At 36.3% G+C, this 105402-nt stretch overlaps 12 protein-coding genes and 6 long non-coding RNA genes across 19 annotated transcripts; 10 read left to right on the top strand and 8 right to left on the bottom strand.

The window, feature by feature from the left end:
• Positions 1-14118: 14118 nt before the first annotated feature.
• On the bottom strand, positions 14119-19641 carry LOC135117579 (uncharacterized). The gene is made up of 2 exons (XR_010276973.1): positions 19388-19641; positions 14119-14418 (listed from the first exon to the last, which is right to left on the bottom strand). It is a non-coding gene; the product is annotated as an uncharacterized LOC135117579 (long non-coding RNA).
• Positions 19642-19916: 275 nt separating this feature from the next.
• LOC135117598 (uncharacterized) lies at positions 19917-21534 on the top strand. The gene is made up of 2 exons (XR_010276987.1): positions 19917-20058; positions 21238-21534. It is a non-coding gene; the product is annotated as an uncharacterized LOC135117598 (long non-coding RNA).
• A 483-nt stretch (positions 21535-22017) lies between these two features.
• On the top strand, positions 22018-23486 carry LOC135117593 (uncharacterized). The gene is made up of 2 exons (XR_010276983.1): positions 22018-22159; positions 23219-23486. It is a non-coding gene; the product is annotated as an uncharacterized LOC135117593 (long non-coding RNA).
• Positions 23487-24423: 937 nt separating this feature from the next.
• LOC135117610 (uncharacterized) lies at positions 24424-26015 on the bottom strand. Its single transcript, XR_010276995.1, has 2 exons — positions 25880-26015; positions 24424-24721 (listed from the first exon to the last, which is right to left on the bottom strand). It is a non-coding gene; the product is annotated as an uncharacterized LOC135117610 (long non-coding RNA).
• A 4610-nt stretch (positions 26016-30625) lies between these two features.
• LOC135116647 (uncharacterized) lies at positions 30626-31333 on the bottom strand. Its single transcript, XM_064036952.1, has 2 exons — positions 31316-31333; positions 30626-31009 (listed from the first exon to the last, which is right to left on the bottom strand). Exons 1-2 carry the CDS (start codon positions 31331-31333, stop codon positions 30626-30628), a joined length of 402 nt encoding a protein of 133 aa, XP_063893022.1.
• Positions 31334-37290: 5957 nt separating this feature from the next.
• Positions 37291-37908, bottom strand: LOC110370164 (vitelline membrane protein Vm26Ab). The gene is made up of 2 exons (XM_021325897.3): positions 37832-37908; positions 37291-37699 (listed from the first exon to the last, which is right to left on the bottom strand). Exons 1-2 carry the CDS (start codon positions 37841-37843, stop codon positions 37364-37366), a joined length of 348 nt encoding a protein of 115 aa, XP_021181572.3. The 5' UTR covers positions 37844-37908; the 3' UTR covers positions 37291-37363.
• A 5814-nt stretch (positions 37909-43722) lies between these two features.
• Positions 43723-44401, bottom strand: LOC110370162 (pupal cuticle protein C1B). The gene is made up of 2 exons (XM_021325895.3): positions 44292-44401; positions 43723-43989 (listed from the first exon to the last, which is right to left on the bottom strand). The coding sequence occupies exons 1-2, from the start codon at positions 44304-44306 to the stop codon at positions 43768-43770; spliced, it is 237 nt and encodes a 78-aa protein (XP_021181570.2). The 5' UTR covers positions 44307-44401; the 3' UTR covers positions 43723-43767.
• A 2444-nt stretch (positions 44402-46845) lies between these two features.
• Positions 46846-47372, bottom strand: LOC110370163 (pupal cuticle protein C1B). Its single transcript, XM_021325896.3, has 2 exons — positions 47249-47372; positions 46846-47125 (listed from the first exon to the last, which is right to left on the bottom strand). Exons 1-2 carry the CDS (start codon positions 47261-47263, stop codon positions 46907-46909), a joined length of 234 nt encoding a protein of 77 aa, XP_021181571.1. The 5' UTR covers positions 47264-47372; the 3' UTR covers positions 46846-46906.
• A 3061-nt stretch (positions 47373-50433) lies between these two features.
• Positions 50434-50902, bottom strand: LOC135117571 (pupal cuticle protein C1B-like). The gene is made up of 2 exons (XM_064036987.1): positions 50823-50902; positions 50434-50714 (listed from the first exon to the last, which is right to left on the bottom strand). The coding sequence occupies exons 1-2, from the start codon at positions 50835-50837 to the stop codon at positions 50496-50498; spliced, it is 234 nt and encodes a 77-aa protein (XP_063893057.1). The 5' UTR covers positions 50838-50902; the 3' UTR covers positions 50434-50495.
• A 1205-nt stretch (positions 50903-52107) lies between these two features.
• LOC110370151 (pupal cuticle protein C1B) lies at positions 52108-52692 on the top strand. Its single transcript, XM_021325883.3, has 2 exons — positions 52108-52248; positions 52412-52692. Exons 1-2 carry the CDS (start codon positions 52237-52239, stop codon positions 52631-52633), a joined length of 234 nt encoding a protein of 77 aa, XP_021181558.3. The 5' UTR covers positions 52108-52236; the 3' UTR covers positions 52634-52692.
• Positions 52693-53522: 830 nt separating this feature from the next.
• LOC135117572 (uncharacterized) lies at positions 53523-55035 on the bottom strand. Its single transcript, XR_010276966.1, has 2 exons — positions 54905-55035; positions 53523-53807 (listed from the first exon to the last, which is right to left on the bottom strand). It is a non-coding gene; the product is annotated as an uncharacterized LOC135117572 (long non-coding RNA).
• Positions 55036-57959: 2924 nt separating this feature from the next.
• Positions 57960-59120, top strand: LOC110370229 (uncharacterized). The gene is made up of 2 exons (XR_002429239.3): positions 57960-58001; positions 58894-59120. It is a non-coding gene; the product is annotated as an uncharacterized LOC110370229 (long non-coding RNA).
• An 8976-nt stretch (positions 59121-68096) lies between these two features.
• LOC110370211 (calcium-binding protein P-like) lies at positions 68097-74542 on the top strand. Of its 2 annotated transcripts, XM_064036988.1 has the most exons (3): positions 68097-68199; positions 68543-68792; positions 73173-74542. In XM_064036988.1, the coding sequence occupies exons 1-3, from the start codon at positions 68188-68190 to the stop codon at positions 74441-74443; spliced, it is 1533 nt and encodes a 510-aa protein (XP_063893058.1). In that variant the 5' UTR covers positions 68097-68187; the 3' UTR covers positions 74444-74542. The 2 variants fall into 2 exon arrangements, with proteins under 2 accessions (XP_063893058.1, XP_021181633.3); XM_021325958.3 differs by lacking the exons at positions 68097-68199; positions 68543-68792 and adding an exon at positions 72872-72994 and having other exon boundaries at positions 73082-74542.
• Positions 74543-77299: 2757 nt separating this feature from the next.
• Positions 77300-78090, top strand: LOC110370212 (translation initiation factor IF-2). Its single transcript, XM_021325959.3, has 2 exons — positions 77300-77411; positions 77624-78090. Exons 1-2 carry the CDS (start codon positions 77343-77345, stop codon positions 78029-78031), a joined length of 477 nt encoding a protein of 158 aa, XP_021181634.3. The 5' UTR covers positions 77300-77342; the 3' UTR covers positions 78032-78090.
• Positions 78091-83678: 5588 nt separating this feature from the next.
• On the top strand, positions 83679-84648 carry LOC110370148 (uncharacterized). Its single transcript, XM_021325880.3, has 2 exons — positions 83679-83783; positions 83868-84648. Exons 1-2 carry the CDS (start codon positions 83766-83768, stop codon positions 84546-84548), a joined length of 699 nt encoding a protein of 232 aa, XP_021181555.3. The 5' UTR covers positions 83679-83765; the 3' UTR covers positions 84549-84648.
• A 2343-nt stretch (positions 84649-86991) lies between these two features.
• LOC135117573 (cuticle protein 63-like) lies at positions 86992-87918 on the top strand. Its single transcript, XM_064036989.1, has 2 exons — positions 86992-87156; positions 87555-87918. The coding sequence occupies exons 1-2, from the start codon at positions 87007-87009 to the stop codon at positions 87819-87821; spliced, it is 417 nt and encodes a 138-aa protein (XP_063893059.1). The 5' UTR covers positions 86992-87006; the 3' UTR covers positions 87822-87918.
• Positions 87919-96626: 8708 nt separating this feature from the next.
• On the top strand, positions 96627-101235 carry LOC110370127 (cuticle protein 70, isoforms A and B). The gene is made up of 3 exons (XM_064037036.1): positions 96627-96754; positions 100073-100264; positions 100950-101235. Exons 1-3 carry the CDS (start codon positions 96743-96745, stop codon positions 101040-101042), a joined length of 297 nt encoding a protein of 98 aa, XP_063893106.1. The 5' UTR covers positions 96627-96742; the 3' UTR covers positions 101043-101235.
• A 2643-nt stretch (positions 101236-103878) lies between these two features.
• On the top strand, positions 103879-104781 carry LOC110370108 (cuticle protein 38). The gene has a single exon (XM_021325838.3). The coding sequence runs from the start codon at positions 103937-103939 to the stop codon at positions 104693-104695; it is 759 nt and encodes a 252-aa protein (XP_021181513.3). The 5' UTR covers positions 103879-103936; the 3' UTR covers positions 104696-104781.
• The last annotated feature ends 621 nt before the right edge of the window (positions 104782-105402 follow it).

The following is a 105402-nucleotide window of genomic DNA, read 5'->3' as shown; positions in this document are numbered from 1 at the left end:
ATCAGACAATAGATTGTTTGTTGTTGTTTAGACAAACTTTTTAAATGGTTTTGGTGGTTTTCCGTCATGGTTTTGGTATGGAGAGACAACATATGTTTAATATGAAGCAAAGGGTGGTCGAATGCCTATATTTACACGTCCGTAATTAGCCTATATCTACATAAAACATATTAGGCAAACACGTTAAAGGTTTCATCTCTTCCTGGTAATAATGATTTGGAGAAAACATCTGAGATTTCCTTCCTGGGACGTATACATCAAATATACAAAACAAATAAGCACCTATAAGTAATAAACATGCATAACCTTTTAAGCAATGGGCACGTGTTGATGATTGTGAAAATGAAAATTATGACAATTTTAATTTATGATGGTTTTTTTTTGTGGTAAAGTTAAACATTTAAAAATTTGTCTTAAATATAAGAAAGTTATCGATCAAAGGCAGAAATTGTGACTAGTACAGTTATTGTATTTCTCCATTATTTTTAAGGGCAATTTTACTCAACAGCTGCTTTGCTCTAACCTTTTTATACTCAGAGAACGTGTGATCTTTAAACGTCATATTTGATCTCGGCGAGTTGAGATTTTCAAGAATGTTCAATAAATACTCTTTATCCTGAATTTTTTGAGTTGAAGAATGTATTGTAAACATTTCCCATATCGTACGGAAACTGGTGGGTTTTTCTTTAATATGAGCTTAACACAGTTCACTATTGTTTAATTAACACCGAAATTAACATAACGCATCGAAATTATTTCAAAACGATTAGCGATGTTCCAATCTCCAATGTATTTTCGTTTGTTATTTGTTTTGATTATTCTGAATTTGTAGCCATTCCATCTTAAATACTTTCAAGGCACCTTAATCTAATCTAAATGATGATTTTATTCATTCTTTTTTTCAAAGATAATATGAAGAAAATAATCTCCTATCGGGTATTTCATTTTAGATTTGTATCGATTGAATACTGTTGTTTGCTGCATCCTCTGAATTTGTATTAAGTAGAACATTGAGATATATTCAGTACGGATATGGGTACTGGTAAGGTCACCATTTATATTATGTTTATTTCAAGTGTGTATTGAGTATGTGTGTAATCAGGGTTTATGTGAGTTTGCTGAAGGTTTAAGGATTGAAAATCAGGCATTATTTCTCATAGTTTTTATTTAAATACGAAAACTCATGTTAGTCGACAATAAAAATTACTTATATCTAATTGATTTAATATTTAAACTAGCTACTTAGTATACGGCAATATCAACTGAGTTTACTGATCAAATAGTAGACAAACAGTATATCTATATGTATAGGTACAAATTCGAAACATTTTCAAGTGATGATTAAGTAAATGTACATTTACGCTATGAAATGTGGGGTATTACGCAGTAACGTACTCAAATTCCATACGGCACACCACACGTTGATAGTATTAACCACAGCTCTTAAAGTAATAGTATACCGTATATCTATATCTACTTAATTTCCAAAGGTGGAAAGGCACTATGCTTGATTAACCAAAATCAAAAGTTCATACATTACAACTCGTTCATTAGACCACTGCAGTACAAACATTACTTACTGAGACTACACTATTATTTAAACGATGTCAAACGCATGCATATATGTGGCGATTCAAACAAGTACAGAATATATCGTGAGTCGATCGAGTTTAGTCTAAAGTAATTTAGATTGGTGTTCTAGAGTGCAGTACAGTTTACAAATAATGACAATATCCAGTGTGTACATATTAGAAAAAGTGTCAACTAGTAATGTTTAACAGACCGACAGCTAGCTGCAATTCAGTACACAGTCTTATGTATTGTCCCTTAACTACTACTAAACGAGTCACAGCTCACGTGCAGCGAGCGCTGCAGAGGCGACCGGCGCCGGAGGCAAGGCTTCTCCCCCGGCGCCGCCCTCGCTTGGTCCTCTATGAAGACATCGTTACGTCGGCTACTCGCCCAGGTTTCAGCATTTATCTACTGATATGATAAGAACTTGCCTCACTAGCGCTTTATTCTACTCATAAATCTTAACCAGTCTTAATCTCCGCCCGTGTCCGACCCGAGTGTTTTCTTCCTTTATCGGTTGAGGCCCATGGATGCGCAGCACACAGTGTGTCGCGGCACTCTCTGTGTCGGCAGGCCGGACAAGCCGCGCACGTATGTGTATGTCACTGGGGGCCGCAGGATCCTCTTCGGTTGTGTCTGCTTCTTGGGCGGGCGAGACCGTTCCGTAGGCGAGCAGGATTGAGAGCGCGATGTAAGGTTTAGGCTTTGGAACACTCGGCGAAGAGAAACGGTCGAACGGTGTCGGCGCTGGCGGTCAGAGCCATCACTTCCGGATTCACTGACGGAGCACGAAGATCGGTCATCAGTACGTCCATTTTCACCAGATACACTGTCGTTGCTGCTCGAGCTGCCGACGGAGTCCGAGTCGTTGGCTCTGCGAGAGAGGCGACTGCTGAGAGCCTTCAGCAGCCTGCCGCCGCGGGGTGCAGAGATAGGTTCCGTCATCTCCTCGATTGGTGGACAGACCACTATCTTCGGAGTCACGGACTCGCGGCGCGAATTGGTTTTCGGCGTCCGCTGTTGTCCAGCTACGTTCACCGGCAGATCGCCGACGAACTTCTCACTCGTCAAAAAGTTGATTCCCAGCTTATTTTTCATAAGGTCGACGTTATCACTTCCGTTCAGAAGAAAACACAGCAGTATATTTTATATTTTGTTGATACAACGAAATGTAACAGTTGTTGTGATTGAAAACTTTTTCGTATTTCGAGAGTTGTTGTTGAGTTAGGCGCGTTAGATCGCTTCGTAAGGTCGAGAGTAGCGAACTGTTGGAGGGCGGGCGGCTGGCAAGGTTTATATGGAGTTTTTGGCGCATGCGTAGTGGTAGGCCCAATTGTTCATGCACCGATACACGTAGATGCATGCCTACCATACATCGCCTTCACTGAAATGTTGCCATGGATACTTTTTAATGTCATTTGTGTGGTTATTTTATGCAATATATTGTTTTCTTATTTAGGAAGTTAGAAGAGTTTGTTTTAAAGCTTAAAGTCCGACGAGTACTTGTCAAAAGTTAAACTTATAAAAGTGTTATTTGTAACTTGATTTTACATTAAAAAAAAACATTTTTGCTGCGTTCAGAATACCTACCAGTCGATCAACAAAGATATCACAGTGACTTCTGACAAGTCACAAAGAATCTTAACGCCTTTGTATCTTTTAAGAGCGACAGTTAGCTGGTTCCAGTGAATTGAAATCTAAGTGTTGTAGGCGATTTACTTTAAGGCTTAACAAATAAATTTTTAATAGTGTTAATACTTAAAGCACATCGACTTGTCTCATTTATGACTTTGATTGTAGTTAATTGTGTAATTAAGGGTCAGTTCAATACTATTTATTTCGTCAATATTGATTATGTTCTAGTCAATAGAGTAGATGAAAGTAGAACATTTCAATGTATGCATATCCAGTGACCATATAAAATTGTATACAAATATAGGTCGATTTTACAGTTATTTCATTGTCTTGGTGTTTGTAACATAGAAATAAATATAGGTATATAAGGTCGTGAAAAAGGTTGAGGTCAAAATTCGCTTCAATATATAGATCTCTTTTGTGTTGATTTGATATCATAAGCTACAGAGAAATAGCATTTCAGGTTAATCAGATATTGCTCTACTTTTTGTATGAGTGAAAAAAGCGTGCAAAAAATCTGTGCAAGGATTTGCTCTCTGTCATTGGTACCTACTTTTTATCAATATTAAAATTTGGAAACTGAGTGTCTGTCTAATAATAGTGTATTTAATAATTTTGTAGTCTAGCTAGGATTTGAGAAAGTACGTAGTTTAATTTTAATCCGGGTGATCCCTCAGGACCCGGGGACCAGCCATTAAGTTGGTAAGTATGTGCTTATTAAACGTATGTTGAAGTACTTAAGCTCTTTTAAATGTTAATCTGATTTGTGGACAGTTGGTATTTTGTGGACTCTCAAATGAAGTAAAATTTTTGATAACCTAGCTAAGTTCGAGTATTTAATTACTATAATTAGTATTTATTGCTATATTTGTATAGAGAAGTACTGTCTTCAAGGTCCTTCGTATCATTTTGACTTATCAATTAAAGCTATAGTTAGACTGTCTCATGTTACTGTAATTTACGTCGAGCAGTAGTTTGGGATTCCGTTTTCTTTGAACATGTACTTACCTTTCCACTTATAAGTAAACCTACGCCGTTGCTTATTTTAGCAACACGTCTTATTAATTGGCTTACTCTACAATCAGTGTATCATTCTGTGTATTTATAGATGAATGTCTAAATGTCATGTGTTTTAGTTATCAATCTATAAACATCAATTATTGTGTAAAAATTTGACAGCAAATATGTATAAGTACAGTTGGGTTACCTACCTAGGTATTATTGAGTTGCATAATTTAAGACTATAAAAAATCATTAAAGATTGTTAACAGCTTTACTCAAAAGTGGTAAATAAATCAGTTTTGTGACACCAATTTTGAAATGAAATCATATAGTTCACAAATCGCGTCGTATTTAGGTCATGACGTAGGCTCTGTTGTGTAAGCCACGTGCTTTTTCTCAAGACAAGTATCACAGCACTCAAAGTTCAGCACGTGAGCCGTCGCTGCACGAGATCGATTTAATTAATTTCTAATTGAACCTATTTGTCTCGATTCCAACTTGCCAGTACTCTCGACTACAACAGGTGATTAGGGTCGTGAGGACTGGCTGTTTTCAACAAACCTTTTTCGAATGGGTTTTTTTTAATCGGAATTTTAAATTTAGAATTTGAAGACGTGATTGGAAAAAAAGTACGAATGAACAATATTAAGAAAAAAAAAACTCTAGAACACGCTTTTAAAAATGCGCGTAAAAATAATTACAAGATGCTTTTTTAAAGAGTCCAAACACAGCTATGATTGATATCCAACCATGAAACTTCAGTTTAAATCAGTTCTACATTAACAGAACTACTTCCAGCCAATTTTCATGACCTTACACTTCATTAAATACCTAGTAACATATCTACAGGTCGACTAAATAAAATTACTTGCTTTAGCAGCTACACAACCACACAATAATCATTGTATGTAATCCTAATACAACAACATGTAAGTATGCATCGTCACAGTTTTGTTATGATTCGTTCAAAATGTATTTTAGTGTTGTTTGTTGCTTTTGCGTCTGATAATAACCTTTTGTTATGATCGTAGTGGCTGTAACCTGAGCATCTGTCTGCTTGTTATTATCAATGTTACACTGGATTGTTCCGAAGCCACTTACTTATTACCTACTAAATACGCACTTACTACTACGTACATTGTTCATTCCAATTAAGTAACCGCTCAAGTGTTGTTTGAAGGTGTTTATCTTACATAATCATAAACCCGTGATGGTTTATTTCTTTCGTTTTTTCTGAACGTAAAAGCATGGCGAGCACGTTTCAAGTCTTGTGGGGTATGCTAGCCGCGTGTTCGCCACGATGCTCGTGACGTCACCATCAGGTTCCATAGTTTGTCTACAAGTCTTAAGCATTTTTATTGCGTAAAAAATACGCCACATAGACTCATGACACTGTGTCACGTTCTTGAGAAATATGAATTAAATTACCACTTACTGCGGATTTTAATCACCTATTTAAATGTTTCACAAGTGTAGGATTACATACATCTTGGGCTGTTAATGTTAAGGTGTAAACAGTTGTTGGTTAACCTCAAATAAATAAATAAATAAATCTCATTTTGAGATCGGAGATCGAATTTTGACATTAGCTTCATAGAAATTATGTTAAAATTCAATCTCTAATCTCAAAATAACGGAAGGATCAATTATTGAAATCCGCAGTTAATTGACTTACTTTCGAAAGACTCTTGAAGTTTTCATTTCAATTAGGCATTAACTCTCCTTCCTAGTATGTAAACGCCAATACAGACCGGCTAGTTTGATATATTTATATATAGAAAGGTTATGGACGTGTGTCACAGGCTCGGAAAGTTTTCCCCAACATATACGGATTAGTGAAAGCTTATTATTACGTAATAATTGAAATGTTTGCTTTCAAAATCATACGTGGCGGTGACAGACTAATTTTAACCGAAACTGTTGCCTATGCTAATAATAGCTGAGTTATTTCATATTACGTCAATTGTTCATTTTATAACAGTTTGGTAAGTTAATATAGACAATAGCGAAGTTTTTAAATGCAACCCGGACATGAAGAATCTTAAGATATAAAAAAAATACATTTTTTTAATATAGTTAGTAAAAAAAATAATTTCTTGCCAATATTTAACCTCTAAATACTATCGGGTAAATCTATCAAGTCACAGTACATCTTCTTAAGTAGTTCTGCGTTGTTCTGTTAAGATATACCTTATTGCGGCTTCTGAATCAGGTGTTAACCATATCTGTCCAATTCGATATTCTATCAATACACCAATCCACCGTCATATAACTTCTGCAACATAACAAACAAATAATTTCCCGACGCCTTATCCGACCTATCATATACATGACGTACCAAAAAGTCTAAATTCAAAGGCAATCTATGTATACGGTATTGCGTCATTATCGGAAATCCAGAGCTTCGTAAATGAGATTACTGCTCATTAAATAGTATCACGTAAGCCGATACGGACCGACGAATCTACTGGATGGACACACTCCATTGTGTAGGCTAATTACACGGTGCATTGTTGCATAATATTGTCACAGCTTTAATCGCGACAAGCCGATTATTTGTCTATTTGTGAGGCGAATATCACTTATTTAGTTATATGATACACATTCAATCCTTTTGCGGCACCTATTGTTGGTGTTTGTGATTATGATAAAATGATATAATGTTGAATATTATTTGATGTGCGTCGGTAATATTACGTCGTGCGTAGTTTGTCTATATTACATGCTGGGTCAATATGTAATGTTTTTTTTAAGAGAAAGATGTTGGCAAATTTTTTCGGATTTAATTAACTATCAGTAGCAGCTTTAGGGTAGGGCGCGGTTGGGCGACGGCCCAGGGCGCCGGATGTAAGGGGCGCCACAGTGGGCGACACAGGCGCCCTAACTAATCCTTGATCAGAATGTTACTCCTATTTTTATTTTAAATTTCATCAAAGATCGCAACCTACAAGAACTGTATCCAAATGCATGGATAGCATCAGGGCCGTCTAAACCTATGGTGCAGAGTGTGCGATTAAACCGGGCGCCGCGGGCTCAGGGGCGCCGCGGTACGCTCCTGGACCAAGAAATTTCAATTAAATTAATGTATTGTCGTATAATGCCGGACGCGTTAGATTTGTCCAAAGGCCATACAATACAGGCCTATTACAATAGATTCCATAAGACGATCACTCAACTTGAGAGGATTAGAAGTCAAATAGGTTTTTCAATAAAAATCTTTAAAACCACCAACCAAGTCAATTCCTAGCCAGTAAAAATAATAAACATGGGATTGCTTGCGTTATATGGAAGTTTAGCCTTGTAAAATGTCAAATAGACAAGCTTTGCTGCAGACTTCGAAGAAAAAAGAAGCGCTCACTTCGCTCGCGGTTTCTTCTTTATTTTTAATTTCTTCGGCGTTTACTTTTAGAGTTCTCAATTTAACAAAAAGTTGGAGCCCCGAGAAACAAACACATACAGCTGACTGTCGATCCAGTCACGGTTTCTTTTAATTTGTGTTTAATTTCGCGTTAAATTTGAGAATTTCTCGAACAAACACTACTTTTATGTCCCAAAACTCAAAAATTTTCGAGCTCGCTTCGCTCGCGATTTCTTTACTTCACAGTTGCCTTTTGTTATATCGGGTGTGTCGTTCATAATCACATTAAATTAAATGCGTTAATATACTGGTTAATATATGTCGATTAACACAAAGATAAAAGAAAAATACGTAAAAATAAAAAAATGATTTTTTCAAACAAAGTAAATGGAATAAAAATGTGCAAAAATTAGAACACCATATAAAAGTCAGTCATTACAAACAACTGAAATTCTCCCTTGAAAACTGACAGCTGTCAACTGATCAAAACATACGATACTCCTAACTTTATCTCTGTTTTACACATGATGTTGTAAATTATAAAAACGAAAAATGACTCCTGTGGTTAAACCACTGAATGGATTAGGTTATTTTTTTACAATTCGCCATAGAATATCATAAAGTATATGCGATATGATTTAATGTGATTGTGAACGACACACCCGATATATGTTTAGGACTTTTACTGATCCAAAACTCAAAAATTTTGGGGCTTGCTTCACTTTACAGTTGTTTTTATTTTAAAAATTTTTTTAGTCTATCCTAGCAAAAAGGTAGCGTCGTTTTAAAGTCCTTTTATTAATAAGAAAGTAAATTCTAGTTCCCATATGAACTTTCTTATTTACGGTACTACTTTAAGTCCCAAAATTTTAATACATAGGCGCCAATACCAGCAAACAGTTATGTACGTTTGGGCTACATTTTAAGTAATTTTTGTTTTGAGTTCCAAAATATAACAAAAAATTTCGCAATCAGAAGCTCTGTTCCCGTGGTTTGCATTCAACCAACCAGCAATAACTTATGTACGATTGGGCTATATTTTACGTAATTTTTGCTTTGACTTGTTAACTATAAAAAAAAATTCGCGCTCGCTTCGCTCGCGTAATCGGTAACTACAAATGTCTCTGTTTTTCATATGGGTCTGAATTGTAATTGGAGGGCGCCGTAGAAATCTCGCCCAGGGCGCTGGTAGAGTTAAAACCGGCACTGTTAACTATAAAGTATTTTTAGAAAATATGGTACATAACTCTCTTAATGATTAATGCTCAATCCTTCTCCGCGTGAGAATAGGCCTGTGCCCAGCAGTGGGACGATAAAAAGGCTGTAACAAAAAAAATGGTACATAACTTCACATTACTTTTGCAGCCTGTATACTCTACGGATGGCGGTGATGCAAAAATAATGTACTTAAATTTATTCATTTCACTTGTCTTCATATTGTGAATGTCCATGTCACGCTGATACAGATTGCTATATCACTTAAAAGTTATTCCTAACTTAAAAAACCGGCCAAGTGCGAGTCGGACTCGTGCACGAAGGGTTCCGTAAATTACAGTTAAATCAACCTATCTCAAAAACTATAAGAGATACTTTGATCAAACCAAAAATCGTTGAAAGAGTTAATTAGCATGCATCACCTCTATTTTTTTTAGAATTTTATACCCCGTAGTTATAAAAATAGAGGGGGGGGGACATACTTTTTACGACTTTGAGAGCTGATATCTCAAAAACCGTTCACTTTAAGAAAAATGTTTTTTAGAAAACTTTATATCATTTTAAAAGACCTTTCCATTGATACCCCACACGGGTATGTACATCGAAAAAAAAAATTTCATCCCTCAGTTACATGTATGGGGGGCCCCACCCCCAATTCTTTTTTTTACTATTTAGTGTCATATTTTTGTAGCGGTTCATACAACACATATTCCCATCAAATTTCATCACTGTAGTACTTATAGTTTCCGAGTAAATCGGCTGTGACAGACGGACAGACGGACAGACGGACAGACGGACATGACGAAACTATAAGGGTTCCGTTTTTGCCATTTTGGCTACGGAACCCTAAAAAGAGTGTTAATTATTTACGTACATACTTAAACTAGAAACTAACTAAAACTAAAAAACAGCATGTTTTTACCACATTTAAAGGAAAATGGTAAGCTAAACTTACTCTGTCTTTTGTAACATAAATTTAGTCTAAGGATCGGTATTTATTTTAGGGAGCGAAAAAACTTTTTCATTGAATTAGAAAAAAAAAATTTTTAGATGGTTACAAAAATAGCATTTACAGATATTACTATTTATAACATAGTATTTATAGAAATATACCAGGTTTACGTTTGTGTTACAACTTTTAGAAGTTAACAGGACTCATTACGGTGAAAAAGTTTTAGATTCTGAGCATCAGTTACAGACATTGTTTAAAATTATCTTTTGAAATAAATCGATTTTAAGAAATACATGGCAATTCTTGGAATAACACAGTAAACAAAATAAGATGCATCTTTACAGAATGTATTAATGGCTTTTATTTCGCACAGAGGTTGAGCATTGCCATCCAACGTGGCAATGCTGCCAGTCTTTTGGGTACATTACCCAGTGACAGCGATGAGGAGCAATTTTTTGATGCACTGTATTAGTTTTAAGTTGTATATAAGTTTATTTTATTTTATTTTCAATTAATGTAAATATTTTGTGAATAAATAATTTCACATTAATGAATGTAATGGAGTTACCAAACTCTGATTAAAAGAACTTTCATTTTAATTTTACATTCGTATAGGTTTTGTTTATTTGATTAGATGTCGCGCATATATTCCTTCAGCATTAAATGGCGGCATAAAAATTAAGAAACAGGAAAATAAAACCTTAAAAGTTAAATAACGAATTCGCAAATCTATTCCAAGAATACATAACAAGGACCCACTTATGTTCGAATTATACCATATGTTTTATTTTATCTTGAGATATGTTTTACGTGTGCGCATTCCATAAGTTATTTTGTAAGAATGATAATATGCGTGTGTGAGTGCATCATTATTCCGAACATGGCTACCGAGTCGAGGGATTGGGCTATTTTAGTAAACATGCATTGTTCAACTGTTGGCCCACAGCTCGACGACGTGAACAGACCAACAGAGCTACTGCTTACATATTGATAGATATTGCTAAATTAATCGGTTTTTACTTATTGGTTTCGCTTTTTTTTTAAAGCTGATCTAGGATTCTTTTGAGCAGAAAATATTACATTATCAACTTATTATTGGATGGTTTTTGTAACTCGTTAGTGACAGTTTTAGGTAGGCAAATCATGCCAGTAACCCAAGGGGTTGGTTAACTACATACCGTCTTACCACAAAAACTTTTTAACGTCAGTTTAAGCCTTGTCTAAAAAATGTCAAATTATGACGTTGACATATGGTGCATTTTGCAGCCAAAATTTTATTAGACAAGTGTAAAACAGGGTTTAAAGATTTTGTAGTAAGGCCCATAATGTTTATCCTAGAAATAGAAATAATGGAGAACAGTATGCAATAATTAATAACATTTAAGTTATGGATTGCAAGTAATAAAGGCTTTTTAGGTCCTTCACAAATCCGTGTAACAGTGACACACTACTTTGATGGTCTTGTAAAAAATCGTATCAAGTAGATCGTTCTCACGGATATTATACGTTTAGCATCTACGTGTGAAGTCACTTCGTTATTTTAGTTCAGTAGCGTTACATTTGGTATAAGTTCACTTGATTGATTATTGTGTTTAATGTTACCTGATATAGATCACTTGCCTATTTTTCTTGCTTCAAATAACAATGTTGTCATCTACTAGGTTTCAACAACATAATATACCTTTGTACAATTATATTGATTTATTTAAAAAATCTATTGTTTACGTTAAAAAATGTTAGTCATTAACTGGTTCAGTCTAATTGAATGGTTCTTATTATTTATACAAAAGTTCATAGCCTATACAGGTCTTTAGTCGTTAAGTACTTTATTGTATGTGCATGCTCTTACGTAGGTACATTATTGTTCCCTGTTCCATACTTCCAGCTGATCAGCAGTGATCGATAGCTTAACATACCAGTGCGTCCCACACTCCTATTGACATTCGAAGAGTCACCAGCTCGATCGGAAGATAAAGTGCAGCTCACAGGATTGCGCAATACCTAACGAATGTTCTAGCTAAAGTCCGGTTCATAAAAGTCACCATAAGACAAATGTGATAAATTTTTTGCTCCCTCTTAGCAATTTGATCCAATAACAATTCAAATACATTGTTTTTTTGCGAACAGTGTTCGGCATATGTAAATATAACTATGACAAAAACGCGATAATTTTGATGTTGAATATTTGATTACAATAAAGTATACCTATCTAGTTGTCTTGTAAATTATAGGATACATTTTTATTGCAGTTACGGTAGTTAATTGGCTCGATGATTTGATATAAAAATCAAATCAAGCTAGAACTTTTTATTCTAGTTTTTAGTTGATCTATTTCTTATCCCAATATGTACCTATACGATTAACTATATTTTAATTGGCAGACATGTATAATTCTGATGCACAAATTATAGTTCTGAGATTTTTGTATTTTACCTTACTTGAGCTTGAAAATCTTTTTCAGGCAATAAAGGTATCGTGGCAGTTTTTTGATCAACACATGTTAAATTAGATTAGCTTTATAACATCGGCCCAAACAATTCTAGTACATGGCCATTAGTCACATCCCAATTTAGGCTCGGACCAAACTGGTCATGTTTGTGAACAATGGCTAGTTATGACATCAGTTGGCACAATGGCTGTAAGCTCGCCGTTACGCTGTCACTAATATCATCGGGAAGTGCGTACATTATCATTGTATTTAAAGTTCAAGGTTGTATTGTATGTGCTTCCTAACTCCTTATACATTACATTATAGGTTACGTGTACTTTGCTTTATCCCCCCCTGTTACCAAGCGACAGTTTAACGACGAAACCTAATTGTATTGTTTGTGATATCCAAACAATGTTGTTAAACCGCGTTTAGTACTGAAAGATGAGCCATGTTTTTAGCAATCGAAGAGAAAATATGGTTTCATTTATTGAGCTTAAAGAGTATCCACTACTGGAAATCTTATTGAAATAGTGTGTTTTATATAACAAGAACTTAATACTTCAACTATATTTGAATAAATAGGAAATTATTCTTGTCAACAAAGCTATTAAATAGAGGGCAATAATAAATTGTATTGAGTGTAAGTACATATTTGCATAGCAGGTTACTTGAACAGTCTCTTTTGATATGACAAGCAAACATAATATGAACCTTAACAAATCGAATGAAAAAGTTTTCAAGCAGAACACATTGATCGGGATGATAATGATGATGTTGTCCTAGCCGATTATCGGCTACGGCGGCTATTATCTTGTAAGAAGATTAGCCAACTGCGCTGGACATAAAGTACACAAGCATTTGCGCAGAGACAGGTGCACTCACTACACTCCTTTACTCTCATAGCCCGATGGGACGGCAATTCGATCGGGATAGGAGTCTGAATAGGTGCCCCACACTGTTTTATACCCTTCACAAAAATTAAAAAGTAGCTCCTTAAATAAATGATCTAGAATGTACATTTATAATATCTAGTCATGATATGCACGTCTGAACAAGATATAGGTATGTTAACCAATTAATGGTTAAATCGTAAAGTATTTGAATAAATTCATAAACGGCTGCAATTACCATTATACTTTGTTGCATAACGCGTATAATATTGGATATTTGTTATGTAAAAATGGTATTGTTTATGCACAATATTAAAATCAGGTGGTAAGACTTAATACAAGTGCCTTCAACATGTCCAGTATAAGTTGATCCATAAAATAAAAAGCAAAGGATGAAGTAGAAGTATTGACGAACTAATCAATTCGGCCTTTGTGAACAAAACCTCTACGGAGTGTCAAGATATACTGGTCGTGTAGTACTAGTAATTAAAGGACACTTAAATTCCTGTCGTCTAGGCAACAACAGCGAAAGTGTTGGAATGTAAATAAAATCAGTATTAACGAGTTCAGACTCTGATGATATGGTAATTGTATTCTTTGTACAAGCGTTGTCCCAGATTTCAGTTATACTGACTATTAATATGACGAATAGGTTCTTTTCATGTAATATTTAGTGTCGGACATAAGCAAATACTTATGTATTTTAAAGAATATTTATTTCTGGGCCACAGTTATTTAGACTTTCGTGAGAGCAAGGTTTAGTGTCAGTTTGATAAATTTTAATAATCTTGTAGTATCGTATTTTCAAAATATATCCTATGGTATTTTCAAAATCATCTTGAGTAATACATATATCTAGCTTGATCATTTTAGTATATTTCATAACCACATTAATGAAGTTATGAAGTATACAGCTTCGCATATAAGACAAGTGACTATCTAACAAGACTATGCACATAAATTATGAACTTACGTTAACTTCCACTCGTGCGTAAAAGTCAATAGACTTTCCATGTGTCTTCCACATCATGGTCTTACGAAGGTTAGTAAGTCAAACGAGTACTTGTTTGATAGAATTTTATTTGCTTGAAATTATTGCATTACAATCGTTGGATCCATGTTTGAATTGCATAGTTGTCTGAAGCTTGAAGTAGGCAGGTCAAAGTCTTCACCGAACGTAGACGGTAGGGGCAGCCGGGTATGCGGAGTAGGCGACGGGGGGGTAAGCTGAGTAGACTGAGGGAACCACGCCAGCAGAAGGGATGTAGCCGTAGTCAAGTCCAGCGGAGTAGGCCAGCACTTGGGGCTTTGGGTTGGGGCTGGGAGCAGCGAAGGCCACAGCCAACAGAGCGAAGAGAGCGAACTGTAAACAAATTGTGAAGAAATTAGCGAAGATGTTGATGGAAAATTATTACTTCTAAAGAGGTTAAGTTAATAAGCTTTTACATGTTGAAAACTTTAAAACAAATGACATTACACGTATTACGCACAGATTAACATGAGTAAAATGACCACTAGAGTTCAAAAAGCTTTACCTACTTTTGATCGATCAAAAGTTGAATGAAAAGTAAAGGACAATGGGCACAAATATATGGGACCTGGTATACCCTACCAATAGCGATGTCATACATATCGTTGGATAAGACTCAGAACGGACAAACAATAGAACAAAGCCATAGTAAATGTCATAGTAAATGTTGTTCCAGTTAAAAAGACCTATCCATTGATATGTATGACTTTGTTATTGGTGGGGTTTATCATTATGCCCAATATCCAGTTGGTACAGTATAAGGTTGAAATGCTAAATATTAGTAACAATTATGGAACCTAACGGGCACAACAGGTAGAACTCAGGAGCATTACACTTAGTGGAACTTAGTTTTTCCTCTAAAAACTTGAGATATCAATAGATTATTAAGTTAACTTTAGTTTAACTTTTGCACAGTTTTTGATCTATATCTCAGAACGGACAAACATTTCAGCAAAGCTGTCATAGTAAACATTGTTCTACATAAAAAGGCCTATCCAATGATATATATACTTCCCTGCCGATTTCGGCTATGGTGACTGCTTTCAGTTATCATTGAGAGAAGAACTAGGATGATCAGCTCTTCTATGCGCCCTTTGATGGCTGCAGTACCCTATTTTATGTGTAAACGTGCGCGAGCATTGGCTGCACGTTAGGATACCGTCCACGTAGTTATAATGAATGGCTACTGGTGTTTTAGCCTTAAGAGCATCACGTTTCGCATCCAGTGCGGATTTCCTTTGCTCTTCGAAATCTTTGATCGCATTTTAAGTAGGCCTCTCCATTCAGGGCGGCAAATGGCTTTTGTCTCCCAGTTCTGAGGATCAATGTTGCACCTTTTCATGTGTCTTTTCTGAACATCCTTGAAGCGTAAGAACTGGCCACCTTGTTTCCGTCTGCCGTTCTGGAGTTCAGAAAGAAGATGCGTTTGGCCACCCTATCATCATCCATGCGTAAAACATGACCGCACCATCTGAGCTGTCGCCGCATCAGGTACGCTTCTATGCCGCAGATATTCGCGCGTCGTAGCACTTCGGTATTTCTAATCCGATCCGACCATTTGATTTTCAGAATGTCTCTTATGCACTTTAGATGAAATCGGTCCAGCGCCCGTATATGTTTCCGATAGAGGACCCATGTTTCAGCCGAGTATAAAAGATTTGGGAGGACTATGGCCTTGTAAACGGAGATTTTTGTCGAAAGCTTCAAATCATGTGTGTGTAAGACCTTGGCTCGTAATTTACCGAAAGCAGCTGATGCAGCGCCAATGCGATGGTTTATTTCGGTATCAAGGTCACACTTGGATGTAATTGTGCTGCCCAGATATTTGAAGGTATTCACTTGCTTCAGCTCAGTATCGCCAATGTTTACCTTGATAGGTTCTGTAGCTCCTTGAGAGTCGCTTGCCATTACCTCAGTTTTCTTAACACTGATTTTAGACCGAAACGACAACAGACTTCCTGAAGGTTAGTCATCAGGTTCTGGAGCTCTTGTGCAGAGTTGGTAACAAAACACAGATCATCAGCGTACATGATCTCCGTTATAAGAGCATGAGATACTTTAGTATATGCTTTTAATCTGGCCAGGTTGAAAAGTCCCCCATCAGTCCTGAAACGTATTTTGATTCCAGCAGAAGTTTGTTTGAGTGCTTCACTGACAACGACAGAAAGTAGAGAGCAAACAGTGTTGGCGCAAGCACACAACCTTGTTTGACCCCACACGTGACAGGAAAGAACTCTGACTGGTCACCATTATAGGTAACACAGCAGGTCATCTCGTCGTGCAGAAGGCGAATCATTCTCACAAACTTCTCAGGACAACCTAATTTTGCCAGTAAAGTCCAGAGGGCTTCCCTCGGCACGCAGTCAAAAGCTTTTTCTAAGTCCACGAAGCACATACACAAAGGTTGGCCTTGTTCTCGGCTTTTTTCCTGGAGTTGCCTGATGGAAAAGATGGCTTCGCCGGTGCCCCTGTTAGGTCGAAACCCAAACTGAGTTTCTGGCAATATGGCTTCGGAGACTGGTAAAAGCCGGTTGAGAAGAACTCTGGCAAATATCTTCCCAGGGACAGAGAGGAGCGATATACCCCGGTAGGAGTTGCAGTCGGAACGGTCTCCTTTGTTTTTATACAGTGTCTGTATACGGGATATTTTAAATTCAGGTGGTATTGTTTCCTCGTTCCAAATGCGTTCAAAAATTTGCCAGATGTAAGTATGAAGTCGCTCCCCTCCGTATTTCAGCAGTTCTCCGGCGATGTTGTCAACGCCAACTGCTTTTTTTATTTTTCTGATCTTTGATGGCTTGAACAACTTCAGCAAAAGTTAGTGGTTCAGCAAGCGACTCATTCGGCGGCAGAGGATGGATACGCCTTATATGCTCAAGATCTGCTGATCGATCTACATTGAGCAGGTGATTAAAGTGCTCTGCCCAACGATCAAGTATATCCTGCTTAGCAGTGAGCTTTTGGGAACCATCTAGGGATCTTAACGGAGTGCAGTTTTTTATGGAAACGCCAATCAACTTACGCATTTCTTCATAGAAAGCGCCTAGTTGGTGGGTATCTGCAAGCCACTGTATCTTTTTTGCCTTTTCAAGCCACCATCTATCTTTCATCTTCCTCGTTAATTTCCTTAAGGAATCACCACTACTTCGGACTTCTTGACTGGATTTATGATTTCCTTCATTACGCTTTATGAGTACACGATGCTGTTTGAATGCTTCAGTTAGGGCCCTATCATTCTGGTCAAACCAGTCCTCGTTGTTTCGTTTTTTGTATCCTATGGTTTCAGTAGCCACAGTCAGTACGGTGGATGAGATCTGTTTCCATTTTGATATTAAGTCACCTTGCTGGGCATCAAACACATCTAGCGCATCTGTTAGGCCTTTCTGGTATTTTTCTTGAAGATCTTTACAATCCAGTCGATCTAAGTTGAGAGATATTGGTTTAGCCCTGCAGGGTCTTCGTGGTTCACGAAGGCGGAGTCTCAACTTAGTTACCAAAAGCCTGTGGTCTGTCCAGCAGTGCGCGCCGCGCATAACGCGTGTGATATGCACCTGGGAGATGTCCCTTCGTCGCGTTATCGCGTAATCGAGGAGGTGCCAGTGTTTAGAACGCGGGTGCATCCAGGTGGTTTTGAATTTGTCGCGAAGCCTAAACAGAGTGTTTGTGATGGTGAGGTCGAATTGGGCACAGAGTGTGAGTAGTAATTGTCCATTACTATTCATATTGCCCACACCATTATTTCCAATCACGCCCGGCCACGACTCAGAATCTCTGCCAACCCTCGCGTTGAAATCGCCTAGCAGCAGTATTTGTTCGCTTGAACGTATGCTGGTAAGGCATTGGCAAAGTTCTTCATAAAACTGATCTTTGACACTGTCCTCGTTACTCATTGTTGGTGCGTATACGCTTATCACATTCAGGTAGTTGTCGTTTGGTAGGTGAAGGCGTAATGTGATAATGCGGTCCGAGATGTATTGTGGACATTCAGGCAGCTTTTTTACGATGGTGGATTTGATGGCAAACCCTACGCCAGCTAACCTTCGTTCACTTTGGGGTCTTCCTTTCCAGAAGAATGTATAACCACCGCCGATTTCCTCAAGTTCGCCTTGGTCAGCTAAGCGTGTTTCGCTTAAAGCTGCCACGTCTACATTGTATCGAGCAAGTTCACGTGCTACGACAGCAGTTTTACGCTCCGGGCAAAGGTTTCCGTCATTATCGATTAATGTACGCACGTTCCATGCGCCAAATGTCATAAATGATGTTTTTGTCTTATTTTTCTTGTTACGTCGACCGCGAGTAATGGAGTGCCTAAGCAGCCGCGGTTGCTACTCCCCCAATTTGACGGGACAAGCATTTTTTTAGGACACCTTTTCTAGCCCCCTCCCCGGCTGAGCGGGGGAAGCAGTGCCTCCCTAAATAGGGCTGCTTCATCACCTAAGGTGCTGCCCAAACCACACTGTTGTCCCAAGTGCAGTGCAGAAACGACCACTCTCCTTAGGCTGCCATACGTGCAGGCTTCAGACAAAGCCGGGTGTGCACCACCACCCAACCTCTCTACTTCAGCCCATCGCCGCAGGTCTTTTATCAGGATCCAGTAACCAGAAGCAGTCAGTTGCGCGTGAAATATTTAAGTGCATAAGTGTTTGCGCAGACACAGACGCACTCTCTCGTCCTCCACCCTCTATTCCCAGTGGAACGGAGAGCCGCCACGACTGGAGAAGGTTTCGGATGCAGTGAATGGCCGACGAGCACTTTTGACCTCTGTCGTCGCCCTAAGCCTATCACAAGACTTCACTTATCCAATGATATGTATGACATCGCTATTGGTGTGGTATACCAATCTGCCCAATGTCCTTTAACCATCGGATTAAGGTCTACATTTACAAAAGATCATCTTGAATATCGTGACATCATATCGAAGCGTCTCCCGACATTTATAAAGAGCTAAGTTGTTTCAGCCCGTTATAAGTTTAATTGTTTTAGACAAAAAAGTTTTGCCCCCATTTCAGGCAACAAAAAAATTAAAGTTCTATTTAGAATCGGTGGAGATGACACCTTAAATGACGTCATTATTTTTTTTGGGGACAGCTACGTGTATTGTAACCGGGTTGCCTGTACTTTTGGTCTTGTCTCCTAGGTCGATAGTTTGGGCTTAGGTTTTAAGCCTAGGTTTGTTCCCAGTCTTTGTTAATAGGCTCACTCTTGATAATAATGGGTCTAATGCATTAAAGGGTAAAATATGAATGGATATATTTGTTTGTGAAAATGATGTGATGATAGGGTACTAAAGCGGCATACTTACCATTTTAGCGAACATGTTGATAGACCGATGCAGCGTACTGAATCATACAAAGCTCTAATCATGCGAAGCTTATATAACAAAATATTAGCCTTGATCTTTAAACAATGATCGATTTTGTCAGGATGAACTGTCATCGCAGAGCAAGGGCGATCGCTGAGGTCGATGATCTTCCAGTTCTTTAGAAAATCTACATCCTGACTCGCCTTGTAAGGCGACCGTATTGTTAATCCGTATCTTTGAATGCTTGATGTATGGCAAACGCAATGTTTGTATACGAGTATGTATTAGGCATAGAGGAATAGGCAAATCTTTATGGGGTTTTAAATTGCGTCTGGCCAGAATGCTCTAAAAGTAATAAAAGTAATTTATTCTTTTAAAATTCGTGGTGTAGTTTTGTATAAACAAAGGCGGCCTACTTGGTGATGTAGAGCGCGTCCTCACTACGCTTTGTCTGTGCTCATAATTTACATTGATTCCCAACAGAATCGTTTGTAAGTATAGGTTTTCCGTTATTGTTTGAGTGTCCAAGGACAATTGACACTATAAAATGTCCAGGGAGGTTGAAATAAAAACAGTACGAGTGTTTAAGTAAGACAGTGTACCGGGAGCTCTCGGGACTATACCTTTTAAATAAATAAAAAAAAACTTACAATAAAATGTTTGCCAAACTGGTGAGTAGAGTTATTAGTAGACTTGATGTCTTAAGTTAGTATTGAATGTTAGGTTCCCAGTTTTGTTTGGACATGAACGATAAATCGTTCTGATTTAAGTCCTTAATTTAATCGAGATCATTCACTAGTGATTGTGTTTTATTAACGATCCTTGTAATATTTTTTGTTTATCTTTCACATAATTCATATTGAGTCTATAAATAGATACGCATCCGCCCCCGTAATAAGGCGTTAATCATTGTTATGTAACAGTGTTATGATTATGCTTATGACAAAAACAACTCAAGCTTTGATGTCCGGGGTATCACATTTTGTTCAATTTATTGGATGTTATATAAAATGTACTTATAATGTCACTTAATCAATCTATGATATAGTCTCTTCGATATTGTTTTGGCTAAATTTCATAACACGTGAATCTGTCTTATACCTTGCCTTTTGTGTACTACTTCTTTACAAGTGTAAGTTTTTTTTTAATATGTACCACGTTAAGTACATTTGATTCATTCTAAATTGTACTAATAAACGTGTGATATACTATGTCCAATCTGATAAATTCTCTCGTACCTATTTTTTATGTTCTAGACAGGACGCTATAGGCTTAGCGCTTACATTGGCCGAAAATATTACTCTAGCTCAAACGCATACTCATTACGTCTGCCTATAGAAGTGTGTTTATGAGAGTGGGGCTTTAGCTCATTGTAAGTAATACAGGGCGCTCGGTTTTGGCCAACTTTGTCGATTAAAAGCCACTTTATTTCGCTGGCTATCCCACTGCCATTATGACCACCTGGCTCTTGATATACTGGGTCGTTGACCCCAGTAAAGTTACCACGGCTAATTAATTTTGGAAGTTTATTGTATAGTAATGCTTTGTGGACTAACTAAACAAATACCGCACCTCTAGGTGTGAACGAAAATTTGAAAACTTAATTAGAATTTGGTCATTATAAGCACAGAGAAGTTAAAATTAATGATTTATTTAACGACCAAAAAAAACCTTAATTTTCAATGTCCACACTCAAAAATAAGTGTACACAGAGAAAATCTTAAATTGTCGTGTAGATAACGCCCTGCGCATAAATATAAAATACTGTTCATCTAGCTGTGTAAAGTATTTTCCTTGTGATGAGATGACAGATTTAGTTCAGTCCTAATGAGAATGATTTTTCTCCCCAGATGATCTTATTCGCCGTGCTAGCCCTGGCTCTGGCAAGGCCTCAGCTGTACTCACCCTACGGTAGCTACGGTAGCTACGGGGGCTACGCGTCCTCCTACCCCGGCTACTACGGGTACTCCGGCTACTCCAACCCCGTCGGCTACAGCTCCTACAACAACTACGGAGTCTCCCCCTTCAGCTACGGCTACGGTTACTACTGAACATAATATAATGCCCCCAATGTCTACGCCTAAATATGTGATGTACCTTTATGTTAATTTCATGCAATATATTACTTAATTATGTTATGATTAAAATAGTCTTTTATTTAAGATACATTTAAATTGTATCCCAGAAACAACATTGAAAGAATGTCCAAGACCCACTCCTTGAATCCGTGCACCTAGGTATTAAAGTTTCGTAAGGACCTTTAATAGGTAAATATGAAATAAAAGTACTGACAATCAATAAAAAATAATCGTGATTGTACATGTAAATAAACATTACAGCCAGATGAGATGTTGTATAAAAAATAAATATCTCATAGTAACATCTAACGAACCTCTTAATCCAATTAGATTAGAAATTAAAATACAAATGCGGATTGTTTTAAATGACTCTTGTAAATTGAATCGATTAGCAAGTTCAAGCTCATACCTACAGTGTTTACGATTATTAATAACAGACAAGGTGACAACAACAATGTAGGTATATGCCTTTGGAACAGGACTGACAGAGATGGTTGCCGCCTTACGCGGATGTTGATACCTGATGCAGGTACTAGCTTCATACATTACACTGAAGATCAAGGACACTTTTTATCTGACGACAAGTAATCAAGGCGTGGTCGGTCAGGTCCGTATATAAGCCGGGACGGATCGGCAAACAGTATCACTTGTGACAACAATCCCAAGTAACTCTACAACCATGTTCTTCAGACTGGTGAGTTGACTAATATAATTATTAATTGTATTTTTATTTAAGACTGATTTTCGCATGTAGACTTTGAGGAGCTAGGTTTTTGGTTTGATTCCTAAAAAAAATGATTTAAACTGCCTCAATAGTTTAGTGATGGCAAACTTAACCGCTGAATTTGAGTTTTAGCTTTTATTCTATAATCTAACATAATTGTGCATAAAATTCATTGTCAATAGGCAAGAAAATATTTTATTATGACGCAGTTATTAAATTACAATTTATTCACAATTAAAATAAATATAGTAACATTTTATAAAATAATAAGCAACATTTACTGTCTTACCACAAAAACTTTTAAACGTCAGTTTATGCCTTGTCTAAAAAAATGTCAAATTATGACGTTGACATATGGTTCATTTTGCAGCCAAAATTTTATTAGACAAGTGTAAAACAGGGTTTAAAGTTTTTGTAGTAAGGCCCTTAGCTTCTTCTGTCCCCATTAAGCTCATGGCTTTCAAGATGGCAATTTTCCCACGTTGGCATTTTTATCTTCAAATAAACTTATAAAAGGTCGGCCGAGTTATTAGGAAACACAATTCGGGTAAATATTTTAGTGTCGTTTATCTTGTTAGCGAGATACACCATAAGCGTAACAAGGGGTAAGGGTCATTTACTCGCCAATGTCGCCCACTTTCAGGGACCCTTGGCCATTTCATCAGATAGTTTTATATTATCGCACTCAAAAAACTAAATGCAGTTTCGTTTCTGGCAAATCCTGCTATATTGTGTGTAATTGAGTTAGGAAAGCATTGTCGAATAATATATTTTCAGAATATTCGTATCATATCAGCTATTTAAAACCGACTTCCCAAAAAGGTTAGAAGGTTCTCAATTCAGATGTTTGTATTTTATTCTATTTAAAAATCATGTTTTTGTTTTGAAAATGTGAATTAAGTCCCTGCATTCAGTAAAAAAAAAGCATTATCTCAAACTACTTATAGTTTGCGTGATATTTCGTAATTCCAATAGGACATCCTCATATTTTTATTTATTCAGTTTAATGATGTTAATTTTTTTTTGCAGTTCGCCCTCTTCGCCGTGTTGGCCGTGGCTTTCGCCAACCCCAAGCCTGAGCCCCAGGTGGTGACCTACGCCGCCGGAGCTGCTGCGTATCCCTACGCCTACTCTGCTTACGCCCCCGTCGCCTACTCTGCTCCCTACGCCGCCGCTGCCTACCCCTACGGAGCAGCATACTACGTCCGCTAAACCAGATTCACCAGATACACTTCTACCTGCTCAATGACACCGACCAAATGTTTGATCATGTTTTAATATAAGTTTTTATGGCAAACTGTTTTTGTTTCATTGAATGTCGCTTGCATGCAGCCCACGTATACACGCTCACATGCGCGGAAGCTCTGTGTTTTTGACAGCTGTCAAATTGATGCAATAACCAATTTATTTGTTTTTTTTATTGAGCCTATTTCGTATGTGAGACGGATTAAGCATTTGGATTTTTATTATAGGTTTTGTGTCGTGACATTTTCGATTCAAATAAGTGTCTTAGTTACTTCTCAAAGTTTTTTCTAGTAGAATTATTACCATTAGTGCTCAGGATACAGAGTGTTGATACAACCTCGCTTCAATATTCCTACTTCAAAATTCATCGAATGGCCCATATATAAATAAAATACCCGGTATTCACAACAATATCGATAATGCTATTATTAGATTGTTGTTTACATCAAAACCACGAAGTATCGGAAAAAGTTCCTTTCATTATATACAGTTACAAAAGTTGCTACTTCAGTCTATTATAGAGTTAATATTAAATATTATGTAGGAATATTTGGTTCAATATGATAACACAATTGAGACTGCAGGGGTTACGTGAGCTCAATGTCAGCGGCAGGTATTTGTGCCTGCCACTGTCATGACTTCGAACGCCAATCTCAATAAGAACACACTCCATTATGTGTTCTTGCGTAATACCTACTTCATCATATAACTAGCCAAAATTAAGGTTCCTTAATAATGTGGCATATAAAAAAATGGACCTAACTTTCTTTTTTTAATTTCATTACACTCTGTGTACGAGAGAATAGATGTTTGTAAGATAAAACAATTTGAATAATAATTTGAAAGGAAAAGTCATGAAGGATTCATTGGAACAGTAATAGCCAAAAAGTTCAATCCAATCTACCTATCTCATTAAAACTGGAAGTATTTTCCATTCAAAAAATAAGCAAAATAGTCTGGTAAAGATCACCAATAAAAAAACAAAATAGTAGGCGGAACGATTTTATTGCGCATTACTTAGGTACCAAACGGATCACTGCCAATACTTGAGAACCTGCTTACTCGTCCAGCCTAGTAGTACTTGCTGTAGGCGATGGGTGCTGCAGGGTAGGACGCGAGGTAAGGGGCGCTGTATTGGAGAGGCAAGCCCGCGGCGGGGAGGGCCGCATAGCCCAGTGCTGGAGCGTACGTCAACGGGGCTCGGTACACGGCGGGAGTCAAGATGGCCGCCCCGGGCTCCGGCGCGGGCGCGGCGAGCGCAACTGCCAGGATCACGAGGAAAGATAACTGGAAATATAGGTTCATAGTTTATTGATTTATTCATATTATAGTTATCAGTTTTAAGGCGCCTTTTTACCTAAAAAATATGGCAGGCAAAGCCATATGGTTGCACTGATGGATTTTAGTTACCAAGAATCTGACACTTTTTCCTTACTTAACAAACTTGGTATAGCGACATATTAAATTCTATGGTAGTATGTACCTACACAGAAACCGTAAGTCGTAATTTTTACCCATACGCTTGTAGCAGTTTCCAAATATTAAGAGTGGGATATTATTTTTTGACAGATGGCTGGTCCAATTTTTAAGGACAATATTGACAGTGTCTATAGGGGTAAAAGGGACATCATCATCTCCCGAGCCTTTTTCCCAACTATTTTGGGGTCGGTTTCGGTCTAACCAGATGCAGCTGAGTACCAGCGCTTTACAAGGAGCGACTGCCTATCTGACCTCCTCAACCCTGTTACCCAAAACCAGTGACAAGGGATATTTTCTGAATAACTAATGTGAAGTCGCCATCATGTACATAACAAATATAACACTAGTCTCCTATACCTAACTGAAGGAGCAGAAATCTTTAAATAACTTTTTATAATTATGCATGTAATGTGTATCCTCTGTTGGGGTTCCTTTTGAATAAAATAAATAAATAAATATTGATTTGATTGAAATGTTAGCCGTGTAAGAGATAGGGAGATTACTCGTATGTGTAAAATATCTGTATCTATTAATGACACATACATATTTTTATCAAAAGCTTGCTTTTCTATTTATTACATTAATTTCTAATTAAAGACAACTGATTTGATGGGATTCTCTGAAAGTGTCAAACCTTAACCTACAGTTAACTTAAACCTTAACCTAGTGGTTTTTACTCATTGTCTGATGCATTGCTCATAACATATCAGAATTTTACATAGGTAAATATACAAATTATAATAAAGTTTTACGTGGCTCTTCCGTTAAAATTTCGGACAAAAATATTTGGAAAAGTTGACATTCTAAAGTTCTAATCCCATTTTGAATAGCTTAGTTATAGTAATTTTCATTGTTACGATCTATACTTTTAATTACACTTGAATGGTGTTCCACATTTCTTTATTATCTGCTTTTAGAAACCTTGAACAATGTACGAGTATTTAAATAAAGTAAGTATTTGCTTACCAGTTTGTACATGTTGCTGGGTGTGTCTCGTTCACAGGGGTGAATGATGCCCTACGGAGGGCCGATTCCATTTTTATACTCTTGTACTATGCAACCTGCAATTGCAATAGCATTGACCTTCCCAGGACGACTTTATGTGAGGGTGTTAATTTTAGAACGAATTTATAGAGAGATATTTTATATTCGTGGCACGGAGTAGCTGCATTCAATTTTTTTCTTAAAGGTCAATGGAATTGTTTCTCGTCCGGTAATTAGGTAGGTTCTAGGAATGAGTACCTACTCATTTGTATGCGAATTTATTGCTACGGTTGTCTGAATGTCAGCTGTTAACTGGTTAATTGTAATTTATGGCATATGTCATTTTGAGAAAATATTGACGCTGTATATTTAATAAACCGGCCAAGTGCGAGTCGGACTCGCGCACCGAGGGTTCCGTACAAATCCTGTATAGCTAAAAAGTGAGTCTCGCGCCAACCATTCAATTTAGAACAATCATAGTTATGGTAATTTCGTAAGAGACAAAATAGTTAATATTTTTTATTTTATAATATAACTAAAATAGTAGGCCAGTACCTTGTAGAAGTTATTTTATTAAAGTTATACAACATTTTATAGTCATCATTCAGAAATCTGATTGAAAATAACTAATTATGTCTTAAAGGTTATTGGGCATATCTGACCCGCTTTGTAAAAAGTGGCGGACATGAATCAAAGTAGTTTTAAACCGTGGAGAATGGTATGACGTTTCTTTGAATATAAATATTTTATTAAAATTCCATAGAGACGAATGTCCAGGATCGTTTGAAAAATATAAAAGACAGGCAGTTTCTGAGGATTGTACAGGTTGCAATGCTAGTTTTTATTGTTAAAGACTTTTCATAAAGAAGGAAGATGCTAAATCGGATGACCAGGATCTGATGAGGATCTGGAAACCCTGAGAAATCGAGGGCAACTCTAGAATATTGTAGGCACGCATCGAGTCAAAACCAGACATGTGAGTGTATTTTTGAGGGTACTGGTAAACAGTGAAGGTTTGGAGCTGATTTGATTATGGAGACTACAGAGAGTCGAGGGAACTCCTGAACGGTATGTTACAACTACCACGCGTTTGAGCTTATTTTATTCGTAGGTATTGGCCAATACTTTCCACATAGATAGGTTTGACTGCCATTGTGGGATCGATAGCAAAGATCAGATATAGTTATGGGAACTCCTTTACAATTTATAACGTAACCTTGTGTTGGAGCTTATTTTATTTTAGGTGATGAGAATTAACTACTAATGGGATCTTTTATTTTTGAGGGATTAATCACCTAATGAGCCCCAGTTTCAGGTTTTGTTCGAAACTGCCTGACGACTTGTAACTGTCGAATTGTAACAACGACTACTAGAGAGTAGGATTCGGGGCTGCTGGCTTTACGTTTCTAGAGCCTTGAAAAAAGTGTAATTCTGTCCCTTTCTTTGTTTTATAAAGTCGGCGTTATTTTATTTTGTAGCATTTTACAAACAAATCCAACTTCAAACATATAAAAAAGCAAGAAAGAAATTAAAAAATGTTAGGTGCATCGGTCTAGAAGTCGGTGTCTAGAGGATGCATCTATATTTATTTAATTACCGAGATCTAGACCGATGCATATAAACAGTTCTCTTGTTGTTTTTAGAAGTTGTTTTTATTTTTAACTTTTGAAAAGTTCTCGTCAATCCGAATAATATAAGCCCAAACACGACGTAACTAAAACATACCGTTGAGGAGTTCTCTCGACTTTCTCACGTCTCCATCATCAGGTAAGCTCTAAACCTTCACTGTTTGATAGTATCACCAGACATACATCTGAGAATCAAGTTGTAATCCTATGCATGCCTACAATTTCTGATAGTTGCCCTCGATTTCTCAGGATTTCCATCATCGGATCCTGACCTGATGACAATGGAAATAAACGAAGAGTATACTCTTTCACTACAAAGAAATGATTTCTCAAATCCGTCAAACTTGATCGTTTAAATTCCCCATTATTAATGAGGAAAATATTTGATGTTTACACCTGATTTTCTCTAGATTCCCATGGTTCACATTGATGCGACTAATGCCATAGTAAATCAAAGCCTTTATCATTATACTGTGCTATATTTCGTTCGTATCCGCCGTGGGTATGGTTTCCATACTAAGGTGAATGATTTAAAATTTTTCACAGTTTAGAGGCAATTATATTTAGGAAGTGTTTGATATGAATTTCAATTTTAATATCTCTACGCGTTCATGTGAAAAAGGGTAGGTAGTAAGTTTATAATTATTAAAAAATATTTTATGTCATGTAAGCGCAAAATAATATTTTAATATTTTATGTAACTTCAAATTTATCATTTTCGCAATTTTTCCTTTATCTGTAACGTTGCTTCGTGCCGAATTTCAGGATTCTGAGTTCACGGGAAGTACCTTGTAGGTTTTGATTCCCTAGCGTGTGACGGAAATTCGTCTAAGGTGTCGGTATAACTGCTGTATCTTTTGATCGCGTTAACTTAGAAGTTTGATTTTTTCACTGCCTAAAGGGACAATAGACCTAAGTATTTGGTATAAATTTCAATTTGATACCTTTATTCGTTCGTGAGAAATAAGGTAGTAAGTTTCATTTTATTAAAATTTTTTTTTTTTTATATTATATAACTAAAAAAATGAGATTTTCGTAATTTTTCCTATATTTGCATTATATGACAATGCTTCATGCCAAATTTCAAGACTCTGAGTTTACGGGAAGTATCCTGTAGGTTTTGATTCCTTTGCGAGTGTCGAAAATTTGTTGAAAATATCGACATAATCGGCTGTATCTTTGGATTGGCTTGGCTAAGATGTTTGATATTTTCACAGCTTAAAGGAACAACAGACCTGAGCATTTAATGTGAATTTCATCTTGATACGTCCACGCGTTCTTGAGATAAAGGGTCTTGACAGACAGACAGACAGACAGACAGACAGACGGACAACAAAGTGATCCTATAAGGGTTCCGTTTTTTCCTTTTGAGGTACGGAACCCTAAAAATAGGTGCTTAGGTGATCTAGTTTATAGCAGGTATCAAATTAAGTAAATAAGCAGGGACTATCGTTATCATGGGATCTATGCAGGATAAGCCACATTTCCCGAGCTGGGCAGTGTGTTAATTGGGTGGAAGATACACTGTTCCATATCGAAAGTTTTCTATGCTTTGTTAGAAGTGCTTAATTCTTATGAGTCCAAAGTTGAAAAACATTTATATACAAAAGCTTTTCTTCTATCTATAAGAAGCCATAATTATTTTTGTGAAAATAGTGAAGCTTCTAGTGTGATAGATGTTGTATGGTACGACTATAAAATTTTATGAATATAAAACTATCAATCATAATATCAGCGTTAATTATATAGATCATCATTCAAACTGCACTCAGATTATAAACAAGAACTTTATAGCATTTCCATAAATTAATTCAAAAGCGGTACATAGTTGTTTTGTATGAATAATGAATAATTATGTGCGTTAAGTGCAGTGCATGGCACCGACCACGCCGGCTTGTCCTTGGCGGGAGTTATCTCTGAGCTACGCATCTACCACTCACTAGACCAGTTGTTGCCACTGCCCTACTAACTGTAGAGAGCTGTGAGTACCAACGTAGGTGTGTTTTTTGGGTCAAAACATGCGTTAGGTAAGTCCATGGAGAACAAAATAACCTGGGGAGATGTCATAACGAAAGATCTCCCTCGCACTTACACGCCATTTATGGAACCCTCCCATTATTTTCAAAATAAAATCAGCAATCAATCAAAATATGTATATATGTATAAGTGATAACCAAAGATCGTACATAAGGAAGAACATACCAAACAGTTTATTTGGCGGTTATGTTTCAGTAGGTACTATTTATTATGTTGAGAGCTTATAAACATTTACCTAATTAATTAAAATCCAGAGATAGGGGTTACTATGGGAGTGTTTTTTCAGATCACACCAAATAATATTTTGGCAGGCATTCAATAACAACAATAAATTCGATATCTAAGCCACCTAGATGATATAAAAATGTCTATTATTCGAGGGTACTATCAACTCTGTAAGTATCTAAGTTATTATTATAAGTTACTTACACGCGTCAGAGCACAATACATTAAAATTAAGTTACGAGGTATTTGCGGTATCAGATCACTTGTTGAATGCTTGACGACTCTATTGAAAGTCAATCACCAATTACTTCTATAATGTAATTGTACTGAAGAATTTATGATTGTTTTCAATTAAATGCTCTTAATTTTATATGTCATTCGTTTTTAAAATGGAAGTTATTGAACAGGAATGTGCTTTTAAACCTTATGGGGAACTTATGTAGGCCGGTTAGTGGTTATGTATGAGTGTGTGTGTATGTAAATATTCAATTGAATCTGCAATAGGAGTTATTAATAGTCCTTCATCACTTCATTTATTGTGTTTCTTCCTGTTCTTTATGCCTTCCCATTTTTAACTACTCTGACTTGTAATGTTGTAAGTTTTAGCATAAACTGACCTTATGGATACGATAAAGACAGAAGTGCGTCTGGTACAAAATGGACCAATTTGTTTTAGTAATCTAATCAACGTGCCGTGATAGGGTTCAAGTAATAAAAGACACATTAAAAGCTCAACTTATAATAATATAACAAAATCAAATCGATATCAACGGAACGCTATAAAACAATCATCTCAATAAAAAAATCACAAGTCGATAGTCGTTTGTTTAAGAACTTATCATTTGTACAAATAATTGTAAGGAGATGCGTAGACTGTAGCAGGATTGATTAAGGACGCTAACTCTTCAACGCTATAGGAGGAGCCATAAGCTGATATTGCTGGGAGAGTGAGGGGTGCAGAGTAGGCTCCATAAGCAGAGTATGATGCTGGGTATGTTGCCGGCAATGGAGCGACGGCAGCTGCAGATAATGGAGCGACGGCAGCTGCAGACAATGGAGCGACGGCGGCTGCAGTCAGTGGAGCTACTGCAGGGTTGTACAAATCTGCAGTAGTGTAGGCTGCTCGGGAGTAAGGCAGTGATGTGTATGGTAGGGTACCATAGTTGTAGCTGTATACGTATGGCTTAGCACACACTGATGCTACGAGTGCCAGAACTGTGATCTGTAAGAAAAATTTTAGGTTTCTTATTTTTACCCTGTGTTAATTTTTGTTACTGAATTTGGGAACAAAGGCTGTAAAAAATACATTCAACTACTGCATTGCAAATGAACACAAATCTAAATTGGAACCACAACCGGATTCATTTTTATATAATTGTGAACGAAGAGTTAAAGCATTGATCTGTAAATTTTTTGAAAGTTTCAGATATTGCGGAATGAGGTAACCCCCCATTAATCCTAAACAGGCTCACAAAACACACAAAACAATAAACGCATCCAAAAGAAGCTAAAACACTTATCTACTCACCAAAATTGACTTCGACATTTTGTAAGTTTTTGTTGTGAATACTTATTTCACTTGTTCAGTTTGACACTATTCAATTCGCACTGACTGGCATGAAAAATGTCCTACCTTATATATTTGGCCGAGTTTGAAGACAAACATAGAAACAAATGAATATTTGTGTGGAAGAAATTACTGTTTCAATGTGTTGCCAAGGCCTTGTTGAATGGTTTGTAGAAAAAACAAAAGAATATGTAATTGCAACGAAGGAGTGTAAACGCACAATACACGGTCTAATATTGTTAGCTATTGTCCTGTGTGGTAAGTTAGGCGAGAGACACAAAGCCGATGAATTCATTACAGCCTCTGTACACATGAGGAAATATTTTAATATGCCATGAAATTAACTTCATATCAATTGTTGTGATATTGGGACTTTTAATGCTGAATAGTGAAGTAAAAGGACGCTTTGGTGGCATTCTGTATATAAAGTTCCTAAGTGGTCGAGGGCAGGACAGTTTATTACTATGTCGAGTACGACATACACACACTGATGCGACATTGATATGTGGAGATTATGAAGGTGATATGATTTAAGCACAGGTAATGGTTTCATTTTTAGGTAGATGCAACATAGGTTGCAACGAAATCTATATTTTATGTTAATACTTTTATTTGTCAATATTTTGTTCAATATTGATAACGTTTTTTTTAACCTTAGAATTGAGCTGCGTTTTCTTAACATTTTAGAGGTATGTTACATATAAATAAAGGTATATAGTAATGTGACGTATTTATTCACGAAACAAGATTGTTCTAGAAAATGTAGGTAGGTTTTTATTGTCAGTTGCATATCATGTTTTTTTTTCTAAAAGTATGATTCTCTCTCTCTCTTCTTCGGTTGGAAATTGGATTGTTGTTTGGTCGAATGTGATTAGTGACGATTTATTCATAGCATCCATCAATTGCGATTTTACGTTTACAAAAATAAATCGGCCTTATTCCTGTTATCTTAAGAATATCTACACGGATAACTTTTGCGTCAATTGGATTCTGTTTCTGAGAACATGAGAGCAGTACGATGAGAAAATTGCTACGCATGTAACATGTAGGTTTTTTCATCTGAAAATTAATTTGAAATACCCGTCCGGGCCTAGAAGAATTTGATCAGACAATCATGAGTATGTAAATTATCGTCAGCGGTTCGGTCGTTTCAGCAGTTTTATTATTAATTCTTGCCATTAATTTATCAGTCATGTTTTTCATTTGGAACTAGGTACTTATTAGGTATACGTACAAATACTAACAAACATTACAAAGATATTAAAATATTGTTAACTACTTAATAGGACTTTCCACTTCATACGACGACACAGACTCAACAGAGAGAGCAGAGTACCTAACTCGCGTCCTGTATGTAACGTAATTTTTTGCCCTAACTTAGTTATTAATAAACAGAAAGTAACCTTTACATGATCTGACCTATTGAGTAGCAGGGGTCACTGGTTCCGCATGTGGAGAGGATGAATGAGAGGCCAATGCGAGAGGAAATTATGTCGTGCTTACGTAAGTAGAAACGTCGGAGGGGACGCTTTATTAGGGCAAACATAATGAACCTCATTTTGAAAACTGCATCGGTGATTAGAATTAGCATGTCGTTCTCGGCATCTGACATCTTTAGTTTTGATTTAAGTTTATCAAAGCGGATGAGGTAATTTATACATGGACACATACAAGAGCATACAGTTTTGTAATGCATATTCCATTTATCTGAGACTCTCAAAGATTTAAAGATGATTTTAAAACAGAAAGCGAACAAATAGCGGACTCTTTGCAAACTGTTTTCAAAAACGTAAAATAAAACAAGGAAGTGGTGTTGGAATGACTGTATTATAATCTAATTTAATTATATTTCATTTTTAATAATATATTAGAATAAATAAATCTGTTCATCACATAGCCGGTTATATGTAGTAAGTGTACGGGGATGCGTAGCTGTAGGCGGAGTACGCGGCTGGTGAGTAGACGCTGTACGCTGAGTAGGCGACGGGTGCGGTGTACGCGGCCGCTACGGGCGCGGTGTACGTGGCCGCTACGGGAGCAGTGTAGCTCAGTACCAGGGGCTTCGCTGAGGCGAACGCCAGGAGAGCGACGAAGATCAGCTGGAATAAAAAAATAGATTTATTATGTAAAATCGTTAAATAAAGTAATGAAGGCTGTGTTTAAATCGCACAGAAAAAAAAAACACATAAAATTATGTTATTCTCAAAATAAAATAATTAGAGCTTTAGTTTAATTTGCCTTTTCATTGAACAGGGAGATAGCAATCAAACAATCATCAGGGAATCGAACCCTTATGCAAGGCGGTAATGCTTGCTACCTCTGGAAGGTAGTATCAGATAGGTATCTTAAAATTATAATTAAGTTTATATTTTTGAAGAATTGAGGTACTGGTATTTAAACAACAAAACTAATGGGACTAAGACAATTAAGCAATAAAAATAAAAATCTAATTAAATACTTACGAATTTGAACATGTTGATTGTTTGTCTAAGTCAGACGAATACTGCCTACTGGTGAGACATCCCGGCTAATTTATAAGGAGTCAAAGATGGCCTCATTGTATTGGCAGAGGCACGGCGCCCGCGCACCTTGGCCAGACGTGCGCGATCGGGACCCGTGCGTGACATGAATATTTTTGACTGCACTTCGTATTAGGATATACAGGCTGTTGCTTTCGAATAGTCATTTTGACGATATAAATGTCGATTTGAGTTTATTTGTTATGGATTTAGAGTGATTCGCGAGATATCGTACGTACACTCAATTACTCGAACCTACCGCCAACACCAAACCGCCATGTAAAATAAAAATGAATAGCTTGGGTACTCTTGGCTACTGAATAATAATGTTGATTTAATTTTATGTGTATTTTTATATTCACTTCAATATCGAAACGAAATGAAGGTAAATATAGGAAAATCTAAACATTTTGCTGTACATCACACATTGGCATTGACTTACCAGAGTCTCTCAAGAAGTTGAGTTTTTATAATTTTACATGATGTTATTAAACTATACATATGTAGGTGTATATCTAATTGAACGTTTTGCTTGACACTTTTTTTTATTTTTCTTGTACTGAATTTCACCATGTTTGAAATAAAAAACCGGCTAAGTGTATATATATTTTGGAGGGCAACCAAACAACAAACGTTTGTTATTTATTGTATACTAGTTTTCAGTATTTGTTGTAGCGGCAACAGAAATACATCATCTGTGAAAATTTCAACTTTCTAACTATCACGGTTCATGAGATACAGCCTGGTGACAAACGGACGGACGGACCGACGGACGGACGGACGGACAGAGGAACGAAAACAGTAGGGTCCCGTTTTACCCTTCGGGTACGGAACCCTAAAAATTGAAAGCGTTTTTTATACTTTTTTTTATACATATTTAAAGAACAGTTTTGGCCACAACCTGTATATTGGCAGTAGCTTCTATACGGCGTAATCTACCCGCAAGGATCTCGCGTCATGCGTGTAGAACGTTCTATGTGCGCAAGCGTCGAGACACTCGCGCCAGCGGACGCACCACTAAATCAGGTGTCGACGTTCAAGGTCACCATTACAATCCTAACTTGGAGTGACCTTGAACTTGATTTTGGTGCTACTATATTTTTATAACCGATCCTTCAATGTTGGTGATCGCTGGCTGACATAAGGTCGGGCTGTCAAGGCTTGCTTCCGTTACAGGAAAACATTGAAAGTAAACGTTGGGTAATTAATATGCAAATGATGGGTCAATGATTATTTTGAAGGAGTTCTTTACAGGGTAATATTAGATGTCATTCTGGTAGAATTCTTTTTGCGTTGTTTGACTAAAATTAAATTGACAGACCTATAAATAGCTTTCAAAATATAAATAGCTTCGAAATTTAAAACTAGCTCCATCTGTAGAATCGAGAACAGTATTGTTGCATTTTCCTATATTATTTTCATACAAACTATCTATAGTATATGCACTTTCTCCGTTCCGTGTGAGAGGAGGCAAGAGGTGCCCAGCAGTGAGACAATAAAAAGGCTGTAACGGTAACGGTATAGCAAATGCATATTCAAAAGTTATGTAGTCTCTTCATTCAGAATGTATAACATCAGTGGCAGATTGATAAAGTTCTGGCAAGACTAATTCTTTAGGCTAGATTAGAACATTTATAGGAAACGGCTGGTTGCACAACTATGACTGGCGCATTACGATAATTGTTCAGGTTAGACAAGCTATTCGATTATTGTCTACCCACATGAGCATGAAACAAATGACAGTGGCAAATACTCTCTGAAAATCTTTTGTGTCTGAAAAGATGTCAATAAACTTATTAATTTTATGACTGAAAACACTATTACCTAAATGTACTGTTGGAGGTGACATTTCAAAAAACAATTGTCTATGATGTAGAAGGTGCTCTTAAAATATATTTTTGACTTGTGTAACTAGGAGTTTTTTTGCGATAAAATATAGCCTATGTTACTCCGGAATAGTGAGAGCACTAGGGTACAAACAGACTAACCAACAAAATATATTCCTCTTTACTATATTACTAAAGATTTCTACTAAAATGGCATTTTTAATAATTTTCTCTTCAGATGAAAGCTATATAATCTACCTACTTTGTGTTTGCGTTTCAATATCTGTATGTCTCATTTATTATGACTTAATACTGATTGGTAAATTTTCTTAAACTGGGTAATAGCTTGGCATTCACTGCTATTATTTTAGTCGATCTTAAAAATATTACATACATAGGTATAAGTTACATCATCCTAGAACCCATTAAACATTTTGGAGCATAGAAATATGTATGTTTGTCCGGCTCGTGACTCGATGAATCAGTAGGTTTTCCCGAACTTGCTTAGTATTCAATCGCTATTTGCATGTCAAATAGAATGTTTCATGAACATACTTTGTGGAACAATAAACAATAATGGCACATAGTTTTTGAATTAGTACAATCGACATTTAAAAGTAAATGCTGATTGTTCTGTCTTTTTATTTATATCTAGGTATCTAAAATTATTGCGGTCGAAGTTCTGTCGCAGTATACCTAAATAAGTAGTTAGCTAATGTATAGACTGAATTTTATTATAATTTCAATCACGCATGGCAATATAAAATAGAAAAAAGTTTACCTACACACCTAATATTTTATTACTTTTCATAAATATAGGTAAACGCTGTTGAAGCCTTACGAATTACTTCTGTGTCTTTGCCCTTTAGAAGCTTTCGTCACATCTTATGTCGTAATAAAGCATATTGATTAACATGCATAAATACCTATCTACTACGTCACAATGTATCGCTTCATCAGTCCATTATGACGTCATTTCACGGAGCAGGTCACAATTAACACCCTCGAAGCAACCCCGTCATGTGATGTAATATTCTGCCTATTGATGTCACACAATATACTGATTGTTCTAACCTATTGCTATGTCGCAACGCACCAAACACTAATTAGTTTATTCGATTATGATCTAGTTGCTATGTTGAACTAGGTATTTTGTATATTTTGGTGGATTATGTCATTATGGAATACCTAACAAATATATGTATGAATGTGTACTAAAAGTAATACTTCCTAAATGAGTAAACCGCTGCATTATACTATGGGTTGTATTTTTTTGGATTAATTATCGATCTAAAAGTATTTTATGTGAGTCCTGAATCTGAAGTGGTCGGAAACACTCAATATTATTGGAATACGTCTTAAGTAGAAGGGTGTAAGTTGAATATTTGAAACTATTCGATGCAAAATAGGCAGTGTAAAAATATAGAAGTATCTATACGCATGTTTTTTTTCAAAACATCTCAGCACCTGCTATCAGACCATATGCTTGATGTAATGCATCATTAAGTTTTTTGTTGGTAACCCTCGACGAGGTTCATACATAGTATGATTATCCAGTAGAATTTTAGGGTAACAAGAGAAAAGGCAAAACTGAGGTATTTTAAATTGTCATGTTGCTAATTAAATATATACATTTTTTTAAATTTCAGCCGGTATTGTTCGCTTTACTTGAGTAGGACTGGAGCTTTGTAGGCAGCAGCTACGAGAGGTGCTGAGTAGGCATTGTACGCGGCAACAGAGGATGTGTACGCGGCTGCGTAGGGTGAGGCGTAGGCAGTGTACGCGGCTGCTACGGGGGCGGCGTACGCAGCGGCGACAGGGGCAGTGTAGGCAGCGGCAACCGGGGCAGTGTACGCAGCGGCTATGGGAGCAGTGTACGCAGCGGCAACGGGAGCTGTGTACGCAGCAGCGACGGGGGCCGCCACCAAAGGTGCGGAGTAGGCCACGGAATGGATACCGGGCTTGGCAGCCGCGACGGCGAAGAGAGCAGCGAAGATCACCTGTAAAGAAAATAAGGTCACGATCAGGTTAATTATAAATTAGATTCATAACTAATAATTAATTATTTTCACAATTTTATAGTCAACTTTGTTCAAACAAAGAACGTTGATGAAAACTTTTTTAAAACATACCAGTTTGCACATTTTGTTTAGTTGGTTTGTGTGTCTTGTTGAGGACGAAATGAGTGAATGATACTTCTATTCAAAGCCCAGGACTTTAAATACTAAAGTCACTACGAAAGAAATTCCATGACAATACAATGTGCCAACACATCATGTGCAACGTTGCTCCGAATTCAAGATAAACATCGAGGATGGAGTTATGTAAAAAGAAATCAAGTTTTTTTTATATTTTTTCGTACACATTTTCCTTATAAAATATAATTAGAGCTTTGGAATGATCATGTACGTTAAATTAATCCTATTCAATACGTTTAAAAAGTTTAAAAGTATTTTCAAAATGAAATAAAAAAATGATGTGTTTTTTTTTCTTGGTTCACTAGCGCATATCATATGACAATCATTATTCAGGATGCGCCACTTTCGTTGCGTCAGAGGTCAGCTGGTGCGTGTCCACTGTTATAAATGTTAAGACTAGTTGCGCATGCGACTATGTGGAGGTCAATGCGCCTATTTAAACTGGATGATTAATCAGATCACTTATAAATGCTTATTTTAACTATTGTTAGAGTTTAGATGTCTTATCTTAAATGGTTGTTAGTTTTCAGGACATCGTAAGTTCTTTTATTTGGCTCTAAGAGTTTCCAGTAAGTTGCCATTTGTGCCATCTGGAATCTTTCTATAAAAATAATTCATGAAAAGCCTTAAAAGAGAAAGGATACATTAAATGATCCCACTGACCAAAATATGAAATAAAGTAGGGGACAAAACCAAAATTTGGAAGGCAAAAATAAGTTTTTCTATCGATACTTTCACTCTACATTTTATTAATGTTGACTTTATATTTAAAGTGTTTAGGATTTACTGAATTTAAAGATTACAATTTGTTTTCGACTTTCTTAAAGTTATTTTATATTTTCAGTAACGAATGAGTTGATAGATTAATTGTATAATTTCTGAAGGATATTTAAGATCACTAAGGCCAAAAATCTAGTTTTGCACGGACTGTCAGAATGAGTTGACTCGATTTCTGGAGCCAAGTTTCGGAGACAGTAAGTAAAGTCATCGTGCATCATATCCTTAGAGATAAAATCTATTGAGATATTTTAGTTTTTAGAGTTATTTACGCAAAAAAACTAATTCAACTTTATTTTTCTATTAGGTTATACGGGATTGTATGCATCAGAGTATAGCACACTTCATACTTTTAGTCAGCTGATAGTTTATTTGGACTCATAAATCAGTATGGAGATGAATGGTAGTACAAACATTATAGAGGTTTAGTACTTAGTCGGTATAACTTTAGCTGACTGAACTTTGATTCGATTTTCTTTAAAAAAATTGTTTTTGAAACTATCACGTTAACTGTCGGCCGACTGTAGTTGTTTCGGCATTGGTTCGGCTGTAGGTGATTTCATGTGATCTAGTAGTTGGACGGTCCGATCTATAGATAATTTAAGTAATAACGCTGTAAAAATGCACTGTTATATGTCATGGGAATGAAAGTTTTCCACTGCTCACATAGCAGTCAGGGCCAGTCAGGTCTCAACTTTAAATATCTTTCCTATATACATATAAACTGAAACAAGTTTCAAACGATTTTATATTTTATCAAGTTCATCGGGAAGTGTTCTATAGGATTTGGTTCCTTTTGAAAATGTATCATGTAAGCGTTACAGAAAATAAACTTCTTAACTGATAGACGGACAATAAATTGAGTGATTCTATAAGGGTTGTTTTTTTTCGTCAGAAGTTTGGCCCAATTTGCTGAAATTATGAAACAATGCGTTTTTCTAAGCACGTTCATTAATTATGTTTTGGGAAAGTTCTCATGTCATGTTATCAAAATTAGGTCGACTCCGAATGTACCTAATGGTATTAAAATATAATGTAGTTACTTGCTGCACCTCCATTACAATTCTGTACTATCGGGATGACTAAGTTTTAATAACAAAATTGGGGTGAAATGTGTTTTGATCTGCCTCAAATGCAAAACATGAAAAATCTAATCGGTATAGCTGCGCTATAAATAAAGCTTAGTGCTTGCGATGACAGCTTATTAAATGATACATCTAGTAGGTACTGGAAGGATTGATTAATTTTAGATCTATTGGTAAGTTGTCTTGGTTTTATAGCCCGATAAATAATTTAGGTTTATGTTCCAGATATTATGTAAATAGGGTATGATTAATGAAAATACATTTTGTGATCTACGTTATACTTTTATTATTCGTTATCGTCTCTCTCATTTGTCGAAGGTATATAGTTCATTGAGGTGTCCAGTTACTTCTTGAGGTAGTAAGCGGCGTAGGGTGAGGCGTAGGGGTATGCGGAGTAGGCGGCGAGCGGCGCGGAGTAGGCGGAGTAGGCGAGCGGCGCGGTGTAGGCAGCCACGGGCGCCGTGTGCCGCGCTGTATGCCGCGCTGTACAGCACGCCGGGCTTGGGCTCGGCCATCGCTACGGCCAACAGGCAGATGAATACGAACTGAAAGAAAATAAAAACAAATTTAATATATTTTTAAAAGATTTTAAACCGCAAATTCATCTTTTGTTCTAGCACTTTTTGCACTTTGACACCAAGTTTAGGTAAAAATTACAATGATTTAACAAATTCACTGCACATTAATTTTATGCACTGCACATAACGAACATTACAGTGATTAAAATCTAGTTAAACAAATGTGGTGCGTGACCAAGTAATCAAGAATGTTGACTCACGTATTTGAACATTTTGTTTGTTGTTGTCACTGAGCTGCTGATGCACTGAATGATACCAAAGCTACTGCAGTGACCAACTTTATAGTAAAGACGAAGGACAGTGGACGTAATGCTTGAGGTTAAGCGTGGTTTGGTGGACACTGCGAACGGAATAGCAAGTAGCTACCGTGTGAAGTTCAAACGAAAGTAAGTGTTAAGGAAACTCGTATGCCACAAAGGGTTCGAATGTAAACGGTGCGTTTTGTAAACAAAATTAATTACACTCTTATGGTATTTCTAGCTGTAACGAATATGATATTGAATGTTTCAAAATTAAAATGCAGAAATACAACACAATTTATGGTCAATTCGTTTCAAATTAAATCAAAAAGCTTTTATTTAAAGTAGGCCGAAAATCAGAACTTTTAGAACGTCAGAATCACATGTGGGGGTCAGAATCACTACCCCTAAAACATCTACACTTCATTTTTTAATAGGTAAACTAAATTATATAGTAAGAAGATTTTTGTATATTAAATTAGCTTATTCACTTTAAGATGTTTAATAGGGTATTTTAGTCTAGATGAGAAAAAAATTAAAAGTGTATTACAACGATTGTTTAGAGGAAAAGCAATCGGGAAATGTTAGTTTCACTTCGTAAGGTACATAAATATATTTTTTATTGCAGTTTAAAGTTTTTAAGTTTTTTTATCTGTCTTTGAACACTACGAAATGTCGCCGCCATGCTAATGACGTCATTACGGTAGTAAACAACTTTTAACCAAGTGTTTCTCATATTTATATCCACTGGTACTTGAATCCATAATTTGTCTGGTGTTTTACACTAGTATTCTCACATTCAGAAACAACACACCAACGATACGGACTCATTATTAAAATTTTCAATACATATCAAAATATGTATTAATGACAGCTGTAGTTTGTTTACAAACGTAATGACGCCATGACCAAAAAACAATCATGGCGTCCGTTGTGTGCCGCGTTTTCGCGAAATACGCGCGAAATTTGAAATAATGATAAAACAATTAATTTATATTCGTACATAACGTGAGAAAAAAAAATATTTTTAATTTTTTAGAGATATATTAAGACTAAAGAATTTATTTAAGATATATTTCAAAAATGCATGTAATACCCTATTGTGAGTTTGCGACCTAGAATAATTCTTAAAAAGGCATATTTCGTGTTGCAAAGCTCTGTGCTAGAATAAGGTCTCATTGTAATGTGAATCTAATAGCTACCTTATTGTGTCTGTTAGAGTTTCAGCAATTGATACTAGTTTCATGAGACATGATTTTGTTTACTAGAACCAAACTATGAACAGTCATCATCAGCCACAGGATGTAAGTTACTGAATACATAGGCCACTTAAGGTAGAATTCCGTGGATCGCGGCTGTCGCAGCCGCGCAGGCCGCGCGCGGCTGCGACAGCGGTGCCATAAATTTTCATAGGTTGACTATTGTCAACGTTGTGTTGTGAATTGTAGCCGCGATCCACGGAGTTCTACCTTTACGTTGATTTCAAAATTTCCGTTTGAAAAAGGCCTGCGATCCGTACCTTTGTCGTTGTTGGCCGTCCCACGCTGCACTTGCTAATTCGTCATCTCCACTCTACTCGAGTGAAGATCCTTTCGGCCATCGTTTCTTCGTGCTATGTGGCCAGTGCATTACCATTTCGTGATTTACGAGTATCCGTACAAACAATAAGTCATCTAAAACTTTAAAGATAACGGGGCTATATTCATGGGGTAGACTGTATCATTGGAGATGAAAAAATATTTTAGTTATTTTAATAATCGTAATCAAATACATAATATAAATACTGTGTACCTCATTTTAAATCAGTTCAGACCGTCAGTGCTACTTTTGCATTTATACTACTAGTAACTATAGATATAGGCTACAGTTTTTTTCTTTTGTGCCTGTAGTCGTGCCCTAAAAAGTTTAAAAAAGTTGAGTGTCCGTCGGTATTATCAAGTAGAGGTATACATTAATGGTGGTAATTATAACTTATGGAATTATATCTTTTTGTATCACCGCACAGTGGTTTCATAATGAAAGACAATATTTAACAGGTAAATTGCAGGGTCAGTGTGGAAAATATATGATATAGGGTTCAATGTGATAGTATTTTTTCCACTCCTGTAGTGTGTCCTTAGAGTGCGCGCACGCTAAAAAGATTTAGTCGGCCGATAGTTGATTTTTGATCATCAATCAGTACAGGTAAAGATAAATGGAAATAAACACGTAACAACGATTAGGCATTTGTTCGGTGTCAGACCGACTAAAAAGATCATAAAAGTCAAGATCTTCTTAAAAAATAAACTATCAAGGGCCGATTAAATAGTCTACAGTGTGCTTAGAAAGATAGTGCTGATTCTTTTTTAGTCTTTTTTGTTAAATTTTATTCAGTACATGGGAAAAAAACATCATCGTTAATATGTTAGAGTCGACTTACATAGTCTAACAGGATGCAGCAGAGGAAATTTTCCGCATAATATCTAAGTGTCTTTTTTATTTTATTCGTTTTTATTTTTTCAGAATTACCTGGCTCTGTTACAATTATGTGCCTCGTTAAGTCCCGGTCGGTAGGTCCCGGCTGTCATTGAACATCCTTGGCAGTCGTTACGGGTAGTCAGAAGCCAGTAAGGCTGACACCAGTCTAACCAAGGGGTATCGGGTTGCCTGGGTAACTGGGTTGAGGAGGTCAGATAGGCAGTCGCTTCTTGCAAAGCACTGGTACTCAGCTGAATCCGGTTACACTGGAAGCCGACCCCAACATAGTTGGGAAAAGGCTCGGAGGATGATGATGTGTTACAATTATGTGCCTGTTACAATTGTGTACAATTATGTGCCTACTTGATTTGATTTATACCTAATTCGAAGAATACTCTGTCGATTTTTTTAAATAGGTTCAGCAGTTTCGGAGCTTTTAGGGTACTAATAAACAAAATAATATTTCTTGTCAATATCATCTTTTTTAACCGACTTCCAATAAAGGTCAAAAGGATTTTTCTTATAAAGAAATGGTATCTGAGATGATTTCTCTGCTGCTATTCAGTATTCAAGTATGTAGTGATGAATGTGCAATCTGAGAATAATCCTATTTTTGGGTTTAGTTTATTTTCATGATGTGTGTTGTTGTAAGAAGGGTTGACTTGTGTAGTCCAGTAATAAAAAACATATTTGAGCGGTGGTAGCTACTGTTGTTTATTCATTTGTTTACGAAATTATTTCTTCAGGAGGTAAGCGGCGGCGTAGGGTGAGGCGTAGGGGTATGCGGAGTAGGCGGCGAGCGGCGCGGAGTAGGCGGAGTAGGCGAGCGGCGCGGTGTAGGCAGCAGCCACCGGCGCGGTGTACGCCGCCGCCACGGGCGCCGTGTATGCCGCGCTGTACAGCACGCCGGGCTTGGGCTCAGCCATGGCGGCCACCAGCATGCAGGCGAATACGAACTGAAAAGAGACACCACATTTTATTTCAATCCAAGTGATGTCTGGCCTATGATAAGTCCGCTTGTCTTGTACACTACTACTTGTCTTTTACAAGAGGCTGTAGCTGAAAGCCTGGGGTCACTTAGGCAACTGTACGAAATGTGAGTTTCTGTACAAACTGCTGGGCACTTGTCAACTAAAAAAATAGACAACCACTGTAATTTAAATATCATTTCACTATTAAACCACTTTTTTTTACATAGGTATTTCACTTTTATCTTTATGTAAGTTGTTTTTACACCTGAAACTTTTATAATACACACCATATATTTGAACATCTTGATTGTTTTCACTGAGTTGCTTGTGCACTGAATGATACGCAAGATGTGATAGCCACGAATTTTATAGTAAGTTGAGAAGGCCAAATGCACGCAACGTGAGGTTAATCGAGAACGCTGGTGCGCGCGGAATATACATGAGTTTCCTTCAATCTGGGGTGTCGGTGAATTGTCAATTGAGCTTCACGTAATATATTAGAAGTTTGTTAATGTTATCATCCTAATATAATATAGGTTGTATAGATTAATATTTTTTTTATCTGTCTGAATGTAGGCATCAAATCGTAAAGGAGACATTATGAGATAAAGCGGCAATACTTTCGAAAAAAATAAAAATTGATCACTATCAGAACAAATAAAATGATCTGTTTTTATGCCTGAATTTTGTTCGGATTTTGGTAGTTAGAGATCAAGTAGATAGTTACAATGTCATCTTGGATATAATGCTTTGATTACCCGAAGTCATATTCTGACACAATAATCGATTACCTATTTAATTTCACATACTTAATTACATTCCAGATTAAAATAGAGTGTATTTCTCAAGTTTTCAAGTAAAAATATATTTATTTTGTTTTTTTTGAAACCATCTTCCCAGGTTAGGTAGGGACTATTTATTTATTGTTATTGCAATCAATTTTTCTTTCAAAACTAAGTACATCTTATAGGCATTAAAGGATACCCTAGAAAAACTTGTCGCCTCGGCTGATAAACTTTTAGTAATTTAATAATTACATGTATAAGATTAGTTTTAGTTTCATGTAAATATGTGTGCATTTGTTAAGGTTCCGTACCCGAAGGGTAAAACGGGACCTTATTGTTTTCGCTCCTCTATCCGTCCGTCCGTCCGTCCTCATGAACCGTGATAGTTAAAGAGTTGAAATTTTCACTGATGATGTATTTCTGTTGCCCCTATACAACAAATATACAAACAAACTAGAATGAAATAATGCCCATTTTCACCAACAAATACCTAAATTTAGGGATCTCTTAAGAGCATTTAGGGAACACCTAATACGAATTTCGTTTTCACCAAACTTTAAGTGTCCCTTATAACCTTTATTATTGGGGGAGCCCTTATTCCAAGTGAAACTTAGTTAGGGAAACGTTAAGAGATTGTTGGTGAAAACGGGCATAAATATTTGGGGGGCTCCCATACAACAAATGTGATTTTTTTGGTCATTTTTGCTCGATATCGATAACGGCAACAGGTTTTATAAATAACTGTACGGAACCCTTCGTGCGCGAGTACGACTCACGACTCCGTGTAACGGTTTTTTATGTTCAAAATAAAAAGTTCTGTTAAGAAGTGTGGATCTGATTTCATGCTTTGGTGATAGGGTTTGTCTTCATACTTTAGGCAGTATAGTGCTCTTTACATAATTATGTTCTTTTCAAAGTTTCAGCTACAGTTTTATCGCCACGGTTTTTTTCCCAAACCAGCATTAAAAATGACTGTTAATTTTAGCTACTTCAACTTAAAAGTGTCACAAACAACAAAGAAACTCATAAAACTACGAAATTCAATAGAAAATCTACAGATTTCCTTGGCAAAGATCCTCCGTAACTAGCTTTAACCATAGATTGTTACCCACGCTGCATGAAGTTCTTTTAACGAGAAAATAATTTTACTAGCCTGTACAAATTTTACAATAAGAAGGCTAAACCGATTCAGATAAGATTGAACTACGTAGAAACTTAGCTTTGAAATTAACGTGACTTTCTCATCTCATAGCGGGTTTTACAGTCACTCTGACCATCGGCGCTGACAACGAGACGTGCATAGTATGACTGAACATTGACTGCGCTGATAGCTACACGTCATCGAGTCATTCAATAACAGTTCACATAATTTCATATATTTTCAGCGTGCGGTCAGCGTGACTGTAAAAACAAACTCAGTCTTAGTCCCGCCAAATCATGATTATAATTTGAGTGAAATCGTGAAAAATATAAGAATACTCATTAAAGAAGACTATATTCATTGTGAGAAATTAAAACTAGACATGATACTGTACTCTGACTCTTCGCTTCACATCAAAACGTACCGTCTTCATATATCAGACATCAGAATAAAGGCAGTAAAACCATTGGAAAACGGAATGAAAATGTACACTTCTTTCGAATGAATGCTTTTTGAAATTTCACAAATATGAATAAGAAAAACCTGGGAAATTTGAAAAGCCCAAGTGAGAAAATTAGCATTTGTTCTCTTTCTTTCATAGAAAGCCTATCCAAAATACATGTTGGAGCAGCTGTATAATCTTTGCTTGCTTTCTTTATTCTTCTTCTTTCGTGTCGATGACATGTCATATATTGAGACTAGGTACACTATGTCAGCCCAATATGCGAGAGCACGGCCGGATGCGCTCATTAAGTCTTCCTGCGAGCAAGTTTCAGGGCACAGTGGACATGTGATTAGGTGGGCTTTCTTTGTAATAATTATTGAATACTGCAACGCATTTCGGTAAAAGAGAGATACTATACTTCCTCTTTTCAAGCTAAGGGTTTAGGTTTAGGTTTAAGAAATTAAAAATAATTTAGAGGTCCATAACTGTTATTTTTTATTCGTTTTCATTTCCTATCTTGTGAACATTGATTTACTTCTTGAGGTAGTAAGCAGCATAGGGTGAGGCGTAGGGGTATGCGGAGTAGGCGGCGAGCGGCGCGGAGTAGGCGGAGTAGGCAAGCGGCGCGGTGTAGGCAGCAGCCACCGGCGCGGTGTACGCCGCCGCCACGGGCGCCGTGTATGCCGCGCTGTACAGCACGCCCGGCTTGGGCTCAGCCATAGCCGCCACCAGCATGCAGGCGAATACGAACTGAAAAAAAATAAAATAAGCTAAGACCTACTAAAACTTGACATTTAATGAGGAAAGAAGGGCGAAGGGCTTAAGGTGTTTTTTATACCTTAGAAGTTCTATTCCTCAAATAAAGTAACTCACCATAGATTTGAACATCTTGATTGTTTTCACTGAGCTACTGCTTCACTGAATGATGCTAAAGATGTAGCACCCTCCGATTTTATAGTAATATCAGAAGGCCGAATGCACAAAACGTGAGGTCCACTGAGCTTGCTAGCGCGCAAGGAATAGTAATGAATTTACTTCCATGGACAGTAAGTGCCCAATGAATGAAATAACTGTGAATCGTTTAAATCAATTAAGTAACGGATTGTCTAAGTTTTTTTGATATGGGTAAAACAGACCACCAATGCTAAATCCAATAGTATTTAGTGGTAAATTGGTGCATCATTTTATTTTATTTTAAACTGTGTGTTTTTAAAACTAATGGCTTCCTAAAGGAACTACTTACCGCCCTCAGATAAAAAGTGACCAATCTTTAATCAGAAATTTTCATACAAGTAGGATCAAATATACAAGATATTAATGCCAAATTGTATCAAAACTGTTTGCGCACGAAAACGAAACAGCGTCACCTACGTACTTTCGCCTTTATAATATTAGTGCGATTCCATCTGTTTTTATGATGTGTAAAGGCACGTAGATGAATGTTATAATCTTAATTATTGTCATGTAAGTAATTTTACCATCACAATCTTATTCTTGCATAAAATTATGACGTACGAGTATTTTCAGACTTGTTTAGTCCTACTGTGACTTGGTTTGTAAGAATCAAGTAATCTATAATAAAAATAAAATAAGCTTAATATTTATTTTAACATCTTGAGGAAACCGGGACTATATCGTCTGAAATCACCAACCCGCATACAGCAAGACAGTGATTAATGCTCAATCCTTCTCTGTGTGAGAGGAGACCTGTGCCCAGCAGTGGTGCGATAAAAAGGCTGTAACTAACTTATGTTACTTTTGTGATGATTGAAAACTTTATATATTTTTATATATGTATTTTGTAATTGTTATATGTAGCTTAATGAGCCACGATGATTGGTCGTATTTTAGGAGTTTCGGCCATCAGCGATCCATCTATCAGCCTCATACACACGGGTCACGTGAAATAGATCAATTGAAAGGTAGCAAGACTTTAGTGTTGCTCCTCTTTCATGAAAATGTAATAACTATGATGTGGAAAATCCAAAGGCATGTAATAGCTCAGCCAACTTTCAATATTTGCAATCTTAACGTTAATGACGTCATTTATAGATTATAAATTATATTGGCGTTACTAATTTAAATCTGGTAAAAGAATAGTAACAACTCTATCTGAGCTAGCAATATAGAGGTTAAATAAAAGTAGCTAGTGTCTTAAATGTTCTTATCCATGACGTGAAGTCTTTGCTTCAGCTACATTTTTCAACCTTAAAGATTCATACAGTTCTTTCAAAGTTATTTTTTTATTACCAGTTCTCCATGGGCGCGTATTTACAGTATATACATGGCTAGTACGCAAGCGTGTGAAACTAGTCGCGAATAGATTGGAATTCACTTTTTATACAAAGTCTTCCGATGTATACAGCAGCAGTACGCAAATACTCGCATATATTTTGTAGTGGCCAAAGTATCTTGCTTTGTTCCATAATATACAGTGCTAGTCCGCATGCAAACTGATCGTGTATACATTGGAATAGGCGCGAAACTCTTTACGATTCCAATCTATTCACGAGCAGTTGCATGCTCGCCATTTTGATTAAAACACGACCTAGCATTTAATGTTAATTTAATTTTAAATATTAATAATGCTCGTTCAATTAAAAAACATTGTATTGAAAATTGAAGTTAGTGACGATAACGAATCGCTGCAAAACCGACTCCACGTAGTCTTGTCTGCCCTACCCCTAGAGTGCAATTCAAAACCGCGTAGGCGCGGAGGGGTAAGGCGGCCTGCGAGCTGAAGCGCAGGTAGTTTTAACGCCCGCCAACGCGGCTGAGGCTGGCCGGCTGAGCCGGCCAGCAAGCCGAAGCTGCTGTGGTGAGCGTGAAAACCATCTGCGACGATAAGCTCGCATGGGACCGCCGGAGCCCCGCAGCACCGGAGCCGTGACAGAAGCTATGCTTGCTGCATGTTGCTTGCTTACATTTTAAACGTACTGAGTAAAAAAATTAGAAGCTAATTAAATATATTTTATGATGTCATTTAACAGTATTTTAGAAGTTTACTGTTAGAATGCCTGTTACAAAAGATGCTAAAAAATAACCATCATGCTGAGTTGTATTTAGAGTGGTTTACTTAGAAGATAACTAGTGGCTAAGATAGTATTATTTAGAAGGCAACATACATTTTTGGGGGCGAATAATGATATTAAAAATTAATAAGCATTTTTAATAAACAAACTCAGATTCAAAGCCATTTTTATTTAATGCTTTACCTAATATAAATTTTGTATAGTTAAATTTGACCGTGTATAAATTGGAAAGATGCATGTGCACGTCTAAGCTACGAATTATACGCGAGCAGTACGCAAAATTCGTGTATACTTTGAAATCACATATTAAAAAACAGCATTACAAAGTATCAGCGAGCAGTTTCCTATGGATGCGTTTTGGCTATGTACACTCTGTAAATACGCTCCATGGGCAGTAGGTACATTCAGTCTCGTATTAGCTGTGGTATAAACCTATTTACCACACCTATAAAGTATTTATTATTTAGTTAGAAGAAATGTTTCAACGAATATGACAGCTTGTAATATTTATAATGATATGGTAATGGGTAAATATCGAACATTCTCATGTTGTATATGAAGGACTCCAATTAATACATAGCCATTCTAGAGCAACTGGTGTGACTACGATGCTGTCATTTTTGAGTTACAATTCAATTGATCAAGCTGATCCTGTCACAACTTTTCGAAAAAACAAATAAGTAATACCAATAAAATTTATTTGTTTTGAGATTTGCAGCGATCAACAGATTTGATTCTCGAGGTTAAGATGGGACAACTAGTAGTAACCTAAATGCGTATTGCCCCTTGTGTATCCTAGTCGTTTTAGGCTTGGGTCATACAAGATTTGCTGGACATTTTTGTTGATGTTAATTCTTTGCCGTAGGTCAAGCAGGCCTAATATGGCTTAAAATTGGATAGATTTCAATTGGCACTGTTCGACTGTGCAGGTGCATAAGGAAAGAAATTAAAATTATAGATGGCTTATCTACGTTTTGACCTTGATGTTTTTCAAATCTAGGTATCGTAAAATAATACACACACAGCTGTTGTTGGGTTACTTATTTATTGTATTTTTAGAATTGTGACCGTTTTTTGAGATGTTCATTTTACTTCTTGAGGTAGTAAGCGGCGTAGGGTGAGGCGTAGGGGTAGGCGGAGTAGGCGGCGAGCGGCGCGGAGTAGGCGGAGTAGGCGAGCGGCGCGGTGTAGGCAGCAGCCACCGGCGCGGTGTACGCCGCCGCCACGGGCGCCGTGTATGCCGCGCTGTACAGCACGCCCGGCTTGGGCTCAGCCATGGCCGCCACCAGTATGCACACGAATACGAACTGAAAACACAAGCATTTGTTAATATACAATTGACTAACTTATGATTTGTTTGTTCAATGAAACTGTTCCAGAAGTCTCCATCACACCTGGAATAAAGAAATGCTTACCATGTATTTGAACATTTTGATTGTTTTCACTGAGCTAGTGCTGCACTGAATGATATCAAATACACAAAAGCTACGAATTTTATAGTACTCGAGAAGGCCGTATGTTTGTATGCCTTGTGGCGTTACCAGAGCTCGCATCTGTAGCATGCGTAGAATTGTAATTACTTTCCTTTAGCCAGAAATGTCAGGAAGCAAGTTTACTTTAGATGAAGAGTTTGAAAAAAAAGACTTAGGGCCTTACTACAAAAACTTTAAACCCTTGTTTCACACTTGTCTAATAAAATTTTGGCTGCAAAATGAATCATTTGTCAACGTCATAATTTGAAATTTTTTTAGATAAACTGACGTTTAAAAGTTTTTGTGGTAAGGCGGTTATTGTTTTTCTTTTTTTATGGTTGTTAAATAAAAAAAATTATACTAGATTGCCGTTTACATAAAAAAAAATTGAGATGCTTTTCATTTTTCGTGTCTTCCACCCACCATTAGAAAGGCAGATACGTTTTTCTTTCTTGTTACATAGTATACACCGTGACTTTTTAGTCGTCTTACAACGGCAGCTAACTTCATGTATCCAATGACTAGTAAACGTTCATATAAAAATATATATATATGAGATTTGAATAATTTAAAAATAAAATTAATTCATTATTATGATGCATTACGTAGATTATAAGAACACCCTGTTGTGAGCGCTGCCCGAATCTTGTATCAATGGAGCGCGGCGCTTTGGGAAGGTACCTACTTTCAACCGTTTGATACGTAAACATTTTTTTTTCAGTATTTTTCTTTGCACCTATTATCTTAATTAAGTAAGGCTATAAAATTAATAATCGTGTCTAATGGTATTTTATGTCGGATAGTGGACCACCTTTCTAAGACGACTAAAAAGTCACGGTGTATAGTAATTATACTGCAGCGTGGTGCCCACACTCCTCAGTTTATGTTTTTAATTTTGTTAAAAAGTTATTTTTAACAACTCAGTTGTGGTTCATATTAGCCATCTTCTAACTGTTGGTTTTTAGTAATCAATTGTAAGTCTTTTTCCTTACTTTAAGTTTATGAAACATATGTATTTAGTTATATAGAAGCCGACTGCAACATAGTTTGGAACATAATTATATCAAACAGTTTATTCTCCCAAAAAGGGATACTGGTTATTTCATCCTAAAAGGGTTTTACTTTTACTTTTAATTTTTATTCACAATGAAACGGAAAGCATTCGACGGTCACTTGCTCTTCATTAACGCATAATGTTGGGGTCATCTAATCGGTATTCGAAGCACGGCTCCGCTACGAGAACGAGGCTTTGTCCACATTGCGTGCACTGTCCTTCTTAATTTACTATAAAGTTGGTTGCAGCTGATTTTTTGATATCATTCAGTTCAACAAGAGCTCCTTGACAACAACAAACAAAATGTTCAAACTTGTAAGTACAGTTTTGTGATTTAATTGAACAGGATACAAAGCTATCAGAAAATTTCAATTTTCTTAAAAAAATTATAATACCAACCTGCTATTCTTTGGCAAGTCGGTGAAAAACATAAGTCGATAGATAAATTGTAGTTAATTGTGTATTTTTATTTTTTCAGTTCGTATTCGTGTGCATGCTGGTGGCGGCCATGGCTGAGCCCAAGCCCGGCGTGCTGTACAGCGCGGCATACACGGCGCCCGTGGCGGCGGCGTACACCGCGCCGGTGGCTGCTGCCTACACCGCGCCGCTCGCCTACTCCGCCTACTCCGCGCCGCTCGCCGCCTACTCCACCTACCCCTACGCCTCACCCTACGCCGCCGCTTACCTCCTGAAGAAGTAATTTAGAGTTCACAAAAAATAATTTTGGCAAAATGAAAATCAATTAAAGAAATAGTACTTTCGAAAAGCATTAACTTGGTTTTATTTAGTTTGTCATTGCGTTTAGCACAACGCTGTAATTAAATTGTTGGTTATTTCTATATTCGGATATCAGACAATAGTATTTTAGTTTGCTACCATTTCTCTTCAAGTTCTCGCGTATTTTGTAGTTATACGTAGTGTATTATAGTATGAAGTAGATATTTTGTTGTTCTAACTTCTAAGGAATCCATTCAAACTTTCACACAAATGCCGCTACGAAATCATCAGAGTGCACGGAGAACTGCTGCGTAATCTACTTATCACGGTGTTCTGTATCATCTAATAATTGGGTATATAATTTCTCCTGTAAGTGCTACTAGAAAATACTTACACTTATTTTAATTATCGAACCAGCAACCAGTACAAGAGCTTCAGGCGACAGTAGTATCTTTTAGACTGATCTTCTGATGGGAATAATGGGTAAAATCACTGTTTTGTTACGGTGCAAAACATCGAATCGCACGGATAACAATATGTCAAAATCTTTCTTTTTACTCATGATTTATTCACCAGTAGCTAGAAAGAAACATGACTAATAAAATCCTTTTTTCTAACATGCAGATGCGGAGTCAAAAATCTTTAGGCTATAATCAGTGAATAATCGTTTTTAAAACTTAAAGGTTTTTTGAAACTACTTAAGTACTAAACATTTCTAAGAATTATATTTAGGACATTTTGAGAAGCTACTACTTTTTCCAAGGATCTCAGCAAAAAATAAATTAGTATTAGGTGGAAACCTAATGGTTGATCGTAATATGAAAACAAATAAACTCCTGGAAAAGTAATATCTAATGAAATAAAACAATCACTGCAAGTAACACTAAATAATTTATTTGTTCGCTAAAATACTCGGTTTAAAGAAACACTGCTTATTTAAAGAAGTAGTAAGGCGAGGAATAGGAGTATGAGGAGGAGTACGCCACCGGTGCTGTATACGCGGAGTAGGCCAGGGGTGCTGTGTACGCGGAGTACGCTAGGGGCGCTGTGTACGCGGAGTACAGGGGCGCGGTGTACGCAGCTGTGTAGGGAGAGCTGTAGTACAAAGCTGGGTTAGGAGCCGCTGCTGCCATTACCAGCATGCAGGCGAACACGAACTGTGGAAAGAAACATAGCCATTAAATAATATAATAACACTTAATTTTCTTACGTAGAATACAGTGGATACGATTCTTACGGATACTATGTAATAAACAGTTTATCGAGCCTCTTTGAGGATTGGAATGGACTATTTCTTGCACTCATATAAAAGGTGTTTAACAGCCCACAGGTATTCCCAGTATACGATTAGAGGACGACGAGTGCTCTGATAGTGGACTCTTATACTTGAAGTTATTATTCTATTCACGACTACGCCAAAGTTTAATTCGATTGATGAGTACGAAAACTATTATGATATCGAGTCAATAATTTTAATGGGTTAAAAATAATAATTCCTTACAAACACCCAAATCAATTTGAATAAAGCAATAAATAAAATAATGTATGTAAACCCGATCTCATATGCACGTCACAAACGAAGCTTGACTAAACAATTCTATCTTCATGCAAACAAACATTTTGTTAATTTGTATTCATACAATTTATGAGTGAATTAGTTCTTGTCAGTCAATCATATTTGAAAATATACTTTTGAAAATACTTTTGTCATGACAAAATACATGTATTAAATAATTTTGTGCACAATATCGCAGAACTAGACTATGACTAGACTACTATAAATGAAATTGACAAAAAATAAATGTTTAATTGTGATTGGAATTCTTTTGTGATACTTTTTTTTTATAAATACAGATTTCATATAAAGACTAATAAGAATTATTTAGTCCCGTGAGACCTACTTCTCTTACCGGGATAAAATGTAACCCGAAAAATTATCTATCTAACACTGAAAAGATGTTTCAAAGGGATCTGAATTCCTGAGATTGAATCGTTAGTTTACAATATTAGTATAGACTGCTCCAGAAACAATTGGAACACTTTACAAGCTTATAAAACAGCACACATGATTATTAGCAACGAACAATTACGACTACTACCTGCCTAAGTCCTTAAATACATACAAGAACATAAACATATATACACCCAACATACTTATATGACGCAACGCAACCTTACTTCAATAGATCCCACTGTTTCTATAATAATTAATGAAAATACCGAATTATGTAATAACCAATGAACTGACACTCACCAATTTGTACATTTTGGAGGTTGTTGTCACTGAGCAAGTACTGAGCTAAATGATGACCACTGAGTGTCCGACCCATCTTTATAGGAGTGACTAAGAACGTACCATGTATTGTCAGGATTCGCGCTCAAATCGTCACGTACCATAACCGATGATTAGTCTCTTTCACACCTGAGGACGCAACAATATATTTTCTTCTTGTCTTCTCATTAGTATGTAGCTCCTTTTCAGATTAAATTGCTGTACAATAACATAATTTTCTTCAGGCACAAAATATTGTTACGTTATATTTATGAGTTTGGGTGATCTCAGTAGCTTTTCTCGATCTTTAGTATTGATGTAATAAAGGGGAAAGATTTGTATGTAAGAAAAAAGATAACTAAATCACTTTCTGATATTCAAATGGTGCATAACGTCTGACTAACAGGCACTTTAATCCGAAGACGGGAATCAGCTCCTTAAGGACGTGGGTGGAACCGCGAGAGTTAGCAAATAATAGTACAAAACATTATTTACTCAAAAGAAAACCTTTTATGTCTCGCATGGATCTGCGTTTTCCGCAGATCAAGTTACCATACAACTCGGTCAAACTAACAACCGGGATAGCTGTGAAATGTGTCTGCAAAAATCTGTCCGAACTAGTTATAAAAGAAAACTCTGCATGGAAAACCATACACGAAAAGTCTTGACTTTAGAAGGTTCGTGGATCACTAACAGCCGAGATGTTCCTACGATCAAAATTAAAATGAGCAGTTTCGATCGCACATTTACAGGTGATCATTCTACTATATACTGATACTACTTCTTACCTTAATATAAGTATCCGAAGTTCTACTTATCGGTACGTCACGCGATACATAAGCTGTATTGTGTATCGCGTCGGTATACGTACTGATTTATTGAAGAGTATACAATATACCAGAATCAATCATTTGTTTCCCATATGAAGGACATGAAAAAAAAGTTTTATACGACATTTAAATGGCTCTTCTTCTTAAATATCAGAACATAGTGCACGTTTTGGTAAAAGTAGGCTTCAGCATACAGGTGAGAAATGACGTAGATCAAACCAGCCCCGGAGGCTCGTTACTTCAACACGTGCCTATCAAATCCTTGATTGATTGTATCGTGCAGGGACATAGATCTTGTCACACTGTCAACAATGTAAAGGTCTATTTAATTTATCTGTATGACAAGTTGCACATGTGGACATTGACTGGTGAGCTAGATGAAGCTATGTTCATAAACTACAACCCTCGAGGTTTTTCTTTTAAAATTTTGAAAAATATTTTACAATCAATCATAGAAAAAAAACCCATGTTTTATAGTAATAGACGTAAAATAATATAAAGTTTGTATGTATGTATGGGTTTGGGTAAAACAGACGTATACGTCTACGCAATCTTTTGGTTTCTGATTTTGAGGTTCAACTATCCATTCTTAAAGGAAAATAAATGCTCTGCCCTAAAAGGTGCTCAGAAATAGTCAATTAGAGAGTAATTAAATATACAAAAAAATCTGTCAAAATGTCCCATTTGCGGCTTTAATTTTGTCTAAACAGGCAGTATTTGTACATTTATTGGCCAAGGCTATTTTATAAAAGGAACACCCAAACGGCCAATAAAAACTTGGGTTTTCCACATTTTGTGCCAGAATTAATATTTTTGAATTTAGAATAACTATGTAAATCTATTTGTTCCATCAAAAGAGATTCCGTCATTTGTTCCCCGGTCTGGTGATTCCTGAATAGTATCAAGCAACTGTAGAACAATTATTAACTTGACACCTGCTTTAAGATTTAAAACGCCATGAAGCGTCGAATTACGTATATGAACACAACACAATGTCGTGGAATATTTGACTAAGGCCCAAGTGCACTGACAAAATAAACGGTTTTCTTAAAACATCTGTTTAGGTATGTACTTGCACTACTTAAAAAATAAATAAAATGTGTTTATTGACAAAAAGTTTTACAATTTAGTTGCCGGGGTTATTTACTTACTATGATTATTTTTCCGACCCAAATATCGACCAATAGAATTGCACCATTCGACGTCACGTGGTACAACCTACATGGTATTATACTGATAATTTTTTGAATATTTTCTCTGGTCGTTGCTATGTCAAACTGACAGGTTGTGGCCGACATTTGGGACGGAAAAATAATCCCCCGAATACCACACGAGCTTCAAAATTCTCTGGCATTTCCCTCAAGGTCGTCAAGTTTTCCAGGAAAAATCACTCGCGCTTCGCGCTCGTGATTTTTTAACCTGAAAAACTTGACTCCTTCATTTGTTTGCAACGAACCTATCGGGAAATACCCGATAATTTTGAAGCTCTTGTGGTATTATAAGTGAATATTAACGTTCAATTTTCGAAGTAAACAGTTGTTTTAAATAAAACGGACAATCATGTTGGTTGTGGAAATAGGCTCAAGTAAATTTCGTTTACGTAATACATAATATCCAGTGTAATGAGCACAGTCTAAGGTATAATGACGCGCAATTGCCTAATAAAAAAAATGTACATCTACCTACATATTACGTATATATTTAATATACGTATGTATTTAATTTACTTTGTTAGGGATATTTTGAAGACTAACCTATATTATTTAATGAGGCTTAGAGAAAGTAAATCTTGACTAAACGTCCAAACTCCCAAAAATTATCGATGTGATTTATTCATTCATTCCTATGATAATATAAACATAACCTAAAATGATTTTTGGTTATGGTACAATTACGACGACGACGACCGACCATTTAAGTAGTTGTAAGAATATACCTAGGTACAAAAAATGGTCGGCTCCAAAGAAGGCAGAGGCGAAGAGAGTAACCTTCCTCTTACACCTCCGCTAGTCATTTTGTTCTCCATGCTGATAATCGTTTCAGAAGTTTTTTGCAAAAACTAATTAGATGATTCGTACTTTCCGAGATAAGCGTGTCGGGTCTAATGAGTGAGTATTGAAACCAATCTAATTAATTCGTTATACTATGCGTGGTGTGAGATGAAATTAGCAGTTTTACAGCAAGATATATAAGCTGCATTTCAGTTCGTCACCATTGAGTTTATGATTGTGACGATGTTACTTAAAGCAGTAAGTATCTAGTTATTTATTTATTAAACATGCATATTTAAGTTTTAAGAAAATCACTTTTAATTTCAATTTGTTTTTATGTTTTTTTTTTTAAATAATACTTAATTAATAATTCTAATTATTGATTGGTATTAACAAATTGTTAACCTATATGTCGAATTGTATTAGCAAATGTGTCTCGCGCAAACATTTGATTTGATTAAGTGCAACCACTTTTCCTCTTTTCACAAATAATAATCATGACCATAAAATTTATAAATAGAATCTTTTTAAATCCTAAAAAAGATACAAAAAAATAAAAAAATAATAATAAAAAAGATGTTAAAGTACGGACAGTAAAAAGAAAAATGGGTGAATATACTTCAGACGCGTCAATGATTGTAAGGCAAGTAATTTATAAGATGTAAAATATTTCAGTATGTCATAACTTTTCCTCAAGAAAAAAATACAGCCTTAAATTTCAGGAAAGTTATGCAGGGGTCGTCGCACGCTTAACTGTGCTATATTTTTTACAATCTTCACACATGTGCTGACAATTTATGAGTCTTTTTTTAGAACCTTACTCACTATAATTTTAAGCCGGAATTAAGCTAATAGAATTCTTATTATAAAAATGTTTTTCACATTTTTGTTTATTTTGCAAAAGGCGGCCAGAATCTTAATCAGCCAATCGTCTCTTTCCTTTTTAGTTACCAATAACTCACAACAGGCCTAGAGTTTTCCTGTCCCGTTTAAGACAATTGAATAATGAATTGTATTTCGGATGAATATGCATTACCTAGTAAAGTAGCTCACTATCCTCAAAATACAGAATTTTTATTCATTTAGCTTTTCAGCTTTTAATATGACTACTTATTGACAAACATTAACCGTGGTCTACTCCCGATTCCAGTGGCTCCTATTACTCCTGGCGTGTGCGTTCGCCGCAAGCCTTGGCGAGGCCAAGCGAGTGGTCCACCGCCACCGTCGTCCGTCGCCACGACATCCAGTAATCCTGGTCAACAAGGTGCCTCGTGTCAAGGTCGCCAATAGGGTCCTAATGTCACCACGTCGACATAAACACTAATGCGATGACGTCACAACCAGCCAATATGATATAAATATATTTCTCCATCTGTATGTTGGCTGTCTGTTATTTCTGATTCGTTACTCTATTACCCTACTTTGGTTTGAAATATTTAATGGACAGCTTCAGCTTTCGACACTTTTGATCTAATTTTAAGCTGTCTCTCGGTATAAAGTTGAATGAACCCGCTTTGGTTTACCTAGTTTGTATCAAAATACTTACAAGTTATATCGCAAAACACTCAAAAAGTTTAGTTTCGAGCAAAGTTTTTGATAAAACACGGACCCTTTAAACTACTTTAAGTAAAGTGGAACAATAAACAACAACAAAAAAACTTAACGACGATAATAATCTTGTGGAATGTGTAACTGCTGCAAAGAGATCCGTGTTTATTTAAATTTCTCAAGTTTTTGTTATCTATGGCGTTTAGAAATAGTGTCCAGTGCGTAAGTCCTTGATCTAATATGTTTTAGCGGTCGCCGGTGACACGACGCAAGGCTGCACGTGCTTATAATGCTTAATGCGTTCGAGGAGGATATTTCGACTTTATCCGGTTACACTACCATATAACACATCGCCGTATACTTGACCACTGATATAAAAGAAGTCCCGATTGTCTGATTATTATCATTGTGCACCGGATCTTGTGTCCTACAGTTTCTTAACCAACAAAACAAACCAACATCAAGATGTTCAAATTCGTGAGTACTATTTTCTGTGCATGCATAAGTGTCTCTACAGTACATGTGAAACTTGTGAAATTAATAATCTCCATAAGTTATTAATTTTTTTATTGTAATAAGTACAGTTTTAGCCACCATTTTTTTGACAAGTTAATCTTTTGGATGGATACATTTTGTTGGAACCAAACATTTTGCTCCTTACTCACCTAAGGGCACTTAAAGGTACACCCTACCTTTACGGGTTTGCTTATTTTCAGTCATAATTAACATTAATATTATTTTCAGGTGTTCTTCGCTGCTCTCCTGGCTTTGGCTTCAGCCAAACCCAAGCCCCTAGTAGTAGAGTACCCCGTAGCGGCCGCGTACACCGCGCCCGTAGCAGCCGCGTACACCGCGCCCGTCGCCTACTCCGCGTACAGTGCCTACGACTACGCCCTGCCCTATTCCGCGTACACCTACGCCGCCCCGTACACTTACTACGTGCGCTGATCATTTGAAGTAACCAGGCTGATGAAACACGACAACTGCTCAAATATGTAAATTATTAATATTAATAATCACAGCAACAATCGAAATAAAGCTACTTCGATATTACTCTTGACTTTTTCTCAAGTTTGCCATTCAGGATTCCGAAATGACCAGTTCATTGTATTTTCACATTGGTCATTGTTAACTAGGTCAGGTCTTAGTATTCCTCATTGTGTGGGTTCATATACCTATTATGTATTCTGAAAGGTTAAAGCCTTTATTATTGAATAATAGTATAATACACGTAACACAATTACTATTTGTAATGTAATAATGCCGTAAGTATTTTCTTCACTATTCATTGTGACGTGATTGTTCATTCACAAATAACTTAATATTCAAGGGTTTAAATGTTAAAGTTATTGTGGTGGCTTTAAGGGCACTAAAACACGTTTCAACGTTACAAAACTTACAGAATACCATGTATTTGTATGATATCTTTGCAAATGTTGTTGCTATTATGGCATTATTAAGTAAACGTGCATATAATAGAGTCCGAAATGTTTCAATATATACAGCCCACATAATAATCATTGTTACTGAATTAGACATATACGTCACATATAAAATTACCAAGGCTGCGTATTTGGGGGGGTATTATTAAAGTGTTGTTACTAAATTAGGTAGCACACGGTAAGAGCTCAGGACGAAAAGTCGCTTCAAAATGTACTAGCCGTTCAATATATGTGAGTTGTATCGACATGTTTGCATCCAGCCGAAGTAAATGTCGATTAATGTTGGAGATTAGTGATTTTATCGCTCGATACGGCAATAAAGCGAGCACTATAATGAACGTCGGTGACGCCCGAGACGTTTAGTGCAGAAAACGTGAGAACGTGCCAAACGTCACGTGACACACTTACATACATAACGTTTGTTATCAAATAGAGCTTTTATTAAATTTGTTTGGTCCAGTAACTTTGAAATTATGTTGAGGCGTAGATGAAGTTCTGTTTTTCCCGAACCTAGTCTGTAACGAGAACACTACAATACAATTTAGTTTTGTTGACATTCAAGACAATCAAAAGTTAAATAAAATACCTATATCAAAGAAATATCAGACCATGCTACATGCTCCTTGAGCTCAACTTCCTTGTTGCTTATTTTTTATGTAAACTTGGATGCAATTTTTACTACCTGAAACTAAACTTTAATTAAATGAAATAGATTTATTTGAATGCAGGGCAGCAATTTTTTTCAGAGGTGCCTTTATTGTTATTCTTTGGTCTCAGGAGCAAATCCAGGCCACACTAAGAAGCGCTGAATCAAACAGAAAAAAACAACACTATTAACTAAAGCCTCCTTGTCATGATTCCTTCGGTCAAACGATTAACATACAAACCGCCTTACAGCACATTCATATCTCTTCTAGGAATTGAAAGCAAACACACGGACTGAAGCCTGACTTCCAAGGAAATATCCCCTCGTTTTGTTTACCTTAGGGCAGGTAGGCACGGGTTACCTAACGCATTGCAATTAAGTGCAACTAGCATTCACTATGCACGTGACACGTTTGTACGTAATATAGGAGTACGATGTCACTTGAGACGGTAACACGTGTGAACGAAGCAAATTGATTAATTTAATTGTTACAAATAAATAGGATGGCTTGCAGATGTGGTCTTTGTTTTCTGAAAGTATTGAAAGAAGTAATACAATTCATAGATAGTCGGTATTTATTTAACTTTTTTATGATTTTTGTAGTATAACAAATTCATTCCGAATTGTGATCTGTATCTATGTAATGAGTAGGTATTCACAACATAATTAACAATTGAAAATATCAAAATGAAGATTTAACATTTTCTAATTTACTCTTTCGGAGAGAAGCAATCGCTGCACGATGTTTATCATGCTTATTTGATGAACCTTGTTAACTTTACCAATATTTAATGACAAAGTTAAGGTAATTAAAAAGTATCAGTATTTGTGACAGAGTTATTTTAACTTCATCAAATGTTATACTTCAGAACAATGATTTAACCTACCGTATATTTATAGCTTTCAGGAGGCAGGAGGTTAACATAAATATTTATATACTTAATAAGCACTCAATTAAATCTGTGAATTGGTTTGGTTAAAATTATTCAAACGCAAGTCGATACAATAGACTTTACATAAGTATTTCAATAGGTATCTGTTGACGAATTCATCCAATCAAACACCGAACAACAAGAAATACATTTAGGTCAGAGAGTGATGATGTAATGACGTAATGGGTGCATTACTTCCATCTGGCTTACCTTGAACATGAAGTTTCCGAACATATTATGGATCACCTAACATCTGATACGCGCAATCTTCTGGGAAATCACGATTACCGATCACATCACAGTATTATTGTGAAGGAAAACTACTCAAAACCTTTAACTTTTAGGTCCATATTCTAGAAGGATTTCGAAGCTTTTGAGAGCAGTTTTAGCCTTGAACCAGGTTCCGTTAGACCTAAATATAAGGTGGAGAAAGTTTCACAATTATTTTACCAACTTTGTTATCAAACACTCATGGTTAATTTTCCATCACTTACCTGACATTTACGGTCTAAAATAAGATTAAGTTTGTTTGATCCAGTTATTAGTTTACCTGTACCCTTAATCTGCTAATGGACGTTAGGAGCATTTTTGAAACCATATTAATAACTTTCCTGTTTATTAGTTTGGATGAGGCTTTATTGAAACTTTTAATTGTAATTTTGGTTTTATAATATTTTAAATAGCTTTTAGATTGTTGGGTTGTCAGTCCCACTACCACAATGACGACTGGTAAAAAGTTGAACTCTATTTTTACGTTCTCCCAAAACAACACAAGAGTTTGATATCCAGATCTACAAAGCCATCTATCTTCCAAGAAAACTGCAATATCCGATCTCTCAAACACAGATTTTTAATCATAAGTAGTAGCTCGTGGCCTAAATCAACATCGGTTTCTGTTCGAGCGTGCATTCACCCAAGTTTGTTAGCCACATCTTACCCTTGTTGACACTCTAGGGAAAAAGCAGATGTGACCGACTTTCACTCGGGAACATCTCGTCGAGGGGTTGTTGACCTCATTGCATGGGATCATCAAAAAACTGATAGATGCGAAGGGCACTGGTAGGTGTAACTATGAAATTGTCATTGTTTCCCACGGCGCATGTGACTGAATTAGGAACATATACCTACATATACAAAACATATAGTAGTCTGGAGTAAATACATTTTATTATTTACATTTTATTATCATACACTTAAGTAATTCACTTATCTCATTCCGACAATGCTGTACGATCAACACGATTTGCTTAATTTAGAGTGTTGAGGTTGAAAGAAACCCTGATAATGAAGCTTTATATGTTATGGTTTATCACACTGATTCTCTAGAAATGGACCTACTTATTGCCTATTTACCATATGTGATTTTCAATCAATCTATATTATTGACTGTAGTTACCTAACGATTGTTACTCCGAATAACGCGATTATGAACATAAACCCTTAGGGGTAGTGTTGTATAAATCCTCTATCCAATTTATTATTGTCATAACATAGATAATTTGGCTTTTGATTTCTATTATTATGTGATTTCGTTCAAGTATCAGAAAATTGTTGAATGATTGGTAAGATAATCTGTTTATAAAGCGTTCATGTAATCATAACAACGAACAAAAATGTGAATGCTGTAAACGCGCCATTAAATAAAACTGTGAAAATCGATTGAAAATAACGCAGGAACTGCAATGTTTTTTAAATTTAAGTCAAGTTTTATATTGTACCCAGGTAAAAAAATAAACTCTGGAAGTAATGTATCTATTTAATCGAACAATTACTTACTAAACGTCATTTCTTTATCGTATCTGTATGAGAACATTCAAACATACATATTTTTAGCTATCGATAGGCATTTGTTTTTCATTCAACGAGTAATACACGAATGTAGCCACGGCACCTTCAATTTATTTTTAAACAAACTCCACAGAACGCTTTACACCTACAACCAATTATGTTCAGGCCACTTGAACATTCGTCTTTGTGAAAGCGTCGCGCATGAAATTTCGTCAATCACCCGTGAAGCTGTGTGAAGTACGTTCCCGGTATGACGTCACTATCTCGAACACGTTTTTTTTTGTAAATTAATGCTCGAGGAAAGTTATGAATGGATAGCGTACGTCATGTTAGGATGCAATGCGTCTGGTCTGATGCATAGGTATTGTTCCTTGCAGAACAATGACGAATTAGTACTTGCACGTTTATGGTCGTCATGGGTTAGAATATTCGAGAAGGTATATCTAAATTAGATGCTCCTTTCAGAGTAATTATAGAAAACATACTTAAATCATAAAATGTATTAAGGTTAACCTAACTGATAAATAGTTTAAATATAATTGGGATAAACATTATAATTTTTTTAAGTTATTTATTTATCGCTTACATAGTTTTACTTTCTACTTTACATGCTTGAGTTAGAAAATAAACGGATTTTACGAAATGTAAGTCAAATCACAATTGCATTATATTAATCGGTAACAAAATTACTGTTAAATACATTGGGAGGTATTAATTTGTTAAATATAGGTACTAATGGAAAGTTTCGCGATCTACTAGGCTGAAAGTTTCCTTACACGCGTCCCCGGAGACTATTGCGTCAACGTGGGCTTTGTTCACACTTGAAATCAACACTGTTGTTTAGAACTTTCTATCGACAGAAAAGCATTTGAAGGTTGTGACATAGGCTATGCTAAAATTTCACATGAAAACACTTTTAAATAGCGTGATTTTGGTCATCTCATCCTTTATCTCTGATAATAAATTTAATGATCTTGAACAATGACGTTGTTAATATATTTACATAGAAACAAACAAAAATTTCGGACACAGGAAATCATCAGAACCCCACTGAGGATGCAGTGCAACTACTAGTTATCCTGCAGACTTTTACTAACTATAAAACTCATCTCCGTTGAACGCGCCAATGATTTCGAAGAATCCCGTAGCCTCGTCATTAAATATACCCAGGCTCTTTCTTCCCCATTTAGTGGTGCGTGCATATTTCATTCTTAAAAGCAACAATTAGATATTCCAAGTAGCTTATAGTACACATATAGCTATAAATGTAAATTAGCTTGTTAGAATCTAGCATGTACTGTAAAAGTCAGGCATGTGAGTCTTTGTCTACACCACGTGGAGCATTCTTATACAAAACTTACCTAACTACTGTAGAAACAGTGGCAAACATGTCCTATTTCCGATTAAAGTAACTTGATAAACAAATACCTGTTGGCTTTGAGTAACATCAAACGTTCAAAGAAAAACGTTACAGCAAGAAACCACAAAAAAAGTTAAAAGGCGTGATTTTGACAAAGTATGTAGATTAAGCACAACGAATATAATGAAATATGGGTGAGCTTTATGGTTTATTTAGTTCAAATCATTGTTGAGTTGGTTTTATTGTATGTATCCTGCTTTTTAGGCGCCTATTTATTAAAATTGGTCCAGCTTTGTGCTGAAACTAACTTGATTTTTTAACCTCATTATTTGGGGTTTCACTTTATGCGAGTAGGTCCGTGCATAATTTACCTCGATATAATACTACATCCGCCCAAAAGATTTCTGAGAACTGATTTGGCCGCGTTTTCAATGATACTTGGAAAATGTACATTTTCATAAGTATCATCTTAGAACATACTCATTCCCTATGGCAAATTGAGTACTATTTAAAAAAAATATCCCATAAATATAACAATCTTGTTATTTGTTCTGAAAAGGAACTTTAAAAAATAAACGAGTAATCAGAAATTGACAACCGTGTCTATAAAACATACCTATATAATATACGAAAAAAAATACATAAAGAATAATAAAGTTCAAGATTAAAACAAGCCGTTATATAATATGAATATGGAGTGGACGTATCGGAGTTTCAGTTCACAGGTGAAAATTGTTCGTGTCAATTGCAAACGTTGACGACAATTTCTACCTCGACTGTCTTTTGCGGACTTGTTACGTAATGCCGACTGGCCCGAAAGCTTTCCGTGGCTCTATGTACCTGGATATGCTTTGAATATTATTGTTGGTGGTTTTTCTAAGCTGCAAATTATTGGATAGTTATGCATTTTTCCAAATTTTTTCGAACATGTTTTCGTAATACCAATTAGCATTTTTTCTTAATACACATTATTCCTATAGAAGTCCCATCATATTGGTGGATTTTCCGAGTGGAAAAAATTTGCCCAAAGCCGTGCGTATTTTTCGTTCGGCAAAAAAGCGCGGAAAAACCGCCAGTGAAACAAGGCTAAATAAATTCACTTGCTCTTAATTAGATACATATGTATAATACTATTGAAATTGCAAACTTTAAGTTATTTAAATAACACGATTTCTGCTTATTCTATTTGTATAACAAACATAATTTGAAGCCAAATCTCATCCAGCATACGTACAAGACAACCTTTACACATCATCTGACACATACAGACTGCGTATGTGACTATGTAATCGCTTACCGAATGTTTTGTTTGTATCCAGCCGGGCTATTGTCTATACAGAAATGTTTGCCAAAATTAGTTGAAGTGTGGGCTTCGTCACACAATATTATATACTGCGAAAGTCTGTCTGTCTGTCGTACTTTCAAGCTAAAACACTGAGCCACACTTAGGAAAATATGATTAAGAGCTTGAGAAAGGACATATGATACTTTTTATCCGCTTGAGAGAAGTTCTCACGAAATGCGAGTAACTAAGGCTTAGCGTACAGTACTACAGATGATCATAATGAAAGTGTAATATATAGGTATGGTATGGGTTATCTATCGCATAAGCTGTTTATGTTCTATGAATAGAATGTTTTAGTAAATCGATTGCGGTTTCATCAATCTAGCTAGTGCATACGTGCCGTGGATTTTCAACCCGTGGCTACTTAGTAACTAATCTATAGGTTTGCAACATGTCCCAGTACACAGGTCAATGTTACAATTAATATGGTTATATTTTATTGATAAATTACTATAATATTCCTACAGAATTGCGAATCATGTAAGAACATTTGTTTGCTTTTAGGACTCAATAAATATGACCACTATGTATTTTTCATTATGATGGTCCCAGATTCAGCTCGTGGACCTTATATTTCAGCGCATGATGTTTTTTGTTATTATTATTTCATAATTACTCTACCAAAAAATTAACATAGTTAATTTAAACAAGCGATATTTTTATCGATTAAATATTGTAAACAAGTTAAATATAAATACTTCAGTTATTACGGTAAAAATATCACGTGGACTTAGGTATCGGTCTCGTGTTTTCGAAACTTCGAATTTTTCATTTATCGTGACTATATTTACAAAAGCTATACAACTTTTTTAATTGGTTATTTACCATCATGCTGTTTTACGTGCACTTTCTGACCTTTGTGAAAGTTCAGTTAAAACTTTTAGAAGCACGTTTAGCCTAAATGAATGGAAAGTTTCTTATTGATTATTTTATCTGAGCGTTCGATACGTGACAATTTTATCTGTGTAAAGGAAAATCATTTAACTTGGCATATTTTTACAGTGACAAAAGCCAACACATGAAGGTACAGCCTTGTACTACTTTTAGCCTATATTTTTTTAACCAAAATAAATAAACCAAAGCTTCCTCTTTCTACCTACATATCTATTCCTAATTTATCCTTATCTCAATCTTACGAATCCAGTGAAAGATTTACAAGTACAAGTTGGCAGCAATAAAATATGGCGTCTCTCATGAATTCCGATGACTCCCGAAGGTATGCACTTGGTTCGCTGCTCACGCGTCGATCAATGCCAGAGACGACGCTGAGGATGGTCGGTTGCAACACCAACTGCGCACGCGACGTATATAACGTGAACGCGAAGTACCGAACAGCACGAGTCCTGTTCTATCAGTACTAACATCACCAACCCTCCTATCAAAATGATGAAGTTTGTGAGTATTGTACTCTTTTCTGTAATGTTTTGTGTGAAGTGATAAGTTCAGTTCAGTATAAAAAGAAAGTATTTAGCATTGTTGTAAAAAAATTATAAGATATAAATAGAAATTGGAATTAAAACTTGTAATGCCGATAATAGAAGCAATGTTTTGACCAGTCAATTAGTAACGTAGTAAACTTAATAATTGTCATCATCATCGTGTCAATCATATGACGTCCACTTGACTGGCCATATGCCTTCCCCTTTAAAAGAACTAATTGGGAGCGTCCTCCGGCCGTCCAGTGTCTCAAATCAATAGCACCGCTAAATACATATTTTTGCAATTTTCTGTATTCCAGATCGTTGTTCTCGCCGCGCTCGTCGCCTTCGTCGCCGCTAAGCCAGCCTTGGTGAGCGCACCTTTAGTGGCTGCAGCTCCTGCCGCGGTTGTCACGGCAACCAGCTCGCAATACTACCACCGCCTCAACAGCGGGCTTGCTGCCTACGTCGCTGCTCCTGCTGCCTACGTAGCCCCTGCTGCTGCACCCTACGTAGCTGCCCCTGCAGCTGCACCCTACGTAGCTGCTCCTTACGTAGCCTCTCCTTACGTCGCCGCCTCAGCACCCCTCATTGCCTATTAAACAAATGAACCTCGCTTCGAACCCATTGTGATACTACGACTTAATTCTACACTGGTTGTTGATAAATTAAAGATGTTTTGAAGAGTTTATATTTGTATTATTTCATGTTTTTGTAGAGCTATTATTATAATTTGTGAAAACAATTTAATTGACAATCAAAAGGCAGACCATATAATTTGAAAGGAAGAGTAACCACCTACGTTGTCTAAGAAGCGACGACGCGACGTAGCAAAAATAGTCTTAAGGTTTTTATTGTTCTAGGACAATAATATTTTCACATACCTAAGTACCGATATTAGAGAATAATCTGTGGTGAAAGGTGACGTAGACGAAGTGCTAAAAATAAAACATCTCAAATATTTTCTAACTTATCTAGACCTAACATAAATAGTTATAGAACAAGACATAATAATATAACCAAAAACACATATCATTTACGACTGGTTACACTAATTTTGCGAAACACGTGACTAATATTAATACCTAAATTAACATCAAAATTAATTTGTGGGCACTTCAAAGACGGCTTATAGAAACCGTTTAGTTAGTTCAATCAAAAATAACTTCGGCGAATCACTTATACATCGTCAATACTTGTACGTGAGTCAAAATGAGTAAACAGCACTATGTAGGCTTCTTTGCTACTTTTTTGTATTGAAAATATGTACTAAGAAATAAATATTTCCGTACACAATGAAGTCAATTCAAAATTCCTTTTTATAGCTAGATACATTTGTTTATTGATTCGTTTCTGTGTCGTGTTTCTTGATAAAGCTTACGCGTTGCGTTGTAAGCGTTGTCTTATTAAATTCTTCATCATAATTGATCTTTATCTGGTCATGGATACTTTTGTTTTTTTTATTCGTATGTGTTGTAAATAAAGGAGTAGGTATGGTTGTGTTTACTACAGTATAAAAGTAATAAATTAATAATATCACTATCTGTTTATGAAGCTTAGCTTAACGAGAAAGAATATCTGACCATATGAGTAACATACTCAATACCTTCCCATTTGGATCCATCATCAACTGGCTCGCCAATTTCTAGCTGTGGACCAGTGTTTTACCCGAAACAACTGCCTATCTGACCTTTCCAACCGTTACCCAATACCCCTTGGACAGACCCACTTGCATCCAATGACTTAGCAAACTGTCCTATTTAAACAAAAAGTAACACCCTTATTTAGGTTAACAAATAACTCCTTTCAATAAAGTAGATTACTGGATCGTAATTAAATGATTTATTTGTTCATTGAAAAGGTTTTTTACTGAGCGTTCAGTCGAGACATTCTTATTAATGTTAATGGTACAAGGTCTTTTCAGGGAATCCGGGATTCGTCGTGTTTTGTTGCAAAAAGTAGGTCTAGGTTGTAGGCCTGTCTACGGTATTGTGAAACGAAATGATAGATTGATATATTTGAGGATAACACTAGCTAGATGTCAGGTTTCTTATTCAAGTGTTTTGAATAGGTGATAAAAGTTATGTAGGTCGAGTTACTCTATTCTTTGTTCGGCTAAAATTGTTTGCAATAGGCAGAGTAAAATTATGTAGATCATGCATTAAGATAGTAAATAAAGACTTTTTGTTTGGAACGAGCTCTTATCTATTGTTTACAACGACATGTTTTGTTACTAAGCTGCACTCTTTTTAAATGGGTATAAAGATAAAAATCCTGAAATAAACTACTAACTTTATTACTATTTTAATTCTAAAACTGTCCTTTTTATATGGACAAAGTTATTGCTTCTGATGTACGCCTGCTCAGATTCTTATAGCATCGTACTCGTACAAACGGGTATACAATCGTTGCGCCTGCGAGTATTATAATATAAGACCACTAACTAGCAACGGTCCAAAGCATGATTCTAAACTATTGCCAGGCATCTTTGAGACTTGTTATACCTCTAGTAGTATTTTCTTATAAGAATAACGAATATTCAGTACTCTATGGAACAGTACTAGTATTGTATGGAATACTTATTATGAGAAAATGTCTGAAAATATCTGTACTCCTACAATTTCTTTGACACCGTTATTGTCAGCCATGCTTAGGTATATTATATGATATATTTTAAGTCACTATAATTCGTTTGCCAGTTTAACGTGTTCTAGTAAAATCTAGATATTTGACACAGTTTGAGTAAAAACAAAAGAAACATGAATTGCCACTACCAAGTTAATTTATCACAAAGTATACATATTTACATTGTAGTATACTTTCAAGGTTGTTGGAAATATTATTTATCAACAACCTTGAAATAAACAAATCAATAAAAGCCCCAACATTGCTTCTAAACTTATAATCGACTAATACAATATCTTTACGTTTATGTTTTCTAGAAGTTTTTAAATCTTTGTAAATTCTTTCTTTCCTGTCTTCTTTCTTTATTACGTGTGTGTACAAAAATTGAAAATAATAAATAAACAATCACTATAAATTGTAAAACAACCACATAATAATTATGATCCGTTATGCCATAATTATTTAAACTAATAAATATTTTAGCAGTCTATTAAATAATTTAATAAGTAGTAGGCGAAAGTTACGTTCTTATAACGTTTTATTTTCCTCATTTTTTCCTGTGACTTAACCCACGTTTTCTGAAGTAGGTTCTGTAAGTTATTTTCGTGCTAAATATACTTAGGTACTCATTTTTTTCCTGTACGATTGGTATAGAATTAATAATAACCTATTAAAAAAACAGACAGTTTTCATACGAACATCGAATGTGGTGAAATCGGATTGAAAACAAGTGAAGACAAGCTTCGGTGGTTGTCATAGCTGCTAAGTCAATGGCATGACATGCGCGTCGAAAACATAATTATTTTTCAGAAATCAGAAATCAGAAATCAGAAATTTTATTTGCTAGAAACATGGTATGGTATTACAAGATGTTACAGTAGGTATGTGTTTCACATGTCTCGCCGTTTAACCGGCATGCAAATATTATTATGACCATTATCATAATGTGGAATTACAATTTAAAAAATCTAAAATAATATTAAATATTAAAACAAAGTCATTAGGCATATTTGACAAACCAAATTATATGTATATAAATAAATGCGATTTAACAAAAGAAATTACAAATAACTTTCTATATTTCTCGACGTACAAGACATGAATTCAGCTATTGAATAAAAACATTTGTCAATTAGCCATTTCTTAAATTTAATTTTAAATTTTGCAAGTGTCATCTCTCGGAAATGCCTGTGAATTTTATTATAAATCTGAACTGCCATGCAACTGCAATTTTTTTTAAACAGAGTTGTTATTAGTTGTTATTAGTCGACAATTTAGAATCATTTTACTGGGGATATGTTTTTTCTTTCTTCGTAGGCTTATTTCTTTCTCTTAACGTGTGTGTAGCTAGTATCAGAATTGTTCACATACTGGGTAAACCTTTTGGCAGAGAATTAAAGCAACGGGTGCTAAAAAATTAATAGTTTGAAACGACAACTTAACTACCTGCCCCTCTGGCGCTACCTTTAAAGCTATTTAGGAACCAATAAGGATTCAAAATAGAGAACCTTTAACAGTCGGTATAATCAGGATTAATTATTTAATTATTTTTTTTATCTTTGTGATTAAGTTTTCTCTGTATGGAACTATTTCCCCCCTTATTTCAACACCGAAATCCCTCCTAAAGGAAAACAAGTGCATCAAACATCAAACTTGAATGAATTTTCCTTATCAGTCGGACTAAAGGATGTTCATCAGTAGAGTCTAGTCAGTATATGTTGAAACTGCGAGTGGTTCACCCGTTTATCTAATCCGCAGAAAATCTGCAGAGAGATTATATTAAGCCGTACATAGTAAATCGCCAGTTCTCATCGATTGCTGACCAATATGTCAATTAAGTAACCTTAAGTAGGTTAGTGGAGCTATAAATAGGCAAATACGAAATTACAAGTGTTGTGGTGTACGCAGGTACTTTCCCAATGGGCACCGTTTATTATTCCCACGACGTTTTCAATACGATTTTTGTAGCCATCAAGGTCCGTGTCCTTACCCATTGTACCATTAGGTATTCCGCGACACCCGCCACGTTGCCTCACCACGATGCAAAATTTGTTACACCTATATAAAAGAGGGGGTCCAATATTCTAACGCCCGCATTATAATATCAAAAGCGGCCAGGAAAGGTGGCCTTCAAAATGATCCGAACGGTAAAGTCCTATTGAGTTCATATAAAATTAATAAAAATATAGACGTTGCGATTGGCCTTTTATGTATTATGAAATATTTGATTTCAGGTTTTGCTGTTATCGTCGATATGTGGTCTGGTGACCAGCTCGGGTGTGCATGGCGACGGGTTGGCACATCTGGCTCCCGTAGCTATAGGACCCGCACCGGCAGCTGGAGCTCCAGTTGTCACGGCTGCCAGTTCACAATACTTCCAAAGAACCTTCAATCGCCTTGTAGTTCCTCAAGCAGTAGTACCAGTGGCACCTCCACCATTGCAACCTGTTTTCACCGTAGCCCCGGCCCCTCCAGTGATTGTGGAGCCTACCAGAGAAGTGCCTGTTGCCGTGAATCCACCACCGACTCAGCCAGCTCCAGTTCATCCTAATGTTGCAATAGCCGTGGCAACAGCCCATGCTGCTGCACCTGTCGCAACTATTTTGCTACCGCCATATCCTTTTGGATTCCCACCAAATTTTGGACTGATCCCTCAAGAACAGCCTGTAAATGTACCTGATGAAAGTAACAAAGAACCGACCACTCAGTCAACAACGCAAGCTGAGGTGACGACACAAGAGCCAGAACAAACCACGCCGATACCATCGAGTAGTGATGACAACTTTGTGCAACAGGCGCTGCCTTCCAATGAAGATGTAAATTTCAACCAGTATGGTCCACCCCTACCACCTCAGGATCAACAGTTCCCACCTAACAACCCGGGTCCTCAGTTCCAGCCCAACCAACCGCGTCCTCAGTTCCCGCAACAACAACCCCAACCTCAGTTTCCACAACAGCAGCCCCGTCCGCAGTTCCAACCACAGCAACCGCAATTGGGGCAATTCCCATTACAACAGTCTCGGCCACAGTTCCAGCCACAGCAACCTCAGGGACAGTTCCCACCGCAACAACCCCGTCCTCAATACCAGCCACAACAGCCAGAGTTCCCGCCACAAAGACCACAAGGACAATTCCCACCGCAACAGTCGCAGCCTCAGTTCCCACCGCAGCAGCCGCGGCCACAGTTCCAGCCACTGCCACAAGCGCAGCAACCCCGTCCCCAGTTCCAGCCACAAGCGAGACCGCAACAGCCACGCCCGACATACGGAGCACCTCAACAACCGTGGCCTCAGCAGAGAGCTAGGCCTCAAAAGCTGAAGACTTCAGTGGAAGTCGTCCCCGTACCGCTGGCGTACATCACTCCTCCTCCACCTCAGAAAACTCACGCACACGTAAAGGTAGTGAAACATATTTACACGTTTGTACCGGCAACTCCTGCTAAAATTATTGTGAGACCTGTGGTACAAACGCGTCCTCTCCGTTTAGTGAAAATAAAAAAAGTTCATTCCCAGAACTTGCGGGCTAATGCCAGAGATATTGAAGTCACGACCTTCAGCCCATTTCCTAGGCCCAACATTAAGCCGCCTAAAGTATAATTTATGAATAAATAGTCAATTGTACACTTGTTAATAAACCTGCACATTGTAAATATGGTTAAGAATGAGATAATATAGATATATTTATACTTTTGTAAATGATGTTTGTTTTATTAATTACACTAAACATTCCTATGATGACATTGTTTATAGCCTCGGTCTAGGCCAACTAGACGTCAGTTGTGCAACTGTTGTTGCTTGGAAGACGTGTGCGCATTGTCAATGACACTGGACCTATAAAGTAATGTAACGAAAGTGACATTTGCATGACAAGCAAGGGGTTTTCCATGAATTTATGATCAGGTTATGTGACATGATCGTGTACTCGTAATATTAATTTTGATGGAACATGTCTGCACGCATAACTGTAAGCAAATGGTGAAGTCGGACTTAGCTACTCATGACTGCTCTCGTCAAGTAAAGAAACCTGGGTAAGTAAGTAGTGTAAAAGCTCGTATAAACAAACGCGGGTAAGTCTTCAAAACTTATAGGCATGTAAATGTACATAATATACACTTTCAAATCTCATGAGTCATATCATTCGTTACTCTTCTGACATCACAGCTGACTATTGTGACTGTGTCGCGATCAGTAAGGTAGTTAAATACAAATGTTTTAACTTTAACTACTAATCTACATAATATGTAATACTTCGCCAAATTTTAACCTAGGTGAGTAGGAGTTTAATTACTTGGACGGAAAGAATTAGCAATGAAAAGTACTAAATAGAATAGGGACTAGAAGACAACTATTACATAGCATAGAGAACAGGAGAGGAAAAATGATAGGACACCTTATACGTCACGACGATTTTATAAAAAACATCGTGGAAGGGAAAGTCGAAGGAAAGAGGGGAAGGGGTCGTCCAAGGTACAGCAACATGAAGCAAATTAAAGAGAAGGTGAATGTTGTGACGTATAAGGAAGTTCAGGAGTTGGCGCTAGATAGGCGTAAATGGAAGGAGCTGCACCGACAAGAGCTGGGCTCTTAAATTGAAGAAAAAGAGGAGGAGTATTATTACCCAAATGATATTGGAAACTATTACCTAAAACAAGTCAGGTACTTACTAAATTAAATGAATGAACAAAACAAAATTGCGTTATAAAGCAACGAGGAATCGGCATGAGTATATGTAAAAAAGTGAAGGTGAATGCTGTTTATTGATTCCAAAAGCGTATAAAAATCACTCATTAGAAACAGCAGCCAGGAAACCCAGTAAGTAAAGTAGGTACGAATAGTGTATTTTTGTACATTTAATGCTGCTGAATGTATGTATGTGCACGAATATTTTTTTGATGAAAATTTCTAAAATTATTATGATTGTAATTCAACTAAACCTTTTTTATCGCGCGATAAAACTGCACTAAGGTACTATAAACACCACGGTCTTGTCCAATTTGCTTCTATGTCATGGAGGGACTCAAACAAACCTATCTTCTATGTACTAATACAGCCTATTTATTTAGTAAACAATCAAATCACATATTCTAAAATTCCACATAATATTTTTATGACAGTTTACTATCCAATGATAATAAAACCAAATATTTTATATAACAGTAGTACACACTACACACACTCATTATAACTGGTACCTACATATCCGTGCCCGTTTGTACGACAAAAATAGATACGCAGAAAGAACCTCTTCCAGGAAATATTAATGGGATATGAATTTCTTGGGAAACTATCTCTACATGCAAGAGATCTGAAGACCTTTTTAAATAAGAGGCGTGACATTTATACTCGTGCCTATTTGAAATCAAACTTTCGTTATAACTTTTGATCATGTCTTAGTTTGAAATAACTCAATCTAGCGATTAAAAGGATCAGAACGAAAATCACAAATGCAAAAATAGCTCTCTACTACTGCTTACTTAGTACTGGGAAAGTGATTTACTCTTAAAACTAACTTAGAAAGACATAGTGAAAGGATTCTTTGGATCATTTAAAAATGCTTCGGATAATTTTCTTTATCGATGAAAATGTTTTAGGTACACATACATACTTTAAATACACAATTTATAATTATTTAGGTCTGTGTAAGTCCTTATGAAAAATCAAACGAATTGCATTATTAGTCTGAAATAGGCCATACAGAAAATAACTGGCAAGAAACTACATACATTCAGGATCTTTTATCGCTTACTGAAGTTAACTCTTATGTTAGCATAAGATTTGATGACGTGAATATATACAAACAAGAGCAAAAGTAAATTATTTGAATTGCAGTAACAGCATATGATGATATGACGCACATCACATAAGTGTAGATAATAATATGTACGTCACGAAAATAACATTATAGTCTACGTCGTAGCAAAGTTCGTAGCAGAGATGAAATAATATTAGATCGGCGTAGCATCATTGCAGATGAGTCATACTAGTGTGAGTGTGATGGTAAATTGTTGCGCACTCATTGAGAACTTAAAAAAAAATCATTTAAATACTAATGAAATTATACTTTACATATACATATAATATGCTCTATGTTAAGTGTTTGTACTCATGCACATCTATTTGCATATCAACCATGTTAACGTTATGATAAATTGATTTTAAATTAAGACATTGACGCCACTTAAAACTGAGTTTGAAGAGAGATACGATTTTTTTTTACCCGACTTTTTTAGAAGGAAATATTTTACTTTTTATAAATAAATATATATCATTACTAACATTTTAATACACTTAATTTAAACCTGAAAATGAACCACTATATAGTAAAAAAAAAACTAGTGATGTAGTCCAATAATGTAAATCTGACCAACTTGACTGTCGTAATGATACGCGTCCCCGTTGCGTGCCCAGCGTCTAACGAGCCATTGCAATCGGTGACGAAACGGAACACAAGGTGAATCTTACTTGCTTACAGTATAAAAGGTATTGTCACCAAACTATGGACATCACACTCACATCTTCTGTTGAACAGACTGACATCACCAAACCAATCAACATGTACAAGATTGTGAGTATTCTATTCATTACAAATAGTGCTTTTAAAATTAGGAAACCTGGATTTGTCAAACAGTGAAAATAAGGGCGTGCTATGTGAACTATAATTACGGGTGAACCTTCGGATTAATTACGACTTCTCTTAAATATGCAAATTGTGAAATACTCGATGCATCCTAATGACCACTACTTGTAATTGTAATTAATTACTTTTGTGACTTCCAGGTATTCTTCCTCGCCACCCTGGCCTTCGCCGCTGCCAAGCCCAGTGCAGTAGCAGCTCCCTTAGTGGCGGCAGCACCCGTGGTTGCAGCGCCTGCACCCTTCGTCACTGCCACTAGCTCGCAATATGTAGCCAGGAACCATAATGGACTGTACGCTGCCGCTGCTCCTTTAGTCGCCGCTCCCGCTCCTTTAGTCGCCGCCCCTGCTCCTCTAGTCGCCGCCCCTGCTCCTTACGCCGTCGCATCCCCTTACGCCGTAGCCCCTGCAGCCAGGATCGTGGCCCCAGCAGCTGCCCCATACGTAGCCGCCCCAGCCCCAGTGGTCCCAGCTCTTGCCCGGTATGCGGCTCCCTACTACGCGGCGTCTCCTTACTTCGCCCCCTCCGCTCCTCTTATCGCCCTCAAGTAAATTATGACTGATTCTTAGCCCATTTTTATACTGACAAATATACCTATTATTATCTAGAACTACTTTGGTTTTTTTTGCACTCATTTGTATCTGTAAAGATACCATTATACCGATATTAGAACTATTTCTATTAGTCTTGTCACCATAAATCCATATAAGAAGCAAGATTCGCATGTTATTTTGCGTGATCGAATTTGTGGGTTTAGTTTCAAGGAAGTTTGGCCACAGTCCTTGGCAAAAGTAAGTAATTTGGCTTCAAACAATGCGTGGTACTTGTTACATAAAGAAGACCCTCAACAAAACGAGAAACTATACTGGCCTATTTCTGTACAAAACGATTTGATATGAACAGAACATATCTAAGTGCGTAATCATTAGGAAAAATGTTTGTGGTATTCTTAGAAATCCACTTAAACTTTCCGCAAACACGTACATGAATGGAATCTAGACTGAAATTATCATAATTTTAGGCAGTGGATACAATGGTTACCTTAGCGACCAATGAGGCGATACTTGTAAGATCTCCTTTGATCGAGTGTTGACGAGGAAGCTAACTACGCAGTAGACTGGTTATTTTAGGCACTGAATTGGTACTCAATATTTCTTTCTACTTAGCCGCTTGGTCTAATTTAGTTTCAATACGTGTTACTTGAATAAATACGGTGCGCAATATACCTATTTGTGTACTCTTGCACAATATTTATTTTGTTTACATAAACATACATGCGTATGCCTACTTTCTTTTAAATTTTGTAGAACTTAGTTTAAGATTAACTAAAAAAACAAAAGAAGTACGTTTTTATTTCAAGTACCTATGCAAAATTGAAAACCATAATATGTGAGCTTATAAGTTCATTCTTTCGACCCAAGAAAATGGTATTAGGGATAACTGCAACAAGGAAATAACCATCGCAGTTAGGCTGGACTTATTAAGCGTCCTCTAACATTTAAGAGAACCTAAAAACTTTTTAATAATGTATTATTGACATTCTTTATAGATGCAAGCGTTGCTTCAAGGTGTTTTAAGACTGGTGAAATAACTACTCTTGTATGGTCCAGGTTGTTATAGCTATGTAAACTAATCTTCTAATACGAGCATTGCCGCCATTTTAGCTGTGTTGCTGAGGTCTATCCACAGTTTTCTCAATACGGTTCTAAATGTTACATAAATCTTAGCCGCATGCAGGAAGCACGCTACTTCGACTGGTCTGCCATTTAATCGCAGTCACATGTTTGCCCGTGCACTCTGCCACGTCGCACGTCACCGGGCACGCAGAAGATCCGTGGGCGGCATTTCGTCAAACTCAAGATTCTATAAAACATTTAACAAAAAACGCTGAAAACCTGTACACGATCGTAACGAGAGTCACGTGGGACTAAATGTGTTTTGTAAACTTTTCTTTCACTCTTTGCCATCTGCGAAACACGTGCCGCCTTAGAAATACGACCTTCTTAGTTTTCCTTTGTACAAACTACCAAGTTAGTACCTGTGTATACTGGCTTCTAGATTTTGCAATTTCGTATTACAGCCTGTGCCCACTAATCGTAGTTTTAAGAACTTTTTAAGGTCAATTAAGGAGCACAAGTTTTGGCAGTTGTTTTGGCACTTTTTATTTTAGCGGTGGATTTCATTTGGTTTAAAAAAATATTTCGGTGTTAGATAGCCCACTTGAAAGGCTATAGGTAGATATATTTTTATCCGGATGAGGAAGTCGTTCCTACATAATGCGGGTAAAACTGCTGGCGGAAGCTAGTCGACTATATAGTTATCATTTACATTATTTTGCAATGACAAATCTGTATTGGTAAACTGCTTATTAAGATGACAAATCGAAGGAAGTTAGACCATTTAAAACGACATTGTAATGAAACCGATTGCTTACAAAAATATCGCACAAAATTGTATACAAAATACGTCACTATTGACATTAAAATGTACAGTTTGACGCGGACTCTAAATAAATTCAGTATTTAGCTTAATTGAAATCAATATAACTACGCTTATGTAGATTTAGGTAGAACTTACCTTGAATAAATTATGAATAAAGTCGATATTACAGTAAGCAATTGGCTGTATTCTACCGCAGGAGCGTTTCTCCGTATTGTCGGCGGTCGCTTGAATATAAATCAGTTGAAGTAGTGACGCGCGAAGTAATTACAATTCGATTCATACATGGTGATTCTGTTCACTTCGCATAATATTGAGGGCGCCCTTCATCCGTGAACTAATTCACTGATTGCTATTTACATAATTGATGTTTCTTTTGTTTCTGGCTAGACGAAAAGTAGAAATACTTATGGTGAGTTGCATCATTGAATTATATTGATAACGGAACTATTTGACCAATGGGCAGCGAGTCATGGTTTGGTCATGGTTAAATGGTGCAACTGGGTCTTACAGTTTTACCCTTAGTTTCAATGTCATCAGGTACCTACAATACTTATCTATAGTTTTTTTTATATTCTAAAATACCTACTGTTCTTTTATTTGCAATAAAATATACCTTACTATTAGTTATACCAAGGACCTCAATTCCCTACTTTTGACTACACACTTTTGAAAATTCCAATTAAGTAGATACATATTTGACCCCACAAAGTTCAGCCGCTTCTATTTACTTAGCTTCATAATATTAAGGTACTTTTTATTTTATCCAAATAATGTAAGTCTGTCACATAATTAAGATGGATCGTTCGTTTCTTTATGACTTTCTTTTCAGCGAACACAGGTAACACAAAATTAATTTACACAAAAGAGGCCATTTTCTCAGGAAATTGTATCCTTGACACTGGTTTTATTGTTTACACATTTTCTCAGAATATAAGCACTGCAATAATAGAGAATAATAAACACCAATATTAAAATATTTTGCCTTATTGACCGCCAATAAGGTAAAAATTATGTAATTTATTTTAAACTAATCGTTTTAACGCGGTTTCACCCCCGTGCCGTGGGAACTACTACCAGTACCAGGATTAAATATAGCCTATGTTAATTGGGAAGAGTGTAGCTTTTCAACAGTGAAATATTTTTTTTAATTCGGTCCAGTAGTTTCGGAGCCTTTTTAGTAAACAAACAAACAAAATGTTTCCTCTTTATTATTCTATTAGCATATACAAAGATATTTTTCAATAGATTTCAAATGGAAATTGATTGAAATACACTTTAGGTCTTACAGATGAGAAACTCTATACTACAAAGATGGTGCATTATGACACTAGAAACTTGGTTCGCAATATAATGATAGATACTTGGAAGTCCCTGCTAAGTTTAGCCTTTATGAAAGTCTTACCGCTTTGTAATATCCTTCAAACTTACAACCCTTTTACGAGGCAAAGCGGCAGAGTTTAAAAGGACATTGAATAATATTAAAAGCGGATAGAATAGTAGAAGGTTTATTAGAATATGACTATAGCCACATTTTTCGTTCATTCTATAAAACTGATTATAATAGTTCTATTATATTTATTTATTTATTTAAAATACTTTTTGCACAAATAGTACAATGGCGAACTTAACGCCTTAGGCGTTCTCTACCAGTCTACAAACAAATCCAAACAAATCCGAAAAACTAGTATGAAACATATGTAGGTATATGTTTCATACTAGTTTTTCGGATTTGTATTACAAATTTTATATTACAATGTATTGCAAATTTTATATTACAATACACAAATAAAATAATAACAATATATATGTATATATATAACTATAAACATATGTACACTACATACAATACTAATAACATATCAAGAAAATTAATTTGAAACTGACTGTTTATGTTTCTGCTAATTTCCCAAGATAGTGGTCACGAACTTTGAGTTTGAAGGTGTGACGGGTATTTACCATCCTGATCTCCAAAGGTAACTCATTCCAGAGAAGAATAGATTTTACGAAGAAGGAAGAGTGTATGATATCAGAACGATGTGTAGGACATTGTAGAAGGCGATTGTTGAAAGAGCGTAAATTTTTGTCATGATGTGAGCCAAGATATTTGAAATGAGAAGTTAAATAAGAATAAGAAGATTATATATTTTATTTAAGACATAATTTGGTATCTATAACTTATATTATAGAGCTGAAGATTATGTTTTTTTAACGCGCTTATCTCAGGAACTGTGAGACCAATTCGCAAATTTCTTCTAATTATTCAATTAGGTAACCCATTTATTGAAGATAGGATACTCTTCATCTGGTAGCGCGGAGTAAATGCTACGAGATGCGAGTAAACCGCAGTTGATAGCTTTTAATACTTACACACGCGTTTGTATTTTGTCTATATAAAAGTCGTAGTATCATTTAGTCGAGTTTACCGGTAACTGAGCTCATATATTATGCGAACTGTCGAACTAAAGCGAATTGTTGGTATGACAGTGATATATCGAGTGGCGAACGTTTACCAAAATGATTGACACTCATTTACTTCATGCACATTTATCAGGAAATCATTTACAATTTAATACTATATTATCAGGATAGTATTGTTAAACACGTTTTAGTCTATATTATTTTTCAGCATTGTACCTGTTTTGAATATAATTAGATATATTAGGAACTACCATTGTTACTTTTTTGACAGACAACTTTTATGGTTGTGACTACATTCTTAAATTATAAACAGGTTGATGTGCTTCGTAACTTTGCGGACATGTTAATTAACAGTATTTAATTACAGGCAAAGTAATGTATGGGTAGTGCTGTATTTCTGCTCCAATTTTCATCAAATCACTAAGATTATCAAGGTCAACAATTAAATTTTTGGAACTACATTACGTATTTTTTGTATAAAATCACAATTCTCCACTATCAATACCTTTTAATTGAAAGCTTGTAAACTAAACTGATTTCTGTTATTATTGTTAGTAACTTTATAAACCAGATGGTATGAATGGACAACCTTTAACTTTAAGTACAATTGTTTATCTTGTAAGATAAAGTTTTAACATCGCCTCGGGTGAGTTCAAAAAGTTTCTATTTTGTGAATGAATTTACTATTACAAAGATTCCTAGTTATTTGTTCAGTTATTAGTTCTACAAAGGGGGAACCTAATCCATTCTATGCATTGGGTATGCATAGAAATAGGATGGGCTCATTGGTCTTGCTTTGGTGAGGTCACAAGTATGACTATTCACAATAATTGATGGAAATTATTAAAGGAAAACATTTGTGCAGTTTCTCATTAACAGGCCAGAGTCAACACGCTTAGTAGAGGACAATATGCTCCTCCATATTACACGATATGTTATAACACCTTACCATGTAATTGAATTTTGTGATTACAAGAAATACAAACATCCGAATTCTAAACCTATTCTAGAATTGTGTTAAAGATATGATGACTTTTGATGAAAAACAATAGAAAAATGTAAAAGATAATAACAACTAAATTGATTGGAAATATAATAATCACTACTTTAATTACTTTGTTGCACCACATATCATAAAACAAACTGCAACATTTGACCCAAAAGGGCACTTAATGGTATACCGAATATTTATAGTTATATAATATTCCTATGAATGGGCATCAAGTTGACATATTCGGCAATCAATGGTGCCCATACGCCACCTAATTGAGCATGCGCGAGTCCTGCCTAAGGAAAGTGAAACCGTCGACTACCAACATAGACGTAATACTTGCAACAGTATGAACTATATAACGACATGTAATACATTCATCGATACATTTCATCGTTGACACTCGAGTGACCGAGTTGTATTATCAAATCAAAATGTCCTGCATAAGATTAGTACGTATTCTGATTATTAGAGACACCTGAAGCATAAATACAATTATTCATCAAATATTAATAATTCTTTACTTTCTTTCTCAGGTCATTTCTACCATCGCCATCATAGCTAGCTGCAGTGCTAGTGGCATCGGTCACATCGCTCCTGCCTTCAAGTCCCTGTCAGTGGTGCGATATGCGCCGTTCTACAACTTCCCCAACGGAGTGAGGTCTATACACGCTGTGGCTGCACCAGTAGCGTTACCTCCTCCGGTTGCACGAGCTCCAGTGTTCGCAGCCCCTGCGCCGGTGTTCCCAGCTCCGGCCCCAGTGTTCCCAGCTCCGGCACCTGTGTTCCCAGCCCCAGCCCCAGTATTCGCAGCGCCAGCGCCCGCACCTGTCTTCCCAGCTCCGGCTCCTGTTTTCCCACCACCAGCACCTGTGTTCCCCGCTCCAGCTCCCGTCTTCGCTGCCCCTCCTCCCGTTTTTCCCGCCCCTGCGCCAGTCTTCCCTGCCCCTGCTCCCGTGTTCCCCGCGCCGGTATATCCTAGGATAGCCCCTGCTTTCGCTCCAGCGCCTGTTTTTGCTCGTGCAGTACCTGCATTGCCAGCCGCTCCGTTCTCTCCCATCGTGAGGCCTGTAGGAGTGCCGCAGCCAGCTCCACTATTCACTCCTGCTTTCGGCCCCGCGCCTGTGGCTGTAGCCAGGGCCCCCATCAGTGTATCTCCCTTCGCTCCTGTACCGTATGGCCCAGCTCCCGCCTTTAAACAATTTGCGTGGAAATGAATCTAGTCTTGTTTAGGTGTTATATAGTGTAATGATTGTTTTCTAGTTAATGTAGTCATTTTTATACCAAATTTTGTAAATAAATTATGAAAATATACAACGTGCTTTAATTTATTTCCATTCGAACGATTTGTTTTTAATTTTTACACAAAATAATAAAGAATAATTAGGTTTACTTTTCAACTTACTATAGATAGATGAAACAATTCCTTAAGATACATAACCATTTAAAAAAAAGTGTGTAGGTTCTGAAAGCTTTGAAAAATATTTTAATATTCTTCGCAAATAAACGTGCAGTTTGTTTAATTAATAGATCTTGATGCAGATTGCAAACAAGGGAAACACTCAAAGGGAAAATGCAATTAATTCCGCGCCCTCATTTCAAAATGTGTTGAATACATTTTTATAATTTTTCCAACGAGAAACACGTGGCGTTTGACACACTTTTGATTATTCTGATAGCACTAGCACTAAGCAAGGCAGGGTGTGAAACTATAGCTTAACCCCTACGAGTTCAATATCCGACTAATCGAAGGGTCAATTGGACGCTGCGAAGATTATTTTGTCAGGATCCGATGACAGGAGCTTTCCACGACAACTGAAGAGGGTATCTAGGTCGCAATTCAATTAGATAATAGATCTATCTCAAACGTTGAACTATTCCAATCATATTGATTGAAATTATGTTTAAAATCTAGATTTTCAGAAATTAACTACTACTACTACTTTTTTTATGCAACTGCATCAAAAATTAATAGTGAAGTATCTAGATAAATTGTTTTTGTTATTTAAATATGTAGTGTTTTATACTTAACAATTTTTTCCGATATTTTAAAGTAATAAGACTCCATACTGCATCTAATAGGTAAAAGTGTTGTTATTAGGAAGCGGATTATCATAATTCATGTTAGTTGGTATTTTGGTATAATAATGCAAATTAAGACACACATAATTTTATAACAATATATATTTCATATAAAAAAGTATAAAAAACATTAAATCTAATCTTTGATTCACGTCTTTTCTATAGGAAGGTCAGTCGAGTGTTCTCTTCTATTCTATCGTACGTATGCTGGGGCATAACCGAAGGGAGCGGCGCGCACTAATGGAGATGCGGCGTAGGGGAAGGGGGCGGCGGCGTAGGGAGCCGGCAACCCAGCGGCGTAGGCAGCAGGGGCGGCCAATCCAGCGGCGTAGGGGCCGGGCAGGACAGGCGCAGGGCCCGCAAGATAAGGTCCGGCAGCGTAAGGGCCAGCGGCGTACGCAGCATAAGGAGCAGCAGCGTAAGGTGCAGCGAAAGGCGCAGCAAGCACAGGGTTAAGAGCCTTGCTGACTACGCTGACCTGCGCTGCGTAAGGTGGGATGTTTTGAGGCACAGCATGAGCATATCCTACTGCTGCCGGGGCTACTAATGGTGCGGCCGCTACCGCTGGTACCGCAACTCCACTGCATTCCGCTCCAATGGTGAAAGCCGCAGCGATCAGCACGATCTATAATGTGAAAAATATATTATTATGTGAAACACATTCTATAGAAAAACCATTAAATGCCAATTTTAAAACTTATTTTTTATGTACTCACAGATTTGAAAGAGAACATCTTGCGTGATTTGGTAGTAGACCTTCCTTAACGAAAAGAGGATGTGTAGTGTGCCTATCGAAAAAAAGTATTGGCTTTTTATACCTTGTTTATTGTGATTCAGATACCGTTTGACCAAATAAACATTTGACGTATTGCGGCCGGTCAATTGGGATTCGCGGAGGCGTGCGCGGAGAAATGGAGCACATTGGGAAACTTTTGGTTGTGAAACTTTTTTCTTTGCCAATGTGCAATTTCTGCTGCAAGACATGTGAATACGAACTAGCCATATAGTATGTCGAACAAAACATTAGTGTGCATTAGAAAATTAAATGTACTATTATAAAGATTCCCGTTTTATTTTGATAGTAAATATGAGTAATTTTGATACCTATAGGTATAAATAATGGTAAGAAAAAGTATTTATTTTAGTTAGAGATGAACTCACTTGCAACGAACAAAATTCAAGTTATCCAAATATAGTTATAACTTAAACAAACTATTACGCCGTTGATGAAAGAAGTCTTTTGTTAGGCATTGTGTGGAACAAGCATCTATCCAGAGGAATACATTATTCACATAATATGTAGGACCATAAATGTGCATTTGTAAAAATAATTATTGTTTATCAAAGCAATAAGATTTTCCGCTATTTCCGCAAGCTCCTCTGGCCTACTTCCAATCGTAGACATAGTTAGATTTCGCCTTACATGCAATTATGTGTATGACAACGTTCAAGCGAATTTCCCTTTTGACTGTTACATAACGTATAGTGAAATTGGTATGCACAGAGTTCAAATTAGAATGCTCGGTCCGTCAACCAAGTCTGGGTCAAAAATCAACCGCGAGCCAGTGGCGATGTCCTGCGCATTACTAAGCCATGCGTGGTTCGTCCATAGTATTGCTCAACGAAATCAACAGTAGTATAAAACGTGACGATGCCCAGGAGACGGCACAGTCCATTGGATTTTTCAGTGTAATCACTTGTGAGCAGTCACGCAACCCAAGCAAAATGATCGCCAAATTCGTTGTGAGTGTTTTGTTTCAAACTTACCTAATCGTGAATTTAGTGCATTTTGTTTTCTATTCTTGAAATTTCGATAACTCTTAAGTAACTTTGTGCAAAACAAGTACCTATACCATTGTTAAGATGGTCACATTATTCGCCATGTTGCTTTAATGCGTTCGAAAGTCACATGAGTTATCATGCTGTTGCTCCGAGGCATCCAAAGAAATCCTCAAATTTAAACCCATTTGTCTATTGGAAATACTAGTAATGCGAAATGAATATTGTTGCTTAGGATACGCACTATAGTTGACTTTCACGCCTACTTAAGTTCTAAAGGCAATCAACAATTTAGGCAGTCTGAATTCATTCAACTATAGGTACAGATTTGAATTACAATAATTAACTAATGTTTTGTGCAGGTTGTTTTCGCCATCGCCATCGCCACCGCCAGCGCAGGCGTGGTTGCTCCCGCCGCTCTGGTAGCCCCAGCAGTCGCCCCCGCGGCGTACGTGGCTCCCTACGCCAGCTCATACTCAGCGCACGCCGTGAACCACGCCGTGGCTGCCCCCGTCGTAACAGCACCCTATGTAGCAGCTGCCCCGTACGTCGCCGCCCCTGCCGCTCCCCTCGTCGCCCCCTCAGCACCATACTTCGCCAGATACTTATCCGCCCCATACATCCTATAAACGAATTTGGTGATATCATTGCCTAGTGACTTGCTCAGATTATATGCTTCCTAGTTAATTGTATTATGTATTTTTTTGATATATGAATTTATACATAGTATGTGTTTGATTTTGAAACTCCTTGCCACACGTGTGTTTGCAATACGCCTCGCGTTGATTAATGATTAGACGCTGACTAGCAACTGAAGGTGCACGGCAAAGGCAAACTAAAGACATATCTTTGCACTTACGTGAGTTAGTCTACGTGCACAAGTTTTGTTTCCCCAAGGGTTTCTTTTTATTGTTTATCTACTTGGTTTAATTTCTTTCACAATAGTTACTATGATACCTCTAAAATGTCTTTATAAGTGTGTAACGTTTACGTATGTTAAACTCGTTGGAATTTGTTTCTAGTTTAGTACTTCATTGAATATTAGAAAAAGAAACATTTTACTAGGTAATAATGCCATTTCATAACATACTTAGTTACTCATAGGAACATAGGATGAATTTAATAACTAGTTTCGTTATAAGAGTCCAAGAAGAACTACAAATTATTATGGCTTCTTTTCAAACTAAAATAGCCTACCTACCCGCCTACATAAGTATGTACCAACATTCATGGAAATCGAATCCGTCTAAAATTCCTTAACGAGTTAAAAACATACTTACCTATATATAATTTCAATGTCAAGGGTATAAATTGAAGGACGTTAATATGGAGAATTATCCTGATCGACATGTATACATTTCTATTATATACTCTTATAGAAAAGTAGGTATGTAATAAGTCAAAAGAATATTACAGGTATTGTCAATAAGAATCCCGACCTTCCAAGATGTCTTCAAGGTTCACAAGTACTTACCTACTTATGCGTATGTCTATTAGCCCTTAGCAGATTAGTGGTGCAATCATATAACAACGGGGCAGACTTCGGGATAGAGTCAACAAATTCAAAAGAGCTATGAGCTATGAGAGAGAACACATCAATTCTACAGGAGACCAAAGTATCTATATCAAATTATAGTTAGTAAGATTTAAGGGATATATCTATATTTTTTTTAAGTCATTCATAATTAATTTCTTGATTTTTGTCTGATTGTTAAAACAAGTGCACCAGATTCGTGTTAATCAAATAGCGATAAAAATTACTTACGAACTTCATTGACGACACATTCTTTCGCACTTCCAATGCACATGTGCTAAGCATAAATTGGCGCACTATTTGAACCCATATCTGTCTGTTTCTGGACAGATATACATACAATAATCTGTTATATGTAACCAGATCCATATCATAAATAGTTCAAATCTTACACTTATATCGCTGTACCGGTAATTCAGTAGGTGCTTTGCAATTTAAACTGAATCATATTAACATAAACCGATTAAACTTGCATGGGTATTAAACTACGGGCCGATTTCACCGACAAAATAAACGACAGTTTTTCCCAAAACAACTGTTTACTTTAAAACTTGAAAGTGAAAAATCATGGTTAGGAGTTGTTTTAAGAAAACTGACGTATTTAAGTTAGTGAACTTGGGCTTAAGAGCGTATACGTCAACCGCGCGCCATTTGGCCTAAAATGGTACTTTTCAAACCACTGTTTCTCAGTAACTACTTATCCTATAACTATGTTATTTTTTAATAACGCAAGGTAATTTCACTGTCTATATAGTTAATTGAACATAAATTTCAATTTGTGTAGTTTAAATACTTAAAACCCCTATAACGTAACAGATGTTTTATAAAATTCCCGTTCAGCGTCTATTTCGAAGCTTAAATTCATGTGAAAACAGTGGCAAATCTAATCATATTTATTTTTTTACTCATAGACGAAATCCCCATGCCTATAGTTAGTTGAAAACATTTTTTGATTTAGGTCTCTATCTTTCAGAAAAAAATATTTTAACAATGTGAAAAATTGTGAATTTCAAATGCTTTTTTTACCTATCTATCTTACTTAATTTAATATAACAATTATTTACTATAGTAATATAACTCTTTCTTTAAAACATAAACTTTATTTTATAATTTAATCTCTCGTTTTTATTTTTTTATAAATTATTTAAAAACTACTATAAAACGCTGCACGCGAGTCAACTCAAACCAGACCGCCGCAAGGCTTCACAGAGAGAGGACGTGTCGCTCCGTCACATCGCGTAGGGTGAATAACCTCTGCCGTGGATACCGAGAATAGAGTACATTTCAAGCGCGACCAACAAATCTTGATACATTACTATTTTATTTAAAGCTCAATTTTGAAGCATATTTTTTTTATCGATTGAGTTGAAATTTTGTTTGAATTTTCAGTTTTAATGACAATTCTATATCCAATATGGCGGTATACCCAAGATGGAGAAAAAAATGTTTTTAATGCATTCCTACGATATGGGTATCAAATGAAAGGACTTGCTATGAATAACTCGAAAAAAAAATGTGTCGCGAGTCTAAATCCAATATGGCGGACTCCCTTAGGCTAGAAATCACTTATTGCAGATGTCTGTTACCAATCGAGCTATAATTTTTTTTTTTCATTTTGGATGTACCCAAATTTTGACTTTTGATCTCGAATAACTTTTGAAGCATAAAGGATAGATAACTTAAAACTTTATTTGCAATGGTAAACCCAAGCTCTTCACCAATATTTGGCTTTCCGGCAATTGTTGTTATTTGACCACAATTTTTCGGTCTGGATGGACTGGACCATTCATATAAACAATCAATTTTTCAAATCGGTCCAGGCGTCTTTGAGAAATCGAGAACAATCAAATTGAGAACAATCACAAAACAATCTAATTGAAACCTCCTCCTTTCTTTTTTTGAAATCGGTTAAAATACAGAAACTCTTAACATTGTCATTAATCATCAGTCGACTATTTAGTACCGTTGAAAATTGTATGTAATATACAGAAAGTCCTCAAAACCAAGGTTTTCATAGGTGCCCGATTTTTTTGCAAAAGAGTGTAAGTATTATTAACGACTTATTTTCATGCTTTTATATTTTAGACATCCATAGACTTACACTATTTTCCCGCTATTAACTATTTACTAAATAATATATTTTTTGTTCTACCAATGTCACTCGAAAGGATCAAAATGGTTTGTGTGACTATACGTGAAGTATGATAGGCACGCACACAGCCGCGACGCTAGTCTGCGCGGTTTTTTGCGTTGAATTACCTAAAGTTGACATCGCGCGCCGAGCGTACACGCTCTTAAGGGTGCATCTACACAGTGCAAGTAGCTTGCGCACATTGAGGCATATGCGCAGGTTACATGCATTTTAAATACGTGCGGGTCCAGCGACTCGAGCATGTACCATAACAAAATAACCACCCGCGTGCTCTTGTCTTGTTAACTTGCTCCAGCTACATGCGCCGTGTAGACGCACCTTAAGGTACAGATGTCAGGTGGCTAGAATCTACAACTAATATTACGATAAAGATTTAATTATTTCGCTGCATTCACACCTGTTTGCACGAGATACTTGTCCGACATATCAACACAGATTATCGTTATCAGCAGCTTGGGACCCACTTACTATGTTAATAAATGGTCTCTATATTTTACGCGAGGTATGGTATATAGCCTATGGGCACAAATTAATGATTTTATTTTAATATGCTTGTATGAACTTAAATGCAGATAATTCGAGATATGGGTCAGTGATTTTTAGTTTATTAGAATACAGTTTTAATCAGTTAAGTATGAACTAAGTAACTGCTGTATAAGTCTAATGATCAGAAGGTTAAGCAACCCTTGACGCAGTCGGTCCGTGGATGGGTGACCGTCTCAATATGACGAGTTCCTTGCTTATTTACAGATTACTGTGGACACTTATAGAATACAAAAATAAATATTTATCTCGCAAACCCCTACTTTAAAATAACAGACCGCAATAATGATCACGGGTACTAATTATAAAATGCGAGTATTTTTGTGCGAATAAAAGAATTCTATTTCTGTTGTTACAAGTTTAGCTGACTTCAGTTTTGCGTTAACTTGGTAACAAAGAGAGAGCTGGTTCGGTTCCATTGTATTTGATAATAATTAAACTTTTTATGTAAGTTGAAGGTCGGCTAATCCTAAGTTTAAGTTACTCTTTATTTTGGTAGGGTAATCAGAAGTTAAACAAAAAGTTTGTAGTAGATCGTATTTTGTACATCAGATATAAAACCTCATATAAAAACGATTGTAATATATGACGTATGTTAAGCCATTAAATTTTAATTTAAAAAAATAATGTGACGTATATTGTTCTTGTTTAATACAAATGTTTTGATTTACTCAAAAAAATATAATTAATTATAAATTCTATTTAAAGGTGAGCGCACATTTATTCGAGCTGAAAATGCCTCGAATGCGCCGAAGAATTCGTTTCTATTTCCTTTACACCTGTCATCATATTTGTCAGCCGAACCAATACCGAATCAATTCTAGACATTTTAACAATTCTAGTAAGTACAAATAGTAAGATTTAATATAAATTAAAGATCTGAATAGAGAACATCCTAAATTAACCAACTTCAAAAAAGGAGGTTCTCAGTTTTAAACGTAAGTTTGTATCTATGTTTGAATGTTGTTAAATGTTGAGGCGGTTTTTATCATAGTCTTTTTTTGACTTAGGAGAAGGTTGAAGGTATATTATTGAAGTCGAAGTTTTGTTTCGAAGTTCGGTTAATACTTCATTCTTCATTCGGTGCGTTCAGCTCGGATAAATGTGCATCCACCTTAACTTATATCATTCTTAGTAATGGTGCAGTAGAATGTGTCATACGATTCAATTCCAACTGCACAAGGTTGAGACACCGATTGTGACACATAATTGAAGTTATTTAATACTTTATAAAAATAGACGGGAATTTAAAACAGTTTTATAAGTTGAGATCTAGATTACATTCTATTATTAAGTTTACATGGTCTTAATAAAAGCTAGAAATAATAATTACTAATACGAGAAGTTAAGACACCTATGAAAATGTGTGTAGTATATTCTATTTATAGTAATATGTATAATAGAGAGGAAAGATGGTTTTATTTGTTTGTACCCCAAAGCCTCCATATAATTATTTCACTGTTGGAAGCTAGATTATCCCCGAATAATAAAGCTATCAACATATTTTTTCCCGGTAGGGTCAATAGTTTCCACGGGACGCAAGTGAAACCCAGGAGCAACCGCTATTTTTAAATCAATTTATTAAGACAAAAATATACGACAGCAAGTACAAATACTTATTTTACATGTTTTGTTTCCTATTAGATATCAGACTGCTATCAATAAAACGGATATCCAACTAAAATGCAGTTTTACCTTTCATAGTACCCGAGTACCGCGGTATAACCCGTTATTCCTGTTAATAAAGCTTAACATACCGACAAACATAAATTCATGTAGACTCTAAATTATATTCAAATCAAAACAGACCTAAATGCGTCATGAAATCATGAGCGATACATTAGTTGTACCTGAATTTACTTACACATGTTACTATAATTCAATTACTATGTTACTTAGTAAGGAATATAAACTACGGATATATGAAAATAACACTATACCACGGGCCATATCAGAAGTCCATATATAACACGCAAGCAAGCCACCACAATAATTAAAAAATATACTTGAATTGATTGTATTATTTGATGTCCTCCTAGCCGATTATCGGCCACGGCGGCCTTTCTCATGAAAGGAGATCAGCCATCTGCGCAGGACATATTATGCAGGACCCGGGAATCGCAGCCGAGACCTCGTGCGCAGCAGCCGCGTTTGCGACAGTTAGACTAACGAGGCAGCTAATTAATACATATAGGTATTATTTAATACAATATGTACCATATGCTAGAAACAGATTAATATAACAAACAGAAGCTACAGCTGATAGATCGACCCAACCATGCGTCGCTTGACATTTCGCATAATATTGGCACTTTTTAACATATCAAAACAAATGTTAGTTAACCGTAAATCATGTTATTCTCCATGCGTAAATTCAACAAAGCAAGAGAATATTTACAACCATCATTAAAGAACCTTAGACACTAGATATCGTTTAATAATGCAAATGTCTTCGCGTAAACTTATTGACATTCGCCTGCACTTAGACAAGATGTCGACACTTATCAATTAGTTCCCGGAAATTACCTTCCTTTCTATACAAGGAAGGTACATAGAGGTAGTATCATTATATTATATAGTTTGTGTTTTATTAATTTCTCAAGTCTTTAACTACCAGAACAAAAGATCATATTTTATGAATTTGAATATATAAAGCTAAATACTGTTTCCTTATTTATTTTATTACAATAAACATGTATGTACCTGTAGGTATAAGGTCTATAACAATATTATTATTCATTGAAACAGTTCTTAATTAGGCCTGATAAAACGACGCTTAGACTTCCGTAACGTTTATTGTTTTTTTTTACGTAAATAACTTGTTTTACGTTACAATTCAATTAAAAGAAGATTACCATTTGTTTCGATAATTAAACCGTTCATATGTTATCTATAAATAGGTGGTTTTACGTCAGCATTTGTTTACATTTTAACAACCAAAAAAATGGTTTGACGTGGCCCTTATTGACGTTAAAAAACAGGTTCTATAACTCAATTTTGAAGTAAAGAGGTTTGAATTGAATTTTTCATTTTGATTCTATTAACGAAACGAGTTTGTATATTTATTTATTAGATCGTATTAGTTGTACAAAACCACTTGATCATACAACATTATTTGATTAAAATCTCGTTTAAAGTTAACGTATACTGCGGTAATTGACACTAGATCTAAACATGTATGGTATAATTAAGTGTTGTCATGGTGATATGAAATGATAACGAGTCAGCTGACCGTGTGGCATAGAATAGTGTCATTGAGAACGCCCTGCCCTCCTTTGCAAGCATTGAGCAGGCAATTTTCATGTATGGACAAATAAATTTTAGTCAACCTATATTAACTACGCCTGTAAGCTGCTTGCGATATCTTGATCTTTGATTGATTAACAAAAATAATCGGCATTTTATTAAAATTAAACACATACTTGTACTATCTTTATCTGAATGCAGTGAGGTATTTTATCAAATATTGTTAATGAAATAAATGGTTGTAAATAGGTACAATATAGTTCTAATCGATGTAAGTAAGGGATGAACTGATGATTACTGTTAAATTCTAGAAACACCATAATGTTGGTGAATATTTATTTACATCAACTGGTAACTGCTACTTGCTGAAGAACTTTCAGAACACAAGAAATCTACAAAGAGGCTGGACTTTCAAAAATAGCACCGTCTCTATTTCTGAAAAACTCCCTAATCTAATTTTAAATGATAAAGTATCAAGACCTATCAGAAATATTACTGTTTTGAACATAACGTGTGTTTAGAATTAAAAATACATCTAACTGAGCAAGCGTTTAAAGTACCGTTAGAGTCGTAGGTTTAAAACGGAATAGTCATTTTATAACTTTATTATCAATAAACTAAACTGTGTAACTAAACTCATGATCATAATAAGCCCGATTGCAAGAAAAAGCAAAATCCAAAATAAAATCTAACTGGTGTTATTTTCAAAAGTTAGCTTTGCCAATACAGAAGAAAAATAATGTAGGTACTTCTAAAAGTCATCTTCATGTTTGTTCTCTCATATTTATTATGTATCAATCATCGTTCTTGTCACCACCTAGAAACGGGCATCAACTGGACTCCCAGAACATTCGGATGTCCACAATATCTACATACAAATCTCTTTGACAGGACCTACATGGAGGAAACCTTACCATAGATTCTATAGTCGGGAACACAATGCTTAGTCTATGCCAGACAGCGGTACATACGCCATTGAATGATATCAGAAATCTATTCCGGAGAACGTATTGTGTAATGCAAAGCTGCCATTTCCATGAATACGGTGACATAGATAATGTAATAACTTGTATTGTTTGTGCAAATATTAATTGATTGTACCTATTTCTAAATGCATAGTAGGATATTATCTGAATGACTAAAGCAGTTATGATAAGATTAATTCCATTCTTGGTTATTGTTCTGTTTAGAATTTTTGATACGGAATTTCTATGCCCGAGAAATCAATTAGTTTGAATACACAAATACTTAATTGTTTTATGACCAAAACTACGTATGAGTTTTATATGCAACATCATAAAATAAACCAGTGTAACGGCTTTAAAAACACACATGTAATTGTAAAGCCACAAAACTTTATTAACATTGTAAATCACTATTAGTCTTTTGAATTCTATTAAACCGACAATATCATTTCAACTAACGGCTAATAAACTGACAATGATACTTTGATAAAATTTATTACTCTTACACAATTTGAAAATAAATACCAGACTTTATTGGACAACTCGTAGGTATTATTGATAGCTAAGGAAACGTGGTAACTGCCAAACTGGTATCCTTTTTCATTTCGTAAGCTCCAGATAGTGTTTCCTATTGAGTTACCAATTCTTTGTTTAGTCAAATACGTGGTATCAAACAATGATGTAATATTTCACCAATATTACAAATAACATTTCAATGTGAATAATCAAACCAGACTGGAAGTTACTGCCCACTATGTCGACTTGAAAGGGCCGTTACGAAATTGGCGTTCTAGCTTATATTATGCCAAATATTTAGGCACTAGAATTTGAAACAATAAACTTTCGCAATGTGTCGCTAATTTGGTTGAATAGGTTTACGTAAATAGATTTAGGGGGTGTTGGAAAAATATTTTTGTTTGAGCTTTTTTTGCTGTCTGTACGTTTGTGTTGTCGGTAACGAGTGACCTAGGCCCAGGCTATGGGTAGGGTTAGACGGATTTGGCCGACCCATGTGTCTATGAGGTATATAAGCTACAGTTATCGGGCCCTTAGTCACATTCGCTCCTACATCCTCCTTCATCACTTCTAAGGAACCCCCATCCCTTCAAAATGTACAAGCTGGTAAGATTTGGCTTTTTACTTGCATGTCAAATTAACACCATCCCTTGCATTGATGACTTTTACTTTAAATAGACAAAATTATCTTGAATATTTGGATGTAAGACCTTATCGTACCGTATTTTCTCGTGGTCGACATAAGTGCTCTTACCTCTTTAGTAATGAAACAATTTCGTTATAAGTACAGATGTTCTCACCTTACCCTTATTTCATTTGTTTTACTAACACAATAAAAATCATCGTGACTCTCAAGTTTCAAACTAAAACATGCCTACTTACAATACGTAAACATGCTTCCTAGTCGAACAAAGGTGCTTCTGTGTACTCCAATTGTCCTCTAAAGGCGACAAGTTTCCATGAATCATTGCTACCTATATTTTTAGTTCAATTTTTTCTGCATTGACATTCTCTGCAGCGGCAACGACCCACCGAGGTCGGGGCAGTTGCCACCCGGTACTTGAGCGCCACGCTTTTTATGTACCAAATCGTTAATCAGTGCAAACAACTCCGCCCAATACGATATTATGTCAATGTTCATTATAAAACGACCGTGAAAGAATTTATTTGGACCATAAACTCGGATGGATTTTTATAGCTTAGTGTCTGCATGCAAAAAATAATGGATTAAATTATTATCTTTATTTTTGTTTTCAATAGATTAAAAGTAATATGTCTAACTTTTTATTAACACCTGGGCCAGTTGAAAATCGTTTATCGAGAGCGGAATATATCATTAAATATGATTTAGTTATGATTGATCCGATAACAATGACGTAATTCGATTAAATTGGAGGTATTCTGAGTATCGCTTATTAATATAATCGAATAGGTATAATAGAAGAGAATATAATAATAGGTATCTGGTTTACGCCTAAGTGTTCTAAAACTAATCGATTTTTTCTTTGACATCCTTAATCTTACTGGTTCTTATGTTTATTTGCTTTATGCGATATGCAATTTGCATATTATTAAAAAATCATAAATGCTGTCTGAGTAAGACCATTAAGTCAGTTAGTTATTTTTGCCAAAGGCTTTTTAAAATATGATTTTATTCTGTGTCTAGTCGTAATTTCACATAACTTTGCAAATAAATATAGCTATATATATATAAATTGATTTACCAAATTCCTAACGCACGAATTGATCGTGCGAATAATTATATTTTACTTGAAATCAATTCGAAAAGATTTTACACGGATAAAACAATTAGCAACAACCTTTGAGTAAACTATTTCCTGTTCTTTGTATAAGTAAAGTTTTTGTTATTATTTTAGTAAAAGCTTTTTACCTAAGCTTTCGGTTTAGCAAGGCGGTTATTTTTCTGTAAATAAATTATTGTTCCACCAGCGCTTTTACTCGCGTTCCATGGGAACATCTGCTAACACACGGATAAAATATAAATTTTATCCTTTCTTGATAAATGGGCTAACAAACACGATTTTGACTCTTCAGCCTTATGATATTACTATATATTTCTTACGTGAAGAATTGGTGAATATTTGATCTTATTTAATTGGCTTTCTTGCGAATATATGTAGTTTAATTTATGCCCTTGTTTTTATTAGTTTGTAGATGTTTTCAAGCGGGTTCACTTGCGTCCCGTAGAAACTGCTACGCGTACTCGGATAAAATGTATCCTATAGGTACTTCTCAGGGATAATTAAGCCAGCAGTGCATACGTTTTTTTTAGTTTTGAGCCTTTAAAAACAAACAAAAAAATTAGTTTCTTTTTAATATATTAGTCTAGATAATTCCTCCATCTGTTATTAAATCACCGTAGGATGTATTACTCATAAAACAAAGAATTCATGTCAAGAACCAGCCGTCAATGGTAAAGCAATTATAACGAGGCGTCTAGATATGACTTGTGATCTAGTTTAGTTATCGACGACCTCCTACTCACGCCCTTTGCGCGTTAACTGATGTACTCGCGAGATCCATTCATCTGCAAGAAGCAATTGGTAATCATGATGTCAATGCTAAAATAAGCTGCATAACGTCGTTGGTTGGTGTTTTAATCTCGTAAATATCAAAAACGATGCGGGTTCTGTTCTAGGTGAGGCGTGTATCAATGTAACTTATGTATGTTGTACTTGTAAAAGTTGTGTTTAATGTATCGTGGACACTAATAACTAATGAAAATATGTCGAGGAAACCTGGACTATCCGGGAAAAGTCTGAAAGTCTTTAAAGACTTTAAATTAACGTTCATTCCTCGCTGTTTGAGAAGAGACCGGAACCCTACAGTGCAAGTGGAACAATAAAAAAGATAAATAATTTTCAAACTAGTTTAAATTTTTGGCACAAATCTACGGATATATGATTTATCATCTATATTTTCTTAAATAATTAGTTATAATCACTAAAGTCCCGAAGAAAATTAAACTATATACTCACTCATACCGTCAAAACAGGGCTAACAAAAGAAAATCAGTTATATAAGAATATTATAATCGAGTGTTTGTTTGTGTTAAGCATACGGGAGGCGCGTGCGACTTCCCACAATAGATCGGACAATAGGCATCATTACGTCTTGCCACGTGATCTCTTTTGTGCCTATTCACGGCTTCTGTGCCTAGCTACTCTTTGACAACTGCTCAAAGGAAATTCAACTATCTGTCGCGATATTATACGAGCTTACAATACATTTTTGTTCAATAGCAATTGTTTTATTGTGGTAGTAACGTAATCTATTATTGTGGTACTAATTGTGTTCTGTTTTGGTTTTAATAAAACGTAATAATGTTGTTGTAAGGCTGCTTGGGGAAATAATTGTTTGTTTGTGATTTAGTTAATAAATTGGTACTAAAAAGAACAAAGACTGGTTATTTCCGTAACCGATTTTTTTCAATTATTTGTGTAGTTTGAATGTAAAGAAAAGATGACAGGCTTTACTAATAGTGGGGTATTAATAAACATTTAGTTACATTCACTCATTTTTTATAGCCTTGTAAATAAGTCTGTATATATTTTTGTAGTAGGTAAATAAACATTTTTAGACGGATACTCGTTGGCGTAATTCTCACCATGCCGAACTGAGAAACTGATGGTCCCAGGCATGAGTGTTGTCAATTTTTTAGGCCCGGTTGTTCGAACGTTACGGTAAAGTTAAAATTTGACCGATGACCACGGTAAATTTGACGTTTTTATTATGAAATTTTAACGTTCGTCAAACTAACTGGTACTTCAACAACGCTTTTTGAATTGAAACCCTGTTAATTTTACTGTAACTAGAATTTAACACTAACCTTGACGTAACTGAGCTTCGAACAACCGGGCCTAAGTGAATTATAAATTAATATCTCCCTACCATTCATTCCAGGTTATCTTCTCCGCTCTCCTGGCCGTAGCTGCCGCCGCTCCCGGCTACATCGGCGGGTACGCTGCTCCCATCGCCGCGGCACCCATCGCTGCCGGTTGGGGACATGGGGTAGTTAGCGCCCCCATCTACAGCGCCCCCGCTATTGTTAAGACCGCCGTACCTGTCGCTACTTCTTATGCTAACACTGTTAAGGTATGTTTTTCATTTCATTCTTTTTTCTTTTGTTTTTCATTTCATTCGTTTTCACCATAAAAGGTTTCCGAATTAAGCCTTCATAGTCTTCTATTTGTATGTTGGTCAAGAAAGAGCTACATTAAGGGCTTCTACAATCAATATGCACCTCTTTTGGAATGTCGTTCTTCAAAAATGCTGGACAAAAAGTCTTGAATGAAACCAATACACATTGTTCATTTTTTCGCGCGTTGATGTCTTTAAACCTGGAAAGTTTTTTTCCTATTCTATGAAACACAACAAAGCGTTTACGTTAAAAATTAGTTTTTGTAGATCAATTTATGAATCTCATGCATATACTCAGATTTCTGAGAATCATGACGAAATGAAGTCTCCATTTGTTAACGCCTTTAAAACTAACTAAAGAACTTACATCATGTTGTCTGTTGCCACTATTTGATCCTCATATTTTCCCATTATGTATTATTTACCCATTTAATCTATTTTCCCATTATGCAATGCTGCCAGCCTATTGACTGACTACACTCCTATTGGGCAGCGAACAGGAGGCGTTTTTTGACACCATGTAAAAATTACTTATAATGTTTCAAATAATGATACATTAAAATACCTATAGATTAGTTTTAGGTATAATATTTTTTTCTAAATTCAATGAAACAATAACGGCTATCTTCCTACATTCCAGCTGGCATCCCCCGCGCTGGTAGCAGCCCACGCGCCCATCGTGGCTGCTCACGCGCCGCTGGTAGCCGCCCCCGCCTACGCGCACGGCTGGTGATCAGCCAGCATCAGCCAGCATCAGCCGCAACAGCCAGGCCTATTCCGGATAGTGCAACAGTCAACATCATCCCTGTATTTATTATTAAATAGCAATAAGAACATTCGGAATGACAGATTGGAGCAAAAATCTAGCTCTCAAGAGTTGGAAAATTGTGCCATGTTTGGAATCGTAATAAAATGCAGTAAATTTATTTTGGTTTTTTATTATCGAACTTATAATATAGGAACTTATGCAGTTTTAAAAAACTTTGTCTATACTTGCTAATATCTGTGAATATGAAATTTTGATGTTTTATGATTTGCAATATTCATTATAACGAGCACCAATTTCAGCTGCGGATGTTTACATAAAATATACTTACATAAATTATTCATGACAAAAAAAATATCTATTAACGCCATTAATCTTCACATACAATTCTTCAAATGTGGCTTTGATGTCTATATTGTGGTAATATGTATAGTCAATCCATTATTCAAATACTCAATAAAAAAAAAAAACATCTAAAAATCGAGCACTTAAATCTCATCTATCTTTACAATCAGCAATCTATCGTTATCAGCCCATAGCTTGAAGACTTGTCACCCACTAATCATGCGCCTGCGCAGCACACAAAGGAGCCGATACCGCCTCCAACCGGTTCGGGCTTTGCGTATCATTTTACTACAGTAATTAGTTCCCATTGAAAAGGTCGCTTGTTTCTTTTTTGTGATGATTACCGGGTAACATTTCGAATCCGTCAGGTACATAATTATGGCTACATACTAGTTTTTGATCCCGAATTTACTTAAATTTTAAAAGTTTTTATGAAACCATAAAAAAGTAGAATATGCTTGATTTGGCCGTTTTATTTACACTCATCTATATTAACTATTTTAATTATTTATTAGCTTAACTTGTTAGTTATCTTGAACGCGCTAATCTCAGGAACTGCTGGGCCGCTTAATCTAGCCCATTTACCGAAAAAAGTTATTTGTTACTCTTTATCTTAGTCCTTCAAGTAGCTCCCGCGGGACGCGGGTGAAACCACTGTCACAGGATAGTAAAAATTTCCTGGCATGTACAACATTGTAATCAATTCAATGTGTTCAATGCAACATAAAACCAAAAAGTTAACTCAAAAAAAATTAAGCGATAAAAATATGGAGTCTACTTTGAGCGCCTACTCTCGTATCAAAGAGATATTTTCCACCTGCTCTGTACGCATATAAAGTACTTATACATATTGTTATTTATTTATATAGGATTGTATGTATATGCAGGTTCGTTGGGCAGTAGATACGGCCGTCAGATTCCGCATGCCACACCGTGCGTAATGTCATGCTGTTGACACTCTTGATACATATATTACTAGAGCTGTGGGTTTGTGTGATAAGCGAGTAAATTGGTGTGATAGTGTTATTGAATTTTATATTGACATGGTGGCCTAGTGATCAAAGCACCAATCTCTAAAGTTTGAATATGGGTTCGATTTCAGGTCAGCCAAGTACCAATGCAAATTTTCTAAGTTATACAAACTTAATTACTTTCTAAGCATATCTTGTAAACCAATGGCTAATTTAAGTAATAGTTAATTTAATTTAGCAAGCGTGGTGATTAATGCTCTATCTTTTTCCATGTGTGAGCACGCCTAGCAGCGGCTGAATATCTGACTGAGAATCCATGACTAAATCCCGCTGACAGCGACACCGATGAATTTTTTTATGCATTTTTTCCAATATTAATAAGCTGAAAATCCTGGAAATAATTTCAACATTGAATACCCAAGACGAGTGTATCAACAACTCTATACACATACGAGTGAAGCCTACGCCCAAGTTGGTCAGAATGAGCATGAAAGCGTCCAAGGCCGAGCAAACCTTAACATTTTGTTTACCGGCCACATTGACGCAAAAAATAAAATCCAAGTTTTTATTGCGCTCCCACCAACACGTTACTTGTACCTACAATATCTCAGGTTAACATTTACTGCCCTATTTTTTATTTTATTTTCTTAAACCCATAAATAGCAAGTTAATATAGGTACAATGTATGCGTTTCAATTTATAAGCAAGTTTGTGTTAAGTATGACTACAATTTATGATCTAATTTAAAAAGGATGAAAAAGAGTTTATTGACGTTGGCAGCGCTTACTAGACTCTTATGTTTACGTTCAAATCCATAAACTTCTCTATCACATAAGAATCTCCTTATACCTCCAAAACGTATGTTACACGATTCATTGTCCAGTTGTCGTGAGCATTTCATCATCAGCTCCTAACAGTCCTAGATCATTTAAAATCTAAAAAGACTTGGGGGACATTGCCTTAACGGGGGAGACAATATTAGGTGCTTGCGTTCTGCAATACAGAACAAAGTCTCTACACGTTATACATTTGATATATGGAATATGGAATTAGCAGATAAAACGTTAGGAGTATTTTTTAATAATGAGATATGGTCACTTATATTTCATTGGAGTTATTTATTTATTTACGTATGAATCATATAGCATACGACTCATCGTGCTTATGCATAGATTAGATTAAATCAAAAGAAAAGACGCATTCAAATTGTATATTAAATACTTACATGACTTTCATGTTTTAGTATTTTACTATTTTATGACATGTCTTAGGGATGACGAAGGTCAATTTAAAATATTAACAATTCTTTATCAAATAACTATACTGAGCCTACAGTATGCAAAACATAAATATTTATTATTTTGACTTACAATTTACAAAATAATGTAATAAAAGTTACTTATTGCGTGTACTGACACAAAACTTGTCGAACTTGACTTTCATTTCAGGACATCGCGGGCAGTATAAAAACATTCGCAAACCAAAAGAAAGCATCAGTTTCATCTCATTCCCTTGTCGTTCACATCTGAATATACACAGACCACGATGAATTCGCTGGTGGTGTTCTTATCTGTGGTGGCGCTCGTCGCTGGCAAGCCTTCGGGGCTCATCGGTGCACCCATCGCCTACTCAGCACCCGCTGTGTACGCCGCACCTGCCCTCATTGGAGCATCTGCAGTGTCAAGCCAATCCCGCCTGGACATCAAGTCATCCCCTGCAGTGGTAACCACATCGGTTGAGCAACCAATTGTGCGCGCTGTGGTCTCCGAGCCTGCCATTGTTGCTGCGCCCGCCATCGCTACCGCCGCCATCGCCCCTGCCGCCGTGTCCAGCCAGTCCCGCCTCGACATCAAGTCTACGCCCGCCATCACCAGCACCGTAGTGTCCGCGCCCGTGGCCTACAGCGCTCCCTTGGCCTACAGCGCACCCCTGGCCTACGGTGCTTCCTTCGCCTACAGCTCACCCGCGCTCTTGAAGACGGCGTACGCTCCCGCTCTGACCACCTTCTCTGCCCCTGCTGCCATCGCTGCTCCCGCCGTGCCTTTGGACACCCCTGAAGTGATTGCCGCTCGTGCCGCCCACTTCGAAGCTAAGGCCCTGGCTGGCGCCCATCTGATCAAGAAGCGCTCTGCTCCCCTGCTCGCGGCTCCCCTTCTGTCCACCCCGATTGCTTCCCCTGTGATCTCCACTTACTCCGCCGCCCCGCTGCTGTCCACCGTGCACGCTGCTCCCCTGGCGTACTCCGCGCCCCTCACCTACTCCGCCCCCTTGATCACCAAGGCTTACAGCGTGCACCCCTGGTAAGTGTCACCACGATAACGGGGAAATTATTCCTCGGTTCAGATGTGATTAACGAAAATGGCTTGTAAATAAAAACATATAAAAAAATCTATGACTTTTTCTTCTATTATATTATTTCCAACACTATTTATTATTTATGTTATTATAAATGGTAGAAAGCTACCAACACAAATGAACAACATATTAAATCAAAGTGAGATATTTTCATCACACTGGGTAAGAAGATTTATATTGTCAATCCATCTCAACACGGTACGGTTTTATGTAAAAGAATGTTTGTGAAAATATTACTTTTTAAAAGAGTGTCTATGGAGTTTCTTGCCGGCTCTTCTCCATGAGACCAACTTTTTGGAACCGTGCAACTAATTTGACGTTTCATAAGAGCCTGCAAAGGCCTATTTGAAATAAAAACATTTTGATTTTGATTTTGATTTTGATTTTGTACTTCTCTTGTTCTTACTACTAAGATTTTTAATTTAAACACTAAATGAAGATTCACCAATAACAATAGATATAGACTTTAATAGAAGTTAGTATTTTATTTCTTTATACAAGCCAGTCCGGTACAAAGGATGCAACTATTTATTTTCCTATTATTTCACTTGCCCGAATGAATTTTCAAATTCATAATCGGGTATTTCGCGTAAAACTGGTACGCAGCTGCATCCGATCACACTGAAAGCCCATCCCAACATAGCTGAGAAAAGGCT

This window comes from Helicoverpa armigera, chromosome 11 (assembly GCF_030705265.1).
Source record: "Helicoverpa armigera isolate CAAS_96S chromosome 11, ASM3070526v1, whole genome shotgun sequence".
NCBI lineage: Eukaryota > Metazoa > Arthropoda > Insecta > Lepidoptera > Noctuidae > Helicoverpa > Helicoverpa armigera.
The sequence above is the reverse complement of the archived record's forward strand: the minus strand, read 5'-3'. Positions and strand labels throughout refer to the sequence as shown.

Bases quoted from the DNA above. Each gene is read 5' to 3' on its own strand.
- LOC110370212 (XM_021325959.3), top strand. From the start codon at position 77,343: ATGGACATCACACTCACATCTTCTGTTGAACAGACTGACATCACCAAA. The intron at 77,412-77,623 runs GTGAGTATTCTA...TGTGACTTCCAG, and splicing joins CAATCAACATGTACAAGATT to GTATTCTTCCTCGCCACCCT.
- LOC110370127 (XM_064037036.1), top strand. The intron at 100,265-100,949 runs GTATGTTTTTCA...CCTACATTCCAG, and splicing joins CTTATGCTAACACTGTTAAG to CTGGCATCCCCCGCGCTGGT.
- LOC110370211 (XM_064036988.1), top strand. The intron at 68,793-73,172 runs TCGCCGCCTCAG...TAGCTATAGGAC, and splicing joins TTACGTAGCCTCTCCTTACG to CCGCACCGGCAGCTGGAGCT.
- LOC110370108 (XM_021325838.3), top strand. From the start codon at position 103,937: ATGAATTCGCTGGTGGTGTTCTTATCTGTGGTGGCGCTCGTCGCTGGC.
- LOC135117573 (XM_064036989.1), top strand. From the start codon at position 87,007: ATGCGTGGTTCGTCCATAGTATTGCTCAACGAAATCAACAGTAGTATA. The intron at 87,157-87,554 runs GTGAGTGTTTTG...TGTTTTGTGCAG, and splicing joins AAATGATCGCCAAATTCGTT to GTTGTTTTCGCCATCGCCAT.